General features: G+C 33.6%; 19 protein-coding genes across 19 annotated transcripts in view; 10 read left to right on the forward strand and 9 right to left on the reverse strand.

The window, feature by feature from the left end:
* Positions 1 to 4,320: 4,320 nt before the first annotated feature.
* TRIADDRAFT_52150 (uncharacterized protein) lies at positions 4,321 to 5,768 on the forward strand (the record flags this gene model as incomplete). The annotated part of the gene is made up of 5 exons (XM_002108025.1): positions 4,321 to 4,392; positions 4,597 to 4,736; positions 4,832 to 4,877; positions 5,245 to 5,334; positions 5,487 to 5,768. The coding sequence occupies 5 exons, from the start codon at positions 4,321 to 4,323 to the stop codon at positions 5,766 to 5,768; spliced, it is 630 nt and encodes a 209-aa protein (XP_002108061.1).
* A 333-nt stretch (positions 5,769 to 6,101) lies between these two features.
* Positions 6,102 to 10,631, forward strand: TRIADDRAFT_52151 (uncharacterized protein; the record flags this gene model as incomplete). The annotated part of the gene is made up of 15 exons (XM_002108026.1): positions 6,102 to 6,201; positions 6,297 to 6,409; positions 6,499 to 6,561; positions 6,646 to 6,838; positions 6,958 to 7,295; positions 7,535 to 7,645; positions 7,718 to 7,814; positions 7,906 to 7,987; positions 8,087 to 8,165; positions 8,281 to 8,400; positions 8,475 to 8,655; positions 8,741 to 8,897; positions 9,310 to 9,373; positions 10,415 to 10,443; positions 10,526 to 10,631. The coding sequence occupies 15 exons, from the start codon at positions 6,102 to 6,104 to the stop codon at positions 10,629 to 10,631; spliced, it is 1,833 nt and encodes a 610-aa protein (XP_002108062.1).
* Positions 10,632 to 12,155: 1,524 nt separating this feature from the next.
* Positions 12,156 to 19,199, reverse strand: TRIADDRAFT_63520 (uncharacterized protein; the record flags this gene model as incomplete). Its single annotated transcript, XM_002108764.1, has 21 exons — positions 12,156 to 12,268; positions 12,358 to 12,449; positions 12,615 to 12,658; positions 12,764 to 12,936; positions 13,162 to 13,263; positions 13,364 to 13,414; positions 13,526 to 13,637; positions 13,730 to 13,988; positions 14,107 to 14,221; positions 14,306 to 14,408; positions 15,167 to 15,323; positions 15,584 to 15,710; positions 16,368 to 16,485; positions 16,624 to 16,760; positions 16,859 to 16,934; positions 17,046 to 17,148; positions 17,239 to 17,363; positions 17,433 to 17,486; positions 17,571 to 17,597; positions 17,697 to 17,770; positions 19,124 to 19,199. 21 exons carry the CDS (start codon positions 19,197 to 19,199, stop codon positions 12,156 to 12,158), a joined length of 2,238 nt encoding a protein of 745 aa, XP_002108800.1.
* Positions 19,200 to 27,283: 8,084 nt separating this feature from the next.
* TRIADDRAFT_20245 (uncharacterized protein) lies at positions 27,284 to 29,161 on the forward strand (the record flags this gene model as incomplete). Its single annotated transcript, XM_002108027.1, has 6 exons — positions 27,284 to 27,475; positions 27,650 to 27,722; positions 27,890 to 28,051; positions 28,426 to 28,499; positions 28,669 to 28,717; positions 28,815 to 29,161. Coding segments are annotated over 6 exons (897 nt in total), but the record flags the coding sequence as incomplete, so codon positions are not given.
* A 1,470-nt stretch (positions 29,162 to 30,631) lies between these two features.
* On the reverse strand, positions 30,632 to 37,366 carry TRIADDRAFT_52154 (uncharacterized protein; the record flags this gene model as incomplete). The annotated part of the gene is made up of 20 exons (XM_002108765.1): positions 30,632 to 32,721; positions 32,815 to 33,005; positions 33,192 to 33,258; positions 33,371 to 33,451; positions 33,607 to 33,700; positions 33,839 to 33,867; positions 33,965 to 34,027; positions 34,108 to 34,207; positions 34,297 to 34,380; positions 34,463 to 34,546; positions 34,622 to 34,678; positions 34,778 to 34,846; positions 35,113 to 35,191; positions 35,279 to 35,334; positions 35,416 to 35,449; positions 35,572 to 35,618; positions 35,858 to 35,959; positions 36,600 to 36,695; positions 36,985 to 37,038; positions 37,325 to 37,366. The coding sequence occupies 20 exons, from the start codon at positions 37,364 to 37,366 to the stop codon at positions 30,632 to 30,634; spliced, it is 3,519 nt and encodes a 1,172-aa protein (XP_002108801.1).
* Positions 37,367 to 40,237: 2,871 nt separating this feature from the next.
* On the forward strand, positions 40,238 to 50,646 carry TRIADDRAFT_19489 (uncharacterized protein; the record flags this gene model as incomplete). Its single annotated transcript, XM_002108028.1, has 32 exons — positions 40,238 to 40,617; positions 42,347 to 42,473; positions 42,610 to 42,733; positions 42,936 to 43,033; positions 43,244 to 43,328; positions 43,499 to 43,647; positions 43,801 to 43,908; positions 44,188 to 44,302; positions 44,326 to 44,399; positions 44,859 to 44,930; positions 45,220 to 45,279; positions 45,371 to 45,435; positions 45,550 to 45,622; positions 45,717 to 45,920; positions 46,103 to 46,192; positions 46,276 to 46,462; positions 46,553 to 46,656; positions 46,741 to 46,897; positions 47,147 to 47,190; positions 47,399 to 47,480; positions 47,674 to 47,907; positions 47,982 to 48,030; positions 48,103 to 48,289; positions 48,381 to 48,470; positions 48,579 to 48,674; positions 48,793 to 48,889; positions 49,006 to 49,095; positions 49,200 to 49,269; positions 49,423 to 49,501; positions 49,619 to 49,732; positions 49,820 to 49,984; positions 50,500 to 50,646. Coding segments are annotated over 32 exons (3,816 nt in total), but the record flags the coding sequence as incomplete, so codon positions are not given.
* Positions 50,647 to 56,894: 6,248 nt separating this feature from the next.
* TRIADDRAFT_52157 (uncharacterized protein) lies at positions 56,895 to 62,038 on the forward strand (the record flags this gene model as incomplete). The annotated part of the gene is made up of 3 exons (XM_002108029.1): positions 56,895 to 57,358; positions 59,319 to 59,399; positions 61,240 to 62,038. The coding sequence occupies 3 exons, from the start codon at positions 56,895 to 56,897 to the stop codon at positions 62,036 to 62,038; spliced, it is 1,344 nt and encodes a 447-aa protein (XP_002108065.1).
* A 1,876-nt stretch (positions 62,039 to 63,914) lies between these two features.
* On the reverse strand, positions 63,915 to 64,771 carry TRIADDRAFT_19748 (uncharacterized protein; the record flags this gene model as incomplete). The annotated part of the gene is made up of 2 exons (XM_002108766.1): positions 63,915 to 64,159; positions 64,441 to 64,771. 2 exons carry the CDS (start codon positions 64,769 to 64,771, stop codon positions 63,915 to 63,917), a joined length of 576 nt encoding a protein of 191 aa, XP_002108802.1.
* A 2,004-nt stretch (positions 64,772 to 66,775) lies between these two features.
* TRIADDRAFT_52159 (uncharacterized protein) lies at positions 66,776 to 68,260 on the reverse strand (the record flags this gene model as incomplete). Its single annotated transcript, XM_002108767.1, has 6 exons — positions 66,776 to 66,797; positions 66,918 to 67,093; positions 67,281 to 67,319; positions 67,534 to 67,592; positions 67,698 to 67,862; positions 68,218 to 68,260. The coding sequence occupies 6 exons, from the start codon at positions 68,258 to 68,260 to the stop codon at positions 66,776 to 66,778; spliced, it is 504 nt and encodes a 167-aa protein (XP_002108803.1).
* A 3,357-nt stretch (positions 68,261 to 71,617) lies between these two features.
* Positions 71,618 to 72,778, forward strand: TRIADDRAFT_20011 (uncharacterized protein; the record flags this gene model as incomplete). The annotated part of the gene is made up of 1 exon (XM_002108030.1): positions 71,618 to 72,778. A coding segment is annotated over one exon (1,161 nt), but the record flags the coding sequence as incomplete, so codon positions are not given.
* Positions 72,779 to 76,482: 3,704 nt separating this feature from the next.
* On the reverse strand, positions 76,483 to 78,749 carry TRIADDRAFT_19885 (uncharacterized protein; the record flags this gene model as incomplete). The annotated part of the gene is made up of 13 exons (XM_002108768.1): positions 76,483 to 76,628; positions 76,744 to 76,859; positions 76,928 to 77,070; positions 77,162 to 77,249; positions 77,348 to 77,465; positions 77,575 to 77,659; positions 77,766 to 77,867; positions 77,940 to 78,011; positions 78,091 to 78,138; positions 78,224 to 78,296; positions 78,377 to 78,465; positions 78,554 to 78,604; positions 78,678 to 78,749. Coding segments are annotated over 13 exons (1,203 nt in total), but the record flags the coding sequence as incomplete, so codon positions are not given.
* A 5,950-nt stretch (positions 78,750 to 84,699) lies between these two features.
* On the reverse strand, positions 84,700 to 86,018 carry TRIADDRAFT_52162 (uncharacterized protein; the record flags this gene model as incomplete). Its single annotated transcript, XM_002108769.1, has 7 exons — positions 84,700 to 84,765; positions 84,854 to 84,946; positions 85,077 to 85,143; positions 85,326 to 85,387; positions 85,484 to 85,594; positions 85,775 to 85,857; positions 85,967 to 86,018. The coding sequence occupies 7 exons, from the start codon at positions 86,016 to 86,018 to the stop codon at positions 84,700 to 84,702; spliced, it is 534 nt and encodes a 177-aa protein (XP_002108805.1).
* A 1,713-nt stretch (positions 86,019 to 87,731) lies between these two features.
* Positions 87,732 to 88,833, forward strand: TRIADDRAFT_52163 (uncharacterized protein; the record flags this gene model as incomplete). The annotated part of the gene is made up of 3 exons (XM_002108031.1): positions 87,732 to 88,199; positions 88,362 to 88,410; positions 88,715 to 88,833. 3 exons carry the CDS (start codon positions 87,732 to 87,734, stop codon positions 88,831 to 88,833), a joined length of 636 nt encoding a protein of 211 aa, XP_002108067.1.
* A 5,959-nt stretch (positions 88,834 to 94,792) lies between these two features.
* TRIADDRAFT_52165 (uncharacterized protein) lies at positions 94,793 to 99,086 on the forward strand (the record flags this gene model as incomplete). The annotated part of the gene is made up of 11 exons (XM_002108032.1): positions 94,793 to 94,827; positions 95,035 to 95,110; positions 96,823 to 96,873; positions 97,094 to 97,165; positions 97,639 to 97,706; positions 97,867 to 97,902; positions 98,083 to 98,155; positions 98,278 to 98,443; positions 98,549 to 98,737; positions 98,813 to 98,879; positions 99,053 to 99,086. The coding sequence occupies 11 exons, from the start codon at positions 94,793 to 94,795 to the stop codon at positions 99,084 to 99,086; spliced, it is 867 nt and encodes a 288-aa protein (XP_002108068.1).
* Positions 99,087 to 99,792: 706 nt separating this feature from the next.
* TRIADDRAFT_36985 (expressed hypothetical protein) lies at positions 99,793 to 102,273 on the reverse strand. Its single transcript, XM_002108770.1, has 5 exons — positions 102,155 to 102,273; positions 101,258 to 101,328; positions 100,853 to 101,024; positions 100,066 to 100,301; positions 99,793 to 99,992 (listed from the first exon to the last, which is right to left on the reverse strand). Exons 1-5 carry the CDS (start codon positions 102,180 to 102,182, stop codon positions 99,990 to 99,992), a joined length of 510 nt encoding a protein of 169 aa, XP_002108806.1. The 5' UTR covers positions 102,183 to 102,273; the 3' UTR covers positions 99,793 to 99,989.
* A 1,287-nt stretch (positions 102,274 to 103,560) lies between these two features.
* On the forward strand, positions 103,561 to 104,040 carry TRIADDRAFT_49711 (uncharacterized protein; the record flags this gene model as incomplete). Its single annotated transcript, XM_002108033.1, has 1 exon — positions 103,561 to 104,040. One exon carries the CDS (start codon positions 103,561 to 103,563, stop codon positions 104,038 to 104,040), a length of 480 nt encoding a protein of 159 aa, XP_002108069.1.
* Positions 104,041 to 105,264: 1,224 nt separating this feature from the next.
* Positions 105,265 to 107,323, forward strand: TRIADDRAFT_52168 (uncharacterized protein; the record flags this gene model as incomplete). Its single annotated transcript, XM_002108034.1, has 6 exons — positions 105,265 to 105,331; positions 106,270 to 106,352; positions 106,639 to 106,713; positions 106,858 to 106,956; positions 107,049 to 107,118; positions 107,199 to 107,323. The coding sequence occupies 6 exons, from the start codon at positions 105,265 to 105,267 to the stop codon at positions 107,321 to 107,323; spliced, it is 519 nt and encodes a 172-aa protein (XP_002108070.1).
* Positions 107,324 to 108,395: 1,072 nt separating this feature from the next.
* Positions 108,396 to 109,811, reverse strand: TRIADDRAFT_17435 (uncharacterized protein; the record flags this gene model as incomplete). Its single annotated transcript, XM_002108771.1, has 4 exons — positions 108,396 to 108,458; positions 108,544 to 108,673; positions 108,790 to 108,841; positions 109,700 to 109,811. Coding segments are annotated over 4 exons (357 nt in total), but the record flags the coding sequence as incomplete, so codon positions are not given.
* Positions 109,812 to 111,132: 1,321 nt separating this feature from the next.
* Positions 111,133 to 112,933, reverse strand: part of TRIADDRAFT_52170 (uncharacterized protein) — a gene marked incomplete at both ends in the record, with an annotated part of 2,089 nt that continues 288 nt past the window's right edge. Inside the window, 4 exons of the mRNA XM_002108772.1 lie at positions 111,133 to 111,276; positions 111,583 to 111,622; positions 112,266 to 112,392; positions 112,610 to 112,636. Coding sequence (XP_002108808.1) covers positions 111,133 to 111,276; positions 111,583 to 111,622; positions 112,266 to 112,392; positions 112,610 to 112,636 — 338 coding nt within the window. The remainder of the gene's footprint in view (positions 111,277 to 111,582; positions 111,623 to 112,265; positions 112,393 to 112,609; positions 112,637 to 112,933) is intronic.

Genomic DNA, 112,933 nt, shown 5'->3' on the forward strand with positions numbered 1-112,933 from the left:
TCAATTTAAAGATTACGTTTAACAGATCGTAACCNCTTTTCATCTCATTGCCGCCATTGTTTGCTAATTTGATTTAAAGAGTCTTGTCGGGTAACTTTGCTCCTTTAATTCCGGTTGAAGTACCTACTCAGTATTACTACTTTGGTTGTGGCATAATATTTGGACCGATTTTTTTGCACTGCACTAAATTTATTTTCATAGCATAGTTACAGTTTGGAGCATTATCTGAAGATTACAGTAGATGGATTATTGCTAATAATTATACCTTTTTGTAATCGTAGTTATCAATATGATAGCGGTTATACTTTAATTCTAGTGTTGCTATCATGCACGCAAAGTAGATAGACCACTGATACCGTGCTTATGAATAGTTAATTGAGGGAAAATTCTTGATATAATACTTTATTACTACAGCAGTGCTGTATTTATAGTACTGTGTGGTAGCAGTGATAGTTTTTATTAGTGTGACTGATGCAAATAATACCACAGCCATGGCATTAAGATTTTATATTATACTGTATATGAATTATTATTAATTACGGCCGAAGCGGCACCTTAGCAATGGTATAATAATATCACTGCAGAACGATTCAATATTGTTTGATGATCTTGAATGTATACCAAAATTGTTTGGTTAAGAGTTCCTTTAGGAATCGTTGTTGAAATGTAATTTTGAGTAGAGTTTCGAATTTATAAAATGTATTGATACTATCTAATTGTGGCGGATTGATCGTCACTTTAACGTTAGATATATATATATACAGTATGCGTTGGACATCTGTGCCGATACGAGCCTTACTGTATCTCTATCGTTGATTTTCTATCGAATAATAATAATAGTAATAATTACTATTGGCATACAATACGATACATCATATCATTCAATATCATTAGTTAATTACGCGTCTTTATCTTTGGTATTTCATAAGGGATAATGTTGATTCTGTATTTTGATTTATTTAGCGGATGATTTATTATAATAAATAAATAAATACGAAGAAGGCTAATGACTGTAATGAAGAGTAAGTAAAACTGCATCTGCGGTAGTTTTGCTAATTGAATGTTCTCAACGTGTTTCAAAACTTGGTAAAGTCTATGGAGCACCTTTACTCAGCCATGGGCGTTAGCCCATTCCATTTATACATGAAAGACTCCAATACTTGTGTAGCACGTAGAGAAAAATTCAATGTCAAAATGGTACAAGGAAAGTTGGAAGTCTAATCCTACCGTCACTATTAGGCAATTTCCAGTAGTCCATACAGTAAAGTACTACAGTGTATTGCCTCCCATCACAGTGAAAACAGTACATTATTGTACATGAAAGACTCCAATAGTTGTGTAGCATGTAGAGAAAAATCCAATATCAAAATGGTAAAAGAAAAGTTGGAAGTCTAATCCTACCGTCATTATTAATTAGGCAATTTCCAGTAGTTCATACAGTAAAGTACTACAGTGTATTGCCTCCCATTACAGTGAAAACAGTACATTATTGTACATGAAAGACTCCAATAGTTGTGTAGTATGTAGAGAAAAATCCAATGTCAAAATGGTAAAAGGAAAGATGGAAGTCTAATCCTACCGTCATTATTAATTAGGCAATTTCCAGTAGTTCATACAGTAAAGTACTACAGAGTATTGCCTCCCATGACAGTAACAGTACATTATTGTACATGAAAGACTCCAATAGTTGTGTAGCATGTAGAGAAAAATCCAATGTCAAAATGGTAAAAGGAAAGTTGGAAGTCTAATCCTACCGTCATTGTTAATTAGGCAATTTCCAGTAGTTCATACAGTAAAGTACTACAGAGTATTGCCTCCCATGACAGCAACAGTACATTATTGTACATGAAAGACTCCAATAGTTGTGTAGCATGTAGAGAAAAATCCAATGTCAAAATGGTAAAAGGAAAGTTGGAAGTCTAATCCTACCGTCATTATTAATTAGGCAATTTCCAGTAGTCCATACTGGAAAGTACTACAGAGTATTGCCTCCCATGACAGTAACAGTACACTATTCTACATGAAAGACTCCAATAGTTGTGTAGCATGTAGAGAAAAAATCCAATGTCAAAATGGTAAAAGGAAAGTTGGAAGTCTAATCCTACCGTCATTATTAATTAGGCAATTTCCAGTAGTCCATACTGGAAAGTACTACAGTGTATTGCCTCCCATTTTACAGTACATTATTCATACATACTCACGTCCTGTACTGTACACTGTACGGTACTTGGGTACAGTATAACGGTATCTCCGTTGATCACATGGACACGGCTCGGCCAATCAGATTCAGTTTACCCATTTTCAAAAATTTAGCGGTAGTACTGTACACTGTACAGTATCGGGGTGGGAGAATGATGGTGGCGAAAAAGAAAGTTTTTTCTTGCAGTTCAAATCAATCCATTTGTTGCCACTACGCCGGTTGAACATTGAAACTACTACTGTTCATGGTTATACTATGAGATTCAGTTAGGTTATTGACAGGTTGAGAATAGGCGATTGTACATTCCATGTACAGTATGCGGTCTTCAAAATTTGTTCATTAGAAATACGATGAGATTGCCCGATTCGCAGTACTTAGTACTGTATCGGAGGGTACGCTGGATAGGACAGTACTGTATAGTGCACCAAGTTAGTGTGTGATAAGTATACCACTGTAGAGGGGATCGCCTTGACGATAGCCTTGGGTATGACACAGTACAATGCACTGTGCCCTTCGTCAAAGTGAACTACGGTAGTCTACGACCAGTCGACGGAGAACGCCAAAGACGAGCTTGGAGACGAGAAGAGTAAATTATTTTCAAATTTTCATTGAGAAAAAAATCAATTTCTTATAAGGAATCGCTGAATTACTAGACGATATTATCTGGAAAGGTGAAAGAGTGATTGGTTGATTGAAATTGTGATTCCTTTCCTGGATTTTGTCTTGGTTGAAGTGAATACAAAGAGTGCTCGTCACACTATCGGACTGTCAGAGGAAACTATTTCTACTTTGGTCAAAGAATTTCAAAATTGATTCTACAACATCATTATAACCAAGGTAGGGATGACCACTAGAACAACAGTAATATCTACCTTTATACACTTTAATTCATATTAAAATGACATGGAAGATATACAAAATGGAGAAATTAAAATTGTAACATTCAATGGTGTAAACGATGGAACGTGTATGCTTACTATTTTCAAGCATTCATAGAATACAGTAAGGATTAATCACCATCAGTTTAGCAATGTTATAAACTAGGATCTTGAAATTATAGAGTACAGTCATCAAAGCTGTTTCATACAAGCTACATAAGTTACTATACTGTTCATCAAGAAGAGTTTTTGATTAATATCTTGTCGAAAATAATTCTTGAACTTACGGATCCATTGATGTCAATGATGCATTACCGTTCATAATGGTCCTGTGTAGCAATAAATTGGATTAGCGGTCACTGTTGGCATTCACGCTACTTTACCGTTATACTCGGATATCGCACTGCTAGACTTCTTTCAAAGTTTGCCTAGTCTGTCTTTCATTAATGACGGCTAGATTGGATCTCAACGAATATTGATGAACGATAATCATACCAATTATTTGAAGGAAAATAGACAACTAGGCCTCCATCTGTCTATTTACAACGTCTTTACTTCACTTCAAATTGAAGTTAATCAACTTACTGACTGTAAAATGCTTTAAAGATAAAACTTGACACAACAACAATTCCGTTGTAATTCACTACTATAGGATATTTGTAAATATGTAGTTGTATTCATTTTGTAGAGTATACTAGCCTACTTAGTTTTAGTCAAGATTATAGCCTCAATGAGTTTATGCGATGAAAATTGTATCACAATATCCTACTCACATTCTTAACCCTTAAATGTAGAATATGATATTTATAAATCAGGAGTGTGCTCTAAAAAGCTTGCCAACGATAGCAGTCGATATATCATAGCGTAGTAAAACAGTGAAACATCAACTTCGTATTGAAAAATAGACTCTTGTCCACTGTATTTTATTGATACTGTAAAAAATTACGACTATTGAGATATGTTTGCAGGGTGATATTTTAATACGACTTAGCCTATTACATCAAATTCAACAGTTATATTCTGATTTATGCTGTTACAGTAAATGTGCAACAATTTGCATTAAATTTGTTTGTATGATGACATGATAAACTTACATTCGATATCCGGTAATAATTATACAAAACTCGGTATCAACTACAAACTTAAAAAACAGTCAAAGATTTTCTCATAGCCAAACTCATATAATCATTATTTACATTGAATTCTTTCATTAGAACATATAATTTATAATTTACTCGTATCATGGCGGATGTCAATATTTGTATCACTGGTTTTCAAGTTGCCAGCAATTGCGAGCTTGACTTGGCTTTGAAGGTAAATTGATTGACTCAATACATGCAGTCTTTACATGATACGATACCACATGGTCATCATGATTGTTTTCACATGGCTTACTTTTGAAAACTATGTACTAGAATTTCTAAGATTGCTACTATACACCATGCAAAAGTTGAAGGTCCATTCCAGAATTACTAAACTACTCTTATATGCCAAATTAAACAATTTCTCCTTTACTAGAAAATGAACGCAGTTACACGCAACTGTAAAGACGAAAATGAAATTAGTCAACTCTTGCAAGACAAAAGCAGAGACTGGTTCTTCCTACTTGATGACTTTCAGGGTCCACTGTTTGACATGTTGAAACTAAAGCGGCAGAGGTTATGATCTTAAGCTTATCATTAATCGAATCTTTGTATGATAAAACAATCAACGTTCCATCTAAATAAGAGTTCAATGTTACGCAATGATGTAGGATAATTGGTCCGCCGATCGTCTTATCTTGCGCTGACAGTAATCAGGTAAAAATTATATGTCTATAATCATACCTGTTGTACATTAGTGTAGAAAAGTTGATAAGCTATTCATTGAGTTTGAAAGTATGTTTTGTCTATATCTGCAATGAAATAGTTAATCAATTTTATGTAATTTTATAATACATATAAAACATTTATGCTGTTATGACTGTAATAAGATATGAATATTTACTTATATAAAACGTCCATGTCATAAGATTACACTTATCATGCTAAGAAATACAAAAGAAGACATCATTTATGCTTAGTAATTGTCAATAGCATCCTATCTGTTTGTGATACATTTCGTGTTTTAGAAAAAGTAATCTAGATTTTAAAAAATTTTTTTTTATGTAATTTCACCACGTACCAGTCATTACCCAACTGTATTAGGCCATTATATTGTACATTATTGCAAGGAACGATTTTATGCTTTACCGGCTTTAAAGAGAAAGATGCAATTGTAAGTATTGTCGATTGCATTCAATTAAGAAAGAATTTATATCATTTTAGTATTTTAGCATAATTTATATTAAATTTTATTCAGTTAGCATCTTTTCTGGAAATTTTTCTTCATGTAAATTCTATAGTAAAGATAATGTTGCTGTTTCATAGGCAAAATTAGTAAACATGGTACATTTTATGGGAGCAAGTATTCGTAAGGAAATGACTGCAAGGGTAACTCATCTTATTGCTAACACAGTTCAGGGTGAAAAATATCGTGTAAGTAAATATCTCCCTACCACATCGCTATATTATTTCGGTTACGATTGTGTGGTAATGGCAGAAAATCAGATGCTTATGATTGATAATGAATTATTAGCTATAGTCATTCATGCGCTATTGACAAATTTGATTTTGGAATTTTTAACTGTTGATGAGAATAGGCAGCAGTAAATTTTGGCGCTGCTATTATGTCAGAGCAGTGGATACACGAATTCTGGGATAGGAAGATGGAGAGGTTACAATAATAATTTAATATATACATTTAAAGCTGTAGTTACTAGAAGTAAAGAGAATAAAAATTATCGTTTTCTAACTGTTGCTGATCGCAATGTCGTATATGAATAAAATAAAAATATTGCCACTTTCAGAGGTTTGACTTTGGATGATCTGAAATTGGTGAGTATACAGTATATACCATATTTTAACTTTTGTATAGTATCATTGCTATTTCAATGTATAATGGAAATTGATAGCTACTTATCAGAGTTTAAAATCTTTTTTAAGATGGCTCATCGGTTAACGCTTTTTCATGGATGCCATATTGCCTTTCACGGATTTTCTAATACCGAGCGACAGCAAATGGAAGAGAATGCTAAGACACAAGGTATATCTAGCTTAACGTTTTAAAATCTATTTAATCGAATTATGATACTAAAATTATAGCTAGCGTCATGTGCTTTTAATCTTTTATTTTACTAGGAGGTAGACCTACAACTATAACTGATGTAAATTGCACTCACATTGTTGTTGAAAATCCAAATACCGAGATTTCCGAAAATATTAGTATTAAAGCGAAGATTGTTAAGCAGGAGGTAATACGGAATTTTTTAAGCTACAATTTATACGACAGTATAATACAAGACTGTTAACAATTTTGGCTGGTTTTTATTGAAATTTGTAGTGGTTTTGGGAAAGCATTCAGTTAAATGCATGCGCCGATGAATTACTATATTTGATAAGAAGGGTAAGTTATACAATCGAACTTTGACATTGATACTGCCGTATCTGGTTATACGCATCTTTAACCATTAATATTTTTTGGGTTCAGTCTGATACCACTCCTTTAGGAAACAATAGTATGAATACACCTGGATCTGGATTAAGATCTAGAAAACGTCGACGTGGCAAAATTGATTTGTCGGAGCTATTAACTCGTGGAGATTCGCATAATAGTTTACTAGGCAATGTTTTGGATTTGTCAGTTAGTATGCTTGAAGCCTCAGGAATAAACTCTGGCCAAGGTAACGTAAAATGAGTTTTAACGCTGTGTGTTATTAATTACTGTTATGCTATAATCGTATTTATTAGTTCATTACAAAGCTATAAATTACATTAATCAAGATTAATTATCCCTTTTCAGCTACACCATCTGGCGTACTATCTCCTCGTCCTCCTCTACTACATCATAGCGCAAGTGTGTCTTGCTGTAATACGCCGTTAGGAATTAGGGATAAGCGACATACTGCTCGTAAACAAGTTGTTATGGAACTTCTACAAACAGAAACTAATTACGTTGGTATTTTGAATACAATTATAAACTTGTTCAAATTACCATTGGAGCAGGATCAAAGAGGAGGTCCTATGCTTACACCAGGAGAGATTAAAACTATTTTCTCTAGTATACCAGAAATTCTCGATGTTCATAAAATAATCTTGGTAAAAATATTAGAGATTGATAATCTAGTCTTTTCATCTAAGGTAAAAGGATTATATAACGCCAGAAATATTCATTACTTGACATTAGGAATCTTTGCAACAAAACTTGAATAACTGGACCGAAGAATGTCTTACTGGTGAAATCTTTACAAAAAATGTTAGCATTACCATTATAGCTGTTACACTTACTAGATTTCTTTTAACATGTTTAATGTTTCTTTGATCTGCATGTAATTACGGTATACTATGATGATGACGTCATTGGATTAATTTCTTGATAGGCTGAGGCTTTACTTAAAGCTTACCCTCCGTTTGTTAATTTCTTTGAATTAACCAAAGAAACACTCGAGCAGTGTGATAAAAAGTACCCTAGGTTTCATGCATTCTTGAAGGTACAGTATTGACTCTACTATTGATAAACTGTATACTGTGAAGGTTCGAGATAAAGTTTCCTGATTTATTAGTTATGTCAGAATAAGCCGGAATGTGGACGACAATCCTTAGTTGAGCTTTTAATAAGGCCCGTGCAACGATTACCGAGCACTATCTTGCTATTACAAGGTACAATACTTTTTCTTTGTTAATTGTCAACAAATCCTAGAAAGAGATGATTGTTTGATTATAATCTACTGTTTTACTAATTCTGCTTTAGATATAATGAAACATACATCTGCGACCAATCCTGACTGTACCAAGTTGGAAGAAGCAATAAGTTCTCTCAGGAATGTTATGACGTAAGTTTGGGGCTTATTTACAGAGTTATGCTAAGAAAATTGTGTGTTTTGAAAGGTAATTAATAAATACAATTGCAACAACCTATTATTGATATCCAGACATATTAATGAAGATAAAAGAAAAACTGAAGGACGAATGCAAATGTTTGAAATTGTTAGGGACATAGAAGGATGTCCTGTATGTATAGTATAATGGATCATTATTACAAAAGATTTATATTTAAATGATTTCTGGTTGTGATTGTTGCATTTAAAATATTATGACTTTTTTTGATTTACTCGCAATCATGTAGCCTTATTTACTATCCTCCCATCGCTATCTGGTCATGCGTTTCGATATGGTAGCATTAGCAGACGTTTTTTGTAGTAAAGGAGACGCGATGACGATATTCTTGTTTTCTGATAGTATTGAGGTTAGCTACTATTCAGTGAATTCAGACTGAGAAATTTCACTGTAATTGATGTAGTTTCATTATATTGGATACAGATCAGTAAGAGACGTGTCAGTGCTAAAGTTACCAGAACACCCAGTTCAGCATCAAATTATGCCCTTCCTATTGGAAAGAGTCCTCTCAAGGCTTCATTTGGTAATAAGTTGATGTATAAGCATGTCGATTTCATGCCGTTATCCTATGTGAAAAGAGTTGTAGACGTAACGGATACTGAAGGTATGGGAGAGCTTTTACGAAATTAAATATCTTTTATAGAATGTACAATTTTTAATAAATATTTACTGTTATAAATATTCTGTAGAATGTAGCGGTATGTTTGCATTTATATTCCGATCACCAACCGATGTGAAGGAAAAACTAGCTATCTTCCGTTTAATAAACAACGAAGATATGACGAAAGACGAAATTTTACGGAAATTTACTAGATGTCTCGCGGATAATGCTGCTCTGCTGACTCGGTAACGTTTAATAGGGGTGATGTCGTTGCCAATAGGTGGTGCTATAAGTGACAGTGTAACTTTACGTTTTAGGATAATTTTCTAACGACGGCAGATTCTCAAGAAGTAATGCTTTCAAAGAAGGATTTACATCTGGATTCGTTTAGTAGCAATTTATTAAGGTTTGTAAGTTACTGGATTTTAATTCTTTATGATATTGATGGTTCTCAATTCGATCGCTACAACGTTATTACGTAACAGAGCTGCAAAAAAGACAACCAAAAAGGTTGGTCGGGCTTTTTCCATTAGCAAAACCCCTAAGAGAAATACGTACAGACGTACAACGAGGTTAATAAAGCCTAATTTAAGCCTGACGTTTCATGAATTACATTTAGTCATTTTATGATAAGGAATGTAATATTTCATATTATAGTGCTATAGCTAGTCCATTCATCACGCCCGTATCCGGTACTGTAAATTCATCGGAATGCCTTGATGTAAGTATTAGTACAGCTTTGATTTTAACCTACTATTATACACGTATTTTCGATGATTGAAAGGCAGTTGTTATTTCTATAATAACAGAAGGTGTTTTTATTCTAAAGGATATGAGTTCTCCTTTGCCTTCTCGAAAACGGGTTGCTTTATCTACCAATATTTAACCTGAATTATATGGTATTCCGGTGCCTAAAGTGAAATTTTCTTAGTTGCATGACTAATTTATAGCGATAAGGCGCTTCTAATTCACGAGAGCTATTATAGTAGATCTATTTGTAAATGTTAATGTAGATATTTTACCATAATTAATTAATAACTCACAACGAACTACGTGCATTTTATTATTAGCTTGATGATATGTAATGTTATTGTAAACTTTACTGTGCAGAAATGCATAGGTATTGTTATAGTGTAATCGTAACTAGGTACGTAGCTACATGCAATTTGATGTTTCGTATATAATGCCTATAGCTGTATTTTTAAGGAGGTGTAAATTTAATAAATCATTACAACTACAGCACATACTCATATCGTTTCTTGTTTGTCTATCGTTCATTCTATAAGTTACTTTACCATAGCACTTTTGATAAGAAATAACGTTATTACGTGGTTATCTCTACTTTCTAAAACTTTACAACGAATAGATATTATATTAAAAGTATTTTGCACTGTACTTCATTCCGGACAGCAATTACAGTTAATTAATTACTTAGCTGCACACCTATTGACAATAGAGAACTACGCTAACCTGTACCTAAATCTAGTAAACAATCACAGTAACACACTATTTTTTTCGCATACTTAAGCCAGCAGGAAGATGCAATTTACTGCAGTACAGTTGTATGATTCATAGCGAAATTTTTGTTGAAATCCTTGTTATTGCAATTCGAAGGTGTTACAAAATTGTTTACTAGCAATACTACAATCGAAGGCTATATAGGAGAGCGTTCGATCAAGATCGCTCTAATTTGGCTAAAAGAACAAGCCGTAGGTACAAAGTGAACATTTAAAAAGGTACATTCACACGATGAATTTTTTAGAGATTTTTTCGTGAATTACTTTCGGACAGGTAAGTAAGTTCGTTTAATATGGATACTATACTAGTATGCTTGCTTTATGTTTCACCCAACGTTTGAATTTTATCTTCTTAGGTCGTCCGATTTATGGACAGTTGGGTGGGGAACATGGCTAATGGTTGCAATCTCACTCGAACATTTTAATCTTATTTTTTCGGTCGTCCAACTTATGGAGAGTTAGGAGGGCCGGAAAAATAAAATTCAACTACATCCATAGGTATGACTGTTGTACGATAAGCTGTTCTTAGGCTTCCATAGAATATGCAATAGCATAATAATTTTCTGTATTTAATTCTTTAGTGATACAATTGCGATGACAGTTTGACGGCTAGCTCATATTGAAAATATCCACTCGAACGCAGGAAAATTTCCAAATCTGCAATTTCATGCTTTACCTTCAATATCTTCATTATCGATGATGCCGTACTATTTTAAACTGTTTTGACTACACCAATAGCGGCATACAGTAATGCAGGATGCATTAGAGATTTATATTATCAATACGTGAAAACAGTAGTGGGTTATAATCCCAAGTAAGTTGATGTGCGCGTAATATAAATTTATTATTCGTAGGTTAACTGAGATAGGAGTAAATTTTTTCATGTACTGCTTCGCACCAATTATAAAATAGCAACATTGCTACAAACTAGTAATCATCTATAAGACAGTTCTTACCAACACCGATATTTATTAGCACCACTCGATGTAAGGTAGACTGTAAAACATTACAGTCAAAACGCTACAATTAGAGTTTTCAGAGTAACAATGCACTTTTATCGTAAACAATATTCGAAGTATTTAAAGCTACGCGTTGTTTCGTAATAACTAAAATAATGATAGCATATTATAATGAAATTCGTAATATAGGCCGACATGGCGTATTATTTTTAAGGTTTGCTATACGTTCATATCTGACACTGTATATTTACCACAATTGGCATTATCTATACTCGTTACGACACCAATATTTTAGAATATTCACATAGAATACTTTTAGGTGTAATAATATATTCACCACTTCTCATAGAATAAAAATCCTATCGTTATAAACACTACTTACTCATATTTACATAACTTTACGTCCGCGTTATGGCTAAATATATAGTTATATATATGTATCAATATCCCGCAAATAATAATTTCACATAGGGTGAAATCAAATAACAAACATTATGACAATAAAACCACATGGCCTAGCATCTATATTGCTATCTGACCAGTTACAATGTACCCCTACAGTAGTCATAGTTGTTCATGGTCATGATTAACTTTGAAATTGTGACTGAAATTTACAATACTGTATAAATATCGAGATTTTTAGTAGCTAACGGTACATTGCATTGTTTTAATGTTCGACATTAAATATATACGAAAAAAGATAATCTAAATCCGAAAATGGTAGATAGCACGAAATATCCCGGAGTCTATCACTAATTTACAAGTATATATTACTCTACCGCCCAAAAAGACAATTCAAGATTCTTACAAAGGCAATTAGGATTAAAATAAAATAAAAAACTACAATTTTGCAGTAGTAAAACAATACTCTGAGCAGTATTACTTCCAATCTAGAGATTTTGTGTAATAGTATAATAGTAATAGTATAGTGATAAAACATAGTACAGAATGATCTAAATATCCAAACGAAAAATTGGGTTTTCCGTAGCGTAAATCCTGCGCTCTACTAGATTTTTCAATTTAGTAACTATTTTTCAATTTTTTCTTTTGAAGCGACCCATATTGTAGGCCCAGATTCATGATTAATAACCGCTTTAACGTTTTCTAACAGATCATCTAAAGTCTCACCTTGCACCATAGCTATTCAAAATAAACATTAAAACAAACAAATATTAACGATTACGATCAGGAATTTTATGCGTACCTATTAAATCAATTGAACTACGCACTAGTGAAATATTCCGCGAATTCTTGTTCTGTTTTTTGAGCTCGTTCGAAGGCTTTTCGAGCTTGATCGGCGGTCATTCGTTTTAATTGTTCTCTAAATTCCAAATAAATGTTCACGTTTATTTAGTCTGTTGCATTAGCATAGCAATGATAAGTTTAATTATATATAAATTTATCAAAAACAGGCCCTAACAATAATGATTTGGGTGATTTCGGTTTTAAGAAGATAGCCACAGGATCTAATTTTGCAACTTGTAACCTCTTAATTGCGTAACCGCTAACATCAAGCAAGCAATGTTTACCCTGTAGAACGTAAACAAAATCGAGGTTATATTATCGAGGTCAGTCTCGACGTCTGATATGCTTCTAATGTAGAATATGCGGATAGATACAGTACATACACCATACCTTGCGGCAAACGTCCTTGACAGCGGTAACTGAAGTTCCATAAAGGTGCTCATTTAGCTGTCCAGCTTCAATGAAAACATGATTTTGGATATCTTGTTCCATCTCCTGGCGAGACTCAACAAAGTAGTAGTCTTGTCCATGGATTTCACCATCACGAGGTGGGCGTGTGGTATCTTTTATAAAAAATAGAATATCTTAGCTTGCTAACCACAAATGCCTATAGAATGCGCAATATATTGTAAATTACAGTCCAGTAGATACTAGTAAGCATTTATACCATTTTTTGGTAATTGTTGATCTACACAGTATTTGATTGCTAAGCGTCTAAATAATTTACTGTCAAGGTGATGCCTCTTTCCACAATCTGTAATTACTGTTTATTTTATTAAATATCTTACGAGGTACACAGGTTGTTATTCGATCTGAAAGTTCCACTAATAAATCATCGCTTATTCGATCCTTGCAAGGTCCAAGCAAAACAATAGGTCTACCAGCGGTGACTAGTATTTTAAAAAAATATAATTTTTGTATCTTAATGGCATATTGACAGTAAATCATGAATAATCTAAGAAAGTGATGACTTAAATATTCTGTATTTACTTTCTTTTTGTATCACAGGTTCATAAGAGAGAATAACATGGCTTGCAAGTTCTAAAAATAAAAAACAATGGTGATATTTTATGGCGTTAATTTTGATATTGTACAATAGCTATAATATCAGCAATTTAAATTGTACTATTGCAATTCATAAGCATAACTTACTGTCATCTTCTTCGGCATTTATTGTTTCAGATGATCTATTTTTTCGATTGAATAGAGGCATCCTTTTGATATAGCTCATACTTTTATTTCGTTTTACTGACACCAATGATACCTGATATTTACATCGTTAATACAATTCATTAATTGTACGAAAGCTAAACATGGTTAGCTAATAGCAAATGGTATGACGTAATAAAATGCTACCCTGCGATCACTCGATTCGTCTAATCCGGAAGATTTACGAAATTTAACACTTTTCAATCGAGACTGTTCTTTCCTTTCAACCCTCTTCTTGCTAGGTATTATTCCACGTCCTTCTTCAGAACTGTTCCAGTTAACTAAGCTTGCTTGCCACCATTCATCATCGCTAGCGTTCGTAATATGTAAGATATCGCCAAAGTTGAAACTTAATCCTTGGCTTGGTAATCCAGAATCATTGTTCTTATCATAGCTAATTAATGCCCTAAAAATATGGATTAATCATTAATGTTTTAACATGCTGTTGATAACATATTACTTTTCGATAATCCTGCTCATCAATTGTCAATACTTTTGCATTCAACGCTCAATATCTTTCTTACCGAACATATAAACTTTTCTTCGTTGGTGCCTTTAAACTAAGTGTACTGGCACTAGCGGTAGGATTTAACATTAGCTCACGTATTGTGGCAATATTCGATTTAAGGCGGCCAAAGCCTGTAATGAAATGTTAAAAATGAAGACTTGAAGGTAGCAGTAGAGAGCTACCGTTTGTTAATAAGCTAGTGGTCCGAAATTTACCTTCCGGATCGTGCACCACAGCCAAATTTACCGGTGATTTAGCTTTCTTGATAATTTCAACAGCTTCATCGTGGTTTGCTTCTGATAAATCAGCACTGTTTACCTGTACACATACGTATGCAAGTTTTATTGAAGAATAATACTAAATATGGATAAATGCTATCCATGTTTACATGTAATTAAAATAACAGTATAATTCGTTACTGATTCTGATAATTTTTGTGTTGTATTCAAATGGATCTAGATGAGCGTCATTAGCTAGATTTTAATATTTATATTTAGTTTATGCACACTATATATTTATGATTTAATAGCATTTACCAGATGGGAAAAACGAAGGATCATAGAGTACTTATACTGAAGTGCGTTACCTTGAGTAATCATATGTATAATAATATTCTTATGTAGGTATATTATATAAAATGTTGGCGATAATTAAAAGATTAAAGAAAACTTGTTATAAGAAATACTTTTGGGTAACAGATATATACTAAGGCGTCAGGTGAATTATATAATTAGTCTAAGAAACGAGCTCCGCTGACCCGTGACATTCCTATTCATTGTTATGTGAAAGTCATATCATAAATACATAGACTGTATATGTGTATATTCGCTTTGCAAGCTTAATGGTGTATTATATTTCATACTGTATTGATTTTAAAAATAGTATAATGCAAGCTATATACAATCACAGCTTTGATTATAGGCTATAATTAACGCTAGACTGATATCAATAATATTTGTATTACTTATCAAAACTCATCACATAAGTTTATGACTTGCATCCGTAAATGCTAGATATGGAGCAGCACTGCTTAATATAAAGTATGAACAACAATGGCTGCTATGTATCAGTATTACCTGCAATATCTTATCACCAGGTTGCAGACGACCATCTTCTTCTGCTGGTCCTCCGTAAGATATAAACGAGACGTAGATACCTTGTGCATTATCACCTCCCACAATATTAAATCCTAGACCAGATGGCCGTCGGTTTAATGTTATTCGTCGTGATTGACTACGCGAGTGCATGCATAACAGTTAGTTGAGTTTAAAATTAATAGTTACATTGAAATTGAACGAATTACTACGCCAAATTGTTTAGAAAGCTAATGTAAGATTAGACTCATGACTGTTACTATAGCATGTTTTTCGCTTAATGATCGAGTAGGTGTAAGTTCCATAGCGGTACAATTTCGTTTCATAAATGCGAGGACCTCTACTAATAACTGCTAAGTGTCAAAATTTGGTTGCAAATAGCAAGTATATCTATCGTACCTATTATCATCAGCTGACGAAGATGATTGTAGCGCTGCCGCTATCTCAGTCGACTCTGGTGGTGATGATGAAGGGGCAGTTTGAGTTTGTTCCTGTATTTTCTTATCTTGTTTTTTGTCTCTTGAACCTACAGTAAGTTAGCATGAAATTACTTTAACTCTTTTTTCGGTATTATGAATTTTATCAACTAAGACTTTAGCTAAACAGCAATTTCTAGGTAAGAATTTGTAACATCTCGTAAAGTAAGGCAATTGCTATGATATCATTAGTGCTGGAGAGGAAAAAAATACGGTACATAAGAACAAAAGCAACGAACTTCATGCAAGACTGCTGTAGAACTCCTTTTTGACTCTCGTGGGGAATGAGTATGAATGGAAAGAAGGAAGGAGTAATTGAAATAAATATTAAAAATTATTACTCCAGAGAAGAAAGAATTCCTGATCCTTTTCCGTGGTAAATAAAAGTACTTTATTTATCTTTTATTACTTATTACATAGTTGATAATAAGCACACCGCAAGGCTAAAAATCCACTATTACAGAATTTAGTAGTAAACTTCCGACACTAAAAATATTTACGAAGAAAAAAGTAATATCACAATCGCTTATCGGGTACATAAAATTCTATGTGAGACGATACGTATGTCATGAGCACACCATGTTTAAGGGTTAGAGTTAAAAAAAACATTAAAATTTTGCCTGTTTCAATATATATTAGAGCCAAACCAAAGGAGTCTAGCAGTGCTACATGAAATGTTGCTCTTCATAAAATAACTTATGAACTACCTGAGCCATCCTTGCGTGGGCGTGGCTTAACAACTACTAAAGAAACAACGTCAGCAGTTTCTTTTAATATAGCAACAGCCTCTTCGTGGGTTACATTTTCCAAAGATAGTGTGTTAACCTAAATTAACCAATTCAGCAACAATTAATGAACGCAGTTACAATAAATGAATTCCTATCAATAAGGCTATCTTGACAATTTCATTTGTGTCTATTATTAGATACAGTAATCAATCTGAAAGAGTAAGTTGTAATTTACCTTGGTAATACGATCACCGACTTCTAGGCGACCATCTTGAAAGGCAGCACCACCCTCGATGATTTTAGTAACGAAGATACCATTATCGTTTATGATATGTTGGTTACCGACTCCACCGGCAATACTGAAACCGAGACCTTGTACAAGAATAGAATTCATTTTTTCAAATTGATCGATAGTTTTAAGCCTGTATTGGTACCTAAGCAATAGTATAGACCTCGATTATATGGCTTACCTTTATCCTCTTTATGAAGAACAATGTTCATCAGTTGTGATGCATCATAGTCCTTTACAGGGAATCGCTTAACTCTCTATTGAAGTATAATTATTTATATACGTATTATCTATTACTGATTTTCAGTATTAGCCTAGCTAGATTCAATTGGAATATACAAACTTTATTACCAGTAGTAAGTACTAACCAATTTAACTTCGCTACCGGCTGACTTCAAAGCATCAACACAAACTTGATGGGCAACATCTTCCATAAGTTGATCATCAACAGCAACGATCGTATCATAAACTCTAAAATGATGAACGTCAAGTTTTGTTGTAACTATTTGTAATAGATCTTTTCCCATTGATATTTTTGATGTCTTACAAAATTTGACTTACTTAAGTCTTCCGTCAGCTTCAGCAGCGCCACCAGGAATAACTTTGGTGATATATATGCTTGTATCGTTGTCAAAGTGAGGATTATCGGTACCACCAGCGATGCTAAAGCCCAAACCGGAGGAGCCCTAACAAAGATATTATTGTGATGTTAAGGGAAGATTCAATTTTCAATCTATCTCACTTTTTTAACTTACCCTCAATAGTACTATATCTAGGTATTGCACTTCGTTAACGGCACCATAGTCAAACTATAAAAAATTATGATTATCAGATCGGTATGTATATATTCGATAAATATTAGCTAATTTAAAATTAAAAATTTGTATACTTACATCTCCAATATCTTGGTTATTTGCTTCCTATTCAGAATATATATATATATATATAGATTTATTACGATGAAGATAGACTACAGATATAAAGTAGAAAATTGTAATTGTTAGGTATGATTTTTCGACCTTTTCTTCTTCCTCTTGTTCATCTTGTGGAGGTTCTCCTTTCTCCAAAACGTAAGCATAATAGTCGCGGACATCTATATATACAATAGTACAAGGTTGTAGCGTTACATAGACACGACACTAAATGTGGATTCATTGAAACTAACTATTCGTAGTAGATTAACGACAATGTTCGCGATCGAATTGCAATCTGTCGTTAATGTAGTTTATAGTACTACGTGTGACCTCATTGTTCTAGTGAGGCTTCTATCAGTTTTTGAGAATCATTGACAAATGTTATGTAAAACATTAGATAGTACATTACTATAGTGATGACTACTATCATCATGGTGTACGTACAGCATAGTACTGTTTTCATATCATCTTACTTATCCAATGTATCGGTTGCATCCAGCATGTTAATATATACTTGATGACCGATATGATTTTTTTGGGCGTTATCAAAACACTGTACTGTATAGTAGGTGTACTGGTGAATCAATATATTGTCTATTGTACAGTATTGTACTTTAATCAACCAATTTGGTCATTCTAAATCAAGGCTTAACTACTACCATCTATCACAGATGCATCTTGTCACATAAAAGTAAATAGATGGGAAACTATGCCTAACGTCTGGCTATTCCATTCGATCGATGTTGTCGCAAAAATTGGAACGCTGACGGTACGTCATTATACTGTACAGTTGCACCTGTCGATGGTTTGGGTTGTTGCATCACTGCGGCATTTAGACAGTATTAGCCATTATATATGGAGTAAAATTGCAATCATCAGTACAGATAGTAGTATAACTACAGTGTTTACGCTACTTTCCATTTCAAAACATATCTAGAGTTTACCATCTGGTACACCCAAAACTTTTTTTTGACGACTTCCAGTACTGTACTGTACTATCTCGATCAATATTGAGGTGCGTTGGTGTAGATGGGCGTGGACCGGTCCAACCCTATACTGTATTCAATGACGGTATGATATTACTTGTGGGGCCCCTTGCTACAGTATACAGGCTGCACTCTGGCGTAGCGGCGCCTATTCTCATCCAAGACAAAACACTGCCGCTGTGTTGAGAGTGACCCGGACGGGCCACGATCGCCACAGCAATTCAAAATTAACATCGATTGTCTTATTGTCGGCTCGTCAGACAAGTGACGTAATACAATACAGTACACAATGCAATTCACTGTACGATACCGCTTCCAGGGATTGTACTGTACAGTATGTGTCAGTTATTATTATTATTATTATTATAATGATCAAAGCAGTTCATTAATTTATACAGTACGTATTGTACGCGCCAAGGTGAAGGCACCACTCGGCTGACCTGGAAAAACGCCGACACGCAAAATGACACTTGAACTACTGTATGGCGCACAACACTCTGCAACATGTGACTACGCACTGTAGAGTGACACAACAGTTGCACATACGTACAGTACTGTCAATCTCTTCATTGTCCGTAAAATCTTCTTTGCAGTACAGCGTGATTCGCTTCTTTTTCGCCATTTTAGCATCGAAAATCAATATTATCCTCGTACAGTAAATATCGCTTGAGAGGTAATTCGGCAATTAATTCCCAATATTCACCCAATTAATAGTTACTTGTTTTTGTACAAATAAAATGAATGACACCGTAGTACAGTACTAGAGGCATGCTCGGTAAAGGGTAAACTAACCAAGGATTAAGCTCGATTGAATCAGTTATAGAGAAAAATGAAAAATTATCGAGCATAAAATTGGCCAGCATGGACACTACTAAAAATTATGCTTAGATCATTCATATACAGTTGTTGATGGCAATACAAAAGACCAGTAAATCAACGGCATTATACGATGGTTAAAATACTCATTACTGTAACTTCATATTCAGTAGCATCGCCGTAAAACTCTTTTACAGTTCGCTATTGTAACTGAACCTTGACTGTCTTATGAGACTACAGAATTAATTAGCAACAAGATACAATTAAGCAAGGAGATCTGTAATCGACTACTTTATGGTACTGTGTACCTTCTACGGAGTATGTATTGCATTTTTCAATTGAAGCGGTGATCCAAAACTACTAAGCGGATGAATTTAAGATGGGCAATGATTTCATGGATAAAATAAGAAAAGAATTCAAGACTGGATCAATTGTCATAACGAGTCATTAGCGATGAGTGAGTTAGAGTCATGAGTACATTGATAGCTAAATAATCTGGGTCTGTTAATCCCAACTCTCAAGCATAGCAGGGTTGACTTTTTTTAGTAATCCCTAGCTGTACTAAAATTACAAGTAAAAAGGATCGCTTCTGAAAAAAAAAAAACCTGTACAAAACGTACTTAGTAGGCAGTCTTGAGGCTAGCAGAGTTACGGTATAAAGTATGATGCAGTCTTCCTTTGTCATTATCACCGAAGGCGGTACAGCAATGCAAGGTGTAATGGTGTTAAAAAGCATACTCATGTTGATCCTTTTTTAACTTTGTTAGTTAATCACTAATCATGCCTACGATAGCAAAAGATGGATGGATGGATCAAGGCAGAGTATGGTATAGGACAATCCTGTATGCCTACAGATACAGTATTGAATTGTAGACGTTTTCAGTCATAGTCAAGCATATATGTATACCTTGCTTTCTCGCCGAGTAATACAGTGTCCTCTACAATTTTGGACAAATCGATAGAATTGTCTTTAAAAGTGAGGACTACTTTTCATTCGTGTACAATATCATGTAAGTCAATAATAATGATGACTCTTGGTATCTTATAAAGAATCATAATGTCGTCTTTTTGTAACTACTGCTTGGCTGCCATCAATCATGACCTTATTCGTTAAATTCATTCCGATTGAGTGATGTAGCAAGCGATACACAAGAAAAACGTGAAATACTTGGAGCTGACATGTTTCATAATAATATTGACTCTTATTAAGAAGATCAAATAGAGATCTAGAAAAATTGACGTCTTATAGTAGATATCACCGATTAAGGCAGGTTACACAACGAAAGTAGTGAGTAGAAGGAGAAGGTGTAACGGTCAAGTTAATGCGTACTAAAACGTAAAATTAGAAAGAGTTCAACCTTGCTATACTACTACTAGACTACTAGTACAGGTTGTACTATGAAATTGCGAGCAAATTGTCTGTGTCGGATCAGTTGTTTTAGTGGTTGTAAGCAATAATGATAATTAATTTTTGGTTGCTTTGTTAGATGTCTAATCATCTCATCATGATACCGCATAACGGAACATCAAGCATACCAATGGTGAACTCACTTACCGATTAAAGCACTGAAAAGATCGCTACGAAAGACTTGACTCAAACGGGAAATGGATTCTTTAATGGTGTCTTGCTCTTCATCATCTAAGCTTTCCTTATATTGCTCGAGTACATTTGCTGCTGCGAGCATCACAGAATCTGCAAGAACATAATATCAATTATAATTGTTAGCATTGAGATGGTTTTGGACACAAATCAACACAGACTACCCCCTTACGGTACAGCGTTTGCAGTAAAAGAAAATAATTGGCGATTTGTAGGCACTGTACTGTACATTTTTCTACGCATTGTTTTTACTACGTCCACCCTACTTAACTAACGGAACCAATCAATGCGGTAGCAGCAATATCGTGCTAAAGTGATTTGAATACAGGCTTGACTGTACTAGCTGCAATCATTTTGGACTCCAGATACACATATGATAAGTGGTAATGTAAGTACCAATCCATACACCTGGCGATAAACCTACTGTAGGTCGGTTTAAAATTGAGATTGCAACAGTAAAATTGACTTAAGAGGCTAACGTTCTCTTACCAATGGCGGTATCCATTACATGTGGATACAAACACGATTATGTAAAGTATGTAGTTGTGCAACGTGTAACACCGTTTCATTTCAAGTAAGTTACGACTAAAGAAGAATTTTTCATGAATGGTAATGATATCAAAGTTATAGGGTTATGCGTGATATATTAAGTAGAGAGAAAAAAAAATGACCATGAAAAAGTTTTACAAGGAAAGCCACCGTAAGTACCACCCTAAAAGTGGCTAAAACAATTATTGATTACCGTAATAGTTTCACACCCACCTTTAACTGGCATGGCGTTGCTGTTGGATTCGAAGATGAACAGGAAAACTGCAAGACAGGTGTTAATAAAGCAACGTTAAATTAAGGAAATTTTGCCTTAATGATTAAAACAATAATAAGGCTAAAAGCGACAATATACTTGAACTAGATTCAAGATGGTAGGCTTCCGGTAATAGTTAGCACAAAGTTTTTTGTTGAGTTGTATAGTAAATACGATAGACGAGTACAGTATTTTTCCATGTTGGCTAGTACAGTAATAGGATGTAGTGTGCTCAACTTCTAGCGTAGTCAGTGATGTCAAAACTACAGTAGACTACATCGAATACAATAGTTGGACAGTAAGTGGTACAGATTGATTCATTTCAAATGTATATGATGATCGCCGAGGCTTATGCCTCTCCTTTTTGAATGATTGACGATGAGTGAAAAATAAATCGTCCAGCAAGAGCCAAGGATAGCAAGTTTGTTACCCATGGTCAATTGTTGTACCACCTACGGCCAAAAGCCACAACGCTATCATTTGTACCACCTTAGCGTCATGAAATAACTGTACATGGACAAGTCAAAGTACGCGTCGAACTAGTTGACGGCATCATAGCACTAATCTACATCCTTTAGCATGTCTATTTTATCTTGGAAATAGCCTACGTACAGTCATGATAATATTGTAGCGACTTGATGGTATAAAATGATGTTTTAATGTACAACCAATGCCACTAGTTTACTCACCTTCCTTTTTACAGCTACGTTCCCGTAAAATAGCGAGGTGAAAGCTTTTCGTAAGGGTTTTACAGCCCCAAGCTGTTCGTAGCTGCGTTAGCGGCCTATGGTCAGCCAATCAAATTGACTGATGTTCTATTTGATATACGTGATTGGTCATCAGTCTTCAACAACAGATTTACATTGCAAACACGACAATGACAATAAAGTACATCCAGTACAGTGTACAGTACCTACAGTACAGTACTGTACTGTAATGTAAGACGACGACGCAATGTGTGTCTTGTGGCGAAGAAAAGAATGCACATACTGTACTGTCTAGTCCGTCTTAACAGAACTATTGTATCTAGTGGTTGATGTAGTACTGTACAGTACGGTACGGTACGCTAGCATACAAAAGGCGTAGAGTACTGCCGTACAGGCAATGGACTGTGGCTGTGCAGTGTGTACTGTACTGTACTGTACACTGTACAGTATGACCACTCTTGCCTACAGTACAGTATACTGTACAATACTGTACAGTACTGCAAAAGAAAGTTGAAATCCTGTGGGAGACTCGCGCAGTTGCGCAGACGTATCTTTTTTGGGGGCACCGGTACAGTACAGGACAGGACTCAATGGCTACAGTACGTGTACTGTAATTTGAAGTGAATTAAAGTGCAGCACGTACAGTACTGTACTGTACACTGTACATTGTGCACCACACCAGTGCTCTATACAATCCTATTGTTAATTCAGTACTGAATGGCTAATTTGTTCAACTGCAGCTACACGAGTACGTGTACAGTACAGGACTGAATGGCTAATCTGAAGTTCAACTGCAGCACGTACTGTACACTGAACAGCTAATTGGAAGTTCAACTGCAGAAACTGCGCGATACACCCGCGTCAGCCGACCATGGATTTCGCTAGAAGAAAACCAAAGCTTTACTACTCTACAGTACTATACACTGTACAGTACAGTGTACAGTAGAAACGAACCTTGTCGGTGAAGTACTGTAGACCAGTGACGGAATGTAACCAGTCTTGATCGTCAATAGTGAGTTATAAATGCGAGTAAAAACCAAACGATGATGAGCATTCATTAACTCGTTCAAGTTTCTCAATATAATCAAAAAATCTCATCGTCTGGCACAAAGGTAGAAATGGATCAACTGCATGGTCCTACTACTCCCTTAATATTCAAAAATGACAACTACCCTAACCCGAACATTAGCAGTGTACACTGTAGTTGTCATTTGAAATCTACTGGTCAAAATTGAGCAGTCGATAATACTACACACTACTGAGTGCAGACCTCTGCTTAGTCTGCTGTATTGTACTGTACAGACCGGTATTACCACGCGACTGTATACTGTACACTGTCTAGTTTTACAGCGACTGATAGTTTGTATTCGAGACTTGAAAGAAATAGAATTATTCAATACTGCGATAAAAAGGAATCAAAATATCAAGAGCCAATTGCTCAAGGTTGTACTGATCTGTCTGCATGGCATTGGAGCCAAATAGAAAGTCCATTTCTTCACAATTGAAAGACATAATTTAAAGCAACACTATCGCTGAACATCTTTCAACCATTTTACACTACTGTACAGTACAGTACAGGGTGCGCCACGCCCCTGTGGTAGAGGTCTTAGCCTATCGCGAAACGCTGGTGCACAGTCAGAGGTCAGAGAAGCTTTTTTTTCCTGTACAGTACTTCTAGTCTGTGTTTGACTGTAAGGAAGTACTGTACACTGTACGTTGTACTCTGAATTTCAAAGACTCCGTCCATACTGTACTGTACTGTACTAACCCTAACCCTAACCCTAACCTGAACCCTAATGTACGTACTGTACAGTATAAAATACAAAAGAATCGACGCACTGAATCCAGCTTGACTCATTGTCATTACTGTAAACTACAGTAGTACCAGTACTGAAGCTTTTTTTTCCTGTACAGTACTTCTAGTCTGTGTTTGACTGTAAGGAAGTACTGTACACTGTACGTTGTACTCTGAATTTCAAAGACTCCGTCCATACTGTACTGTACTGTACTAACCCTAACCCTAACCCTAACCTGAACCCTAATGTACGTACTGTACAGTATAAAATACAAAAGAATCGACGCACTGAATCCAGCTTGACTCATTGTCATTACTGTAAACTACAGTAGTACCAGTACCGTCATTGAGCTTCCCCTATAATAATCAAATCCTTGATCAAAATTTGTAAATTTGAACATTATCATCTGCTTTGCTAGTCAGCTCAAAGATGCAATCAGTGTTGAGGTTACGTACTGCTGTGCGACTTGGTCGAAATCTTACAAGGGGTACGTAAAAGAGATATTGCATTTCTGTAATTTGTTGCTTGTGTGATTTTGAAGATTGCGTTCAGTGTTTACTGGACCATAAGCCTACATTTTGCAAAAGAAAAGTCTGCATACTGTATATTTATTGTAACCGGGTAAACGAGGACCTACTTTGCACAATTATATTTTGAATTGTATTTTTGGGTTTCTGTTGTCATCCCTGTGATACCTCCTTATTCATGATTGAGTGTTGAGCGGTCATCAGAAATAAACGGACTGATTCAGTACCTCTTCGACCTGCTTCTATGACGCGATGTTGCAGTGAACGCACGTTTACCAACACTAGCCATCACGCAAAATATAAAAATACCAGTGTACTGATCGTTTAAGTTTCTTTTACAGTACTACGATCGATTAATACCTCAGTAAGGTTTCAGCTTTACATATCAAATATTTGTAAAGATTCCTATATGACCCATAGCAGAGCTACTGTAAAGTAGAGATCAACACTATGTCAATCAAGGAGTGCACTACCGCCGTCATTTGCTGTACACTTAAGTATCATCCTAATCACTATCGCAATTTCCTTATCTTACTGTTTTGTTATACCGAATGACATACTGTCCTGTATAGTATACTGTACAGTGTATAGCACGCCACTACTTCGGTCGACAGGACGATAATAGATCTATCTGCCGCCTTACAGAAGATTATAATAATTAGTGTTTTATGGAAATGTTGATTCCGATTATATTCAGTTTCTTGTAGGCTATATATACGATATGCTGTATACAGTTTGTGCACTGCGTTTTCAGTAATATTAATCTTTGTAAGCTTGTGCGGTTTGAGCTACCATTCAATATTCCAATATTTTTATTCTATGCAGTCAAATCGATCAGTACTGTTTGTGCGAGTTATCAGATCGCTGTTAGTAGTCCTACGCATATCGGTATCAGCTTTATCAATTTTACGACTTTTATGGACGATATCGAGAACTCCCTTAAGGTATGACTTCTGCCTAATTTCCAGAAGGAAGTCGCGGCTGACCGATGATTGGCCCGCATAAAAAGGATAGTACAGTACAGTACAGTGTGCTCTATCGATTTTTCCTAGCTTTTGACATTGATCAGCTTTTTTGAATGTTACTGTATCAGTTAGGCTATTAGCTCTATCGTCGACAATTATTTATACAGTACAGCATTTCAATTGAAATATACCTGCTACCTAGTACGACTGGTACGACCTGGGTTCAAGCAGAATATAAAAATAGTGTAGAATAAATTACAATAATAAATTGGTAAAAGATGTTTCTTTGATTGGTCCTTCTTTTGCGATTGGTCAATACCCTCAGCTGAGTGTCTGACGTATCGAACGTACTCTAGTCAATGGTGTGAGAACAATACACAACCAGATGGAAACGAGTGTGCATACAGTGTACTGTATTATAGAGTACTGCACTTTGTATTCAACTCTTTGACCCTTGATAATTAATGACCTATGTAAATTGATCCTGGAAATAAAATTCACTACAATTATTTCGCAATCAACCTACTGTACACGTCTTTCAGAATTCAGCGATGATTGCTGTCAAGTTGGTGTTATAAATAGTAAATAATAATAAATAATAAATGATAATATTGTATGTACCAAGTAAAATAGATATAACAGGCACTAATTCTAATACAGGATGATATCGTTTGCAATTGAAATATTGGCTAGAATAGAATTGCACCTTGACTGCTACATATAAAGCGTTTGGGTGTAAAAGAATCAACGCTGGAAATTGATATTTTATTTATGAGAATATATACAAAGCCAATAGCTAAGGTATAGTCATGTTCCAATTTTATAGGTAGACAACAGGCCCTAAGTAGCCAAATCTCAGCAACTGGCCAAGGTGCACGTCGTCTTCCTGTCATTATTGGTACAGCGGTCGGATTGTGCGCTGGCGGTCTATTGTATGAATACAATCGCAGAAAATGCTCAAGCGTAACCTACGCTGCTACAACTGAAAATCATCAAAACTCGGTAAGAAGATGACTACAGCTACGCTCCGTTATCCATATTAGTGCTATATTCACTCAATTAAAAAGTATAAATACTAGCATTAGAGAATTTTTTCAAAATTGGAGTTACATACTAAGTTTGTATACCATCTTACTCGTATATGCAGCTTGACCTCGTAACACTCGTATATGTAACACTCGTATACCTACAGTATAACTGTAATACACTGTACGTGTATATAGACTGTGAGTTGTGATTCAGTTCTTGTGGAATACCAACAATTGAGCAGTTATTTACTCTCTAGGCATCATCAGTTGATAGATATTGTGTAATCTACTCGTATGTGGTCACTAATTTTGCGGTAGCTGTTGCTACATTATCTCAACTATAATTCTAATTCGTTATTTTAGATTGAGTCAAGTAATTATGAAAGAAATAGCCAACCAATCATACTGTACTGTAGTGTACAATGTACATGTAAGATTGATTGCTTTTCAATACTCTTTTTGTAGGTTATCAGTTTGACAAAAGAACATGCGTTATATTTATGGATTCATGTTAAAGGAACTGCTGATCCTAAAGCGTGCGCAAAAGTTGCTGCAAATGTTCAAAAGTATGTCGACGGTATAATTCCTCCTAAAGAAGCCGATGAAAATGATGAAATATGGGCTGGCGTTGCTTTCGGACCAAGTTTCTATGCCAGGGTATTGCTGCCTTTGCGGTTTTTAATATTGTTCTAATTTACAAAACTTAAATACTGTACTTATAAATCTCTGCATAAATGAAAGATATTAGCTGTTATTCGATATCAAACATAGAGCACTTCCATTCATTGTATTAATGTAGACATGACAGTAATCAAAATCTTTATTACACAGTGCGGAGGTACTGTACATGAAAATTACGACTACCCTCACCGATCTGGTAAAAATGGGGACCTACCAAGCACAGGTTTTTATTTTATAATTTCAGCCAAAAATTTTTATTGGTACCATATCATCGATTCATATTTTCTTGAAAGTATAACTGAACACTTAACTTATAATTATTATGTCTGCAAAGATACTCTTACATTAATTATTGCATGTGCGTATATAATTTTTTGGCGTTTTATTTAGGTGGAGATATTTTTGTACATGCCAAGAGTAACAGTAGAGGAGGTCTTTACGAGCTAGCACAGGCGGTATTGAAAAATTTACCGGAAGGCTCGGTTGAAAATGTTGAAGAAGTATACGGATTTGTTTACAAGAATGGCAGGGACTTATCTGGTTTCATTGATGGTAAGACTTGCGTACCCAGTGTGGTAGATATGCAGACTTATACTAATAGTCCCATACAAACTATGCGATTGACAAAATCGAAGAAAATAGTTTTTTCTGCAGCAATGATCTTCTAGAATACATTGTAATAGCTATGTTGCAGTATATGAGAAAATACGTATATATACGATATCTTAATGCATTGCAATATATATATTAAAGCTAATATAACTCGTCAATTTAATCGAATAACCCTAACCCTAATACTTCTAAATAACTTTCATATCTGTAAATTCTTTAGTTATAGTCAGTCAATTTTGTTAAAACATTGACAAATAGTTTCTGCTGGAACACTGCACTTACGTACTAAACCATCTTAATTTCTAAATCTCAAGGAACTGAAAATCCAGCGGATGACGAAAGCCGTACAGAAGTCGCTATCAACAAGGAAACAGGCGGAAGTTATCTTGTATATATATATTCATAATTATAATTACCTATATTAATATAGAAGATTAATTACTGCCCCCTAGTTTATACTCAAAGTTAAGCATTCTTATTTCACATTAATACTCTGTCTTGCGTAGCATGTTACCGTTTGCACAAAATTCTCACATTTAATTTATTGCATGGGATAGATCACTCAACGTTGGATACACAAATTTAATGTTATCAATAATACGAAAGGTTAGCATCCTAACGTGTAGATTATAAGGCATTGTTGATACCACAGTAAGAGTTGCTCACATTTACTTATTGTTAATAATTTTGATATATTAACTAGTGAGTACAATGGAAAATTGGGTTGGCCGTAATATAGATGATAGCACTGAACAAAGACGAAAATCAGTAACATCGCATGTTGCTCGGATGACCAATGGCTCACAGTTTAACGCAGCTAAACCTTACCAGATTGTCCGCCAATCTCAACCTTACGGATTGAGCTCAAAAGAATCCGGACTCTTCTTTATAGCTTATGCTGCATCTCCGAAAAATTTTGAATATATGTTAGGGCGCATGGTTGGTGAAGGCCGAGACAATTTATCTGATGATATTATGTTGCTTACCAAATGTGTTACTGGAACTTATTGGTACGCACCTTCCTTGTCCGAATTAGCCAAACTAAAGTGAAGCTTTTAGGTTTAATTACAGTCACATTAGCTATCTATAGTGCGTGCAGACGCAGCATTATAAAGAAATTCAGCCATTTAGGATTCCTTACATCTTTGATAAAGTAGAGTAAACACTTTTATAGGAAGCTTTTTTTGGTAATGCTATCGTAACCATTTGTTAGCGCTATTTCTGAAAGTTATTGCTCAAAGTAGAATAAACCTTTAAAAAAAAAAATTTGGGGGACGATTTTGACTCAATTATGCCTTGGCTAGATAGGAAAATAAATTGCTGGTATTATGGACTAATCTGAGTGAATATACTGTATCGTCTAATTGAATATAGGCGTACACGTATAGTGCAACTCATACACTTCACTAAGTATTGTTAAAATTTTAACTCAAATGCGAAACGTTCACGTGCGATAATGTGATTAAACCGATAATACAGCACAGACAAAAATATTTATCATAATTTATTAATATAATACAGTATATTACGAGGCATTCGATGTTTTAAATGGCAAAGGGCCTTTATCAATAGCAGTGAATAACATTTGTGCAGATAAAAGAATGGTAGGAAGTACATAATTATCTATAAATAGGTAAAAATATAGCGGTTAATGTGCCATTCCTTGCATAAAAATAGAAATTAATAGTAAAAAATTTTAAATTTTACTGGCCATTACAATAATTTTCTGTCAACAATAATATATGCACTGTACTATATATATATATATACTCGTATATATCTAGTAGTTCTGGCATCAATTTTCATTTTTTAGATTTCAACCCTCGCGTGATAGATTTTCTTTAAGCTTGAAATGGTTAACAAGAGCTGTCATGAATTTCTTGACGTAATCATACTTTGCATGGTATAGAAAGTGAAAAGGTTGCCATTTACTTCATGGTACCAATTTTATCATTACTATGTGATGAAGGATTAGGTACTGCTAGCATTCTTAGCTATAAATGGTTTATCTTGGTTCAGCAGTTCCGATGTTTTGCCTACCATTATGAACAATAAATGAAAGCAATATTAAAATGTAGTGCTATGGTAGCGTACAGTTTATATAATTATTAAATGTTTATAAAATAGATCCCGAACCATTAAATTATCTTGTCAATACTACTCGAGATAGGCGATATCAAAGATTTGATTATGTAACCTATATCAAGTAATATCCACTGCCTCGCGTAATGTGTTCGTTGTGCTACGAAATAGGTTATCTAGCAGCTATAATCGCCGGAGTGTTACAGTACAGGTCGACGGGTTATAAAGAGTAGTTCTGATAGATAACTTCGCTACGTTGGAAATTGCTGACAAAGTCATCCAGACACTACAAAGGTCGCTATCATCAAAGCAGATTCTATGTAGGATTACTATTGGTGATAATCACTGCAATCATAGCGCATCCTCCATAATTTATTTATACGCTGATAATACTTCATTATATTTAGGCGTCATTATCTCAGCTTAATTTATCGATGTTTACCTTTTTTTCTTCAAACCTTTTAACCTGGATGTAGAATTTTTAACAAAACCTTTCTTCCTTCTTAGAAATGCATCCTGTAAAGTAACTTCTTTTGCGTTAGTGTCTCCCTCTTCGTGGCTACTGGGCTCAGAGGTGGCATCCCAGGGTGTATCTTTTTCTTGTAAAAATTTCCGAAAAGGCTGCATATCATTATATTCGTTTAACATGATACTATAATCAGCATCATCAACTTCATTCGTTGTGAACTCAGTGTTGTTATTTTCCGCATGTTCATATTCCAGATGTTGAGTCTGCTTTGCAGGTTCGCTTTCTTCACCAGGCCAATCGCCATAAATTATCAATGGTCGCTCTTCTAAATTCTCATTTTTAGCTAACAGCGTACTGCTTGATTCGTCTGTATGTACATCAGAGCTATAATTGTTCTTAGAATTATTTGACAATACTTTTGCAGTAGATCCTTCAGCAGTTTGATTGTCTTCTACCATTTTTGTAGTATTTGTTGAAATAGCATTGCGACTTACATTTGTGTCAGCAGGATCTAGGCTATTTAAAGGGTAGGAGGAAAACACACCGCCAAATGAAATTTGAATATCAGTCAAAGCGTCTGTATTTAGATTTTCTCGTAGGTGTTTCGTTGACGCATGCTCAGACTCTGAGCTTGGGCTAGTTTCACTTGACATTGTATAGGAACTAAGTCTTGCTTCTGGCTCAAGTTGTAAATCGGCATTCAAATCCTCTATTTTCTCTGAAAGTTCTTGCAATTGCGGTTGTTGGTGCTGATTGTCATCTAAAGTGGTACCATTTTCATTGTTGGCATTATAAGCGGATATTATTTGCATTGCTGGTGAAGATAGGTTACCGTCGTTCGATAGTTTATTTAAATTATCTATCATTATTTCTTTGTTTTTTATTTTACTATCGTCATCAAGGGCGTCAAGTGAAAAATGACCACCTAAATCAGATTCCTCTTCTTCCTCTGGAACAGGGGATAACATGAAGCCATAGTTATCGCTAGTGATATCCTGACTTGTACTGGAGGGATTGTGGTGTTTTATGTTTATTTCGTGCCTGTAGGTAGAATTTAATTCTTCTCCAAGTCTTTGAAGCTGAATTTTATTATCACTATCATTCACATTATTGCGATCCGATAAATTGACGTTGTTATAATAATTGGATATATTATCATTTGCTAATGGCACAGCAGGATCGAGCAACGGCTCATGTTCATTAACTGCATCTTCGACGATAAATTCATCAAACCATGCTTTCGATGAGTCTGTCTGTTTTTTGCTTTCAACATCATTTCTAAGGTTGCCATCAGCTACAACATTTTTGTCCCTTAATCCTTTTTCTTGGTTGTACAAAAGGCGCTGATGTTCTAGCTGATATTTTAAATCTTCGAGTTCCTTCTTCTCAGTAAATAGCTTAGCTTCTAACTCTGCGATGTTACTCGATCTTGCAGTTACAGAATTATTCAACGGAATTCGATCGGAACCTAGTATTTTATACCGTCCATTCGTGACGCTGCTATTCAATATACTTTCTTGGTACTGTTTCACTTTGTCACTAGTAATTACTAGGCTACTATTTTCTCTTTCAATATCGTTACAAGTAGTATCTGTAACGCTTGAAATAATAGCGCCTCCTATGTCATCTACATCAGAATTCTTCTTTTGCTCTAATAGCTTCTGTTGTGCCCACTGCCTTTGATCTTCCTTAATATCTGTTTCTACCTGACTGTCAGGTTTATTCGTTTCAAGCAATTTTTCTCGTGCATGAAATCTTTGTTGCTGCAAACTGTCGCTTTCATCTTGCGTAATTTGCCTAAGACCAGAAATGATTTCGGAATCTCGCTCTTGTTCTTGCAGCAATTTCTGTCGTGCCCACAGTTGCTGTTGTTCTTCGATATCTTTCTGTAGTTGCCTTTGCTGCTGTTCCAACGCAAGATTACGAGATTGTATTTCTAAAAGTTTCTTTTGTAAATCTTCCTGCGCTTGCTCTTGCTTTTCAATAGTCAAGGTACCTGATTCAGGCTTTTTATCTTGCATAGACAGCCTATCAATCTTAATCTTATAATCGGACTCAGCTATGAAATAAGAAATTTTAATTTAGCAAGTAAATACGGGTATAGCAAAGTCTCCATGTTTAATTAATCATCATTATTAATCCTTTATCATACTTTTGTCATCTTCAGTAGACTCTTCAATACCCTCTTCGGCGTCGTCAGCACTTCCAGTAATGACTGCAGCGTCTCTTTTGATTTCATTAAGCCTTTCAGTTTCTTCGGTGATTTCAGTTTTTGGTTTACTAGGGTATACTGGTGAGGAGTGTGTGTTTTCATTCTCAGGATCTGTGTTTCTAGATATATTTCTACAGTACATAGTAAGTAACGTTATTTATCAAAATAAATTTTTTCACTTACTCTAACTTTTACACCAAAATCCTTTACATTATATCATAATATCGATTAATAAGTAAGCTATAAGTTGCAGGTTACGTAACAAACTCTTAACGTGCCTATTTTGAATATTTTCCGATGGGATATTTTCCGTTGACTTTGCTATAGTAAGTTCAAAGTTGTTAAAATTAAAATCGAAACGTAAATTAGCGCGATAATTATACGCTACAGTTGAGAATAATTTTACATTTAATAATAATGATAATAATCTAGCGTAAATTTTTTCCGAAAACAACTTGCAGCAGTTGATTATATTATATTAATGTGTATAGCTTACTCTTGGAGTCGATACTGCTTAGTGATTCTCTTTGAAGACGAATTTTTTCTAGTAGCTTTTTCATTGGATCGGTTTGATCCACTATCAAGAAACGAAGTAAAAACTTAATTATTAATGCTGTTAAAACTGTCGCGGTAACAATTATAAATTATTTTGGCTTCTGATACAGAGCTAAGTTTAATTATCGTACGCCACATTACGCAAATATTTTATAAACTAAATTACACTTCACACACTTTCAGTATTTTCCTTCAAGTCACACATCTCGTTCTCATTGATTTCTTGTGTATCCTCACTATCCTGCCTAGAACAGCCTGAATTATCATTTTGCTGTAAAACATTAAAACAATACAAAAATGATCTGGTTGAGAATAGTTTCTCCACTTACAAGTCTGCTGTTAGTGATACGATTATAATTATAAATTAACAACTGCATTTTAGCTAAAATTAAATGCCACACATTAATACCTGTAAGTCATTTTCAACGTGTTCTTTATCTAAGGTAAAAGAAAAGAGAATTTTTTTTTATTGTTTAAAGCAACGCTGTTTGCGATTGATAAACTTTTTATTGCATTGAGACAAATTGATACCTACCAAGATTCTCACTGATTGAAGAATCAGACTTAAATTTCGATAGTAAGCGATCGTCTCCTAAATCTACGAATAATTTTGCCACTGGTTAACAAAAGATATGGTATACTAACAGCTAATAGTCCGTAACAAGAGTGTTTAATTACCAATGTCTGCAGAAAACAGATCTTCAAATTGCTCTTCTAATTTTGCTTGCTTATCTGCATCATCTTCAATCTTATGATTTAAAGGTTGAAATATATTGACCTATAATGATAAATTACGGAAAGTATCATCCTGTACATAGACTATTATATAACAGTTATATTCGAGAATATACATATTAACATGCTTACAGGTAAATTCGAGACAGCATTTTGTCTTCTTTGTCTATCCAAGAGATCATATTCTTGCAGCTCTGATATTAGGTCGTCGTAATCCTAGCCATACAAGTAGATTTTAAACGGCTATACGTAATGTAGCTTTATCATGATTTTTATCATATGTCATTCCTCATTGTACCTGCTGTAAAAGTACTTTCGTTCTAGCACTATGATATCGCAGTCGTGCTTTCTCATTGTATTCGTGTCGAGCTTTCTCTTTTTCCTAAATTTACAAATACACATATGATTGAAAATATTTCTTGGGAGACAGCATATAGTAATTTTAAATAAATCGTACTTTCTTTAGGAGCTCCATTCGTGTACTTTCCAGTTCAGCAGCACGCATTGCATTTTCCTAAGTGGCCATTAGTAAAAATCAATTCGTTAACTTGGGACAATGTCTTTTTAGTATATACCCATATCTATATCGATCGAAATAGTTCTTATGGTGTACCTGGTCAGGGTTAAATGTTTCTCTTTCAATGTAACGTTCAGGCAGATGATAACGTGTTGAGGCATAGCCCTGTACGTTAGTCAATTGTACACTGTTTCCTAAGCAAAAGAACCTGTTTGATTAAAACTTCAAAATAGATGTAATAAGTCTGTAATTATGGGTAAAATTAATTACCTTTAGAGTGTGCAGTCAGATTCTAGATGCGAAACAATTCAGAGTCAGTGCATGCAGTATAAAGATTAATAGAATGGCAATTACGAGTACGTTAAGGTGATGTTCAAATAGTACCCATACTGATTAAATATATATTACGTATATACGAAAATATGGCATACCAAAATTAGCTCAGACGTAGCAGGCTCTATCTTTTTCATCGAATCAGCCAGTTGACGCTGCTTTTCAACGATTCCTTTTCTAAAAGGTTTTAAAATTTTTACGGTTGTAAGTATCAACCGGTAATGGAATCATAAAATTTTTGAACATTTTATTTTTCATACATACTTGGCTTCAGAACGTCGAGATTCTTCTTCTGCAGTAGATGTTTTAATTTCTTGTATCTAATCGCAATTATTGTATGAACGATACATTTAATATAAAGCCTTTCTGGCAGGGATAGTAAAAATTTGCTCTTGAATTACCTGTTGAAGCGCTTTTTTGTGCCTAATTAATGCCCTATATTGTATGTTAATAACGCATTTGGGGTATATTAGGTAAAAAGTAATTTATCGCCATAAAAGATTGAATTACGTATCAGAGAAAGCAGTATATCTTGACTTTAAGACTGATTGTCATACCGAGCCTTTGCATCAGATGAAACTTGCTTCGGTTCAGCTGTTACCACCTAATTTAATAAAATCTATGTTAGCAAAGCATTTAATTCACTACATAAATTATACTATTCTTGATGTTAAAAATTTGTTTTTGTAATTTCGTGACATTAGAAAAAAATGGATATGTAATGAGGATTAATATATACGGCTGCATAACATACGTAGTATAGCATATTGTCAGCAATTCTTTAATGTCTGTTAGTATAATAGCTAAGCATAAAAGTAACTTATCAATTATCGAGCGTTTTACCTGAGTAGCCATGTTATGTCCATGACCTACGTTACTTAAACTATTTTGATATGTACGCTTTATTATATGTAGTTTCACGTCTTGTTCTTTCTGATATTTGGCCTAGAAATCAGTAGTAATGCCAAGACAACGTTAAGACATCATTTTTGCAAGATATTTCTTATTAAATATTCTGTACACAGTATTGCGATAGAGCAGAAGTCACATGAAGTGATCCTAAATCTAAATATAATTGCAGCTTTGTCATCACTGTGTAGAGGCCTTCAAATTGTATAATATATACTGGCACAATCCGCAGTTATCTTTAGCAAAGTGTATAGCAAAAAGAAAAATACTACCTGTACTAGAAATCGACTGCAGTATTACAGTTTTACTAAAAGGTATTTCGGTGCAAAAATGCAGTCATTAGTGGAAAAGAATAGTAAGCCAATTTTTAAGCTATTAAGGAGATATTTTAAATTTTTGCTTACTTGTAAAATTTATTACTAATCCTGTCGGTAATACCACTAGCTAATACTGTAGATTAACATTGAACAGTCTGCCTGTATACTTTCATTACAGTACTGTACTGTATAATATATATCGTATACTCGTAGTTTAGCAAAAGTACAGTTCAGTAAGTGGATAATGTAATCGTAGCGCATTTATTAGTAGTATCTCGTAAAAGATGGTATAAAATTGTCGAGAAATACAATGCATTATTGCAAGTATGATACTATAAATACGCTATTAATGAAGTAACCTGTATATGTTTTGTTATCAGTTCAATTTCATTATCACGCCGTTCTTGAAACTTTTTTCTTAACTGAGAAGCAATTCTTTTCTCTTGTTGGCGTACCTAAAATGAATCCTAGTTAGCAATGCCGTCATGATGAAACGGAGACACTATGTAATATCAATGATTCGATGTGAGAGGCGGTATAACAACTGTAAAGTAGTTTTCCTTCATGTCATTATGAAATTAGATTGATCTGTAAACTACATGAAAAGAGAATCAATCCGGTTTAGCTGTTGTCTAATTAGATAGAGCGGCAACCGTTTTGCCATTATGGAGATTCTACGCAATTTGGTTGCATTTGGTGATTGATTGAAAATGATACACCTACGTATCCTGTAGTAAGTCGTACCTGAATTAAGCGTAGTTTTCGTCTTCGCTCCCGTTCGGCTTTTTGGTGTTCAGCCTAGTCAATAGGATTATAATTAATAAGCAATTGAGTTATTTATGTTGATTAGCTATGAATGTCAATTTGTCTTGGAATACAGTAATACCATTACTACAGTATAGACGTCAGCGCAAATTGTACAGTATTATTGTATTTTTTTTTTGAAGGCAATTTCGAATACTACTACTACAGATTGACAATGATAAGACAATCCTCCATATAGGATATTTCTGAATGAATAAGTTAAGACATAAACAAGTTTAAATATCCATGGAGTACTCTTACAGCCTAATTGATAGCTTACCTCTTGAATATGATTGATATATTTCTCATTGGATTTGGTCATGTTGTCATCAATACCAAATAGCGTCCAACCAATGTCAGATCCTGTACAACATTCTAATTGTAGGTATTCTGCCCAATGATCGGGTTCAGAAAAGCTGCAGTAACCAAATTTCAACTTTATCAGCCAATACTTGATAAAACCGAAGATATTTAAGATGATGGCGAGGTACTAGTATATCAAAATTCAATGAGATGTGCAATTTGACTAAATTGAGAGAGAAAACTTTCAGTGAAATTTTTGGCAATGTTTTCAGCTTTACAGTATAGTACAGTGTACAAGGATACTCAGTAGTACAGTACTGTACTGTGGCGCAGCTGTAACGGATTGACGGCACTGTACTGAGTCTACTGTATAGAATTTTTTAAAATTGCCCGCGCTGCTAACCGCTTCAGCCCTAAAAGTAACTCATACAGTATCATGTCATGGTCTTCTTGCAGTCTGCACAGTGTACAGTGTACAGTACTGTGGGTTGAGTTAGTACCGTACTGTACACATACAATGTACTGTACTGTACTGTACAGTGTACAGTACTGTAGAGTACAGACTCACCATTGAAAGTTCGTACAGTACTGTACAGTACTGTACACTGTACTGTACAGTACAGACAGTACTGTATTGGAGTCTCTCAATTACTGTAGCAAACTGTACTCAGAACTGCAAGGGTTAGACTCAGTGTTAGTTCATATTGTATGTTACGGGTTGTTTATTACAGTACTTTGCGCTATTTTACAAGCTACAGTTTAAAGCGTACAGTACAATTGAAGATACATGTGTGTACTGTATGGTGATAAAGGACTCATTGGTGTACAGTAGATGAATTTACTTTTGCAGTGTTTCATTTGTTAAAGAGAATTCAAAACTTTGTTCTGTGTAGAATGAGATACAAAATTTTTAGACACTTTAGTGGAGCTTTGACTTTTCCATATCCCACTCACCCACCCTTGAAACGAGCAGCGCGGGGGTATTTATACTGTACTGTACTCAGTAGACCTGTCAGAGGTTCGGTTCGGTTCTACAGTACTACAATACAGTACAGTACTGTAGTAAAAGTACTGTACGCTACAGTACTTTTGTACAGCATACAGTACTGTACACGGTATAAAGTCACTGAACCTCTGGCATGTCTATCAAATGGTAATACTATCTGTTAATTATAAACAAACCCTCACATTATCGTAAACCGTCAGCAAAGCGACGGGAGTTTGCACTAGTACTGATTGAATCAAATGGCGACGAATGGGAACTGAAACGGTGCTTATGGACAGTAGATGGGTATTTGTACTGAACCGGTTACGAAAATGGTTAACCGATTAGTTCAATAGTGAACTGGTCCTATGTTTGGATGCAGTGAATTATTTTACTCATTACACTGTACCAAGTCCGATATGAAGTGGTATTGTCTATAGTATATTCAACTCTGAGGTCTAGTGTGCAGTACTGTACAGCAAGATTCACTTCGGTGGCACTAAGGAAAATAAACTGTGTATGCCGAATGAAGCCCAAAGTACGGACATCCTTCTACCTGTACATATCGATTTTGAACTGGAATGTTCACCCATTGCAACTTTCAGTTTTCGACGCCATCTTGTCATCCAAGCTAGTCGTACAGTACATACTGTACAGTACAGTACTTTATTTGGAAATTTACAGTGTACAGTACAGGACTGGTCGTAAAAGAAATACTGTACTGTACTGTACAGTACTGTACTGCCTGACCAGTTTTCTACAGTACAGTACTGTACTCTATCTAGTACAGTATATTATACTGTACTTGTACAGTACAATATAGTAGAGACCTACTGTACTGTAGTTGACCCCTACAGCGAATGCAGGCGTGCCCTTGAGGCTTTCTTTCATATTGAATCATAATAGCCGTTTACAGACTGTCTGTACACTACTGTAAATTACAGCTCCATCGATTCCTCCTCCAGCCGGAGCAATCAAGTTGGCGTAAAACATCGTGGAAAAGATTGAAGTAAAATGACATACTCTGATGATGAGGCTCCAAGGTAATGCAACCAGTATTGCATGATCCGATATTAATGCATTTCTTGAACTGAAATACTGGCTGAAGATATTTGGATGCACTCGTATCATGTTAAGCTACATTAAGTGGGGGTCCACTATCGCACAGCAGTGTAAAGTCAATTTTTAATTTCCAATCATGATCAGCTAAAATTCATAACTTGTTAGCAGTGGAACTACAGTCAAATTTTGTGTACCACTTGTTTTCCATTCTAATTTTCCTGTTAGTGTACAAATTGAAGCTACATCTAGGGAATAAACTGGTTAGCCGGTTCCTTCACTATCAACTAGGTTATACTCGCACCGAGTTACAAGATGAAATGTGGACTGAATCAATCATCCATTTTAAAACATTGAATTCACTCTAATCATCTTTATCTTTCCACCATCATTTACTTCCAACTCTTGCATCAATTTATACCGGTGTGGATACAAATCGAGTAGATTGACTAGTCCATACAGTAGGTGTGCCTATCAACATACGCCAGGAAAATTTCATTCATCCAATAGCTATTAATTATTATACTCGTATAGGGATAAAATAACAATAATAATAAGCCATCGCTTCGCATATCATAGTAACAAAACAGTCCTACAAATAACACTCGGAAAATTCATCGTGATATGCAATTTATTATCATAAAGGTACTACTAGACTGATTGAAATGCTGCCTTTTACTACTAGATAGTAAACTCAAGTTAAATTCATCTGGATCATTTTCATATATACTTCTACTTCTACAGTACATACAATAATTCATATCTATTACCTCTCCATCTCAATACATAGACAACTAATAGTACTGTATATATTTTAATGTCATCGTAACTAGGCCACAGCTAGCACCCTATGTCAAAGCCAATATTCTATCGAAATTATCCATCTGGTGGGTTTCCAAATTAGTCATCACTGGATATAAGAAGCCCATTGACGCAAGTGATATTTGGCCATTGCCTGAAGAGGAATTAGTCCAAGCTAATTATGATACATTTGATAAATTATGGAATGAAGAATTAAAAACGCATGGAAAAGAAAAGGCATCCATAGCAAGGGTCTTCATTATTGCATTTCGCAAACGATTATTGTTGACTTTTCTTCTTTACTGTTTTGTAACCGCTTTAAGTATTGGTAGTTCGGTAAGTAAAGACTATGTGATATTGCTTAATTCATTATATCCTTTACGTCATAGCTTAATGTTTGCTATTTCTCATTACAAAACTTTCGCGTCTACCTTGTGCGTAGGACTGTAAAACGAAAATTCAACTTATCATACTTTATCGTTAATGATGGAATTTTCGATCCCTCGCTCTTTCTACTTCACGTACTCTACTTGTACTTTTTACTTTACTGTACATGATTACTGTCGCTTCACACTGAGCATATTTATCTTTCAAGCAAATTTATGTTTTCCCCTTATTTCTATGAAAACAATCATCTTAAAGAGCGCTCTCTCTCTCTCTGTCTGTGTCATAACAGTTGCATACTTTTTTGCCATAACTCGAGCCTGTTACTTCTGTAGCGCGATACAGTACTAACTATACTGCATAAGCAAATATATCACCAATCATATGCTTAATTCAAGTCCTTATTTACCCCCATTTTCGCTAATTCGTACAGTGTATATGATATATATTTAAGTTAAAGTCCCAAATGCTGTTCTTATGCATAATAACCAGTTAGTATGTGCAGTATAATAGCTAGTCAAAAGTTTGTATATACTCAATTAGTAGTCAATATTATACGCCTTGGATAGTAACCACCCCTAACTAAAGTTGCAAGCTTGAACCGGCTATTATAAAAGTGAAGTATACGAATACATTAAACTAATCATTAAGTCCATAGGTGAAATTTAGGCTATTTTTTCATTAATTTTCTTACTCTTTTTCGATCTTTAGCCGGCTAATAAGCACAATAGCCTATTTTAATATACTCTACAGTACAGTAATCAACCCTGTAAAAAAAACATTATGACAATCACTATTAGCTTGCTACCAAAAATGATAATTATGCAAAATCCTGATGATTGTAAACCTCTTCGTAAATAAAAATGATATTTAAGAGTTTAAGCTCAATCATAAGTATAAAAATAATTCTAAGAGTACCATCAAAATTACTATGATTTTAGCTTATAGCCTTGGAGCTTATCAGGTTTTCAAGTGACATGGATGCTTTACCAAGCAAAGGATATCTACTGGTAAAAATTATACAAATAATGCTATCACATAGCTATTCAAACTATTTGCATATTATGAAATATATTTATTACGGGTTAATCCTGATAATCCTGTATGGTATCAACGTATTTAAAAGTAAAATTATACAAATAGTGCTATCTCATAGTTATTCCAATTATCTGCATAACATGAATTATTTTTATACGAGTATTTCCTGACAAACGTATGCAATATCTATATAAGAGTAAATTATACAAATAGTACTCTTATGATTATTCAAATTATTTGCACATTATGAAATATACTCGTATTTTGCAGACGAATGGTTTCTAATAAGTGTTACAGCATCCATTCAAGAGTAATAATGCTTGCATTAGTAATAGTATAGGTTGGAGGTATTCCATTCTTACTTATCCTATCCGTTTAAGTAGTAATGAGTTTCTTGTTCCTGTATAGTAGCCTCCATATACATTAAAAGTACCGCACGATAAGGTTTTAGTAAAGGTATGAAGTTGTATAATAAGGGGAGATAAATATGCTTTATTAGGTTATAATTTATTAATAGCATCTTGTAGAATCTGGCCTCGTAGTATTTCGCGTAGATGTATAGTACTATTATTACCGGTATACTGTAAATTTTAATAGGATACAACTACTTCGGGGTCTTCACTTAGCTATAACGACGCAATTATTTCACAATCTTGCTCAGAAATAAGGTGATGATACATCTTATTATCCTTGCTAGGCATTCGGTCTGGTTGGTATAGAAATAACTCATAGCGTGTTTTACGGTTTTACATGGTACAGTAGTTACATTACTGGTATAAGAGCTAGATCGATGGCATTCGGTTTGGTTTTTCACAAAATTGTACGATTACGAAGCGCTTCTACAAAATCAATGGGAGAAGTAAGTACAGTATAACAATTTCGATGCTATATTCCATAATCGCCTTCTATATTTTTTTCTATCGCAGAAACCCGTTGTTGAGAATAAATAGCCTGTTGCATAAGTAGCTAATCATAATTTATTACCGTTTTATTAGTTAGTGAATATGTGTGCCAACGATGCTCAGCGTGTCTTCCTGTCAATGTTATTTTTTGGAATTAGTATCTGTGGGTTTGTGTTTTTGTTACAAGATTTTAGCTGCCCTTATTGTCTTCTACAAAGTTATTTTTAACCTTTTAATATTATTTTTAAAAATAACAGCAATACCTATCATTGCGATTGCATTATTCGCCGCAATGATATATATTATCGGTCCTGTTTGTCTCGTTGCTGCTGGAGTATTTCTAGTTTCTATGATGTCGACGGTAATGTGTTTTTACTAGCTTGAAAATCTATGATTCCTGTAAGTGTAACAAGACATAGCATGTGATACCGGATACGAATATTTTCTTTTACAGATATATTTTGGCAAATACATAAAAAAATTACGTTGTAAATCGTTACTCTACGGAGATCAAAGGGTACATCTGAACTATTACAGATTATAATCATACGTATTCCCTTGCTGAGATTGTTTAATTACTATATTATGATCTATTATATAAGGCTATGAATGCATGAAATTATATGTTATAACATTTCTCTTCAGGTCTTAAGTTTTTGGTAATAATCTATACTTAAAGTTAAATTATTCATATTTACTCTCCGTTAATTAATTTTATCAATTTTAGGTACAACTAATAAGTGAAATTATCCGATGCATCAAATTAATCAAGATGTTTACTTGGGAATCTTCTTTTCAGTCTAGAGTTAATTGTAAGTTATAACATCGCGATATTGAGTTATTTTATTAATATAATATTTATCGAACTTTTTTTGTACAAAATGCCAAATAATAATTAATGTTATCACATTAGCTTAAATCGCGTCGGAAATATGTGTTTATGTATTTATTTATTTATTTTTATTATATCACAATGGTTTAGTTCTCCGTAGCAAGGAAAGCAGGTGGCTAGAAAAAATCGGTTACATTTCACGTTTTACTGGCACATATATCGTGTTGGTACCTGCGGTAGCGATTTCTTTGACTTTTTTAACTAACTCTCTACTTGGTTTACCGATGACATCAGCTAAGGTAAAGGAGCTGCTAGTAGTACTCATGATTTATTACCATAAATACTCGTATTTTGGAATATCAACTACAATCAAGCTATAAACTGTTATAACTTAAGACTGTAACTGCTTCAAGCCGGATAATTTAATTTTTATTTTGCCTTACTTATCTTAGGCTTTTACGGTGATGCTCTTATTAAATGGTTTGAGACTGGTTATAGACATATTTCCTTTATTCGCGAGTCATTCGGCGGAAACACTTGTAGCTTTCCAGCGCTTTAAAGTAAGTTGTATTATTTGTTTTATGTGTCAAAAGCTTTTATAATCTTGTGATTGTTGCAACTACAGTATGTTTGCTAATCTTCAATAGTATTAAATTTTTATTGCATTGATTGAATTATACAATTTTTTACCCTTATGCATTATATTGCTGTACATTATAACCCGTTTTAGCTAACATAGCGTATCGTAACATAACATTTATTACGAAGCTAATGCTATACTAGCGATATGGGCAAGCTATACTAATAATCTTTGGCCGCTGCTATTTATTTTACTATAGAAATTACTTCTTATGAACGAAATCGAGGCTACCGGTCAAGTGTCATCTGACAGCGGATATGTTATATGTATTAAAGATGCAGAATTTATTTGGGAAAAGGTAAAGATAGATTTACGTCAATATTAGCTAAACCTTAAGTATTTAATAGTTATAAATTTCAAATTAAATATATTCGTTCTACTATTAATTTAAATTTTGATAGGTTAATGAAGGTGTTGATGTGGGTGCTGATGGTATAGTGGATATACTTAATTTATCTTTAATACTTTTACACTCATTTCTTGATAAATATGAATTAATATACGGTATTATGATAAAAATCCATTGTGTTACGTCACGTTTTAGTTAAGCATGCGAGATATACATGCATCCATGCTATAATATTTAGTCTACTAGTACGTTATTTATTATACGTATAGATTATTGTATTTGAACTTAGTTTTTACTTAGAGTTGATGTTACTTTACTGAATTTAAATCTACGTATTCGAAAGTTAACTCCATTATTAACTCTTTCATTGGTCTGTTTTACAAAATAGTCTTTTCTTTGAAGAGTATAAACCTTGAAGTTCCAAAGGTCTGATAAATAATCTGTGAAAGTCTGTCTCATCATGTGTTGCTCATAAACTGAGAATTGTCTTAATATGTTTACAATTTGATACGTATAAATAGGGTCAGGTATTAGGTGCCTGTGGTCGAGTTGGCAGTGGCAAATCTTCCTTGGTATCAGCAATACTCGGAGAAGTATGGAATAAAATGCCTAATATAGTCATACCTAATAGTATTGAACCAATATTCGTAACAATAGTTCGTTATTTGTAGTACTCTTTCTATTTTCGATGTTTTTGCATATCCGGGTATGCGTATTCGAGGATATATACAACGCAGTAGAATCTGACATTCACGCCCGTAATATGGCTGATTTGATTGTTAAGCAATATCAAAAGCTGAAAAATAGTTATAAAGTGTTACATGTGATAGAGCAAATTGTTTATTCAGTAAATTATGACTTCCTTTTCTGTCATGTTCGTAGATGATTTGTCGACGTGGAGAAATTCGAAGAGGAGATTCAATAGCGGTAGTCACTCAACAGGTTAAAACAAATATCAGTGGATCTAAATTTAGCACTGTGTCAATATTTTATACCTGAACACGTTATTTGAAATAAATTTGTATTTAAACAGCCTTGGATTTTTAATGAGACTTTGAGAGAAAATATTTTGTTTGGTAGTAAATATGATTCCAAGAGGTAAGCTTTTGCAGTGGGAACTGCTTGCAATAAATTATCAACGCTAGTAAATATGAATAAATAATGATACAGTACTTGATTATGATATCTAACATACTCTGACTACTCCCTTAGATATTACGACGTTTTATCTGCGTGTTGTTTGACAGCCGATTTAAAATGTTTGATCGCTGGTGACAGAACTCTGGTAGTCCAATATTTTCCAATATGATATTAACTAATTTGTACTTGGCTATTTACACTTATTTTATCCTAATCTTAATTTACGCATCGTATACTAGATTGGTGATAGAGGAATTAACCTCAGCGGTGGCCAAAAGCAAAGAGTCTCCTTAGCTCGTGCAGTTTATGCAGATAAGGAAGTATACCTCCTTGATGACCCATTGAGTGCAGTAGATACAGATGTTGGAGAAAAGATATTTCATCGTTGCATCAAAGGATTATTACGTTCAAAAACGGTCTTATTAGTAACCCATCAATTACAGGTATTGGAATACTTTATCCGTGTATATTAAACATGCTTGAATAATATTACAAATGGTTTAAAATGTGTCTCGCATATGCAAATATTCTCAGTTTATAATATTTGCGAAACTAGGCGTAATTTCGGAATGGCTAATATTTATACTAACATCGTATGTTTGATCGATGTACTTTTGCTTATTAGTATTTAACTGGATGTGATTCCGTATTGCTGTTGGAAAACGGTATAATTGCTGCTAGAGGTACACATGATGAACTTATCAAAAAAAGCAAGGTATCAAGGATTCCGATTAAATATTTAATTTGAAAGAGTGAATAAGACATTTTTGCATATAAATATACTACTAATCCTAATAGGGATATAGGGAGCTTGTGGAAAATTTAAAATCTAAAAAAGACAAAGAATCTCACGAAACAGTAGGATTTCGGGAAAGCACTAGTACTTTTTCCAGTATTAAAAGCGATGAATTTGTTGCTTTCGAGAAAACAAGTGACCAGGGTGTTGACATTAACGTTTATCTGAAGTTTTTTAATGCTTGTGGAGGTTTGTTTAACCAGTTGACAATCTACTTTAAGTTAGTAATATTTAATGACAAGTGATCTTAACATTATTTCGCATTCCTCCAACGACTAGGTCTACGTGTACTATTCCTTTTACTTCTTATGTACATAGCTATTACTGGCTGTCGTGTATTTTCCGATTGGTGGCTAGCAAGATGGATTAACGATAGCCTAACGGTTTAACAACAATTGTGTACTTAATGATACACTATATTAACTTATGATCGCTATTTGCTTAGAGTGTACTGTAAATTTTTATAGGTAGATGTTGACAGTAATAGAACTTTAACGGATGTATGGAATTCAAGTGAACCTATGCCGCCTATTCCGGCGAAGTCCTCAAAATCACAAATTGATATAATTGTTTACGGTCTTTTGGCACTAATTAACGTTCTGTTATTCGTGCTCAAAGCGATATGTGTGTCGAAGGTAATTTTACTTAATTCCAAAGATACTTTCGGTGGTATCTGAAATTAACCTTTGGTATATCACTAAATTTTATAAGGATACGAAAAGAGATTTATTACCTTATTCATCTTAGTATGACTTTACCCTAGTTTACGTAGTTAACTAGGTATAGCATTGGAATATATTCAATCTTGGTAGATTTGCAGTAGTTGAGTATAAGATCTGCTTGCTGAACTAATCTTCTTTATATTACAGATAGCGCTTAAAGGGTCATCTTCTTTGTGTATGAGTGCTTTCCAAAAGGTGGATGTTGAAACATGCTCTTGTCTTTTATGATCTAACGTCTTAAAAAAATTTTTAAAATCGCTAATTTATTCATCATTATTTGATTAAATGCCTGATACTGACATATTTAAAAATAAATAAAACGGACGAATCGTCAATACTGAATTTTCTTCTAAGATATTTTAATCCTAGCATGTTAAGTAATTTAGAAAATTTCCATTCGTAGATATTATCTGCTCCAATGTCTTTTTTTGATACAACGCCATCCGGAAAAATTATTAATAGATTTTCCAGAGATCTCGACGAAGGTAAATGCATTGTCTTCTCCTGAATAATATTGCTAGATTTTTTGCATATCTATACTTGCCAAATGGCTAGGTATGAGAGACTAAGGATTCGTTCTAGTTAACTTTGAAAGAATATTTGTATTGCTATATATATATATATCTAAGGCAATGAGTACGCTAATCTTTGAAATTACTATTTAAAAATCTTATTTAGTTGATACGCAACTGGTATTCTACGCAGATCGAGCTATCTCACTGGTCCTATTAACTGTGGCAACTTTAACGATAGTATCAATAAGTTATCCATGGATTTTATTGGCAGTATTTCCCATGATCTTCGTAACTGGAGCGTTGGCTTATATCTTTAATAAAACAAATCGTGAGCTGAAGCGGTTAGACAACGCTAGTAGGGCGCCTGTAATGACCCACTTAACTGCTACAGTTGAAGGTTAGCTCATCTGTTATATTGTTATCAAGCATGATTACCAGTTACTTAGCTGTTATGATATTTCAAATTTTTAGGACTGACTACCGTTCATGCCTTCAATAAAGTAAAACAACAGGTTGAAATGTAAGATTATACTAAAATCGTCTTAATACAACTAGTAAATTTATAAACTTATAGATGGTTCTACTTTTCTAGATTTCAGAAGTATTTAGATAAAAATTCGTCAATTTTCCTTACTTACTGGTGTGTCAACCGGTGGGTTGCTATTCGTGCAGACTGGATAGCTATAGCTCTAGTTGCGATTTGTTGTATTCTTGTTACTGCCCAGAGAGGCTTAGCGCCATCTGCGTATGCAGGGCTTGCCTTATCCTACGTGCTCCAGGTACATATTTTTAGTTTGCCACGCTATTGTTTTCATAATGGTCGTACTTGCAACTACTATGTTTTTTTCTAAATTTGCTTATATACTTTAGCTAAAAGGATTGATTCAGTTATCTGTGAGATACGTTCTTGATGTCAATTCACGCTTTACGGCTGTGGAGAGGCTAATTGATTATACGGAGGTACTTCTGCATAACACCTTTATACTCTTATAACTATTTGCAAACTGCACTTGACAAAGCAAAGCAAACCCAATTTCATTTATACTACTGTAATTCCTTACGTTATAGAACTTGGAAACTGAAGGATTGTCAACATATTCCAAGCCTTTGTGCTTACCAGATAAGTGGTTAAAGCATGGTCATATATCATTTAGTAACGTAAAAGTATGTACCATATGGCTTTTAGCTAAGGATGTTTGCTGCTTTTCTTAATTTTTCCTATTTTAACCGAATACTACCCAACATTCAGCTTAAGATTAATATTTGACATATCCACGCGTAGGTAAGATACAGGCCAAATTTACCGATTGTGTTAAACAGAGTTACTTTTTCAATAAATGCGCAAGAGCGAATCGGTATAATCGGAAGAACAGGAAGTGGTAATGCTATATAAGCCAAATATACAGTGTAGACGTAATTTAATCTTATCCTAAGAAATATCGATAGATATGAAATAGCAGTAAAATATTTCCTTTCTTTTTAAAATGTTCATTAGGAAAATCTTCACTTATGGCATGCTTATTTCGTTTAACTGAGATTGAGAGCGGTAAAATATGTATCGATGGCATTGATATTCGTGATATAGGTAGTAGATTCGCATTAACTAATCTTATTACAACATCGTTTAACATAAGTGATACCTTTACCACCCATAAAATATTAATATCGTGACGTGTATATCTACTATAGGTATTAAAAATCTGCGCTCTAGTTTGTCGATGATCCCTCAAGATCCATTTTTATTTGCAAATACTCTCAGGTTTAATTTGTTATATTGCAATCAATTTATAATAATTCATTCAGTATATGAAAATAAAATTGAATAAAATTAATCGCTGAAAATAAAGGCATCGGTAAAAAATTTTGTTCACGTGATATTAATTCTTATTATTAATACTACTATCATTTCTAGGAAAAATCTAGACCCATTCGATGAATTTGATGATGAAGAAATTTGGTCAGCTTTAGAGAAAGTGGAATTAAAAGATAAGGTATTTCCGAATTGTTTAGATAAATAAGCAAGTTGATCTTGTTATCTTCATCTTACATTCATTTATATAAAAATTTCTCTTCAGTACTACTTACTGCTAAAGTTGTCTACTTTATAGATCAATAGCATGACTGATAAGCTATATACAAATGTGTTCGCTGGTGGAAGTAATTTTTCACTGGGTGAAAGACAGCTTCTATGCTTAGCTAGAGTGTTACTGAAGCCGAGCAAAGTAAATTTAAATGATACTTAGACTTTATACATTTTAAGTATTAGTTTATTAGATTAACTTCTCATACTCTTATTTGAATTCGCGTAGATACTGATGCTTGACGAGGCTACCGCATTTATGGATACCAAGACTGATGCTATCATTCAGCAAACATTGATAAAGGAATTTAAGGGCAGTACTGTTCTCGTTGTTGCTCACCGCCTAAATACCGTTTTAAATTGCGATAGGATTTTAGCTTTGAGTGCAGGAAAGGTAAACGACAACTTACCGTATCTGGTCTTTTTATTTACCGTATATATATGATAAACATGCTCTGTTTCAGTAAATAAGACACATAACATGAGTCTTTGTGAAATTCATAAATGATTTAATTTATGCTAGGTTATCATTGTTGATTTTGCTATGTAAAATCTTTACTCTTTAATCTTTCAAGTTGATTAAATTTGGTCATCAAAAATACCGTAATTACAGTATTAATATTTATAATATTTAAGATGGCTTAATTATACATTCATACTAGAGATGTTATCCGAAAGAAGCAGAGTGACGACAGAAATCAATTCATGTCTATATATGATTACGAGTACATTGAAATGCATGCGTTAATTAATAATGCAGTCCTATATATTCTTTAAAATTTATAAATTACTTATCTCAGCAGTAAACGATTGACTACACCAGTGTAGCCATTTGAAATTTTTTTCTACTGAAGATATGCTAACAGTGCATTAATGGTATGGTTTGTTGGGATAATTATAATCTGTTAGGTTGTGGAATTTGATACACCCAGAAAATTAATGAAAAGAAGGACTTCTAAATTTAAGGAATTAATAATAAAAGGTGGTATCGATTACGAATCATGGGAAGTCTTTGGTAAAACGTTGATTGGGAATAACAAACAGACTATTGTTTAATATCGGACTTATACGTACATTACGTTGTTCCTTAAAGTGCTGGCAATATGTGTACCGTATTTATACAGTATAGTACACATACTTACACTTGGTTATTGTTAACTGTAAATTATGCAATCTGCAAAATTAAACAGATTTAAAACTTTAAAATGAAGCTCCTTAATTAATTATCTTTTGATTACATTGTATACCGATGTAAGTATTTTATACACTGTCTGTACGGTAGTTGGTTTATGACTGATTTGATATGTGGATACAGTGTACTATAGTACCTTATACGGCTTCGATCGTAGTAATATCGCTGAAAGGTAAAGTTACGAAAAATATTAATTTTAGATATAAAACAGTTCTTTTACGGTAAGAAAAATGCTGGTACGAGAGTATGCATATTGTACAATGATGTATTCAAGTTTATGTCATTATCATTTTAACGTATTTAAAATTAATATGTACGCCTGGCGTAATTCTGTATTTATTCCTTGCTCCAGCTGCCATCCGTATACGAAGACGCTATATCATATATCATAATAGCTATCCTTGTGTAATGTGCAATTAGGCCATTTTTTGTATTAATCCATATATTATTGTATAAATTGTGGCTAATGCCTGAAATGGGGCTATTATACATAACAACCACTTAACATTGTGCATATCGCTTATAACACATATCTCAATTTCTGGTCAACTTTGAGGTGTGCTTGCATAGGATTAGTGTGGATATACCACAATGTAGTAGAAATGAAATTTAAAGATACTTCTTCAATGGTCCACGATGGCTTTAAAATAAAGACAATTGCCAAGTGATAAAGAGTTAATTATTCTCATATGAGTTATTCATCATCTCGTGAATGATATACTGTTATATATAATCCTTCTTCTAATTTATTAAAATCTAAAATTTACTATTGTATCCATTAAAGGATATTTCATAAAAAAATAGTACATAATTCTACAAATTTTGATTAAAGAAAATATGACGTTCATCCTAATGCTAATTTAGATGTAGTTATAGATTCACTGTTGAAGCGATCACACTAGTTACTTAACCCTGCTAATCAAGGACTTCTCTAAGACAAAATAGTCTATGTCAGGCTTGAAGTGGATCGTATAGTGATAAGCTATAAGCATATGAGTATAAAGGGGATATTTAATTAAGATAGGGAACCGCGTGTAGCGGACTGGTATTTCTTCTCTGTAGGGGCTATGAGCCATGACGGGGTAACCTTTTAAATTAAAATCCACTGCAGTAGTGACGGAAGATAATTTTACGATAATTTTGCTATGATATCTATGAGTTTGTGCTACTTTATTATTATATGTAACTGGTACCTTACGTTATTTTATCTCTGCATACGACAATTAAGAAATTCGCATTGCTACGGTAAAGGAGTTAAATATAGAATAGTAACTTGTTGCACGGAATATTGTAGCAAAAATAGAAAAATAAGTCGATACACACGTAGGATACAATGTGCACTGATAAATTAACCTAACTATTAGAATGTATTCAGTCTACCCTTATTTCGATTATAGTATGTGATAAAGCATCTCCAGTATTATAATCATATTATATATCAAAATGTAATTAATTGATTATATAATGAATCGTTCACGGTGCATTCGTGATGTATCTTATAGAGCTTTAGTTTCATGAAATTTTGATATTATTACAATGCTTTGCTTTATTGGTTAACCTGTTATGCGACGCCATGGTTTTGGTGGCTGATACGTAGGATGATAAGAAAATGTATGATGACATAATACCAGACGTTTGATAATCTTTAAGTATCAGAACAGATAGATTAAGGCATTATAAGATCGCTCATAGGAAATTTTATTTGATTTCTAATTGTAACTGGCTTCTTGTAAATATTTTCGTCGGTACTGATGATAGGAATGTGCATAAAACAGCGATAAACTATTACATTCAGCAAATGGCTTTATCCTCACCAGGAATACAGTATCTTTATTTCGTTGGCAATTAATAAATTTAAAAGTATTTAATACAACTATGAGACATAAATATAAATATATTACTGCCCTTAATTACCGTACACAGTAATTATCATAACGTTTGCAGTCTGCATCAGCCCTCATAGTATTGACATTATATGATAGCTATCGGATATTTATACTAATTTTACTTCTTTAATTGAATATTGATATCAAAGGTTAAGTACGATAGGAACTCTTAACAACTGTTAATCATCATTTAAACAACAATAAAGTATGCATAAAATGTTGGATAATTATGACAACTGGGTATACTATTTTACCCATTGAATTATTTTACCGCACTCTAGTGATGGATACAGGAAAGTACTACAGCAAATTACTTGGTTGATACCTACATTTGCTGCGACATTTGTGTACACCATCTGATCCAATCACCTAAGAATTGGTAAGATGTACGGTACGATTAGTATAATGGTATGAATTAATTTAACAGATTGAAGCAATCCTGTACATAATTATCTTTGACGCATACACGTATATGTAAATAGTAACACAGTAATGATATGCTAAGAGCTGCTAATGTAAATATGCCGAAGTGAAATTCTGATGAATAGCAAGTTACATGTTTAAAAATTAATCTATCGTTATGTAGTGAATGAAAGTCTTGAATATAGCAATGCAGTTTATAAATTCATAAAGTATGCTAAGGCATTGACGGATTTATTCATTTGTTTACTGTACTCTGATAGCTATAATAGCGAATTAATAGTTGTAATATCGATTTCGAGTGGGATCGTGGGATAGCTAGTTGTATGTCATACAGTAGAGATGAAATCATGTCGTTATTCAGATATCTAAAATATAGATTGTAGTATATGTATACATGCTGTGCGATAGAGAATGATTACTACGTAATAAAACTCGCTAGTGTTGAAATAAATCACCGCTGAATCAGTAATTATCCAGTAGGATTATCAACAGCCTGCAATAGGGCATTGAAAGTACAGATTTGATAGTATTTTATTACCATAACATTGCAAATGTATCACATTAACTTGACGGCTATGAATGTCTACTCCGTAAAGTGTCAAGTTTCAAGTTTAGTTAAGTTCATAGCTTTATGACGGAAAGTTAAAACAATACCCAGTAGAGCTTTGGATTATATCCAATTTTATCATTATCATGTTACACCGTATTACTATTTCGCACTTTTTCTATGTAAAGATAAATATCAGTTAATTTTACTTTACTACAATTATACACGTGGTCAAGTACGCGTATACGAATAAGATAATAATAATAATCATAGTGGTAATTAACATTGAATATATTAAATCGGACATTCCATCAAATTTTTTTGGACAGATGCTATATACTGTAAATGAGATATACGGCTTTATATTGATTACTAGTATAATTAATGCATCTACCAGCGTCTACAATAGACCCCGCCAGTTTATGAAAAGTTCTTAGAATATTTAACTTAAGCTGTCTAGTAAGTATATTCTAAGAACTTTTCATAAACTGGCGGGGTCTAGTCTACGATTAAGTCGGTGTAATCTACTGTACGGTCTAATGTATTGTTAGCTCCCTAAATTGTACAGGACTATTACAATTGCCGTTATCACATGATAGTTCATTTTTAAATTGTTGAAGGTCGGCTAGGATTACCACCTGTCGAATCCGACCAGATGCACTGGATGGAATGAGTTAAAAGATAAGTGCTTTCAGTATGGCTGTATACATCGATCAACTGAATTAGGTGCTATCGTATTCGTTGTACGCTGTATGTATACAGTATATATATATATATATACTGTAGAGAGAGAGAGAGAGAGATAGATAGATAAGCTCTTTTATTAAAGTAATTTACAATGTTGGTTTTCCCTTTTAGAGCACGCTTCAAATCAATAAAATTATTACGTGTAAAATGACAATTCAGCATGTGCTGCATGTGTGTCGTGTGTTGGCATTTTTCTGTTTTGTATTTTAAATTTAAATGGATTAGGAAAAACGCCAAAAACTTAAAGTATGCAAAGGAGGCTGGATCTTTTTATTTTCTTATTGATTAATAGAGAAAAGACTGGAATTCGTTGATGAGAATAGTTTATTTAAGCATTGAATGCATTATGTTGTTGTTGATCATTCCTAGAATCAGTCCTAGCTCGATAGGGTTCAGTATGGAAATGGATGAGGGAGTGTGGAGTAAAGTGTACAGTATTTGTCTTCCAAGCTACAGTACAGTACTGTACTGTAGTTGCGGTGATTGTGGTGTTTGGCTGATACTGTACAGTACGTACACTGTAGACACTACAGTACTATTGATTGGCAGGTCTTTTTTATGGGTCTTTTTTGAAGTCTTGAGTCATTTTTCCGGCAATGGTAAAACCTGCCAATCAGTACCCTAGAGCACGCAACTGCCTGTGCCTTAATGCAATTACTATACTGTAGATGCGCTCTATGGTAAAGTAGTGATTGGATAGTCCAATTCCGTCTGGGTAAAAAGTTGAAGCTGTCACTATGGACATGAGACAATGCTATAGTGGATTTATGTAAGACGGGGCCCTACAGAACATAACAAATTTTTCAATATAATTGACTTAAGACAGTAAACAATACAGGAAACAGCTGCACGTTGGTAGTGGCATTCCCACGATTGACTTCACGACCATCGCGGCAGATTATCTAGTCGTACTGTATTGGAGGCTGTCGTCACGCTGATAGGGTAGATTTAAGTTATGAAGTTAAACCTCCAAAGTCCAAAGTGGAGCTTTTTTCACTATGACGGACGGATAGGGTAAGATTTTGGTCGCTGTAGCCAGAGCCAAAAGCGTTAACTGTGGCACTGACAAACGCTGTTTTTATTCCGGTTGGCAGTGTACAGTACAAAGTACAGTACTGCATACAGTATTTCTTCTCGCTTGATACTGTAGTGTACAGTACAGTACAGTACACTGAACACTACAGTATCTTGTACTGCACAACAGTACTGTACACTGAGTAAATGGAGCGGAATGAAGCGGGAATTCTACAGTACTTTACTGTAACAAGTGTCACTGTCCACAGCGTCCTGTCGACAGTACTGTACTGTACAGTGTACAGTACTTATACTCTAAAAGTCGACTTGATTACGCAATACACCTTACAAATAATCTTGCTAAGCATGGCGATAAACAACGAATGACGGTCACACGACCGTAAGTGTAACAACTTTGGTGTTGTCACTTGTAACACGGATGAGCAAGTAGCGTCACTTTATGAGTTACTGTACAAAGTACTGTACTGAAAAGGGTCAGTGGTCTTGATTCGCTTCTGCACCGTAGTGTACTGGTAGAGAAAATTTCGACAATGTACAGTATGTAGTACTGTACGGTACCGTACTCCAAATGAACATCTCCTTCGATCTGCAGGTCACTAGCATGGTAGTACAGTATATAACTGATTGACTGGAAGGCAAGTTCGAAAAAAGTTTTTCTTTACCTTTGAGGTTACACAGACCAACACTCAATACAACACACTGTACTCGCCGCATTGCAGTGCAGCCCTTTGGCAAAGAAAAATTGTTCTTACCTATTTGATTTTTAGCCTTTTTACCACATTTTTTCTCAACCAAGTCCACCTCAATAATTCATTCAATAGTAGCTGGCTCTGTAGCATTCTTGGCCATCTCTTCCAAGCCTTTTTTATGCATACATACTGAGAAATCAACCTGTGTCAAAGGTTTGTTGTATTCTTATCAAAGACGTGTTTGAAATAGAGGATTAAAACTCCACGTCCTTTCTCGACCGTTGTTGACATCATGGAAAATAGTTCAAATGAACCGATGCAGCAGTTGAACACAGTTTCAATACTGGAAATAAATAGATTAATAAATGTTACCTTGTATTAGTATTTTAGTGACTCATTTTGGAAACTATTCTTGTGCAATAGGACGTTCAAAGTTAGCAACATCGTTTTGCCTCTACAGGCATAAACAACACGTCCATTCAGTCGTATGGTATGGTGTATTGTATGAGCAGTACGTGCTACATTAGTTGTAGTCTTGCAGATAACGACCTACGTCGCAACACGAGTGTGTTGACGTCTATTCTAGAATTGCTTTTCTTTTAGCCTGCTTCCCTTTTTTATCCTATTACCTAATTTATATTTTTAGCTTTGATAACTGAAGATGCAATTTCATAGGCTAACTTTGTTTTTCTTCTACATAGACATTGCGTTGTTTAATAAAATATTGAGGAGCGTATCAATCTACAGTTTTCTTCCGACCTTATTTCTCTTGGTGGTGAAAGAAAATGGATCAGAAACCTCAACCTGTAGTTCATGAACGTCATGACTCAAAAGAAGAATTAGAACGATTATTTAATGTATTAAATTCACAAAATAACCCTACAGTACCTATGCGTGATCGTCGTTTACCTTATTCATTCTTTCAAGGGCCAACTCGCCCCTATGATTCCAATAATACAACTGCAACGTTATCGACTGATAACAATTTCGGTGTTGGCGATAGCATCGTTCATCCTCGTATCAAATCTTCACCTGCATCATTTCCGTACCACAATAATAACAGTGACATGACTAACAGTAACAATTCAGCTTTTCAACACCGTAATCAACCGCTTCATCCTAAACATCATTCTAGCAGTGCGGCATTTCGTAATGAAAACGCTCATTCTAATAAATCATTTCCTGCCGATGTAAACTATAAGAATTTGATCAATCCTAACGTGGCAATGCGACAACTGCCAATGGCCAGGTAAAGTGGTAGACACTATAAATTTTTTTAAATTCTTCAGTTACCTTTATTATAGCCTACTTCTATTAGCAATTGGACATGAGGAATAGTAAAAACTGTAATCTATACATTACTTTTCAACATAAAAGACAAAGGTATTTGTTTTCAATCTATTCCATTTGACGTAGCAATGTGTTAATCCATGCACTGTCCATACCTAGGCGCTGTTTATTGATCAGATTGTGATACGAGATTTGATTTCCTTATGTTATTTAATTTACTTTGAAGGACTATCTTTCTTTTCTATTGATGTAAGATAAGTAGCTTTATTTAATTAATTAATTTTTTGTCTCCAAATTGTTACTCTCGGCCTCAATACACAAGTGTAAATGGTGGATATCTATATATTAATCAATATTGGGATCCCTTTTTTGATTTTATGAATATAGCACTAGGAGTATACTAGTTTTATTCGAAGTAATCTTTTTCTGTCAGCAGTAGATTCAACACCATAGCTAATAAGGAGACAAATCAAGATGATACAAAATCACGAAGAACTTCTTTTTTTCATTGCATCGACATTATACTGTATTCACAGTACAGTAAAGTAGATTAATTAAGCCGAAGTTAAACGATGAATTAATACCGTACTGCACACTACACTGTACAGTACAATGTACACGTTTAATGCAGTATCGCCACAAGTCAGAACTACAACTTCGAGTGAGAGTACTGAGTACTACGCAAATTATCCAATGTTATTTTATTGATCGCGGTCAATTTTTTGCCATGGTGATGCTTTTTGAGTTATCGCTATGATCTGAACATGCTTTATCTTTGATCCTTAAATCTACTATTTTGATTGTAGTATTGACTCTAATTTATAATTAATGTTTACTGATACAGTCTTATTATTCCAGTACACCACATTTCACTATCTGCTATTCTTGATGACATACGGTACGGCCTCAAACTTAAATGCTCGATTCAACATTTTGTCGTACCCATCAATATTGTGTGCTACTGTAATAATTTCCTATGATGTCATCACTTCAAAGTTATCACTCGAGCATAATTAATTGAAGTTATGGCATAATATTGTTATTACTTACATATGGACTGTTGAGGATGCATTCGTGAGAGATTTTGTCTGTCCTTTAGCCCTTTCAAAATGGCGATTGAAAAGATTTTATCATGACGACTTCTTCCTCCTTTTGCTATACAATACTAATGACATAAAAAAACATTCAGTCGATCGCTTGTTTTTACAACAATTGTACCTGCTCATTTAAAAAGCCTAATGCTAGAGACTGCGTGTAGACATTGTATTTGTATTTGCCGATAGGCCGATGACGACGTTACTCATTGCAACACCCGGATGTTGTTTGAATACGTCTGCCAAAAGTTATTGTTAAGTATAGCATTAGTATTTTATTTCCAACTTCAAGACACTATCACTTTTTATTATTTATTTTAAAGTTGTTAAACGTTCGGTACAGTATCATGCAACTAAACCAAATCAATTTCGGTTATTGTGTACCTTAACTTAACTCGAGCCGCCAATAATACCGTGGTAACGCTAGTTGCCAGTCTGTTTTTTTCTTTAATTAATGGAACTATCATTCCCTACATTCGCAGTACTTATATGTTTTAACTACAGTACTATTCTGTAGGTGCGGCTATACTCGTACACAGTATTTAATTATGAGATTGTTTCGTCGTTATAAATCTCGGGGCTCTGCTGTATACTGTACTGTTTGTAAGACTTATTCCACATCATAAAGAGAGTCATTTATTTTTGTAAGTGGGGATTTTTGACGCCTATAAAAGTAGAACAACTCGCCCGATTGATCCAATTTCGTGAAAGAGTATTTCTTAATCTTAATGTAGCCACCCTGACCCAGTGTCTGATCTTCTATCGCAAAAGTAATCATATTGATAGATTTATTAGATAATTCGGTTGATTCAAATTTAAAAATAGATTTGATGACAAATGCAGCATCATTAATTGCCAAACTTTCAGCTTAAAATTGCTCAATTACGGTATTGTTTGCACTTGGCGGTATGCAGTGGCTAATCACACGAGATTCCTTTTCGAAATTTATAAATTTTACTGATGTACTGCAATAAAAAGTGTTCTTAAAAATTTCTACGTAAGTAATCATCAATTTGGACTACCATTGGGAATAGCAATCTTGTAAATAGCCTCTTGTATTGTTTAACCGTCTACTGTAATATTTAAACGAATTTCACTTTGATCTCATTTCACCAAATCATCCTATACATTACAGTATAATGAAATCCCTTCCAGGTACTCTACAACCTACTTTAGCATCCATTGCTTTTCAATGCCTAACGATCATATTGTAATTATTATTTATATTTTAGAAGCATTAAGATGAACTTGTACTAATGTTCTTCTAAATTATCCTTGAAGGCCCTTTATTACCGAAATTATTTCATTATTCTTTATTGCTTTTAGCATTTTGTAAAAAATTTGCGTCAATCCATTGTTCAAATTTATTTAACCTCCTTTGCGACTGTACTGGAAAGTAAAGAGTTAAGTTCAAATTATGAACAAGGACACCTTTTCGTAGTCCTTGACACAGAATTAAATATAATCATTGTCATGTACTCTAATTGTAGTCATCAAAACTCAATCTACCAGATAAATCCTTTAGCTACTGCGAGAAAAGTGACGAGACTTATTTCTTTGAATGGATTTTAGAGTATGAAATGTTTCGGAAAGGGAGCATTAAGCATAACTACGTGCTTAGCTTACAAAAAAATGCCTTGTCATCATATTTACTTTCGATTGAAATCTTCGTACTAGACCCTTTTATCAGTAAAATGCCGCCAACATTTGATCTGCAGTACTTCTCCGTGTTATGAAATGGATTTTATAAACTGCATTTGCGATGATAGATGAATATTGTCAAAGACAGAAATTTGATGTGTGTTAGGATGAGCTGAGGTTATAATTATAATTTGCCTTTTGTAACTCTAGAACAGATTTGTCAGCCTTAAAGTGTACGTCTTTTAAATAATATATGCTATATTTCTTAAGCTCGATTGTACTGTTCAATCTAGTATGTATATTGTACATTACATATCTTTATTTATCACGGACAGTGCAGCAATTGACCTTTTTTAATAGTTAAACGTAAATACCTCACGCTGGTACACTCAACAGTTGACTATAGCTAAAAACTTATGCCTTTGTTCAACATAATTTTACAAAGTTTGTCCATACAACATTAACAGCTGGAACATCTCCGTTAATTGTCTATTTCACAATTACAATATACCGTATGGGTTACAAATTGTCGTGTGAATTGTTATAACTTTCTATCGATATATAACGTACATGGTGTGACTGTAATTTAATTTTGCGAAGTGGAGATATACAAGTTGAAATTTGGGATTTAGGTAACTAGTACCTTCGAATTTATAGACAATGTTGCTAACAATAACTATGCAGGATTCACTGCTTTGATACATATACACATCATTTACTGGAAATCTTATGTAAGTTCACGTAAGATTTCAAATTGGTATGATTTAAGTTGTCAACTTCTGTAGCCACATTATTTAATCAGACTGATGTTCATCATTTCGATATTCTAAATCATCAAATTTTTGATTATCTTCTGTATAGTTGAAATTTTAAACTAACTTTGAGCAGTTGTTGCCGTACTAATTCGTGATTTCACATTCTAAATATTATAGAAGTGCTTACTGCGTAAACTAATTTGTACAATAGAACTATTTTATTTATTTTTTGGCTATCAATGCGCCTTCAATGAGGAATAATGTAGCAGCGCGCTATTCATGTGATCTTCATTGAAGTGTTTCTCTTATTTTCTAACTTTGTTTAATATAATTTTGCTTAAATTATTTAGCCCTGTGCAACAAAACGGCTTACACATCAGGGGAGGTAGCGGAAGTGGGTTACATCCCAATAATGGACCTATGCAAGCAAAATTACCTGATGGATGGGAGAAAGCCTTCACTCCGGAAGGTCAGGTGTATTTTGTAAATCATATTACCAGAACAACAAGTTGGAATGATCCAAGAAGAAGTATGATGCAGGCACAAAGTCCAAATCCCGTTATACAATCACCACTAAAGACCACTTACGATCTGCCCAATGATAAAGCTATGCAAGAATTACAGATGATGCAATTAGAAAGAAAACATTTAGAACAGAAAAGAGAAGAAATGCTTAGAAAAGAATCTGAAATTAAACGTCAAATTGAAACGTATCAACGACAACAAATACCTGTAGGCCGTACGGAGCAATTATTGCACCGACCTGGATTAGCTACGACTGCTGCACCTAATGGTATACCCAATCATAATCCTGGTCTGATTAAACGAGAGCCAAGTAGCCCCTCTCCCATGCAAATTGATTATCCAACTCCACAGCATAATTCTTTACCGACAGATATTCAAGCCAATTTAAGCCAAGGTCAGATGTTGAATTACCGCGGCGGTAATATATCGATCAATAATCAACTGGCAAACGGGGGATTTAATAATCAAATAATGTCTGAAAATAATGAACCAGATATCGAAGAATTAATTCAAAGTTTGAGCACTTCCGCACAAGACTTAGATATTGAGGCCACTTTAATAGATAGAGATGCTATCGCAAAAATTGAATCCGATCTTGTTAATACTGAACCTGATTGGTACTAAAGGAAATCACGTATTACTTGTAAGATTGCAGTGTACAAATTTCGAAATTAGTTATAAATTGTATGAGATGAGTGAGAATCTATTGGTTTCTGGTCATTTAATTTATAACCATAAACTTAAGATAATGATATATACAAAGTAAGTACTACATTTATTTCGCTGGCATCGTTTAATCGATGGTAGACTACAAAATCCTATGGTATGATGCTTTAGAAACGTATGTGCGATAATACCAATTAATTCAAGTGAATGTACATGAAAAAGTTGCTGATCTGATCTGAACATCTTATTGGATTGTAACATGGTATAAGATATGATATAGTTATTGTTGATAACTCCTGAGCTGAAGTCGAACTTTTGTTACAGTGTAATCTCCCATGATTAAAATATCCTTATGTTAACCTATGTAAATACGAGATGTGGAGCTAAAATTTGTTTTATACTAATTTTATTATATTGAAGAAGTGTAACTATTTCTGCTAAATTACTATGCGATCAAGTTGTAATGCAATAGCGACTGTAGTCCCAAGTTGATGTTTACAGTAATGCGTTATATTATAATTATAAATTGATTTGATTTGAAGCTTAATTCAGAAGTTTAATTTAAAGTGCAACTCTAACTCTACGTAAGAATCGATATCAACCACTTAGATAAATAATATAATTAATAGGCGGTATCGTTAAAATGAAAATACAAAATATTCGTAATTTGTTATTAGTCATATATACGGATATCGCTTGATAATTTTATAATTATCACTTTAAGAGATTTTACTATTTTACATACAGTAAAACTTGCTGCTTTTCTATCACGTCCAGTCTTTTATTCTCGCCATGTTTACACTTGCACTGGTGAATACTAATTGCGCTAAGATGTAACTCCCAAAGTTACTACCCAAAATGTGTAAATTTTTAAAATTTGTTTAACCTCTAATCTTTTTATTGCCTATTGTTTTTACCTTAACATTGTTAAATCTCTGACTACCGTTACGGTATCTAGAGGGAATAAAATTTTATGTATCCTAAATATATATATTTTTTTGATGATACACTTGGTGTGACACGGAAAGAAGGCTTGCTACTACTCAAGTGAATTTGTTCATATTATCAAAATCTAGTCGTCTCTTAGTCAAGCATTAAACTTTGAAAAATGTATAGAAAGCTCTTGTACAGTACGATATACTGTACTATACCGTAATTGCTTTTTATTGAATTTTCATAAATGATCATACCACATGATTACTAACTATCCTTATTGACTTTTAGTATGTAATCTATGAGTCCGTTCTGCATACTGAATAGTATCGTATAGGGCAATATCAACAGACAGTCTTCAGCAACATGAGCTATGATGAATAACGTTTAAAATGTTATTTGCTCATTTTATAGTCTAGTACAAATTCCATGTATAGATGTGACCGGATGAGCAACTAATTTCTACGGTAATGCTTCAGTGCCTATCATATATTTACGATGTTATGGTGTGGAATGTACAGTACCGTAGACATGTCCCGATGCTTAATAGAGCCAGTAAGATCGCTGAAGCAGTTATATGCGTAACAAAAAATAGAAAGTTATTAATAGTAACTTACAGCTGTATACGCGAGACAGGCCAATATATTATATAGTAATTACAATATAATTACAGAAATGAGTAATAATGTACGATTTGATGATTAATTACGGTATATATTAGTTTCACGAGGCCAATAAAGGATCAATTGGCGTAATTCATTAGTGTTAATTTTTCTCCTGATATACAATATATCAACGAAATGTTGGAAAGTGCGTTTAACACCAGTATAAAATTTCGAATAATATGGTAAATTTTCTTTTCAGTTACAAAATTAAGCTAAGTAAAATATTTAAGATCACTTTACAATATCGAGGCACTGTAATCGATTGTACGATTAACTACGCGGCAATCGAATTCATCACAAAACGATTCAACAAATGGTTCTATTGCCTCGTCAACTGTAACTTCCCGATCGCAAATGGCAGTTAATGAGGTGACTCCTTTGCCATGAATACCACACGGCACGATATGATCAAACCACGATAGGTCAACGTTGCAATTCAAAGCTATGCCATGCAGTGTAATCCATCGCGATGAATGTATACCTGATATGAACACAAAAATCCTTCTTATTAATTATAATATTTTGACTTTACAAACGCTGATTAAATAAATTGTCAGTATAAATGAGATCTCCAAATACTGTTTTAAAATCCTTACCCTACAGCATTAAGATAGCGAATTAGCGATAGTTACTGTACAATGCAGTACTTCTAGATGAATCAGCCTTGATATCAGACGATTAACAAATACTTGCTGTAGCTTACTAGTCTCTATGCGTACAGTAATTTATAAAATTAGAAATAGATTTAATCAATAACTATACCTATTGCTGCGATCTTTTCATCATGAACCCATACACCAGTGTGTTCAGTAGTTTTTGCAGTTACATTGAACCGGTTACAAGTTGCAATCAGGCATTTCTCCAGTTGGTGAATATACCAACGAAGACTTTTCGTAAAATGAGCTAAATTAATAATAGGATAACAAACCAATTGGCCAGGTCCATGAAATGTAATTAATCCACCGCGGCTAGTTTTATAATATTCACAGTTTAAGTTTAGTTTTTTTAACCTCTGCACTTCTTCATCGAATCCATCTTGACGCACACCTATAGTATAGACTGGATCATGTTGACAAATCAGCAAAGTATCCATGGCATCATAGGGTGAATTCTGACCATCCATAACATTTTTGCCATCACCATTCAAGCCAGTTGGTTGATTGAGCATTTGTAGTTGAGCCCGTTGTAAAGCCTTTTGAATTTCTAATCCTCGAGTGTATTTGATCCTTCCCAGATTTCGAACAGCTATGGAACGGATAGTCATCTTCATGAATAATAGTTTCAGGGACAGTCAGTCAGTTAATTTAAGATCCATCTGCTAGATCAGCTGTGATATTTCTTTCTTTCCTTCAGGCTATTTTGCAACATTAGTTTACAGCTACCTTGAATGACTACAGTAACATTAGCTTACGCTATACTGTACTGTACTGTACATACCGTACCGGGTAGTGCACTTTCACTACTAACAGTTCCTGTACCGTACAGTGTACAGTGTACAGTACAGTACTGTTGTACTGTAGTCTTTGAGCTGTGTACTATAAAGCATGGACTGCTAGAAGATTACTGTGCTGACTGTGATTGAGATCCACTACTGAGGTCTTCAATTTTGGTAGAAGCCTAAGGGGTTTCTAGTCAGAGTCAGAGCTACTGAAAGATACTTTATTCCTCCTTATTTATTTATATTTTTTAATAGGATACGATAACAAGATAATACCAAAACACTATACTATAATCAGGAATATGATCGGTATGTAGAAAACTGTACAACATTCTTTCTTTAGTAGTCTCTGCAGTACAGTGCAGCTAGCGCCTATGCAGCTGTAGGCGAAAACTTGCATAGGTCAAAGTAATCGTGGATATCAAACATGCGTTAAAATTTTAGTCAAATTCCTGCAATTCACAATACTATACGTTTATCCGGATGATTTAATTACTATACAATCACTATATTTGCGTCACATTTGAGTATTTAGCCTACGCTTTATACAGTATCACATTATAATTATTTTCTCCTATATACGAGTATAATAGTGAGATGGGTGATTACATGGGCAGCGTCACTAGTGGGTACAGTAAGATAAACTAATGATTTAACCAAGTATCCTTATTAATTAGGCATTTGCTAATATTTCAGTTCGTATAGATACAGAAAGTGCCTTATTAACTCATTGTAGACTGATGAGGGTAGCATAATAGGTTAGTTACATTTTTAACAAATTGTATAAAACATTAATCAAACTATGTAAGAAGACAATCCTCTATCACTTCTACAGTTTTACTATACTCTCGTCAGCATGATGCACCTGTATTTGTAACTGGCACATTTCAGGAACTGAAATTTCTACTTGCAAGTTGTAACAACATAGTAAACATTATAAATGTAATAATGAAAGAATTAATTCAATTTTGAACACTACAGGTAATATTTCATTATCTAGTACGCATACAAAAGTGTACGAGTACAGTATATTGACGGTGTGCCAACGCAGGGATTACCATAGGAGAAGTATCCGTAGAAGTAAGGTCCATAGTAATTTACACTCTTTCAACCGAAAGATGGCTGATCTGTCTATCGTTGAAAGTAAACTACAGCAAAAAGAACACTATATCGGGATTTACTGTAGCATTTCTGTTGTTGGGGCGCCTCGCATTAGCATCAATTAAGTTATATTATTTAATCAAACCAATGAGCATGCACATACGACATTATTAATAGACTAGCGTATAGAGACAAGTCCAAGATGTTTCCACTTGATACAGGCAATGAAACTGAACAATTTCTAAAGACCTAATAAACTTTATATAAGAAAATTTTATATGGATATTTGTACAAACACTGTAGCGCGTACAGGCTAAACAGCTGAAAATAATCGAAATATAAATATATTTATGTATCATCAAAGTAGTCATCTTTATAGTAATAGGAGAGAAACATCTCATTTATACAGTCACCAGTACTGATGTTATGCAATGATTAATGTTTCGTATATTGTACAGGTTATATATATATATATATATACATAATAAAAACATTTTGAGGAAAGTATAGTACGATGCATGCTGCTCAATTTTTTGCTTCAATAAATTGCATGTGGCATTAAACTGTCCATTTGAGACAACTATAAATCAAAAAGGATATAATTGAGGATTTTAAAATTTTAAAGTTCATAATTGTAAATGTAGCCGATATTTAAAATTGTACCTTAATAAATATGCAGTAAATAAGATGTTTAACTTACCGAGTGTCTTGGTGAATGCGTAGACATTTAATGCTACAGTACTTAGCACCACATGTTACGCAAATGTAATTAGAAGGAAACCCACAAACATGACAGAATTTTCTAGTGGGATATTTTGGAGGCGGTGCTGTTGCAGTAACATAGTTGGGTTCGTCACTGTCTCCATTTTGTTGAATCTATAAGCAATAAGATAACATTTCAGATAATGAAATAAAGTGTAAATAATTAATATAATAAACGATAATATCTTCCTTATTTTTAAATCCACTATGCTATCATATCAATATCTCATAAATTTCGCCAGTATTCAAGTTAATATATGGACTAGTACAGTAGAAGACACACAGCAAACTGTAGACATACGTTTTCTTCCAGTAAAGCAGCGAAATTCTTTCTCAGCCTCTAAAAAAATTACAGAAGTATTAGCGTGGCTATTAGAGATCAGGGTAGGGTGCAGCAGTATTTATATTAGGTCTAATTTCTTTGGGATGTTGCATGTAAGAACTACATTTCTTCTGCTTATATTACGATGCAAGACTGGTATTATCGTTCAATGTTGATATCTATATTTTGAGCATATGTATCGTATTGGAGTAGCTTTCGTAGCTATGTATACCTTTTGTACATTATCATGGCCCTTTGCTTTTTTCTTTTTCTTGGAAGAAACGCTTGTTGCTACATCATTATAATTAGAGATAAGTAAAATTTTCTTTCAAAACTTGAGGCAAACTGCATCAAGAGTAGAATAATATGAGATTTTAATTTAGAGGAGACAATTACCTTCGAGATCATGAAAGGGGAGATACCTTTTACTAGGTATATTGAGGTTTGCTTGTGGATCGTCATTATGGTTATCTTTCTCTAAATACTCTAGGTAGCGTGAAAGACGTCTCCGACGACTTGAATCGTCTAATACTCTTCTTCCATCCGCATCTTTGATCCTACCTATCAAATTACAACAGCAAGCTACGTGTAAATGCCGATATTGGAGACTGACTAACTTGACTTTTACTCTCTACTGTCTATTTTCATAGGTAATCGAATAGCATTACTCGCATATGAATGACAACAGCAAACTGCGTATAAAAGTCACTATTAGAGAATAACTTCCCTTTTACTCTTTACTGTCTATTTTCACACTTAATCGATTAACACTATTCAATGCGTATGAATGGCTCCATTGCTGCAACGCCATCAGGAGGCGCTGATCATTTTTATATTTTTATATTGGTCAATGCATAAACATTGATATAGTATATAAAATAACTCAAAGCAGATAGGATTCGTGGCAGATACTCACTAGATTCTCGTTTTTCATTTGGTAATTTTGACGACTTGGACATGATCGAGTTCGATGCAACAGCAGCAGGCTTTGAACAGCAATGGATTTGATCGATTATATTTTGGAACTCGTATGGCTATCGGCAGTATGGCACTGTAGTTTAATACTTTACTATACAGTACAGCATGCTTCACGGTGCATAGTATGGCGTCAGTATAACATTTCGTCGCTATTTCTATGGCGACGAGTACCAAGGACTTGCGAGTGCTGTACAAGATGAGCTCTGTCCGCCCGTCTTTCCATAAGCCAAATTAGTTTCAATCATACTGAATCCAGTGGAATAGGAATCGAGGATACTGTATCAAACAACTAAATTCGATATAGTACAGTATATGTAAAAGCGATCACTTCTCATTCAATCTGTTTCATTTTGTATTAGCTATTAAAAGGAATAGTTTGATCTTGGTTAGCTTTTGGCCAAAATGAGGACATCATCCATGTTTGGCATTACTTTCCTTCTAAAAGCTAAATGACAGTGAATTTACCCTTTCTATCATGGAGTTATATTGATTTTAAAGTGACGAGATTGACCTTGAAAAGGATATTTTTTCCATACTATTCCATTCTATTTGCAGGGGCCATCAGGGCCCACTCCATGCAAACTTTTTGTAAATTATTCGGATATTTTGATAATCTTTTTTATTCTTGGTAAGATTGAATCGTATTGACAAATAATAGAGGTACTCTTATTGTTAACAGGCAATACTGAAAGTTATTTCTTTTTATCATAGAGTATTTTAATTCCAATGAGGTAGGATTGCCATAAAATGGGCACAAAGTGGCAATTTTAACACCAATCACATCACTTTGGAGGCCAAAACACTCCATGATAAAAAGTAAACCTCTCGCAGTTTTGATTTTACAGGGGAAAGCAATGCAAATTGTTATAAATTAACTACTTGAAATGAAGCCAAAATTGTTAATTCACAAAATGCTCGAATACACTTAAGCGTATAATACAGTATAGGAATGGAATGAAGCGATCAATGATTGTTCCGATGGTGCGAAAAGTGCTTGCAAATACGAGGTCCTACATTGCATCTGGTTCTACGATACTGTATCCTCCATGGCTACAGTACTGTAGAAAGAGCTAAGCCAGCCAGCATGAAATGCTCAAAGGCGGTTACTGTTAACGCTAAACATGGACTATGAGAAGAAAAACTAACTATTAATCCATGATGTTAAATTACATACTGTGTATAGTGATGTAAATGCAAACCTAAACATGCACATTCCGCTCCAACCAGCCGAGCAGGATGTTGGACTCGTTATTTCCATAATATCTATATTCATTCTTAGCAGTACGAAGGCTTGGGCAAAATGGGCCAAGGCCACTTTATTGACGAGTCGGAGACAGATCTAAATGACCTCTACGCAACTACCATCATCATCAAAAATCCTTCAATTCTGTTCGCAAATTAGAAGTCATGATTCTACTCCAATATACTGTACTGTAGAGAATGAGTTCTACTCTGAAATATTCCGGTGTAAATAATTTCAGTTCGAGCTATGCAAGTCTACAATTAAGCTGTACTGAAACACCTCTTCTTTACTAGCCTGAAATAGATCTAAATGACCTTTATGCAACTGCCATCATAATCGAAAATGCTTCAATTCTACTTATAAATTAAAGATTACGATTCTATTCCAATATAGGGTAGAGAGAGTTCTACTCGAAAGTATTGCACAATAAGTAATTTCACTTCGAGCTGTGCAAGTTTGCTGTACTGAAACACTTTATTTACTAGTCTAAGGTAAATTTAAATGACCTCTGTGCAACAGCCATCATGATCAAGAATACTGCATTTCTGCTTCTAAATTAAGAGTGACGATGATTCTACTCCAATATATAGTAGAGAAGGAGTTGTACTCTAAAACATTCCATAATTTCAGCTCCAACTCTGTAAAATTATGCCATGCAGAGACAGTACTTCATGGCAAGCGCATCGTACAACACCATTATAATTAATCCATTAATTAATTTTAATCAGTAAAACTACATTACTCCACCATGGACTACTCAGTTTACAGCTAGTGCATCTAGTAGAACAATATTCTACCATGGACTACTTAATTTACACCTAGTACATCTCGTAGTATAGTACTCTACCATGCATGGACTATTCAATCCAATTCAATTGACTACTAGTGCATCGAGCAGTCCATGAATCTACTTTAAAGGCAGTTCCGCCCCTAGACAACCCCCACCCATGGTACCACCCTTTATACGGCTCCTGGTACTGTATTGAAAGCAGACTCATTTCGTTTTCATTGGCCTTACCTGCTAAGGAATCCATTTTTCCACGTTATGATGAGGTCTTCTACCATCAATATTATTGCTATTATAGCTCTAACTGTCATAGTCGCATCATCGAATGTGCAATCAGCTAAAATTGTCGGTTACCCATTAGATGCTTATAGCCATACGGATAATTTCATTCGTGTTGGCGATGAGTTGATGAATCGCGGCCATTCTTTTACCTTACTCATCTCAACATGGATTGAAAGTAAAGTAAAGGATAAAATTCATTTCAATTCTATGACTTACTTTAGCTATTTAAACGACGATATTACCAAATTTTGCATTGTATCTGCAATTCGAGATGACTATCCTCCAAAGAACTGCTCTACCTTCTATAGCTATCAATGCCATAACACTTCCAGGGATCAAGAGATCATCAAAGCTATCTCGCAAGCAGGTAGGCAAGCAGTCAATAGTTAGATCGATACCACCAGATACTGCAGTCTTGAACTAGTTCTGTTGGTAGTGTAATGGTGACTATTCTGTAATATTAACAGATTTATTATTGCTTCGATGTATACAAAGATATGCCCATAACTTATTATTACGGTAAATGGATACACCGTTCTTAGATATCACATAAATGTTAACAATTTATTATAACAGTCTTAAAATAGTCTTATTATATTCCTATTTGTAGTTACCTCTTGCCAGTTGCAATTTCTAAATAGTTTATAGTAACGTTAAATTTATACTTACTACTTTACTGAGTGGAATATTTCGCTGTACTACCATGTAAAGCGTTTTACAAATCGCATCTTTAGCAACTCTAGAAGAGTGTATCTTTAAAGCTCGCCGGATTTTTCTAGGGTAGGAGGGGGTGGCATAATATTTCAATAATCTTATACAGACACAGTTTATAAATTAATGTAGTCACCGTTATTTACTGCACGTCCGTTTAAAGCATACATTATCTACTGTAATACTTGCATACGTATATACTCGTATATACAACTTTATATCGTAATTAGGCTGCAATTGCAAACGATTTATTCCATGATATCATCTATGTATGAAAGGAATCTAAAATAAGTATAATTGCTTTTTCCACCTGAAATAGACATCCTAATATGCGATGTTTGCGGTGCCTGCTGCCATGTTCTAGCCAAAATCGCCAAAGTTCCAATTGTGGTGGATTATAGCTCATTGGGATTTCTTGATCCCATTGTATCGTCCGTTCATAGGATACCTAACCCATTAGCATATATACCGCAAATGGGAACAGATTACCCAACCTTAATGACATTTTCTCAGCGCTTATCCAATTTCTTAGGTTATGTTGTCATTATCTTATTTAAAGACTACGTAATGGCGCCTCCTTTTAACGAAATATTGCATCAACATGGCATAGTAAATCAAGATATCTACATTGATCGATCTCCTGCTCATATATTACTTGTGGCGTCTGATTTTGCAATTGAATTCCCCCGACCTATTACACCTGGAGTTAAAATGATTGGACCAGTTACCGTACAATCACCTCAACCTTTACCTCAAGATATTGAAAATTTTATCAACTCCAATAGCAATGGTTTCATCTTTGTTTCATTTGGTACAGTTGCAGTCGCTTTAAATGCCATCACTGACATTGATGAGATGGCTAAAGGCCTGGGACAATTACCATATAATGTTTTGTGGAAATACACTGGATCACCCATCAAAAATTTACCTACTAATATTAAAACTGTAAATTGGGCTCCCCAGAATGATGTCTTGGGCCATGCAAAAATTAAAGCATTTGTATCTCATTGTGGAATGAATAGTGTACTCGAAGCTGCTTATCATGGTGTGCCAGTAATTGCTGTACCATTAATGTACGATCAATCCAACAATGCACAAAAACTTGCTGTTGCAGGAATGAGTAAAATCATCAATTTCCGATATTTAAATGCAAAATCCATTAAACAAATTATTAATGATGTTGTTAGCGATCCTACTTACGCTAAAAATGCTAAAAGGGTTTCAAGTATTATGAAAGATCGCCCAAGTAGGAGAAAGCCTATTCAAGAAGCTGCAGACTGGATTGAGTATGCACTTCGATTTGATGGATGTGAACATTTACGCAGCCAAGAAATGAATATGCCTTTCTATCAACGATATTTACTTGACGTTATTGGATTTATCGCTCTCACTATATACATCATCTATCGGATAATGAGGATAAGCTGCGGCTTTCTATGTAAACGTTGTTGTGCTAAGAAAACGAAACAAGACTAACAAAAGAGAAAATTGATCGATAAGTTTTTGCCTGGTGCTTAGAAGTTATGAAATATTTTATTAATTGTAAAACTATTTTAAGAAATTTTCTTAGCTAGATACAGTATATTTTATAGTTATTATTTGCTTCCGCTATACTCAGACGAATAATTATGACGAGTAGAGCAGTGCCTGTTTTATTAAAATTTTACAGTAGCATCGAATGACTACTACCATAATTTACTCTTCAATAAGAATATGACTGCCTATTTATTGTATACATATAACAAAAATTTATTAAAAACGATTTATGAGCACTTTTACTATTTTAGCTATAACATTTTTTTCATAATTGTATACTAATTAGATGTTTCAGAAAATGATCTGCTAAATATTAAAATGGACATTACCTTCAGTAGATGACTATTCTTAATGTTTTTGTTATAACTAATTAGCAATACTTTAACATGTTTCAGTATTACTTTGTAATAGAGGCTGCTTATGAGGTTCTATCATCTTTTAGCAAAAGCTGTATGAAATTTTCTCAGCATTAAGTGCTTTTTAAGATGACTAATATCGAAATTTTATCTGTCTTTACTTTGCAACGATATAGACATAGCCAATGCCTAGTATATCAGTAGTGATTGCTACGTACTGTGTACAGTCTTACTATCTGAAATTTTCGTATATCTCGTAAACTAGCAACTATTCATTCTACCATTTAAACCGTGAAGGTAGACCAAAGTACAGCATTCATTCAGTACTGTTATCTTGCTAATGCCATACAATAATATAATAAAGATAAATATACCGATATTCGAGCTATTACCTCATTGTCATTTTCCAGACTATCAGTAGAGAAGTTTATTAATGATCCTATCTAACAGTAGTAAATGAGTTCTAGAGATTATTGTGAAATGTATCAATAATTTCAACAGTCTTTTTAGGTACTGCAAACCCTTATAGAAACTCTTACTGCTAAACTTACTAAGAACTTTTCCATAACTTAGGTTGACTTAAAATTACAATTACGTAAACAGGTTGTAATATGAAATTTATTTTTCGTACTCTTAGATAATTACGCCTATGATAATAATGCCGCTCAGCCTAGAAAAAATCTGTGCAAATTTATAACTGCCCTTCTAGGCTTCTCCCACCAGTTAATTTGTTACAAAGTTAACTATAACCGGCAGTAATTGACCGATTTTAAAATTACGATAGTATTGCACATTTATTTAGAGGAATTAATGCTATATATTTTACTTTATCAAATGTAGTTTTATTTCGATATTTTATCAGTCATCATACGTCATATCAATATCCAAAATGCACAATAGGAGAAATTTTATTTTACAAGATTATAGTTTACCAACATGTATATACATTATATAAAAACTTCAAGTGTACAACTACAGTTATTCATTTTAATTGCCTAAAGAATCAGTTATTAACAGTTTTGAGTAAATTTGGGTACAAGAGACAGATAATACAAACTTAACTATGAAATTTCTTTTTAGGATGTATTGATATATGCACCGGTGAGCATAATTTAAGAATTCCATTCAACTGATATTTTGAATTAGAGATACTAGAGTCAGGTTCAAGATCAAAGGCTCCATTTTCCAGGTAGGATTTCCAATCTGTTAGTTGCTTCTCAACATGATCAGCTTGATAAGTTATCACTGGGCATATCTCAATATAGCCTACATCTATATGAATCGACATGAAGAATAGTTTATTACCGCTGTCACTATAACATTTTTACCAAGATAACATCGTTACATTAAGCTCGTGTTACCTGACCAAGCAGAGTGTGATATCACAATTTTTGTAGATAAATGATAGCCAGTGCTACTGCAAGGATGGAAATCTGCCAATTTAGGGGTGAAGAGTTGCGTTCGGCGATCCGGAAAAGTAACCTTAATTTTATAAGTTGGAATAAATCTTAAAATTTTCAAACTAATCTGATGTTCTAAATCCAGAAGACGACACAATGTAAACTATTGAAATAATTACCAGTATTCGTATCACTGAAGGATCTGATACATTTTCAAAATTAATGTCGATGTTAATTGCCACAGGAAGTCTAGCAGTAAAACGATATACATTGTCAGTTTTATCTTTCGGCTCATTAACTATAGCTGTTACACGTTGGATTAGGGAATCTTCATTAATCTTTGATCCATCTTCTTCTAAAAGACTGGTATTATCACCAAAGTGAGGAAAAGAATAGCTGAAAATGATATTCATTATTTTAGAGCTTATGTCTTGTAGACGTCTTGCCACTTCAGATAGTTCAGTTATATTATCTATTCGAAATATGTCCATTTGCCCTCCGAAATCTTTAGATTTTGTACAGATGCCAAGTAATGACTGTATAAGCTGATTCAATGGCAGGCCCATTGAACAAAGAAAGCTAAAAATGAACATTCGAAAAATAAATATACAGAGTAAGGTCCATCTAATTAGATGTTGATTGTGTTGATCCTAAAATAGGCTTAAATTACCTTTCTAAACCGATGATCCTTTCCTTGAAATACAATATAGGTCTATCACAGAAATTAAAAACATAATTTTAAAACACTTCTATTTTATCATTCACTCTCTACTCTTTTCTATAAGTATTTTTAACCTTTCTAAACTTCTTATCTGATCAGTGAAAGCACCAATAGACCTACAAATTAAATTAATGTAAACGTGTATCATGAAATTTATTATTAAAACAGGTTCTAAGCATGTCAAAGATTAACATATATGATATAACTAAAGCAGCAGCATAGAAGCACAATTCAAGAAAAATCGTACTCTCTTCCAATATTAGCTCCGAGCTTTATTCGAATTAATAAGAGGACCAGAATTGCATGAGCTAAAGCTCTTAATTGCCTTAGCAATGCTGATTTCTCTATATTAAGGCCAGTAAATAGGTGTTCCATTCGATAAGAATATTCTAAAATCTATAAACAAAGCAAATTGATGATCACAAAATGTTAGTAATTTTCCGAAAGCAATAGAGTTACTTAATGTACCCTAATGAATGTGTTCATATGCAATTAAGAAATTATCAAACAAACAGTTTACCTGAAGAGTGGCTGACCAGCATGATGGTTCAATACGTGATGCAAGCTGATCTGAGCCTATCCAAATGTCATCTTCCTTTATCTAATATATAATTATAATTGAATTTATCAAAGGCTTGTAATAGAATTACGAAAGCAAACCAAACAAGTTGAGTCTGCATACATATATATGCATACAACATATACATATATACATTAAAAGTTATTTACCCGCGCCCACAATAACTGGCATTCTGTATACAAGGATAAACATTTAGCAATTCCTGCTAATTTTTTGTCAAGTTCCTGAATGCGACATAAGTCTCTGATACAAAGAAAATATTAGATTCGATAAGTCCTTTTATATTTTATCTATCTACTTTCACTAATGACTGACATACAAACCTAAGTAAGAATTTTAAAACTTTTTTCTCTTTGTTCACTGATGATACAGAATTCATCTTAGTTATTGTCATTTTTAAGAATTTGTGAGTATCAAAGTCTAAATAGAAAGCAAATTGACATCTATTAAATTCGATATAACTCTAAATAGTAGAATACTACTGACTTCATACCTCCATTTGTATTTTGAAAATCCTTTGTTCTAATTCCAAGCTAATTTTAAATGCAATCATTAGCTTCGTACTATAATAACTCTAACAGTATTTTCTATTTACAAACCTTTGAAATAGGGACCAAATCAGGATATTTGTCTTTTAGATATGAATAATGTTTGAAAAGAAACTGGGGAAAATAATTTACTAACAGGGGGTAAGATGTTGATGCGCTAAAAATAAATATAGCAATACCAATATCTAATGATATTTGTTAAGATTTACAGATCCTCTGTGATAGAACGTTCTTTATAGTAAAATACAGCTTTTCTACAAAAGAAGTTAATGGTTTTTACTATAGTATTTTAAAGGATACGAGATGGATCAGAGATATCCGCTTCAGACGTAGCAAAGTAGGGATGCAATGATAGTAAATCGGTTATAAAGGACATAATAAGGTATCCATGATCTTTGCCTAAATCCTTCAAGCACCTAAGAATATTTGAATGAGATTACAAATTTGATAATAATATCTTTTTGATTATCACAGCAGAACATACTCCCAAATAGATAACTGATCTTCTCTGTACTGATGTAAGTTTCTAATCAATGCCTGAACGCCAAACTGCAGTGGCGGAACAGTTGTAAAATGTAGTGAACGTAGTAAAATCCTTAAAGCATTGCGTATTTCCGTTGATCGATCCTAAATTAGAAGAGTAAAAATATTATTAATTATTTAAAGTATCATCTTAAAATAATACATACAACCGTAAAACCAAAATGTATTTTACAACCTTTAATAGATCAAGTACAATATTTAGTTGATCATCGCGAAGAGTTATTTTGTGAGCTAATCTTTTCAAACAATGAATTGCTGCCAGCCTAAAATGTTATTACATCAAAGTGTCATCGATTCATAACTATTTTTATATCCTAGGGTTTGTTAAATCACAGAACATTAATCGCATAAATTTACAAACCTAACACTCTCAATTTCATCATTTAACATATCCACAATGAAATCGGTTAACAGATGAGCAAATGGTTCATATCTTTGGCCAAGTAGACACATTGACTCCACAGTAACAATTCGAACCTCTGAAAGAAGAATGAAAGTTTTAAAGATTTTGATTACGCACTAAAATTAAATAGTATAATGTAAAAAATAGTTAAAAACTACATTATAATATAATTAATATATAATTACCCATAAATTCATCTTCGAGACCATGTACAAAAGCCCCACAGGCTCCACTTTCCATTAGATTGACGTCGTCGACTGTAAGTTCAGGCTATAAAACGTAAAATAAATCGCGTTAAATTCGAGATCACGAATTGTACAATAATAAAGTACTTTGTTGCAACTATAGTTGAAGCAAGATATTCCATCTGCAGCACCTTAGGAGCATCCTTCTTCCAAACTCTTCCACTAGACCAACTAACAGCTGATTCTCCAGCCTTTACTCTCTCAATTTTCTTTTCGTGGTCACTTTTACGTTTCTAAAAGAATGACACGTTAATTTACTAAATTCATATAGTAAGATCTGGTGCCTTCAAGCCTTAGATATGTACCTGCAGATGAGACATGATTTTTTTATCCAATGTTTGCTCTAAATATTTGAAGCTAACTGGATGGAAAATACCCTAGATTGTATAAAAATATGAGTTATTGGGCAATGTAATACTGCATATCAAAACACTATAACACAAAGTATAGTTATACCAAGAGTTTAGCGGCTTCAACTCTCACTTTCATCGATAAATCGGTCATCTATACGCATATAAACAGTTCAGAAAATAATTAAGACTGGACGTAATCATTAGCTAAAAGCTATCATTTCATGATAGTTTGTTACCATGCCACAGATTTTAATAAAGCCTTCGTCAGCTAGTTTGTTCTCCTCTCCTGACAATAGCGATTTATAGAAGCTATTATATCAAAGTTTATTCATTAGTAAGGGATACCCTCAGTATTTACTAAATTGCATGTAATATTATTGATTTCTAACCTGTCGCTATATTCCATACTTATGGCCCATATCATCTTCATAGCATTAATTCGAACATCTTCATAATCATCTTTAATAGATTGAACGGCCTATTCCAAAAAAACAGTATACGGTTATGAACCATCTTCTTTTAATAAAGTTGCTCATAACTGCATAAGATTGCTTTACAGAACTAACCCTGTCATAGCTTGGTAATTCCAATTTTATGCCTCTACTGTGTAAAGTTAGCTAAACAGTAAACAAAAACAAGTTCTATTAAATTAGGTTCATGCACAGTTCCATAAAGGTATCAGTAACAAACCATGCTTTGCAGGGCGCTAGTTCTAACACGAGAATCACGATCTTCGATATATCGACTAACCAATTGATGAATACCAACAACGTTCTGTGTAAATAAACGATTATAATTAATGTAGATGCATTAACTTTAAATTAGCACTAATTGTATCATTGAATATAAGTCTATTTCCTCACCGTAACAACGGGCACAGAACGAAAATTACTGCTAGATTCGCTGGAATTTAGCTTTAATGTACTTGCAGGACTTAGCCATCCAATTAACTTCAAAGATTGACATCGGACAAGATGATGGTGATCATCAAGCAACTACGTTAAATTTCAAAAAAACTGTTGCTTAAAATCCAATATTATATGAGTAACATTACATATATAAGCCAATTCTTATTATGACAGTAATTACTGCAGCTTTTAGCATGCTCATTTAATTAAAAATCATTATTACAACACAGCGTATCGTATGCGCTAACTAAGATCGAATAAATGCTGTTTCGTATTACTGTTGAACTCTTCTGTATCAGCAAAATTATATAACTAATTTTTTTTGGTAGTATATTTAAAATAATGCCGCAAGTAAACTTGAAAAGTACATTACTCAGGTTTTATTCAGTAGTGTATTTTTGTGAAATATAAATGCTAGCAGTATTGTGCAGCATTTAATCAGAATATAAAAAATACAAGATTGTAAAATTAGACAAAATATAAGTTCAATTGACTTACGTCGATCGCAGCTTCCAGGACGTGCGCACAAATATCATTCTAAATGGTTAGCGATACAATTCTTAATATTAATCGAACATATCAACATCATTAGACATACATATTAATCGTTGATATATAGCATCCTGGTAGGTAGATACGCATATTCCTTTCTTCCTGGAATTTTAACTTACGTCATTTATATGTCTTTGCGTAATGGATAGGAGAGATTTTAATAATTGCGATTTAACCATATTCGCCACTAAAGGAACAGTGCAAGTAACAGTTTAAAAATTAATTGTAGATTAACCAGAATAGTAGTGTATGCGACTGTTAGTATAGTATGCAGAGCCCTAAGCTAGTACAGTACATTGAAGTTTTTATGGTATCTTAATTGAGCATGAAGCTATCGCTAACACAACGGTATAATACAGTTTATGCAATCTTTTCCATTAGGTAGTACAGTATTGTGTGCATTGAAATTGCTAAAGTGATCAAATAATCTACTGGACTAGGCACTGAAAATAATTGTATGACTGTCTATTTCTATGGAAATACATTTCATTAATTCTACACTTTGATTTCATTGATAAAGATTATTAAAAGCATCATTGATTCAATCTAAAAATAACAGGCCTATTTGTGAGATGAAATCTAAGATGTAGTTGCAATGCAATCGATGTACTCATCAATCTGTAAAGGTAGCTCAACAAATTTACATAAGTAGGCATAACAAGCATATCAACGTTAAAATATCATTTTATCCAACTCTCAAGTTTTGTTGCTGATATTCGTTAATCCTACATGTCTATCACACTGTCTATGCAGTATTGTAAACTATTGCAATTCTTTGATAGTAATCACATGGAGTTGAAATAGCAAGCTATCCTTTACATGTTATAAAGCTATTGATCAAGTAGGATACTGTCAATACAGAAGAGTGACTCCTCGTTTAAGTTGATTTGTATCATCGAACAGACGGTCTATTTCAACGATACTCTTTTCTTTCGGATAATCCACTTGATTTTGACCAAGTAGGTCAAAAGAGATGAATCATGTACAAGTATAGATGGATTTATAGCGCAATATGGTTATAGAGTCTACAACTGCTGTGTCAAGTTGCATTGTTAGCCATACTTTACTGTACCTTCATTCTTGAGCAAGGTGGTTAATCCATTGATCAAAGGCATGGTATTGATGAAAGAATAATTTGTTGCGACATTAGTTAGTAATGAAATAATTTTAGCTCTAACAACAGCATCAGGTTCTTTGGAATAGCGTTCAATTAATTTGTTGATAACTTTCTCCATATCACAATTCGTGATATAAGGCAGTTTATTACTAAATTCCAATAGAAATTGAAGGACATTAAGAGAATTCCATGAGTCAGGGATATCGAATGTATTGATCGAATCGGTATCCAGTTTAGAGCGTTTTCTCGATCTTACTCTTAATGGTGTCCGTACAGTCTCTTGACGTATAGTAAGAGTAACAGAAGACGATGCCATAGTAGCATCATTTTTACGTGCCCTTTTTCTACCAGCACCAGACATGTTGAATATTGCAATCGATGCCAATAACTTCTTTATTCCATGGACGTTGCTGTGGCAATGAGCTGGCTTTGAGCTTGTAGGACTTGCCTAAGACGTACAGTATGAGGGGGGCACCCATACGCTATCTAGTATAGAAGCTTTTTGGCCGTCAGTTGGTAGGATGAAATGGGTCTCACTAGAGATCCCTTCTAAGGGTCTCTAGGTCTCACTAGTGGGTTCGGAACGGCCTGGGATAATGATTGGACCGGACCGGACCGGACTGGACTGGATCGGACTGGGTCATTTCCATGTTGGGATAGTACCGGTACCGGTGGCTGTGACGTACCGGTCCCAGCACTTGCATCACAGTTCGTCACCAGCGTAGTCATGTCTACGCCACTGTAATTCCTCGCTAGTCAACTTGGCCATTCCTACCGAGAAATTGCAATGCTTTCTGCTGTTTATTTGCCTTCAAATGTCTACATGGTTTGCCTAACTCACGCTCTATCCAATGAGAAAGAGGAAGTTATGGGCTTATTGGTCGGAGAGGTAATATATTCTAGATCCAAGTTAAAGAATTGAACCGCTAAATGGCTAAATGATGTGATGATGACGTGATACTGCAGTATATAGTCATACTGTACTAGCAAAACTCCGATAGTTGTAAAATAGTCATACTAAATCGATTCAAACGGTTATTCAACAACTATGTTTATACGCGAATTTTTCATCAAAACTTCGTAAAATTGATACTGAAACAGCGACCTAGACGATATTTGAACAGCTTTTGTAGCAGCACTTTTCCAAAATATCCTACCTCATACTGTAGTACACCATTGCATGGAATAGTCAATCCTCACTTTCGACATTTCAACATGATATAAAGTTCTACTGTATAGATCTTATGGTTCTGCAATCGACCAACATCATTACTAATCTGCGCATATTGATATGTAACTGATACTCGTATATCAAGCTATACTGTACATTCAGAACAACTTGATTAATTTACCTTAACTGCAAGATGAATAATAATATACTGTACTGTACGAGTCTAGGTAGTCACATTAAGTTACTTCTTAACAACTGCAAAAATAGGTATCATCACGTCATATTTCATTTGTACTGTATGTGTATATCATCTACCATATTGCGTCTTAGTAGCAATTAAAACAATCATCATACAGTATAAGCTAATATCGCTAACAGTTAACTTGTCCTGTATTTGTAATGCCATAAATGATATATTTATTATGAATTGATTAACTATATTATAGGTCAACGAAAACAACGTGGCCCATATTAGTGCTGCGTTAATGTTGATCAGATCGGATAAAAGAAGTGATAGAGTGGAGATCTCACCAGAACAGTTAACATCAGCTTCCATTGAAGTGGAGATATCCAACAGTAAATGTGTTGATACTATATGTGGAATACGTTCGGAGTCAAGACGCAGTAAATTGTACTCTACTAGACCTACATGAAAGCCCGGCATTACTGTTATTATACGCCAATAAATAGTTTTTCGATATGTCAATAAGTGCAGCAAACGAATTCCCTGGTATTTGTTGTTAGCTAACTATGAAAGATTTGATAGTATTCTGTTGAGATATTAACAGATCATAGGTTAAAACAATTAAACTATTCGTTAAAGAAATAATTTACTTCATAGTAAAGTTCTACTAATCTTCTAGATAGCAAAACTAGATCAATAAAAAGAAATGATGCTCTTTAGCCTGAAAGTACTAGTGTATTTACTAAGAGTTATTAGCTACTGTATTACGTTTTATGCTACTTCTGATATCAACTCACAAAGATTACAATTTCAATTGCTACTATACAAATCGAACGTTCCTTAACTTATTAATACCGACTTGCTTATACTCTCAATCGCCCACTACGAATTGTTGGATGGTATCATTCTCATCCACATATCACAGTTTGGCCATCTCATGTAGGTAAGATTGTACTGTTGATTATATATATACTTTCACAATATCAATATATACAAGAGAATAATCAATACTGTACATGCTGTAAGAAATACGCCTACTATGAGTACTATCTAAGTATTTCACTTGAAGAAATCGCCTACACTAGCCGTATTGAAAGTGATAGAATTGTTGATCTACTTGAACACTCTCTGGTATTAACTTAAAATTGCTAAGTAGTAACAGATATCTTGATCGTCATTGCCGTACTTTATTGTTTTCGAGTTATTTTAAAGTAATCACAATTTCTTAGTAATATATTATATATATATAAACCTTGGGTTCTATACTAATATTCCAGCAAAAATTGTATGTGTAACATTGCTTTTAATTATTGCATTTCAGATGTTAGGACACAGGCCATGTATCAAATGATGGATAAAAATTTCATTGGATTAATATTTTCCGTTTTTAATGAAGACTCGAATAAGGTTTATATGAGCATGCTTAACTAGCGGGTCTATCTGAATTGTAGTCCTTACTATAATTAAATAGTTATAATCATCCTATTGTGAAAAGGTACCACTGTAATAGTTATAGAGCACATTCGTTGTAGGTTTATATATTTATACAGCTCCACCCTATTATAGATGACCATTATAATAAAGGCATACTGCATTTTTAAAATAATGACGTTGCTTATTATATACTTCAGAATGGAAGAATTCAAGTTACATGCTTCCAATCAACTGATTACGATAATAGTAGGTATGTAGCATAAACAAATGTTAACATCTGGTAAATCTTAGTCAAACTTTACAAATGCTATTTTAAAAGGATAAAGTTATGCATTTTTTGAACATATTACTTTTCTAGAATCGCCAATTGATAGTATTCAATTTACGTAACATTATTCTGTATGTTTTTACTAGCTCTTCTGCTGTAAAGATCAAATTACACATCACACCAGCGAATGAATTAGGAATTGTGACGTTAAATTCTCTTTCAAATTTACTACGCATTTTAACTGAGGTGCATTTCGTTTATATCAATTTGACGTCAAATCGAAATTCTTATAATTTATCCACTTATTAATACATAACAGGAAGAGAAAACGGCGTACCGTGACAAAGCAGGGTATGGCAGATCATGCTCTAACTACTTTATGAAAATCTATGCTAGCTTCTTATTTTACTGTTACTTTACAGAACTAAAAGCCAGGATATTCTTACAGTCTTGCACAACGGCTCAGGTAATATACTACTAAAAGCAAGTATTATCATAAATTGTACTAAAACTAATGCATAAATCCAGACTGATCAATTTTTACATTTGCAGTACACATGATATCTACATGCCACATTATGGATGTCCTTTGTGAACCTCTTATGAGAGGAATGCAATTAAAATTGCAACAAAATCAACAAATGATAGAAAATTTACGGGCACAGAAAGAGAAGTTACAACACAAATTGCAAACTACAGTTCCTCCTGTTATTCCGAGCTTTGATCAATCTAATAGCTCTATAAAATTTTCGAACATTTAATGAAATAGTTACTGTACTGTAAATATGATGTCTACAATCAGTCAATTATAATAATAGCGTATCAGCGGTTACAGAAATAATTTGTTATTGATTTATTACTTAACATAGTGTAATCGATGATTGTAATCTATAGCGATTACTTATATGTCAAATATGTAAAAATTTATAATACAATGCTGCTATATTTCTTGTATCATGAACGATATTCGAACTAACTAATGATTATAATCTATTCGATTCTATTTTCATGATGGTGCAGCATTATAGCCTAACACAAATTAGCCAGTTTTTTAGTCATTTATGTGCTATTTGTTAATTTAAGAAACCTTGGCAAATTCCAATCGTAGAATACTTGACCCCTTTCTGTACATGCCAACTTCAGTCTGATAACACAGTAACATTACATTAAAGTATTCAATTCTGGTATTGGACATATTAAAATGGACTACCTCCACTAACACAATACCAAACCTTTACATAACGCTTAACTGGATCTATAACTGCGTAACAAAATGTCTGCTGTTGAGACTCTGCAGATGGAAATAGAGTGTTATCTTTCTCATCCTATTTAGAAACAGCAACAAATGACTTAAATTAATATGTATTACGTGTAATAACTCATACACATTTAATCATTTAATTGGCAAAATATAACGTCTGCTTAAATCTGTAAAGGGTTATGTACAGAACGTACCTTGGCTGCCAAAAGATATACGAAGGAAGTAACAAATGGTTTCTTAGTGACCTTATCCTTTTGGACTCTATAATTTTAATATGACAAACACAAAATTCTGACGGAAAATAACAGAACAGAAATTAACAAATAAAAACTACTTCAACTATTTTATACAAACAATACCTAACCCAAATTAAATGTGCCCGAATAAGGTTATGATTCAATATTAGAAAAAAATTAACATTCTATCGCTATATTAGCGCTTACGTTAGCAAATCCTTATAAATAGATTTAGCTGTATCAAGGTAGGGCTGGATATCATCTTCATGCTAGATTGTGAATTTTCCAAAATTAGTAATCTTAGTAATAGCAGCTGAGCGACGACCTAAGGCAAAATCTATTCTGACATTGGCGGTAAAATATACCTGGCATATTGGCCCTCCAATCACAAGATGCTGAAATATTCGAAATAAGAATTCAGAACGTTCTTCCTTACTGAACAAATCGTAATGATCGGAATCTTCCATTAGTAACATCTACAAAAATGAATAGCGTACGAATGTTTAGAACCTTAATCGTCATATTTTCCGCCATTCTATTCATATTGAATTACTATTAATCACTTATCATTGATAAGTAAAAGTCTATACTTGAATAAAGTTACGCTATCTAAAACATCAAGCATAAGAAACTACTAAGGTGACGGAATTAAAAACCTTTCGAAGTTCATCCGAAAGAATCAAATTCTCATAGTATTCATCGTAACACTGCACAATTTTGCCATTTTCATGCACGATACCTAAGAATATTTAATCCAATATATATATCATATACGCGTACATATTTATATTCCTTGTAAATAATGAATATAAGGTATGCTTATGATCAATAAATAGATAGAGTACTACCTTCTGAAAAAAGTTTATCAAAAAACTCAAGGCTAGTTAGGCTGCATAACATCTGTGTTATAGAAACTTTAGCAGGCGATATTCCTGTAGAATATTAGATTACCTCGACTTTTAAATCTTGCAATTTAATAAAAATTTTAAATTATAGCCGTAAAAATGATTTATTCTGTAATAAATAAACTTGCCTAAGGGTACCCAAGATCCTGACGATGAAAGTACCTTAGAGTGTAAGGATGATCAGTATGAAATATTTCGGTTAATTGTATTTGCATATACGTTAAATCTACGCAATTCTATTGACAATACTAATTTAGTGAAAATAATTAGCGTAGCAATTTACTTTCAAATTGGTAATCACTTCAGGGCTATGAAAGAATGCCTAGCAAAAGTAAAGCATATTGTGAGTCAATAGTCATCACTAAAATTATAAGCTTGTAAGATATGAATATCGTGCTGCGTTACTGAAATTATTTTAAGATTTTATGGCAATGAACCGCTTAATGTATTATTGACCTACGTATTATATACCGTAAAAAAGTCTTGTTTCTGATATTGCTGGAATTGTTGATCGAAATTAAATAAAGCTGTTTTCATTTGTTGATGCATTGACCTTAATATAGAAAGGGGGTTTACATTAATCTTCTTCAATCAGCCACTTTAATCAGGAACACCTACATATCATCTTCTATAAGCTGTGTATATGCCACGCGAGTATTATAGAACTATGTATCCTCATTTCTTAATTAATTTATTCTAGAATTAAGGCACTCAAAGGTTTTGAAATAACGTATTATTGCCTATGAATGATAAAGAGAACATTGCTAACCATTTTTGTAGCAGATCTTTAATGTTACGATTGGTGAGAAAGTCAAATTCATGCCCTTCAAGATATCTGAAAGTAAATTTTGGTTTGATATTGGATTGTTCTGCCATAGCTATAGTAGGGAGATAAGTAATAATTATAGAATTAATTAATTACCAATATAATTAACTGAATGATAGCAGACTACATTTTAAATAATCAAAATCAATTACAAAATCAATTACATGTAACATGATTTACCAGATCGTAAGCTTCAGGTCTTTAGCTATCTTACTACAGATAATTTTAATTTTGGTTACGAGGAGAATTGATATCTAAAATGATCGTAGATTGTATTGGATTTTTACAACCTTAATGGTATATCCACATGAATTATTTGTTAACGATTGCAACGTTCCTGTTAATATTCTGCAAGTGTTGATATTCCGAACATAAATTCCCTCAATTAAGCAACAGGCGGACAGACACAAACGCAAGATATTACCCCTTTTGTATCATAGCAACCATGAGTGTTACAGACAGATAGCCATTTCAGTAAGCCTAGGGACTTTCTGAGCTGGTTGGCCTGTTGGTAATTGTATGTTTCTCACTTGTTTCAGTACTATTATTATAGAGAGGGAAAGACTACGCATACTAACTCTTTTATGCCCATTCAAATGCACCTATTTTCGTATAGTACCCTGTATCGGAGATCAGAACCACTTCAAATAATATAAATAATATAACGAATAACGGAAAAATAACGGTAAAGTAATTCTATGAATAACCAATGATAATAGCCGCTACTTTAATAATAATATTACGAAATAGTTGACAGTCTTAATAGAGAACATTTACGGTGATTAAGCAAACACAACTCCATCCATATATCCTTATCCCATTTTAAAAGTGATTCAATAAGGTGCGGCGAATCCCTAATAGATATACGTATTAGGGCGAAATATGAGCGATCGAATGGAAGAAAAAATTTTAAATAGGACGAAAGCTCCATCACTAAATCATGTGAAAAATTTAAATTGCTGGGGCTGGAAAATAAACGATTTATCCATCATGAGGCGGATGCCTAGTTTAAGAGTATTAAATTTAAGCGTAAATGACATTACTAGCTTACAACACTTACAAGATTGTCATCAACTAGTTGAATTATACCTACGAAGGAACAAAATACAAGATTTAGACGAGCTGCAATATCTAAAAAATTTAAAATATTTACGAGTCATTTGGCTTTCAAACAACCCTTGTGTAAATATCGATAATTATCGTCAGAAAGTGAGTTTAATTTTACCGCAATTAGAAAAGCTCGATAATCAGAAAATCCCAAAAAGAGATGACTGGGAAGATAGTGATCATGAGTCAGAAGAAACTAATAACAAAACTACATCAAAAGGAAAGCATGCAAGTGGAAATCATGTAAGCCTCAGTACTGGAACAAATTTTAACTTGGATTTAAAATGAAATCCTTTAAATTGCTCATAACTGTAGTAAAAGAAAACGAATAATGGTGTAGCAACTTGTGATGTACTACGTTGTTCGTGTATATTAATCATTTGGTTTACCTTTTTTACCTTACAGAAATCGAGAAGCAATCCCAAAACTGCCAAGCCTAGCCATTTCACTAGTAGTAAGTCTTCACGCTATCGATCAATAAATAAATTTACAGTATAATGCATGAAAGGCTTTTCTACTATTATCGAGCGCAGTAACGTAATTTAAGTTATGCTATACATGCTTTTAAGTCTACTATTCAAATTGTTTAACTTCAAAATACTAATAGCACGCTACATGTAATGCTGTAATTTACGTGTAAAAATTAAGAACTTGCCATTCTTATCCTTCAGCAGGGAATTCGATCTCAAGTAGCAAGCACAGTCAAGATTCTACATCGGAAAGTAATATCTTAACTGCTGTACTTTGTTTATTAAAAGAACTTAATTCAGAAGACTTGGAAATGGTCATACTAAAAGCTCAAGAACAAGTAGACAAGCAAGATTCTATAGAAACTCATGGATCAGATAACTTAGACACTATTGCTGAGATTGAGTGAATCAATATAATGTTTACCAATATAGTATATTAAGCCTCTAATTAATTCTGTACAATACTATTTACAATAAATTAATTGATCTTAAATTATACAGCTATTAGTGTACTCAACACGAAGTACGCATATATATTTGCATTTATATTAGTTTCTATAAGAACTTAAAGCGTAGTAATTATTGTAATGACTCGATCCAGTTATGGCATAAGGAATTTGATTTGTACATAACTTTGTTAAGAATGTGCTATATTGTCTTAATAAGCTACCTTTATAATGGGTTAAGAAATAATACAGAAAACACAACACCAGTGACTAGAAATACATCACTATCGATTACTGTATTGAACATCAATTTCATACAATCAATTGCAGTCTTGTAATAAAGCTATGTCTACACTAAAAATCGCAGTCAAATGCTCATGGCATAATTATTTAAAGAAGGGACTCAATTTATTAGTTTACAAGTTATAGATAACATGCTATCTTACAATAATATTTATGTAAGGCTTATCGCCTAATGATTTCAGAGTAAGGTAAAAGATCACAAGTTTAAAGACTAGAAATATAAAATAAATAAATATTCTGTAGACTGCGAAAATGGCAATTTCGTCGAATAAACATCTCTTAGCTACATATATTGCCATAAAAACAAAAACTTTATAAGAAGTATTCATGAATTGATATAGAAAGAATTTGAGAATTAAAATTCATTTCATGCTATAATATTTCTAATCTAATCGCATTATAAAATGTTCGAATAATTTCAAATGAAAGGGAAGCTAATGTTAGTCTAGGCAATAGATTAGCTATATAACGATGGACAATCCTTTTAAAAATAATCCTCCATCACTTTTAAGCTATATTACCACCGTAAAGCTTAATAGTTTTATCTATTTCAGATTTAAATTCTGAGATATGATTGTTAAGAGCACGCTCAAGATCTTTACTGTGGTATTCTTCATTAGCTCTGTAATCGGTAGCAACAGATCCTCGAGATGATGGGCGATGAGCCATCTAAACGCATTAAAAATATTACTTTAACAACTTATGTAACTGGATTTTACTAACTGTAGTATAGTACTACGAAGATTGAAATGGCGATTAAGTAGCAAAATAAAAATCTGGAAGATAGAATGATAAAATATCGATAAATAACGTGTATTGAAGCCAACCTCATATTTATTTTCATTAATTTCTTGATCGTTAGTCGCAATGTTCATCGATACATTAGTAGAATTATGTTGACTGACAAAACCTGCAGAGTAAGCACTTCTGTTAGCTTTTCCAAGTCGAAGCGGTGATGTACTAGATACTGAAGGGCTACTCATACTGTTAAGATTATTTTTGGTATTAACTGGGCTGGTTTTGACTAGAAATAAAAGGTGAAACATTGTTATTGCAAACACTTTATAAGATTATCACTTACTTCAGCAATTATCCTTAAAATTAAATTCTTTAAAAGTATTTTGAGCCATACCCTTATAACTTACAAGTAGCTTTATTGTCATCCAAGATACTAGTATTTTGTAAGGGCGATCTCAATGATTTCTGATCATAGTATTTTGCTTTCTGTTCATACTCGCTTATTGTATTATCTAAACGATTTTGAAGGTCACTGATACGTTGTTCTGTATCTCTACTAAGCTGCACGATCCTATTAAATTATAGAGCACATGATGCTATTACTACTTATTTCAAAATTTTATTTAAAAAATTGATAAAAGATCTAAATTTACTTTTCATCCTTTACAAGAGGCGTAGCCTTGAGAGCAACAGCACGGTCTGGGGAAAGAGAATAGCGTTCTAGCATCGACTGATCTCCCCTCGATAAACCAAGCTTAAGAGATACCAAATCATTGTACAATTGTCGATTTTCCTCCTATTGAAGGTTATTATCAACTTACTGAATCTTTATGAATATAGTTTGATTACCTAACTTTCGAATTTTTTGCATATTTACAGGTATGTAGTTGTTACCTGTAACCTAGCTATAGATGAAATATGCTCATTTCTCAAGGCAGACAGTTGCTTCTCAACTGCCTTTAATTCTTCAGAAGCTTGTATCTGCTGTTTACCAATTTGATTCTGTAACTTTCGATTGTCACGATGCAAGATGTCATTTTGTGTATAGGCGTTCTGAATAATTGAGATTTCATAATTGGTTACACAATAATTTCTAACAGATACAGTAACAAAATTATGTCAAATTTTTAAATCAAACCTTTAGTTCCGCTTCTAACTTATATTCTTGCATCTTAATATTCCTAAGGTCAGCTTCTAAATTCGAGGTTGTTTCGCCTTGTATAACTGCGGTGGCCTCCCTATTAATATAGGCACTTATTTAACTATTTATGCTATTGTCCTGGCTATTCTATAATGTTACTGTAATAGTTAGCTCTAAGACCTTTGGTGGAGTTTTGCTGTTAAATTAGACAATTCCTTTCGCATTCCTTCTTCTCGAGCTGCAGAAACCTCTTCCATGTTAGTTATTTTTTCTCTCAACTAAAAAAGTGATTAAGTAAGTTATTGATCGTACTAGAGTATTGTAAGTCGATCGATCTAAACTTAACTATAAATTTAATAGAATCTTTCGGAGAATGATACATATTTATCTATATCTAGATATTGGCATAACACATCAGCATTATGGATTTACCTTTGCATTTTCCGATAACATCTGCTTTAATTCTACTTCTTCAAGGCTTTTAACCGCTTCTTCCTGGTAATAAAATTCGTTAATATACGTGAATTGTTTATTAATTATACCACCTATCTAACAGAGGTAGGATATTTTAATGTAAATTGCTAACAAGTTTTATGAGTAAATAGAGATACCGTAGTACCTTTTGAGAGAACAAAACTTTGGTACTGGCTAATTCTTTTCGGGTTGACTCCAATCTATCATTATGTTAATAAGATCTATAGCCATGATAACATATCGATAGAATTACATCTTACAACTAAAAAAGTAACCTGTTTTGCAAAGCTTTAATCTCTTCTAATAAAGACTTTTCATTTTGAATTCTAGATTCAACTTCAGCTTGAAAGCGTATTATTTCATTCCGTAGTTTCGCTACTAAAGTAGATTCCTTTTTTTCATTCGATTCTTGAAGGGAACTAACAGTATTACAAGTTTTAATGTATTGATATATCTGCCATTCTTACATATCATATTACAAGTTCAATGTACCTAATAAGATTGTCCTTTTGCCGATTTTTATCTTCCAGTATAATTATAGCTTCAGATTGCTGTCGTCGCTCTAACTCTGCTTCCTAAATAAGTTTTATAAAATTTAAACTTAGGAATCGCTAAGAAATTGTAACCTTATAATCAAATTACAAACCCTAATAAGATCATTCTTCGATTGCAGTTCAATTCTTTGATGAGCAATATCATCCTCTCGTTCATGAACAATATTGTTAGCACGACGTAATTTACTTTGCAAATCAGAAATTTCATTTGATTGCTCGCGATTACTGTTAAGCGCTTCATCCAATGATTCTTTAATACTAAATATATAAAATAGAATAAATGGCACTTTACCGCTTATGAAAAGTATTCCGATTATCATGTAGCTGAATGATCTACTCGAAAACTTACTGTCGCATAGTATCATCTTGTGTTTCGTATGATGACTTTAAGCGTAAAATCTATGGAACAGAATAACACCCGTTAGGAAGTATCCAATTTTTCAATTCTTATTAATACTTATCAATAGATTTTATGTCTACACATTATAAGCTTGAAAGTCATCCACTAACTTGAGACTCTTGTTGGGTAATTTCGGTCGTATATTTTTGATCCATGCTTTCAATTTGCTGTTGACGTTTAGCAAGCTGTGATTGTAATTCTAATATTTGCATCTAATAGTGCGATATGACAAGCATTTATAGGTAATGAAGCATCGATTTATGATAGAATAATAACGACTGTAGCAAATAATGCAATTACTAAAACTCTTTTATATAAATACTTAAAAAATAAAATCACCTGCATTTGATCACACTTCTCCAAAGCCGCTTTCTTTTGTGATTCTATTAAAGTTGTCTTATCTTGATTATTGCGATACATCGTTTCCAAGTCCGTTGTTCTGCGCTGTGACTCCTATACACCGGTATTTAATAAAAAATAAGTAATTATATACATACCTTTAAAATCAGTAGTATTATAAATCATGATTAAAAATAAATAACTAACGGCCATTCTTGCATTTAATTGTGTAATTTCAACAATTTTACTTTCTAATTCGAGAGACAGCTGAAAGAACAACATACACGTATAGGCATATACTTAGGATAATTTCTTACATCAGCTTAAATTATAATTATTTAAATATCGCTTTGAATAAACTTTATATAATATATACTACTAAAAAAGATCTCTATGGGATACCTGATCGCGTTGTTTTTCAACCTGTAATAGCTGTTTCGCATGTCTCTTTTGTAGTCTCTCGTAATCATTCTTAATATTAGTCAACTGTATAAAAATTGATCACCCGATGTATTAATATATTAATATAACTAAAATAGTAAAATAGTATTTCCATAACAGATCCCTTCGACGCAATTTAATCTCCAAAGGCATTAATTCGATAAGAGTAATTAATTGAGTTTTGTATATTCAGTAATTTTAGTTATATAATTAACCTCCATGCGTAAACTGGTAGATTGCTGTTCATAATCAGAAACTAATCCCTCCTGAGATCGTTCCATATTTTGAACTTGTTGTCTTAGCTGCCCAATCTGGTTAAATTGTATATGTACTATCATTATTAAGTACTTAAATTACACTATTAACCATTTAGACATAACTGGTTCTAGAATTCAACTATTTAAAAATCGTATAAACATCTAAATCGATAACAGTCTCACCTCCTGATGACGTTGCTCTAGAGTCATAGTTTGCAATGTTAGTTCTCTATCACGTCGCTCTACTTGAGCTTGACAATTTTTTAACTTATTTTCCCAGTCTACTTGACTACTTCTGATCATAATATCAATTTGCTTTAACAACTAGGATTGAATAGAATAAAGATTGTAAATTACTGTTCTCATAGGTCATGATATATACATATAACAAGGGTTACATAAGCTGATTATAATTATTAACAATATATTTGAGGCAAATTTACCGTCAACAAACTATAAAATAGCTTAAGTTTAAAAATTGAAGACGACTTTTTTTATACTTACTTCTTGTAGCTCATTTTCGCATGACGTTAAATGAAGTCTAAATAAAATAATTTTCTTTAATAACTTTATCATCACATATTCAACGTTATTTAGATAATTTATTTCTTCATTTTATATGATCAAATTTATAATTCTAAGAGCTATATTTTATCCCCTAAAAATAGGCGCAATTATTTTCGGCGATTGTGAAGTATTCTTGATTAATAATATCCGCTGCAAATAGTGTCTCAAGTTGCAATGGCCTATTTATAATATCTATAATAATACCTTATGCATAATTTTCATAGTTACTAGTACAGTACTAATCACTAAGGTCGCCAATCCACTGATTTAACACATTCTCAAATGAGACCTGGCGTAAGCTACATTGTCCAATAGCACTAGTAATAGTAGGATTCAGTTTTAATATTATTGAATTTTTGTTATTCACTGTTATTGATCTGTTAGCTATCTTTACAATTGGTATGATGTACGTTTTAATAAAGCGCAGTTTAATCACTTTAATGTCTATAGAATCCAATATTACAATACTGAAATTACAAATATCATACATCTTCCAAAGCTGATGAGATACAGTATATTTTGTATTGACGCTTGTTTACAACTACTGAATGCAGCTTAAACTATTCGATATAAATGACTTGGTTACGATCAAAAACGTTTCATGACGAAAGATAGAAGATACGAGTGCATGCAACCGCGAACGTGCAGAATAGCCTTACCGATCGCCTGCTTTTCGATAGAGGTTGGATAAAACATTGGAGTAGGAATGGCTACTATTAAGGTCCATCTTTTCTTAACAAGGTTAGCTGTAATAGCGTCCAAAGTGAGCTATGACGTACAATATTCAAGATGATTCCCCTAAAGTAGTAATTATCGGATAAGGTTGCCTATAAATGGAACACTTTAGTAGTTAGTTGATTATTGCATTTCGTTGAATACTCCTTTGTAGTTCACCTATATTCGACACACTGTTACAAGTAATCATTCAAATTTTATTCCATTCAACAGACACTGTTTAATATACAATCCATTGGGTATAAGAAAGAGAGAAAAAGAGAGAAAAAAAATAGCTACTCCTTGTCATGTTTGTATACTAGCATTGTATCTTAACTCGTATAAACGCCATTATAACTAATTGATAAATGATTACAAATTGATAGTCGATGAAGACTGAGGCTTTCTGAAAGCAAATAATTGCAGTTATTTTCTCCTACCTTGTCGTCCCTTTGAGTTCAAAGGTACACAGTATACTATTGCAAATGATTTCTTACAAGATGATTTTAATCCTTGTCAATTGGCTCTCTGAATAGTTATTATTGTTGGAGATCTGGCCAACAGCGTCAACTATTGTAAGGAGGTTTTAAATTTGAAAATTGAATGTATGCAATCAGCGTCGGTTTGCTGGATTTGGCATAGTAACGTTTACACTGCAGTACCGTCAGTTGGTATTGTGACAGGAGTACTGTAGACTGTAGACTGTACACTGTACACTGTACGGTACTGTACAGTACTGTACACTTGCAGCAGTGAGTCGCAAAAATCAAATTTCAACTCCAGGGTTTTTTCATACTAAAGCCTATTAACTACCTTGGTAATGAAGCCAAGAAACTACTTTACTCGTCTATGGTTCAGTACGCGTCCAGTTTGTTTTCATAATGTGATCCCATAGAGGTAAGAAGGACTTTTCTTACCTCTACCGTACTGTACTGTATGTCTGATCGGTAGAATTCCAAGCTGTACTGTACAGTACAGTACAGTACAAAAAAATGGAATGAAATCGATCTAGTATTGACTTTTTTATTCCATTTTTCAAAATCTGGAAAGAATTTCTACACAGTGTAATTTTTGACTTCTACTGTACAGTGTACAGTACTGTACAGTAACTGTAGCAAGGACTTTTATTGTATTGTACTGTAAGACTAATACTGTATGGCGTACAGTATAGTACTGTACTGTACTGTACTGTACAGTACTGTGATCAATTCTTACAGTACTGGACTGGAAACCCGTGCTAGTACTGTAGACTGTAGACTGTACACTGTACACTGTACCGTAACGCAGTGGCAGCTCGATGAAAGGACAAAGAAAAACGAAAGCTATTCTCGTCGCGAAACATTTCAAATTTGAAAATCATCAACACCAATCCACAAAATACGGATCAATTCAACTATCCATACCTAATACAAGCCGACTGGCCATTATATAAAAAATCATTGGAACATTGGATATTATAATAATGATACAGAAGCATGACGGTTAGGATTGAGAATGGAAATTTGTAATTACAGTACACTGTTTCGATGGCAATACCGTCTAGCATAGTTGGATCATTCTCCTGAGTAAATAACATGATTTATAGATCGTAGTCAGTTGTTTCATTTCTAATGTTGATAAATCGAAACAGCCTAATTAAAATGAATCATGCAATGAATCCATTGCAATCTGTAAACGCGCTAATTTGCAGCAGAAATATTGAAATGAATTTCAACTACGGCAGTATAGTGCAGAGTATTCACAGGATTGTCATAAAGTGACCGTGGACAGAAATTCTACATAACGATATTTATTGATAATACTTACCGTCATCAACACTAAATTATTATATCATCAATCTAAAATAATAATAGAAGAATCTTATTATACAAGGTCATTTTGTGACAAGTACACTGGTACATTGAAGTCACTGTCAAAATAATAATCGTAATTCTGATATTAACAACTACAGCTGATAATTTGATATCCAAATACCTTGGAAGCTAAACTTTTAACTGTAGGCTATCTCTACGGATATTTTAGTCAAAATTTCAACAACTTTTAGCCGATATCGCTAATATTGGAAGTACTACGGTGAGTTAGTTTACCAAGAGGTCAATTTCACCTGCATCCTCTTTTCATGTTTCGTTAATGAGATATCCTTAATTCAGTATGCATTCTCTTCTATTCCAATGAGCAACACTGGATACTGTACAAGTGTACATATAATATTAAGATCGGCTATACTGTGTATCCTTTAAATTAATTACATTATACACCATACTAATGCACGCAATCACCTCTTTTATGTTAGGGATTTAAGTATTTCACTCTTCAGTTAAACGGAAAAGAAGAATTGCTATGTTCTATATTAAACAGTCCTTCGGTATGCAATTGTTGTACTTATTTTACTAACATATATAGTAAACATGGGTATTACATAATTAAAATGGATATTGTATAACAGATATCATAACTACACCGTATGTCAATGATGTTGGACTGAGCGTTAGTGTCTTAACTGATAGATGCTGATGCATTTTTTTGGTTAAAAGTTATTCGTCTTAAAATTATAGTCTTAGCGCATATTAGTATGAACACTTTATGATATTAGCTCTCGTGAAGATGATAAATACTTTTAATCTAATGAAATCCTCTAATTGATAACCTAGAAAAATTATAATATCTTTGAAATGAATTGTTTTAAAATAATGAAAACTTATTTAATACTTTGAAACTGGAAATTCCTCCGTTCATCTGCATAGCAAATGGTGCAGACTGTCCGGAATAGATCTACGAAGTTGTACTAATTATGCATACAAACTTATTTATTATTTGAATTAATATTCTTACGTTAAGATTTACAGCAATGAAAATGCTATTGGTTGGGATGATATATACGATACCAACAATATATCAAAGAAAAGGTCATTGAAATAACGTTTATCATGCACTACAACGCACCAAAATCAATTCATATATACATAGCAGCACTCAGCTTCTAATTACATTCTTAAATATCAGTAGTGTGTCGTAGACAACAAATTGCTAACAGTCTTGAATATTATTCTTTAAAATAATTCATAGGCGACCTCCGCTATTATCGCAGATGAGCCAAAGCAAGTAAGCACGAATAAGAATATAATTCGAGTATTTTGTAAGCTACTTCTATATGCACGTGTATGTAGAATCTAATCAACTAATATTGTAATGTATACATTACTACGTCGTTATATTACATGTACTCTTGGAATCCATTCAATCCGATATGGAATCGAACACACTTGTCAACGTTATACTTAGTTTATTAAAAGAATCTGGCGGTACTGGCTCTAGCTTGCCTCCAGCTAGCCCTCCGATATCTTGTATCAGTAATGTAAGTACTTATGTTGATTATTTATTAAATAAATAAAATAGGAGATAAAATAAGTAAAGTTATAAAAATTCACTATTATTAAGTATGTAATATGAAAAAAATTTAATGTATTTATGATATAGGCTGATGAAACATTATTCCTGATTGGTGCTTATCCGCTTTACGACCGGCCGTATGTTTGGATTCGAAACAATCATAGCCGCTTCATGGTAGATTCAGATTTAGAAAATGAAAAAACGAAGAGCAGCCCCTTACGATTAAAGTCATCACTTGAATGGGAAAAGAGAGGTTAAACATTATTACATTATATCCAAGCTGAACCGTTGATTTTACAGAATCTTGCTAATGCTACATAACAACCGTGACACATGTACCATTTACGTACAACCGTAGATATTCGAATCTGGGATATAATAGCAGAACTTGTAACTATTTCATGCAGACCGTCACCAAGAAATCCATTCGCTATCGATATAGATTATTATGATAATTCTCCACTTGTTGAGAGTACTTTGGCTACTGGATCTACTATTCGAATTTTACAGGAAATTGTTACTTCAAGTCACCCATACAATGACAAAGGTACCAATAACGACGCATTGTGTATAGAACTATCATGGTTACAATACTATGTACTCTTCTACGTATATATCTTAGTGTGGGATGACTTACAGCAGCTGACCAAACGCCATTTCGAAGACTTGGAAGCAGTAGTTGGAAACTGGTATAGCAATTGAAACACTAATCAGGTACAGTATTTTTGGAGTCATGCACTACTGGACCAAATCCAGAAGGTATCACACAATCGAATCTTCTCACAAGGAAATGAGTATATCAATGGTGAAGTTTCCGGCTATTAATTAGTTGATGATTTATTTATTTAATGTTGCATTACAGCAAAGTTATATCAGATTGTAGCCCTCTAATGTGAATGTATGATTTAACTGTACAAAGTATATAAAATTTGAAATTTTACACAGTATATCATCCATCCACTACAGCATATCTCTACCGCTAGCCAACTAATGTAACGTTACGATGAACATATTTATGTCAAGTTTAGTTATCATGCGCTTATTGATTAACCACCGTCAAAATCAAATTCTTATCATCTTTGATCAATGTAATCATGACTAAACTACTTCTTTAATAAAGGTAATTATACCAATTGTTGACCTGTTAAAGCTAAATCTAAAAATGTAATTAGGAAATTTATCGACACTTTCGGCATATGAAAATGTTGAAATCTGCAGACTAGTAAAGTGCGAAACTATATATTATGAATACTACGGTATATCTAATGTATAGTGTATACTGTATTACATTACATCAAGTACTATATCTAACGAATTCGAATTGCAAAGCCGTAACCTCAATCGAATACGAATATTGAATTATAATTATTCATCGTATGCAACATATAATAGTACAAGCGTGGTAACCTACCTGTACTGTATCTAATACAGTACTCTGATTGTAAGCACCTCACCAACTCTAGTTTTCGAATGAGTATAAGCTAGGTGAGAAGAACGTCCGCTGCAGTTTAAAGTCAACGGCAATATGCGTGTATGTCCCAGCGCTTTGCATAACAGAGAACCTTTTATTACTATCACAATGAAGTTATGCCATTGAATCCACATTTAACCATGTCATTTTACTCTTTTATTAATAGGATTAGCAAATCTCTTATGCATATGATTAAGTACATTAAGAAATATATCGCTACACGAGTACATCTTCGCCCGACTAGATCTTAGCATATAAATGCTATCCATTATAGCAATGCCAAAGATCAGAAAGAATTTTTTGAAACCGGGTACGTATTCAAGATTAGTTACTACAGCGAACAAGAAAGAAAGTAATTTAGTTATAGCCTCATAAATGCCACCTAAAAGATGTTGAAATCTTACGTATTTCTCTTGATTGACTCCATCTTTCCATACGATACCGAATGGAGTAATACCATCCTCGCGGAAGTTAACCAAAACCAACAAACAAGTAGAGTCTTTGGATTCTCCCATGTAAAAATCCCAATCCTTGAAAGTATTTAAAATTTTTGGTACCATTGCAGATGCACCTTTCTTAAAGACGCTAACACGATCAGGGCTATTTTCTTCAAGGTATCCCAATAATTTCTTCATGTAGACTAGAAATGGGATAGAAAATTTCAAATGATTGTCGTTGTGATTAATTATTAGCTATACCGTATAATTTAATTTAAAGTAATTGATAATATAATAGTTGGCAGAACACTAACACTACCATTAACATTAATTCTTAATAAAATGGAAGTACTAATTACTGCACATATAGCACTATGAGTATGCAATCTTTACAAAAAGAGCGTCACCTCTTTCCTGAAAATATGTACAGTACATAGAGATAAATAACCTCTATGAGCTACTATACAGTGCACCTTCCGAAGTTTGAACTCTTAGGTGGATTACTAAAGACTCATGATGGTATCCGAAAAAATTATTAAACTACTATTCCACTTCGATTAACACTCGAACAAGTGGTAAAGAATTAGTGTAACTAGCTTTATAATCCGGTCAGAAGTTATGCATCAGTAGCAAAATATCGCGTTCACTATACAGAGTGCATGAGTCCATTTCTACTCTAAGCATTTTCATCTAAATGATACATCTGGAAACATCTTCACCACAAGTATTAGAATCAATCAACAGCCATTCTAACCTTTAATGTAAGATTGAAACTCTTTCTTAGTGAGATCTATCTTCTCTAATCGATTGGCAAGAACGAAGTTAATTCCACTAACACTGCTAGCCTCACTTGTTTCATCAGCCACCTCTGCAGATGCATTACCACCAATCGCTGATTCAGGAATATCAGTGACTTCTGATGTCATCTACAAAACACGAACAAGCACCTTGGAATTTACTAACACTAAAACATTGGCTTAGTGTATGCAAAATTGTTTTAAAATCAATTCGTTTTCTATCTTAACCGGTGCCACCTCAACTCTGTAGTACACTTTAACCGTTTTAAACCAACATAAGATATGACATGAATATGTATAGACACTACACCATCGTACAAGTACAAAGGGTCATTGCACTTATTTTATTTCAAGTACCATACCTTGCCTTCAATTTCGTAATACAAATCATCTTTTAATACGTATGGAATACCGTCGGAAAAAATTTCTTGATCTAGAATTTCAATTAAATAAGCGTATTTTACCTCCAGTCGTTGAAGAAAGTCAAACAAATAATCTTTAAATAATGTCGAGTGACGCAGAGTATACTACATCACCATCAATATATGAAGGTTAAAATGAGAGTAAATTATGATGCAAGATTTCAATCACGTCAATCAAGTTGAGAAAGAATATAAATTATAGATTTCAGGAAAAAGAAACATCTTGATTCACTGAGATCGAAGGGGTTTTATGAGAATATTTCATTCTCGATGGTCAGGCTAACTGATGAACTTTAGTTTTAATAGTTTTAATTTAGGACGATAAAATGTAATCCTCAGTATCTCTAATCTAGTGCACATTACAGAGGATCACTACAGAATTTTCAGATAGATTTCTGATCCGACTATACCAGTGATACCTGTACGTACAAACAGGCATCGTACTGATTCATTTCGCAATCTACCGCATCATACGAATTGAAGTATGCTAATATTAGCTATACTGTACTGTACGTACAGTGGAAGGATGGCTTACGTATTCGAAGCAAAACGGCTTTAATTGAAGTCTACTCTTCCTAATAATACAGTACGAGTATATCAACTTATTATTCTCTGCATATATCAAGAAAATAGAAACTAAACTTCGTCTATAGTAGAACACATCTAACATTAACGTCTTTCAGCTACATTTCAAGGCACGTTCAGTTTTACCCAGTAGCACTGTAGTCGATCGTAAAGAGTTGATAACAACGTTTCCAACTCACTAAAATGCGAAAATAATCACAAATACACCAGTCATTTCCTGCACAAAACTTTATTAGTGATACATTACCGTACCATTAAAAACGTCTTTGAAGACGATCATTGTCGATTAAAGAAGGATTTGGAAGGCTTTGGTTCGAAATTGGAGTAACACTGAAGCCGCCACTAGCGCAACGACAGATATTTCTGAAAAGGAAGCTTTTGAAGGCGTGACGTCAGCATCATACCCACGCGCTTACAAGCATGCGTACTTATCCACAATCCGCACAGTAAGACCGCAGGGAGCAGGGACTACTAAAAAAAGAAAGAGACGTTTGAATATTTGAAAGCACGGTCGTGTACAAGTACAAGTACAGTACTGTAGTACTGTCATGGTCTCATGGACCAGAAATACCGTATGCTGTACCTTGCTTTTTACTTTTTAGAGACCTTTAAAAGAGTCTCTAATAATAATAAGGGTCTCTACTGTACTACTTGGATTGGACACTGAGTGGACACTCTCCTCGGACGGACAGACTTTTTACTTCAGGTGGCCGAAAATGTCCAAAAATAGCTACTCAGTAAGGATCTTCTGAATCTGTTTTCTAAATGGTATTAATTTAAATAACACTAGTGCAAACTCCCGTCGCTTTGCTGACTGTTTACGATAATGTGCTCATTTAACAGATAGTATTACCATTTGTCGTAGACCTGTCAGAGGTTCAGTAACTTTATACCGTGTACTTTAGAAAAAATCAGTCAATTCAGAATCGACTATCTCCATACTATTTAAAGTACAGTACTGCACTGTCATAATGAGGTGTTTGACACAATTTGTTGACGAAATTAGGCCAAATGTTTGTCCGTCCAGACTGTCCGGTCCGGTTTAGTCAATGTACTGTACATTGTATTGTGCAAAACTAACCTGGCAGCTAACATAATTTGCAGCATGGTCGCGTATCTCGATGCTTTCTCTTTTTTCGAGTAGTACTTGGTACTGTTTTACTCCACTAATACTGTACTGCACTTTATTTTTAGAATACAGTGGCCCAAAAGGGACAACTTTACAGAACAGAATCTGTACAGTTGTCCCTTTTGAGCCACAATATCAGAGGCTTGACTGTAACGGTACAGTACAGTAGATAGGGGGAGTACAGTATACTGTACAGTAGTACTGTACAGTACAGTTCAGCTATTTCAGTTGACCTCCACCAAATTCGGGGTCAGCAGGTTAATCAATATATAATTAATTATTAATAATTAATTAATATAGAGATATATATAATTAATTAATAAACGCTCACTTGGGTTAAAATATTGCTTTGCAAAGTTGAGCAGTCTTTTATTCTTTCTGAAACCAATCCATATTCTTTTTTTCGTAGCAGAACGCGTATTACTGTATTACGTTGGAGGTGCAAACAACAACGGTTCAGTTGATAAATTAACAGTTAAATAAAAAAGAAATAAGTTCAAATTACTAACTACTCGTATAAATTAATAACATGGTTATCGCAGTCGGAGATAAGATACCATCGTACCGATTACAGCAAGGCAGTCCTGGCAATAATGTCGACATCGCTGAACTTGTTGCCAACAAGAAAGCAATCATATTTGGTGTTCCTGGAGCCTTCACTCCTGGCTGCCACAGATCGCACTTACCTGGTTATGTAGCTGATTACGATAAGATCGTGGCGAAAGGTGTCGATATTATCATTTGCGTATCTGTTAATGATGCTTTCGTCGTTGATGCTTGGGGAAAAAGTGTCGGAGCAGAGAACAAAGTAGTCATGCTAGCTGATCCAGTCGCTGCATTTACCAAGGCTATTGGAATGGATCTTGATGCTACACCAATTTTAGGAAATATCCGTTCTAAGCGCTATTCCATGATTCTGTCCGACGGTGTACTTACAAACTTAAATGTCGAACCGGATGGTACTGGACTTACTTGTAGTTTATCCAACAGTATATTAAGTCAGCTTTAACAGTGGTAGTGAAGTCAGTGCTGCTATCGATTGTACGTATACTGCACTGTAGCTCAGTAGAATAGGCTAGCAAAATTCTGCTTTTGTACCGTGTCAAAGTTCCATTGTGATCAGTGTATAAGTTCGATGACAGCTGAATAGAATCTGCTCTGTTTTCGTTAATTGAAGACAGAAGGAGTCTGTTGGTGCGAGTGAAAAGCCTTTATCAGTCTCTGAGTGTCATTTTTTGAATAGGTGTGTTTGCTGACAGCTACTTGCCGATGTCTCTTAACTGCAATGAATCATCGTAGTTCTCTAATTTGTGTACGTTTCTGTTCAGCTTCAGCATTGACTGAAAGTACAGCATTGCAAGTACTGTACTCTTTTTACATTGTTCATGTTGAGGAATTATTATAAATTGCGGACTATAATGCATCAAAATAAAAAATTAAAAAGTGAAACATTGAATCCAGATTACTGAGCATTTAATTGAAAATCTTTTAGCCAGCAATTTTAGATCAGCAGATCGGATCATATTACCGATCAAATTTATAAGTTGATAACAAATTATATACTGTAACATAGATTGCTATACTGTATACTGTTCAGTACAGTAGAAGTAATTAAATCATCGTTAAACAGTCATCAACTCCTAATACACGCTATGCATCCTTGCCGTACAGTCTACAGTACTGTACAGTACTGTACTATGCTGTACCAGGCTGGACTGAACACTTGACTAGGACGGTCGGACATTGGGCCACAGTCATACCGTCTAATACTGTACTGTTCCAAACACCTCTATTTTGTCATATTGTATTGTATATATTGTAATGTTAGTTAAGAGGATGCTACGTTCTGTAATTTGCTTATTTTTCTAAATGAAGTAATACTTCATTGAAATCGATTTTATGTTACTAAATTCTACTTGAAAGCGATTATATAACATAATTATAGTTCTTGAATTAGCAAAAGTGATCAAGAAAAATAGACTCAAAAGATCCATACAGTAACTAATTTTTCGAGATTTTAGCCTCATTTGCTATAAAGCTCTGTCCGTCCGAGGGTGCCTTGTCCGTTCTGTCCGGTGTCCGTAGTCTGGATCATTTGCTGCAGCGCACTGTAGTCTCTGATGAGATGGTAGGTACGATTACACCTGATCCGGTAATTACACTTTACAAAAAAAAAAGATCTACAATTCAAGATTGAAATCTGCTCGATGAAAGATCTCAAAAGATAGATAGGATGCTCCTTACTCTATCAGATCAGCACAAGGATGACCTTCAGTATTTAACGACCGTTGACGTAGAAGGTTAGTACAAACCACATGAAAATTTCAATGCTATGTACTGTATCTTAGTACTACAAGCTTGAGTTAATAGTGTCAATCTTATTAACATGTTCTCCATGATAACCCGTAGTTAGTTATTACATCAATAATTATAATTAATATAGTATAATAGCTGACCGGTTAATGCAGTCTCCATACGTTATTGCTTATGAAGATTGCTAGCAACTGTAAATAGCTTACAACTATCGAACGCAATGGCATTTGTAGCCATTTCGTAGTGTCTTAGCTATTTAAGAATCCACTCGTATATACTGTAGAACACTTAAATTGATCCAATCAATAATAGACGTTGTGTGACAAAATAACTATATTGCGATACCAATCAAATCAGTCGACAAGCGTAATTCGTCCAATAATTATAGGCTACTCTAGTATATACAGTACATTGACAAATTAGTTAAATAAGATTTATTATACTGTATGTAACTGCAAGTATATGGAGATAGAATAATCACCCCTAAAATCTACTGTACCGTATTCGTTTAAGGTCTAGCACTTTGGAAGAAAGATGCTATTCTAATGGATAGCATTTTGTAAACTTGCATGAATGTCTTATCAGAAGATATGTTAATAAACTAATTATATAAAATCCTTCATCTTTAAAATATATTAATCATTCGAATCGCTGTTCATAAACCAAAAGTTTTTGAAGAATTCTGTCAAATTGCCTGTGCTACTGTACAAAATGGTCTAAACCCTAAAGTTTACCAAACTGCAGCCCGTGAGTAAAGACTGTCAAGTTATAAATTTGCATAGGTGTAATAAATGTATGAGCTCATATCGAATTCACGTATCCAAAATTGTAGTACACTATTTGTGGGAAGTTCTGTATTTGTATGCTAGCAGCTGCAAATCAACAACATGTTGACTGCGTTTGATACAAATTGTTTTCCTTTCAGAAAAATTAAATGTCCCCTCAAATACGATCAAAAATAGCGTTGGTGGACTTGTACATTTATTATTAGAGAGTGCAAAACTCGCGGTGAGTAGTTGACAAACCCAATTTATGTTGATGTCGTCTTTATCAATTGGGCCGTGCATATCTAGGCCTTTCATCTTATATGCGACGTTACCCTTTAAATTAATTAACAATTTAGCAATTGAAACGTTGTAATACCAGCTTGAACTATATTAGTTTACGATACGATAGCAGGGAATTTGAAACCTTAAATATCTCACTTAAATACAATATATCCGCTCGCATGACTGCAGAAAATTAATAATTTTAGGCAGTTGATTCACATAAATGATAATTTTTTGTTTGCTAGTTAAATGAGATCGATTTTCAGGATTCTGTCTTAACGCTAGGATTTAGTGAGGAGGCGAAAGAAACGTTACTGAAGGTATAGTAATAAAATCATATTCTTCTAAACAGTTCCAGCGATTCATACACTACCGTATTTATTAATGAGATACGAGTATATGCTAGCATTACTGAGTATTTCATAATATAAAAATATTTTGATTAATTGTATTGAAAACTGCAGGCGTATAAGCAAACATTGGATGAGGTCAGGAAAAATCTATCGAACGTTTCGCTGTCTTTACCTCATTATCGAAACTTGGAATGGCGATTTGATGTGCAGGTTGACTAATATAATCAGTTGATTGCTATAAATTTATACTGTAGTAACTAGCGTTTAATATACATATTATAATCTACAAAATATTTTTCCAGGTCGCTAGCCGAGCCTTAAGGCAACAGGTCGAACCGCGCATAGTTTTCAAGTTAAATGTAGTAGAAAATGGTAAGATAGCGCTCCTTGTTTTCGTAAAAATATCAACGTATTGTTTGCCGTTAAATGCTTGCTTTTATGTTATGCAATAGATACCGTAACTAGCGAATTGTTACAAACTGACATCAATAATCTCGCGCACATGGTTTCGAAATTGGAAGCTGCACTTGCAGAGATGAAAACTAATCACTGCCGTCGAATTCTACGTAACATCTAATGTATCTCTTTCCTTCTGTACGAATATTTCTAAATGAATACAAGCAATGTATTAGAATTTATACATAGTTTTTAAAAATATTTCACAAAAGCCGTGGTTAAGTTTGATGGTATGGTTGTGATCAAAGTCAAAACTACTGAATATTCAAATGTATATCATAGTGCCCTGTAATTCCAAATATAAATCATACTTTGAACTGCCAGATTACTTATTGTAGCACTACTCATGTAATTGTGTCTATTGTAGGTCTAAAATAATTATATTTTTATCCTTTATGTACAGTAATTAGTTTCGTATATGAAAATTACCGAATAAAATGCATTATGAGTTCATCAAAAAATATATAAGTTGTTTAATTTTGATATAAACACACTAAACCCTGTTAGCACAGTAAATAAATACAGTAACAGAAATTTTCGTGCAATATCATCATGTCACAAGGTAAATAAGAGTCTTAAAACAGTATCATACAGCGCTATAAATTAGAAATCTTACAAGAGTATCCTTAAGTTTAATTGTAAATGTACAATTTTTTATGAGTAGCCATTAAATTTTATAAATTAAACTTTTAGCAACTCCGTAGTAGAGTTCTATATATTTATTGCTATGATCTATCATAGTTACAGTAATATCATCCATAGCCATTGCATCTACCGATAAATTATGTACGATCTTTAGAACGACGTCGATAAGTATCCCTGTTTCTAGACCCATCAAACCTATCACGTCTAGAGTCTTTATCGCGCCTTTCGTTGAGCTTATAATCTCGATTCTTAGACCTATGCTGATTAGACTGATCGTCGTATGATGTAAATTTATCAGCACTTTTATATTCCGAAACAGATCTCTCCGGTTTTACTCTATTGTTTACTTCTTCTCGGTCTCGACTTTTATAATCATTATGGTCGGTTTTAAGACTCTTTTTCGAAGTAGTCTCTCTTTCATCCTTTCTTTTTCGATCTTTCTTTTGCTTTTTCTTTTTTACTTTTATTTCTTTCTCATCTTCTACCTCATCAACTTCGGATGATGACGGTGTCTTAGGTGCACAATTGGTACCCTTAATAATATTGCCATCTTCATCTTTTGGAGGTCGATAATTCTTTACGTGGTCAACACGTATTGTTCTATCAAGTAGCTACATTACATGAGGGCAAAAAAACAGTAATAATTGTAAAAGTTGTCCATATGTCCGGCTAAAAAACTCCAAGTATGCAATATACCTTAATTCCATTAAAATTATCAACCGCTAATGTAGTACTACGTTGATCTTCATAAGCCAAGAAGCAATATCCCTTTGTTTTACCGGTTTTTTTATCGCGTATATAATTAATATCAACAACTTCACCATATCTGTAAGACGTTAACGAGATAATTTAATTCATATTATTACAAATTAAGCAAAATAAATAATTAAGTTCACCCTAGATATTAATACAGTACTTGATAGAGATAGAGTGAATACGTACTGTGAGAAAACTGTAATTATGTCGCCTTCAGTTAGGCCGTAAGCTAGGCCGCCTAAGATTAAAGTATAGAAAGATCATAAATGTATGCATCACCAGCCAGTTAAAATACCATAGTTACATTTCAATGAAAAACTTCACATATGCTACGAATATGATTGAGAACAGGAAGAAGAGAGAGCTTAGTAATATCGTATAAATTTTCTATCTTTTCTAATGTTGAAGATTATACAAGTTTAGCTAAGCATAGTACATCCAGATCTAATCAATTGTATATACTACGGCAAAAATAGCCGTCTATTCCAAATTGAGCATAAGGGGAATAAAATTGCAACTTTAACACAGCACACCTAGAGGTTTATCAAGCTCCTAGTACTAATGATAACAATGATCGGTTCAATAATTGAATAGTAATTCAATGGATAGATTGCATGCGAATTCTGGATTAGATAATCAATACTTTAAACGTAAAAATTATTTCTTCTGTTGTATTTAGGTAATGAATTTAAACTTTCATAGGAACATTACAAATTACAGTAAAATTTTCTATCAAAATATCAACGAATTTCACAGCATGCAAAGTAAAGATTGAAGACTACTCTCAAAGTTACTTACTGTTACTTGTAACAAAGAGTAAGAAGGCTTCCACTCTACTATCGTTAAATCAGTAATAGAAATTACTCCTCTACATACGAGGGATTATTATTAATGATAGTATGCTCTCAATAAGACTTCTATTTTAGTTACATGCAATTACTACAGCTTTTAATCTCGAGCCGTAAACTGACTCAAATCCAATCAACCGATTGCGATATTCATACAGTAGTAGCAATTATACAAAGCACATACGTACATACGATCCAGTTAATAGTGTCAATGTACTCACAATTATTCCATTTATAACATAACATACCTATAAAAACATATGCACTTTCTTTATATTGATCGTGCCAAGTAGTGCTCTTGCTACCAGTAAGATGCAACTCTGTTTCGTTAATTTTTTGAATTGCCTTGACATTACTGATACATCAAGAGAGAACATCAACATTAGAAAACCCAACGATTACTTCTGCACTATCAATCTATCATGTCTATTTCAACACGAATTAGATATGACATAATTACAAGTATACTCTATAATGTGCTATACAGTGAAATAGTTATGTTTCCTTGGCTAAATAGCATTACATTAGACGAAATAACTCACTTCATGGTGATTCTTGTCGCATATAATTTTCCTTGAGGTCTTGAGATACTATATTTGCAAAGATTCGTGTTGGGTAGCTGTAGCTGCACCGTAGTATTTTTATACCTTAGTACAGTAGTACAGCATGATACTGTACACTGTATAATGCAGTATGTTATGAGTAATGCACTAGCAGCTGTCCTCGACTGCCGTCCGTACTGTACTAGGGCCAGATTATGAACGTACAGGTAGGGTTAGGGGAACTCGACTCTGCTGAATGTTCAAATATTCAACCATGGACTACTAGAAATTATAGCAGTAGATAAAAATTAAGGTATAATTTCTAATTTCTAGTCCATGGCGTTATAATATTTCACGTAGCGAGGCACAGATGGTAGTGATAGACGAAAGGAGTTTGAATGCTACTCTCAATGTAATAGAGTACAAGCAAATGTGCACCAAAACGAGTACCTTAATTTTTGCAAGCTTTTAAGCATTAAAATTAGTTGAACTAAAACGAGTGTACCCGTACATAATTACTTCCGTTAATCCTGCTTAATAGTATAAAATAAATAGTATGATATTGAACAGTGGAATATACACGATCGAATGTACATGAATATTAGTTTATTAGATGATCAAACTCAATTTGTAATACGAGCAGAACTACCGAAATTCGCCACTTCACCGTACTAACTGCGCCGTTTTAATCCTCCCTAGAAGCTATGAGCTTTTTCATTTAGATAGGCAGTAGCAATATTCTAATATTACATTCAAGGCGGATAAAAATCTTGTAATAAGTCATGTAAAATATGAATGAATTCTATTTCTTTTGAGAATGATACATAGTTAATGAAATAGGATAGACCTTTAATAAAATGCATTTATCGGTGAGTATACAGGATACAAACATGTCGGTATGGTATACTCATATGGTACACAAGTATTCTGCCGTAAAGGTGCATAATATCCTTTACATAGCTTATTTTAAATGTACTTACAATTAGTAATTGACTTTACGCTGAAATACTTTATCATTATTATTAATAATACATTCAACACGTTAACAAAATCCTACAGTATCTAATCTTTAGCATTGGATGTCGTTTTGTGCAACTAAATCCGTTGATTCATTTTCTTAATTTAGAACAGCCTATGAATTAATAATGCTGCATCATGTAGTTAACTTTATTCAAGAAAAACTGATTTTGCAAGGCAATCAATTCTTCACTTATGCTCTTTTCCTTGTCGTCACTTACGGGCTCAGCAGATAATTCCTTTGTATTATCTGTGTTGGTTTGCGACTATTAATGCAAATAATACAATGTATATTAGTGCAGTCCAAAAATCTTTACTTCATCATCGCAAAGCGGTAAAGAAATGGATTACTTATCATCTACTGGCAGTAACTACGACAAAGTCAAACTACGCCTATATTAGATTCACCTTTTATACAAATACAACCGTAATTTATTAGGCAAAAAAGTAATGAAATAAGTTTAATGACCGTAAACAAAAAGAAATGAATGGTAAATACTACTGTTCACATTGTATTAATATCTAACGTTTACATGATAATTCGTATTTATTACATTATGTGAATCATCTACCTTGCCGTATAATTCTTTAATTTCACGATATTTCCACTCCCTATAATTAATTGTCGAATAGCAAATGTTTTAATATCTAACGGCAGCAGATTTATCAAGATACCACCAAAAAAATTTTCAATTTCTATTTCAATATGGTGTTCTATGAAAGTACAATACCCATATAAAAATACCTACATGGTAACATTCTAGCGTACGATAACACCAAAATGCAACAAAGATGTACGCTGTCAAATTGATTATAGAATTTACACACCTTAACGATAGTACCCTTAAATATAACAGTAAAAAATGCCGGGATATCGTATTAATAATATAATATAATTTATGGTTTCTATTTGGAAAACTATAACTGATAATAAGTTATCTGAAATCCTGCAACAATTTTACTATCATAATCACTTTAAATTAGGAATCTACCAATAAATAAATTATGAAACGTATGAGAATTACTGCATAGATGACGATATTGTTTTTATAAATCTTGTACCAGGCAATACAAAATAGTAAGGAAATACGAGCAGGATCATATGAATTTCGTATTACTACATCATAAAGAAAATCTCAAATACTCTTTAATTTATATCAATCCTTTGATATTAATAAATAATAAAGATATCATATGAACGCTGCCTTAATGATTTGAGTAAATAAAAGCAAACATACGTATGTAAATCGTTTACCATAGTTTTATAGCTCGACGTTCAGCCCTACAAGACTCTTTCCATCGTTCATCTTGTCGAGTAACTGAATGATCGTTTGTACCAACTGCAGTGAAAGTTCCAACCGTATCGGATAAGGTTGAACATTCTGAAAGTGAAATAGACAACCTATCGGAATCAGCTGTATTAACTGCCTTATTCTGGAATTTGGAAGATTGCCCTTGCATTTCGCTTAAATAGCCACTTTTTGCTACTGCTTCAAGTTAAAGATTAAAAGCATAACTATTTCCTCTGCTGATTATTAGTTAGAATTACATATTACATTATGGTAAGCACCATAGTAGCCAAATTATAGTATTACTTACCTGAAATTGTGTAAATGATTTTCCTGCCTTAAAATGATATTAAAACGTACCTCTTAAAGCAATAAATTGAAATATTAACTGAAATTCTAACTCTCATACAAATATAACTTTTGAATTACGTGCGAAAGAAATCACCGATGTTTGTGATGTTATAACTTATTATCCTATAACTAAGTAACCAATGTAGAGTAAATGAATTACTTTACTGAGATTCCGATTTCTTAAAAGTCATCAATTTCATCTCCTAGGAAACGTTGTTTAAATTATTAGCTTTTATGACTATCAATTTACCTATTTTTATATACAATTAGCAATGCTTAATGG

This window comes from Trichoplax adhaerens, genomic scaffold (assembly GCF_000150275.1).
Source record: "Trichoplax adhaerens TRIADscaffold_1 genomic scaffold, whole genome shotgun sequence".
Classification (NCBI taxonomy): Eukaryota; Metazoa; Placozoa; class Uniplacotomia; order Trichoplacea; family Trichoplacidae; genus Trichoplax; species Trichoplax adhaerens.

Excerpts from the sequence above, each read along its gene's own strand:
- TRIADDRAFT_36985 (XM_002108770.1), bottom strand. The coding sequence starts at position 102,182 with ATGATCGTCTTCAAAGACGTTTTTAATG. Across the intron at positions 101,025-101,257 it reads ATTACGAAATTGAAGGCAAG|ATGACATCAGAAGTCACTGA; the intron begins GTATGGTACTTG and ends CGTGTTTTGTAG. Across the intron at positions 100,302-100,852 it reads GTTTCAATCTTACATTAAAG|TCTACATGAAGAAATTATTG; the intron begins GTTAGAATGGCT and ends TCCCATTTCTAG.